Here is a 101,175-nt window from a genome sequence, read left to right as displayed (position 1 = left end):
CGGGGGGGGGAACAGGACGGGACGACGGGGGGGGAGGGTGGGGGGGTGGACGCCGGCCGGGTCGCTCCGCCCGCCTCGCTCCTGCCCGGGGCGCGGCCGGCAGCCGGGCGACGATCAGCTGCGGCCCATCGGGCGGGCGGGGGGCGGCGGGGGCGGCGCACCCCGCTCCGCTGCGCTGCGCCGGGAACGGCCTCGCTGCCGGCCGCCGCCAGCCGCCTGGGTGCTCGGCGCCGCGCCGGAGACAATAGAGGCCGGCAGCACGCATGCTCCCGCCCCCGGCCCCCCCGGCCCGCCGCCCTTAACCCCTGCGCTGCTGCCGGCCGCCGTGTCCCGGGCCTGCGCTCGCCGCCGCGGCCTGCGGCTCACAGAGACGTCGCTGCCCAGGCGGGCGCTGCCCCGCGGAGCACAGGCCTCCTCGACCCCCCACCCCCCCGCTCCGCAAGGGCCTACAGCAGGGCAGGAACGACCCGGAGGCCACTGCAGCTAGACACCTCCGGGGAGGCCGGGCCCACGCCAGCCTCGCTCGGGCCGTGAGGCCCCGCCGGCTCCTCGGGACACTATGCCCCCGGTTCACTGGGAGGGGGAGAATGTGTTGGGTTGGGGGTGTGGGGTGCGCGGGCAGGACTACATTTCCCAGCCGCCCCCGCGCGGTGCCCTCGTGTGCGCAGGCGCGGTGCCGCCGGTTCCTCCCCTGCCCCGCTGGCGTCCGGGGTTGCTGGGGCGGCCCAAGATGGCGGCGCGCTGGAGCAGCGAGAATGTGGTGGTGGAGTTTCGCGACGCCCAGGTCGGGGGGGCCGCCGCTGCTGCCGGGGGGCTGCCGCTCTGACCGGCCCTCGGGGGGACGCCCCGCACGGGCGCGGCCGTTACCCTGAGGGGCGGGAGGGGGTCCCGGCCCGGCCGGGCTCGGCCGCTCCGCGGGGCCTTTCGCCGGTTGTGGACGGGGCTGAGCCGGTCTCGGAGGCGTTTGCGCGGAGATAATGCCTTGATTCACGAGGCACTTTATTTCTAATCTTAATTAGATCTCGGAATATTGTTTTAAATCTATTGGCAGGCCTAGCAGAAGGTATTACCACTTCCCACACATCTTTCCTCTGAGACCATTATAGCTACTTTCTCGGCTGTGGTATAAATTGTTGAGTATTGCTCGATTAGCAGGAAAAGGGGGGTAGATTTTTTTGTGAATAGTAAAAAGGTCAGCTTTTGTCTTTAAAGTTGCTGGATACAATAGAGCTCCCCTCAGAGTTTGCTTGTGTGCTTTCCTAGAAGCTATTCCAAGAAACATGTTTTTTTAAGACATTGGCAGTTGCTTAGCAAAGCTTGTTATGATAGGGCAACTATGAACTACTTCAGCAGGAAACTCAGAAAGATTAAAAAAAGTAGTTCTGGAAACTCTCCCATCTTCTCGTTTGTCCTCTTGTGCTGCAGCAATGTCAGCTTGGCACTCACCATTGTGAATAGGGACATTGAATCTTGTGTACTTCATCCAGCCTACCCTCTGTAAACTAACAAAGCTTTTTGCTTTTATATGTCAAAAGCTTTGTATTGGTTTTGTTTTCCTCCTGGAATAAATGTTAAAGCAGCCTTGTCTGCTGGTGAAGATTTGCTCTCAGGAAACTGGTAATGAGATACGAAGGTACGTCTTCCTAGATCACGGATTCAAATCACATTTGGCTCAGGAGATACGTGGCCTCATGACTTGATTGCTTATTCATAACGACTGGTGTGTGGGAGCAGAGAGGGGAGAGAACATCCTCTTCTGCAGCATTTGGTTTCAGTCTCGCTGTTGTGCAAGCTTATACCTTAATAGAGAGGTTAACCACTGGTATTTCAGTTGCTTTGGTGTGCTCTGGTGTGATCTTTCTAGAGCCGTTCTGACCTGTCTGCTCTCTCTTACGAAACCAGAGAGCTTCAGTGGCTGAGGCTGCTAGACTACTGCTTCAAGCTAAACTCATTTATGTGTTGTGCTTGAGCTTTTTTTAGGAGTCTACACGAACATTTTGGCAGATGGGAAACCCAGGCTTGAGAAATTGAAACACCTTGGCTGTAATCATCCTGTACCAGGCTTGAGCTCTGCCTGTAGGCCATGCTGTCTCTAAAATCCCTACCCCAAACCCAACTTAAATGGAAACAAGAGTCAGAAGAGTGGGCAGCTGTTACATTTATAGCCTGTACATGTTTGCAAGCACTACAGTTGTGTTTGTTCGCTGTACCAGAGTGTGTTGTGTGAAAATGACAGCACCCAACCTGTAAGGCTTCAGAAAATCTCTGGGTAGTTTGGGGCCAGTATTGCCTACAAGTGTCATCTTTCTGTACGAGCTGACAGAGGTGGCAGTCTCTGACTGTCCGCACTATCAAAAGGAGAGTAAAGCTTGCTGCATCAAACAGTGCAATAGTACCGTTTGTAGCAACTTGGCATGCAGATGGGAAGTTAGGTATGCAGGGAACTGATCTTTCTTGCTAAGAGTTTGCAGCTCTTAAAAAACAGTATAGCCTTGGCAAATGGGGTTGGTCTGTTGCCTTTCAGATGGAGAGAATGAAGCTGGATTCAAAACTAATGGAAGTTCAGACATGAAAAGGTGTTTTCCTTGACTTGCCTAGCAGAAATCAAGTGAAATGCCAAAGTAGACATTTGAAATCTGAGAAGATGCTGCCTGGGCTGTGGGCTCAGAGCTGGTTTTCAAACACGTGGTATTCCTACTGTGTTTATTCACATAATTGTTACTCGTAAACAGGAATTCTAGCTATCCTGATTGTTGGTTTAGGATAAAAGCTGCTTTCAGATTGGTTTGTTCAGTTTCAACTCCCTCCTTCTGGAAGTCTGCTGTGAAGACTGACATATTAAAATACCCAGCACATTAAATGACAGCTTTGGCTTGTTTTTTTTTTCCTGTTGTCTGGATAAGACTGTAGTATTGTAGGGTACTGTTTATTGTCATAAAATGACTTCATTTGCGACCCACCAGAGTAGCAGCCTGATATGTGAAGCTTTTTCCTTCATTCTAATTATTCGTTATGTTTTATGATGTTTGGTTTCTGGAAAAACAGTTTACCAATGTTCATTTTTAAAAACAATTTGTGAGGATTTGTGACATCCTGGTATCAACACCAGAAAAAATAAACTCGTATATGAAACTATCAGTCGCCTTAAATTGATGGGTTTGTTTCTGTCCTGAGGAAAAATGGCCACAGCTGTATGAAATACGTCAGCTGACTAGCTCTTCATCACATGAGAAAGTTCTGGTTCCAGTAATGGCTTTAGAATTCCTCAGAAGTGAAATATGTGTCATCTGGGAAAACTTCCTTCTCCTGCTTGCTTTTTTTTAAAAATAAATTTAATAACCCATTTTGTTTTCCAAGGTGCTTTGAAATCTAGGAAGCTGGAATTATTTCTTTACCATTTACAGGTTTTAAAATGAGGTTCTTGTTTACAGCATTAGTTTTAGGACTAGGAAAACCTTGCCAGAAGACTGGATTTGCAGGGGATGGGGCCCTGGTTGGGAAAACTAGGGGTTTGTGGTGGTTATTCTCCTGTCAAGTGTGATTGAGATGGAGTGGGATTGCCGTATTGTCTGTCTGGTTTTAGTGACGCTTATAAGTAGTAGCTGTGGGACGTCCTGAAATCTTGTTACAGCCATGCTGAGAGAACTTAGCAGAGTCCTGAGCAGCAGCAGAGACATCCTGAGCCTTCAGAGAGGTAGCTTTGAAGATGGTAGCGGTTAGTTTGAAGTATATGGGATATATTCTGATTTTGTACTATGAATGCTAAAAACTGCATGGAAGTCATATCTATGTTTATGGGCCGAACTGTTCAGCTTTCCAAGTAAAATTTTCTTTTATTCTCTTGGCAATTAAATGAGATGATTGGCCAATTCTATTATGAATGAAAAGAGAGGGAGACAACATTCAAAGTCTGTTTTATTTTGTTTTTTCTTCTTATGGCATTTAACTTATCTCTTAGCCTTTAAAGGCAATGCCGAAGTAAATTGTGATGCCTCTTAGCCATCTCTCATTTTTGGAGACCAGCCATACACAAATGATTGCACTCCTATCTCCCTGTACACATATAATTAAATCTGGCCCTGCAGTGGAAGAGAGAGAGACTGAGAAAGCTCTGGGCAGGAGCAGAGGCTGATTAATACGGATTATTAGAGATTGCTGATTGAAAGCCTGCAGCTGGGATTGCCATAGTGGGGAGAAGGGAGCAAGGTCTCAGTGCTTGTAATGGTGTCTGCCAGGTCTTGTCTTCAGTGGACTCTAACAAAGGTGTTTTCTGTGCTATCCTGCATCTCAGAATCAACCACTATGCCCCGTCACCCTTCTGTGCTTCTTAAAGGAGGGGTTACTTCTGCCATCCCTGACAGATACCAGCCTTGGCTCTTACCATAGCAGTTTATACCTTGAAGATGAGCTGGCAGGTTTTCCTGAGCTCCTCCCCAAAGCTGTGTGGTTGACCGAGAAGCTGACCTGACAGGTATAATTTAGTTTTGTTCTCTTGTTTCTCTTTAACAGGCGACTGCGATGTCAGTGGATTGCCTGGGACAGCGCGCAGTACTCTCAGGGTGAGTGTGACAGTCCCCATTAGAAATGTATGACAGTCATTTCCACAAGCCACATCAGCAACCTTCAGGCTGACCTCAATTGAAGGGCTGATGTATTGTTTCAGAAAGGTACAGCTGAATTCTTTTCGAGGCTTGATGAAAAGGATTCTGGGTCACATTTCCAATGGGATACGGAGTGGAACGCCAGCAACAACAGCACAATAAAACACTGTCGTGGCTTTCCTAATACGTGCTTTCCCAAATCCACTTGTGGGAGGTGGAACATCATGAAGTACTGTTTGGATTCTGCTTGAAATACATATTAAATAATTTCCTTAAGATAAAATTTGCCCCAAACATTCCCATGGTGTACTTGGGCAGAGGAGCCAAGCTCTCTGACCTGCTCCTCTCCTGGTTCAGCACGGGATGATACTCCACAAGAGCAATAGGTGATGTAGACTCCAAGCTGCCAGAGCTCCCAGGAGGGCTTGGTGTGACGTAGCCATCTCCACAGCAAGTCTTCAAACAGCTCAACAGTCGCCTGCCCAGCTGCCACCTTTCAATACTAAGAGCTATTCCTGTCCCACTGTCAGTGACACGATTACCACACCAATTAGGATGTTCACTTCAAATTCAGGATCACATGGGTGCAGCTGACCTTTGGTCAGTCTTAGAGGAAATGGGTCCTTTGATACAACTTGGAAGGTCTGCTTGCTTCTGTGTGAACCCTTAGTCCATGGCCCTGCGTGCCAGAATAACTGGCTCAGCAGCTGGTTTGAGTCTCAACTTGATGCCTCTTGCTCTTTATGGTTGCCCAGTTTCACAACTTGCTTATGTGGGCCAACATCAAGCTGGGGACAGCCTGTCTGCGATTCAACATCACGTCTGTGGCACTCTGCTTTTCAAGCTTCTCCTCCATGCTCAGCAGCCCTTCAGGATTTGCCTCCTTTCTTTAAGGCAGCTGTGTGAGAGCCTCAAAGGGCTCAGCATCTTCAGCTTTCAGAGCAGGGACCCCTGAGGACTTTGGTCTGGAAGGGCAGCAAAGATGTTCTTTATGTTCCTTCTCTTGGGAAAATTCACAGCGCTCGGAGCAGCTGCCTGCTTGCTACGCAGCTGACATCTGTGATGCTGGTGTGGTTAATTATGTATGGTTCAATATGTTTTAGTACTGGTCTTCCATCAGAGTTCAGCTGGCTCACAATTATTTCTGGACGGTTTATCTTGCTTGTAAGATGAATCACGCAGTGGAGGGAATGATACCTTGCCTGGCTTTGTGGGGAGTTGGTCACATCCAGCAGGATATATGAGCTCAGGTTTAGCATCATGCAATTATATCTCTGCTGCATATAGGATTAGCTCAGGTAAGTAATGTCACCAGATCAGTGCAGTGCTGTGTCCACCCACATTAATAAGCTGCTGCAGCTGAGCTAGCTCTATGCAGGTGTACTATACTGTCTGCGGAACCAAGCCCCCCAAACTGTGCAGTGTGGAAAGATGCAGCCACGTAGAATCATCTTATGTTTGTCAAGGCTCATTAACTCTTGCTGAGAGCAACCTCTCCAGACTGAAGCTGGCTCCTGCAAAGCCACTGTGTTGCACTCCCAGCCCTGAGCCACCTCAGCTCTGTGGCTGCAGCATTAGGCCAGCAAAGTGTATTTGGATGTGTTTGCACCATTTCCCACCGCTTCCTTTTGTATCCTAGTTATCTGGGGTTTTCCGTGGTCTGAGCTACCCATTGCATTTGCAGATCCTGTCTTATTTCAGTGTCTTTTTTTTTTTTTTCTTTTTAACATAGCCCTCTTTGAAGTATGTGGTCGAATGTAGTGTTCTCAGGAGTAGTATTTTCATCCGCCTTGTCAAACGCTTCTCTTCTTTGGTTCTCTAGGCACAAGACTGCGGTCTCTGTGTAAGCTTGGGGTTTTGAGATCAGTCCTGTGTGATACAGCCTCTTTATGTCTGTGTGTCTTGCAGCCGCCGCTTCCTCTACATAGTCAACCTGGATGCACCAAATGAGGGTCATCGAAAGATCTCCCGACAGAGCAAGTGGGACATTGGGGCAGTGCAGTGGAACCCGCACGACAGCTACGCATACTACTTTGCAGCTTCGGTAAGTTCACTCATTTAAAAGCTGTAACTCATCATCTTCCCCGGTCTTTCACGGGTGGACTTCTGCAGACTTGGACGGCTGTATGTATGGAGCTGGCACTGGCATGCTTCTGCAAGTCACATTGCAAGATCAAGGCTTAACTCCGGTTTACTGTCAGTGAGGTATTTGGCTTGATGGCTGTCAGTTATTGGTCAGTCAGTGTTGAATCTAGTTTTGCTTGCTTGTCTTTTATAAAACACCTCACCAAGTAGATCAGTCATCCAAATGGTCCTTTTCTGGAAGGAAGGGGGGTTGTGCTCTCTTTCTGACTTCCATTCGGTTATGAGGTTTGTGCACTTATTGAATTTCTTGCTCTCTGCTGTTTTGTTTTCACCTCCTTGCCTTCCTGGTGGGATGTGGTGCACCAGGCAGTCTGTAAATAGCACGAGTCAATACTGTCTCACTGCTGTAACAGTCTAGGTTTGCAGGTGGGCAGGGACCAAGGCAGTGAGAGGTTCTTAGTCAGTGTATGGAGAAGTAAATAGGCTGGTCTGAAGAAGCAGTAGTGGCCATCTGAGACTTGAGTGCAGTTTTTAGCTCTGATCTTTACTCAGTCTGTCATGCTCTGTAGCTTGTTCACCCAGAGCCCTGAGCTTCTGCTAGCAGCAGTCTTAGCTGTGAACCCCAGTGCTGCAGCAACTGGCACTAGCTGGCTGCAGACTGTTCTCATGGTGAGGTGCCTTTGCTGCCATATTGCGTCTGTTTTTATAGCCTGAGGGTCCTGAAATAGCTGGGGCTGGAGAGGTTTAATCTATTTTTTTGAGAAAACACCTAGCTGAAGGTGGTTTCTTGGGATTTTTGTTCCTTTTGCTTCCTGGACTGGCTATGACTGAAATTAAAGGCAGTCATAAAAGTGGACCAGAGTTGTCAGTTAGGAGCATTTGCTTATTTGCTCTCTGACAACAGTGTGTCTCCACCCAGCTCTGGCATATGACTGACATCTTAAAGGTGCCTTCAGCAGCTCTCTGTTTCTGAGTGGACAGTTAGTAAAACTTGCAAAAAAGTGTCCTTCAGTGCCACTTCTGGAGAGTCTGTGAAAATGGAAACTAAATAAGGAAATGTGCTGTGCAGGCCACAAGTAGAGCAGGAAAGCTTATTTTCAAACACACTCTGAAGGCACTATCCAGTGATCGGTTAATGCTGATCTGAGCAGGACCCTGCTGCAAAGGGGAGCTGTGCCTGTCTCACCATCTGAGTACTCCTGTCTCCTGCTGCCCTGAGTGGACACAGGAAACTGCCTTGTTCCAGACTGAAACTAGGTGTAGCTGCCATAAAACCTTGCTGCTCCTGTTTATAAATGAAGATGCTAAGATGATCTGGTCGTTTAGACATAGTTGCTGACACACATCAGATGAGGAATCGGCAAGATGAGATCAGGCAGCTTTTCCAGTTTGGGACAGAAACATCTCTTTTCCAGCCATCTCCCAGTTGGCTGGTATTTTGGTGCTGAGCATTACAGCCTCATCCTAGGACTAGAATTTAGCCTGTCTTTTCTAGAAGTGGAAAGCAGATTTACAGTGTATGCTCAGGTCTGGGTGTCCCAGGTCTGGTCTGCAGGCAGTGTGGATGTGTTTGAGGGCCACACCTAAGGGGGCAAAGATGGACTGAGAAGGCTAAATCAGCTTGGATTCAGCACTGTAAAGATGTGACTTGCTATTTCTGGACTCAAGCTGGCTGTCAATCCCCCCATCAGTCCACTGTTGAGGTCGTCGTATGTTCAGGTATGCCAGCCCTGAGGGTCCTATCCCTCTGTGTCCCTGTGGATGGAAAGGGAGTGTAAAAGGCTACCACCCTGTTTGCCATGCTGTTAATTCGAAGTGGTGTGGGCAGAGGGAAAGTCTGTCCTTGTGTTTGGATAAGGGCTTCTTATTTTTTTAGCTTCTTTCCAAAAGAGCTGAAACACATCCTCCTGCTGTGCTTGGCTGTGTCTGCCCTCTGGCTCAAGCACATTTCTAAGGACTCCTAAGCTGTTGTTTCAGAAATGCTATTGTTTTTCATCCTAGATCCTCATTACTTCTTTTGTGTGGTCACAAATGCTTGAACAAGAGGCTGATGAAATTGTTGGAAGTGTATACTTGTCAGGAGAAGCATGTTTTTTAGAAAACACTCCTGATGGGAGGAGCTGTCATTCCCCCACACATGGTGCTGTGGGCAACACTTTCTGTGTGAGATGCCCCACTGAGAGTCTGAGTGATTACTTCTGGTGATCCTTATCTTGTAGCATCAACTCTGGAGTCCTGGACAATCCCCGTTGGGTAATTTGACCCTACCCCCTTAAATCCTTCTGTCAATGAGAAACACACAAGGAGTTTTCCTTGCCCCAAGCTGTTGTGCAGCCCTGCCGTGAGCTATTAGAGAAATGCCATATATTATTGCTGAGCTGGGAGGAGACCTTCCATTTCAGGGAAGGCTGGGTTGTTTTATCCATCTGCAGGTTCAAATTCATATGAAGAAGTTTTGGGGTAAAAAAAAAAAAAAAAACCACAACAAAACAAAACAGAAACACTACCACAGAAACCTGTCATAAAAAAAGTGAAATATGTCTTTTCTATGTTATCTTCTCCCTCATCTGCCTGTAAGTTTGAAAACAAGACACTAATGAAGATTAAAAATTTTGAAGTCATGTTATTTCTGTTCTTGCAAAATCAATGCGAATTTCCAGTCATGGCCCAAGACCCACTGTGCTTGGTGCTATATATGCACCCAAAAAGGCAATTCCTACCCCAGGAAGATTAGAGTCGGCCTGGGCTATGATTGAGGCACAGCATGAACTTAAAGCACAATCACTAGTTTCAAGTAACTTTGTGTGTGGCTGTGTTTGGGGGAGGATTTATTCCTGGAATGAGTGAAGAAGCCCTAAATAATGTTGTCATTGATTCATCTGGTTTGCTCCTTGGTTTACAATTAGTGATAAGCACTTAAGGCTTTTTTTTTCCTGGGTTGGCAAGGATGGAAGTACCCTTGAGGAGATGACCTTGAGGCCATTAGACTGTATTGTTCGTGATTGGCAATGGCCTTGATTATCCCAGAAGAGAATAGAGGGAGAGTTGAGGAGAACCAGTGGTGATCCATCATCCCCCCTCACTGAAGACTCAGTTGTGAATCTGAACAGACTGGCAGGGTATTCCTGCAGAGAGAATCTGGCTGCCTGTTGCCTGCAGTTACAGCATGTTGTTAGGAAACAAAAGCTCTGAGAACATCATTTCATGGAAACATTTTGCAGTATGACTTTTTTTTTTCCTTCCCATTCTTGTTTATCTCCAATTTTAAGTGGGTGTAATTAAAGTGTAAGCTTTCCAGAGCCCTCACAGCCTGTGGGTTCATCTTTGCTCTTCTGCTTTGGGCAAAGACTTTGCTAATCACAGTGTGACTCATTGGTAAATGAGGTTGTTCAAAGTGAAGGGAACCTGGTCCTAACACACAGATTGCTGTCTTATGTCATTTGCCTGAGACTGTCTCCTTTCTTCCATTTAATTTCAGAGCAATCAGAGAGTTGACCTGTATAAGTGGAAGGATGGTAATGGGGAAGTTTGCACATCGTTGCAAGGACACACACGTGTGATCAGGTGAGGAACAAGTGATGCTGTGGACTGCTGGGTGGTCCTGGCCCCGCTCAGGGTCTGTCCTGAGCCTCTTTTTACTCACTTTTCTGGACTGTACTGCCTTCCCGTTTGGAGACAACATCACGTGTGAAGCAGCTCACCCGCTCATGGCTCCCCCCAGTATTATCAACTAAGCCTTTGATGGCTTGAGTGTCATTGCCGTAGGCTGCTGTCCTTGTAATGAGCAGCAACCGTCAGCTGGGAAACAGGTAGCAGCATGTTTATTGGATTGAATCCCAGCTGTGTTTCTGTGTGATAGCAGCTTCATTAAAGAGGTAACCCCAAAGATCAAGCTCACAGTGCGTTATGGTGGTGCAGGGGAGATTTCTGCCTCTGGTTCTAGGGGTTGTATTCCAGCGCTGGGCTGGAAATTCAGGTGAAGGACTGGTTTTACTCCAGCTCCTGACTGTGGAATGTAACTGCAGCCCTTGAAATGGCTAACTGGAGGCTGTTCGTTCCCAACAGGACGGCATCCCAGAGTGAAGGGTTGATGCCAAGAGTGTGGGGTAACTGGGAACTCACTGAGACAGTGTCCCTTTTAGTGTGGAGGAAAGAGCACACACACAATAGCTGTAAAGTTCAGGGCTAGGAGGATGCATCACTGGAATTTACTTAGAAGCCTTTCATTGCTTCTCGGAATTTACTTAGAGAAATGATTAAGATCTTGGTTTTTACTTAAAAAGTTTCAGTAGATGTCATGGAGTGGCCATGAATTTGTTGGAGAAATGTACTGGGGGCTTGTGAGAAGATGCAAACAGTGTATGCTTTTCTCAGCTGACCTACCTTCTGCATTTGCAGCGACTTGGACTGGGCGGTGTTTGAGCCAGACCTGCTGGTCACCAGTTCTGTGGACACATACATTTACATCTGGGACATCAAGTAAGAATCAGTGTGTTTATGCGCTGTGGGGAAATCATTGGACTCCTTCCCATAATTAGCAGCTTGCAGGGCAAAGCATGCCTTGATGGGTGCTGCTCTTCAGCTCTGCTTGCAGGGGCTTCGTCTGCTTCCCATAATCTCAAAGATGGCTTCTCTTCCTCTATTTTCAAGCCAGTTCAGAATCAATGAGGGATGGTAGAGTGGGATGGTTAAGCCACAGTTGTGCTCCCGATCGGAAAAAATACTGATTGGCTTCACTCAGTACTCATTTCACATCTTTTCTTGGGAGCTTTTCCTGGAACCCAAGGGTGATCCTCAACCTGTTAGGTTTTGTAGCTCAGCGAATGAGCACCATTTCATGATCCTGCAGCCATTTTCCACTAAATTCAGTGATTGTTGCTGGCTCTCCCTCCTCAGTGGGAAGACTAGCAGTGGTATTTGGGAACCTTTTCCTGTTCGGGCCTTCCCTTAATTCCTGGTGCTTTTTATTGTGAGTAATTTTAGGGTAACAGATCTTTACAAAAGCACCGATGTTATTAAGGCCCTATATCTTACACCTGAGAAGCAAGGAGCTGGCACTGGGACTGCGGGGTTCTCTTGCTGGCTGTACAACAACTCTTTATGACCCCCGGCAAGTCACTTTGTTCCTCTCTGCCTCCCTTGCTCAGTTATAATAGGAGGATAATTACATAACCCCACTGCACCAGGCTACCCTGAGGCTTGTTTAGCTCCTATGAAGCACTTAGATCCTTGGTTAAATGGTGCTTGAGAATGGCAATATATTATTAATGTGTAATTAAAAGAGAGAGAGACAATAACTGCTTGTTGTGTTTTCCTGTGATGCTATCTTAATGGCAAGCGAAAAATAGAGTTCTCTGTTATCAGAAGCCCTGCTTTAACTCTATTCTGCCCTTCCATCATTTTGTGTCTGTGTGTATCACTTGTCCAGAAATGCTTGCTTAGGCAGTCTGAGTAGCCTCTGCATCCCACTTGTGCTAGTAAGGTCTCTGAGCTTGCTGGGGCAGTGCAGTCCCGGGGCTGCTGGCCTCCAGCAAATGAACATCCTGCTGAAGCAGCTGTCTCTAATGACACCCTAGGGAGGTAGCCCTGCAGTAAGGGCAGCTGGAAATTCCCCACTTAATTTTTCATACAAAATAACTTTTTGATTAGGTAGAAATTCTTAGAGGGACAGGTGCAGTCCATTCCAGAAAATGTTCTGCTTTGCAGCAAACACAAAAAGCTGAAGATGATATTCCTTATTTTCACTGGCATTTTTCATGAAAGGGCAGGTGAATTCCTGAGGAGCGAGGTCAAGAAGCGAATTATCGCCTTGATCCGTGTCCTGGCTGCTAGGAGTTGTCATGGTGCCGCACTGCCTTCTACCACTGCAGAATTTGATCTGTAGAGTCTGCACACAGCTGGGCTTATTTCCTACTAATTTTGTTGTTATATGCTAGACATGAAGTCTTTCCTCTGAAGTCAGTGCTCCATCTGCCTTGAATTGGGGTCTGCAAAGGCTTGACAAACACATCAGTGGCTTTTGTCGAGTTTTTGCACAGCTCTGTTTGTTCCTTTTAATCCTCCTGGGAAAGGCCGTTTTGTTGTTTCCTGCAGCAACGCTTTGTGAGCCCAGTTTCCTTGCCTGCCCAGTTGCAACATGTCATGCTTTGCACATGTTTCTCTTCCCTCCAGTCCCCTCCAAACCCATCCGTCCTGTGTCCAAAACTTGCTGCTGTATGTGGTAGGAAGACAGGATGACTGTTGTCCTCCAGCTGGTCACCTCTTTCTTTATTCTGTTTAATGTAGTGTATTTTGGTAAGCAGAAGGCACATTAGCTCCCAAAAGGCAGCAATAAAATTAGTCCCGGAACAGGAAGGAGTCACTTGAGGGGGGCTGGACCTGCTGGGCTATGCCGTGGGTGCTCATGTTAGCCATGCTGTGTTTCAGAGACACCAGGAAGCCTACAGTCTCCCTCTCTGCAGTTGGTAAGTATGGCGCGTGTGTGATGTAGGCTCGTTTAAGGCCTACATTTAGTGTCATAAGCCCCTGCTGTTATTCCTCCCTCCCTTCATGCTCTGACGGTAAGTGTGGCAGAGTGCAGAAGTGCCACCATGTGTGATTGTCCCATGTAGGAGCAGCCTGAGAGGCTCCAGTTCACAGCTTCTTTTAGAGGAACAGAATTCAGAGGGGGGTGTGGAGCTCTCAGAGATTCCCAGGCATGGAGGGCAGTGTCAGTGCTTAGACTGGCTGTCCTGAAACTGGTGGATGATCACATGGCATTTGTCCCTTCTAGACATAGCTTCTTCCCTGCTTAACTACCCTGCTGCACTGTTTGTCCTGTGGTACCTGTCTGCAATTTCTCCCATATCCTTTTGTGTTTGATTGAATCAGCTGAGAAACTAAATGGCACCCCAGGCAGGGGTGTTGAAGGTTGCCAACTGCCAGCCTGGCGCCTTACTTACTGAGGGGCCAGGTACATTGACTGGCTGTATCTGCTTCCCTGGGGCACCTTCAGCGTGCAGGAAGCTGCAGTGGTGACACGAAGGTGCTCTCTTTGGGCTGAGCTTGCTCTGGAAAGGCACTTGTCATGGCTGTTGGCAGTGCGACTGTCCAGCCGCCTGTAGTACCACCTGCTGGCAGGTGCTGCATGTCAGTCCTCACCAGTTGCCTGTTGGAACTGGGCAAAGTATGGATGACGAGCAAAACGTCCTTTTCCTGAGTTACTGTCCTCGGTATTACAGCCGTCCTCATAACATGTGTCTCTTGTGCTCTGCTGCCTAGATCTCCTTAGGCTACACATCTGCAGTGGCTCCCCCTTCCCTTCCAGCCAGCAAACCTCTCTATTGTAGCGATGCAAACCCCTTACTGAATCAGAGAGAAACAGTATGCGGTTCTGGTGGCTAGGATGAAGTTTCGCAGGTCAGCTGAGCCAGCCCAGCAACTAGCTCCTCAGAGTTTCCTTTCTCCCATGCCCAATTCTGTTTAGTGTTGTTCCAGACATTTGTGTAACCTTCAGTGAGTAAATCAGCTCAATTAACTGGCAGCCTCTTTGCGGCTTTTTTTCCCCTGGACTAAGTTTTTGCCAGGTTGTCAGGATGAATCTGCTCACGGTGCAGCAGGAGGTGGGTAGTGGAAGTGGGGAATAGCAGCAGGCTGAGATCCGGTTAGCTTTCTCATGGACCTTGCCTTTCTGATGAGCTTAAAAAGTTTTGAAAATACTGGCAGAATAAGGATGAACAGAACATGTGTTTCACTTATAGCATCTGAACAATCTACATCAACTGAAGCTGTATTCTGCTGCCTATTAGAAATAACCAACCAACTTCTGATTTTAGGCACTTGACTGATATCATATAATCACATCTGGACCATTATCCGCTTTCTTTACAATGCCATTGATGTCTTTGACTTGTGTTGTATTTTCATAGTTGTGCCTTCTGGTCCACCCAGTGAGTCTACTTCCAGCTGGCCGGACACGAAGCTCGCCTGCACTCCAGCCTTCTCCTACACCTGTATTTTAATAATAGATCAGTAACACTGGTTCCCTGTATAGCATCAGATAGGGTGTTGGGAGACGAATGAATCAATCCTTGAGCACCTGGAAGCAGCTTGAATAAAAACAGAAGGGATTTGGGAGGGGGTGATGAACCTGTGGTTCTTGTCTGGAGGAAGTTGCTCCATCTGAACTAATGGACGCAAGTATTTTAATTGGATACAACCCATGGCTAGAAATTACAATGAAGATCTCCAAGCGTGTAGCTGGAACTTGCTTTGAGGTCTTCATGACACAAACACTATGCTGAGGAATCAGGGGTTAATCATTTTCCTGCCATCCTTCATGCTGGCTTCTGGGATATCTTTCTTCTAAACTAAGAAAAGCAGCTCTAAACCCAGGTCCAGGGTCTATTGTGCCATTTACTTCTTAATTGCTTGTTTTGACTTGCTCTGTTTGCGCTGCAGCTGGAGCTTCCCAGGTGAAATGGAACAAGAAAAACACCAACTGTTTAGCAACAAGCCACGATGGGGATGTCCGGATATGGGACAAAAGGGTAAGCTGAGGGTTTTTAGAGCAGTCTGTGCATATTCCCTCCTACCCGATACAGGCATCTCTCTGGTTACAGATAAATACTGAGAAAAATGCACTACTTTATTTCAAATGTCTCTTGTGCCTTGATTTAAACTAGAGAGAATTTGGAATCCATGAGCCTGAAGAGAGCATGTAGACAGCCTCCTCCCCAGAAACTGTGCCCATTAACATTTTGCTTTTGATCTCATAGTACTTAACTGAGTATAAAGTATGGTTCAGGGCTGCACTTGGTGACTGGAATTTGCCACACCTTCACAGGACCTTTTCTTCAACTACTTTTGCTGAGCTATTTGCCTTTCCCCAGCAGGAGGGTGTTCTACCTCTCTTGCTCTTGTCTCTCTTTATGCCAGCGAACTAGACTAAATTTCAAGAGGCCTGTGCTGAGAAGGAACATGTCTTTCCTTGCAGAAACCCAGCACTGCAGTAGAGTACTTGGCAGCTCATCTCTCTAAAATCCATGGTCTGGACTGGCATCCTGACAATGAGTATACGCTGGCCACTTCCAGCCAGGACAACTCTGTCCGGGTAAGTGTTGCTTCTGGGACTCCTGCTTGGGAGATGTCAGGATGATGGAGCAGATCCCCTTCTACTGCTGAAGTCTTGGGGGGTGCTTGGTGTTGATAAGATCTGCATCCTTATTTTTTGCTTTCTGGCAGCCTGTGTTTGTTGAGCCAGGGGTGTGCTCACAGGACAGGCAGAGAAGGCATTGCAGGATGGGCGCGTGTATGTTTGCCACATATCTGTGGTGCTTTGGGCAGTACTGAAGCTGAAAACAACAGCCTCCGCCTGTTGCTTGCTAGAACGGAGCTGGTCACACATGCCAGAAGAGCCTTCTCCCCAAAATGCAGTGCTGTCAGTCTCAGGCTGATTACAGCAACTTGAGGGGAGACATACTCCAGCCCCTGGGGTTCCCAAACTCATGTCAAATCGGGTTATCCATAAGAGACTGCCTGCAGGCATTGCTGTGCAGGGCCTCTTACCAGGGGGGAAGTTGTATGTCAGCCAAATGGAGTTCATTCACATTTAGCTAAGCTCTGAGGCAAATGCAATCGATGTGTATTCTAGCAAAGCAAAAGGTTAGATTCTTCATTACAGAATTATCAGTAACAGCAGGGTGGGCCTGCCTCCAGTCTGGACTGGCACATTGGCTGAGAGCCTGCAGGGTACCTTGTAGCTCTGAAAGCCCAAGCAGGCTGCCTGTCTCCCTGCTCTAATTACTCAAGCTATGATCACTGTGAATATGACCCCAAGTCACTCATTGTCTAAGGGATGCTGCCAGATGCTGATAGCTTGATATTTGTCCTTTGGGGCCATCTCTGCTGTTAATGAATGGGATTACTAATGATCCTGTGGGTACCCTGGCATGTTTTTCGCTCTGTTATATCTGCAAGCCACATGGAAAACTGCAGCCTGAAAGTATAGCCAGCTGACTCCTGCCTTTGCTTGTCTCTTTGGGTTTTTTTGAAGTTCTGGGATTACCGTCAGCCTCGGAAATACCTCAATATTCTTCCCTGCCAGGTTCCTGTCTGGAAGGCAAGATACACGGTGAGTGAGAAACTCCCAACAGCCCCACTTGTGCTGTGAGAAATGCATAAAGAAGCAATGCTGAAGGGCTTCTCACCAGTTCTACTGCTGGACATTATTAAGTTGATTTTAAAAATCCCTGTTGGTGCTTAAAAGGCCTAGAAAAGCAACATCCACAATGAGGCCCACTCAGGAGAAGGGATGACTTAGCAGCATGAGATCCTAGTCTTGGCCATCATCCTCCTGGGGGATGAACACCCAGGTGCAGGTCGTTGGCTGTGGGAGCAGGATGCTCAGAAAGTGGCTGCTGCTCTCACTGTCCTGTTTTTCCACTCAGCTCCAATATTGGTACCTGTTGCACACAGCAGTGCGACAGTCTTCTTCCCTCTCAGAGTGCCTCCTTTACTCCCAAGGTTTCCAAGTGTGCCACAGTGGGCTCTTACAGCGTATCGAATCCAAGAACTGTTGCCTTTTATGGAGCTAGCAGCCAGCCATGTGAAGCTAAGACTCTTAACATCAGTCATATCCGTTCTCCTCCCCAGACATCTGAATGTGCCCCAAAGCCAGTGCTGTGCCTTGAACCTTTGATCCCCTTACCCTGTCCCCATGGTGGAGGATGTAGGACTGGGGTCCCGTGTTCCTCTGAGTGTCACCACCCTGAGCAGCTGCTGGGGCTCAGTCCCCAGGTAGCAGTTCTTGCAGCTTTAGGCAAATTGCAGTAGAGATCCCATGGGAAAAGTCAAGGGTGAAATCCCTCCAGCCTCACAGCTGAGAAGTGATGAAGCAGCAGAAAGAAATTGTTAATCTTCAGTGAGCTGTATTGAATATCTCAAAGTGTATGACATCTTTTCCCTTGTAAGACACTGGGTTTGCACAGCAATTGCCTTGGAACCCCCAGTTTTAGGCCTGGTTCTGTTTTGTGATGAGCTCCTTTAAAACCCACACGTTCTTGGTAGGAAAAGGAAAAAATTAGAGCATAACAGCAGCATGGGAGCATAACTCCCCAAGGCTAACTGGAAGGGTGTTTCTCTCTCAAGCCTTTCAGCAATGGGCTGGTGACAGTGATGGTCCCCCAACTCCGCCGGGAGAACAGTCTCCTTCTCTGGAATGTCTTTGACTTGAACACGCCTGTCCACACTTTTATGGGACATGATGATGTGGTGCTAGAGTTTCAGTGGAGGAAGCAGAAAGAAGGTGAGTTCGGGGCAGGATGTGCTCTCTCCCCTGTGCTATGGCCATCACTAACCAGAGATGGAGAGGCCTGGCTCCTGGCTGCAACGCTTAGGCTATTGCCATTTGACTCTTGCCTTTCCTTGGAGTAGCTCCTACCCGCTTTCCTGCTCCCCCTCAAACTACAGGTGTTTTGTACTTGGTTTATGGCAGTGCCCATAGAAGCATTGCCCTGTTGTTTCCATGCTAACAAAACAAATCCACTGAATGCTGAGTGGGTCAGTGGTGGCTCTGATTGCTTCCATGCTCCTGTGAGTCTGTTTTTAAATGGATCTTTCAGAATAAATTGTACAAACTATTCAATGAGTGCAAGAGTGGAGGCACCCTCCCCCTCTCAGGGCTGCAGACTAACCAGTTAACCCCTCACATCGCTGCCTGGATCAGCAGCCTCCAGCACGTCTCGGACCACAGACCTGGCGAACCCACCCTATCTGTGTGCTGGCAAAGGCAGGGGAGGAAGAGTGTGGGATATAGAGGCTGCTGTTGGAGTTCAGTCCTGACTAAATTTTCCAGTGTAGGCAGCTAAATATAGGAGATACCATATTAGAGGTTGGATAACCACACAGAGCACAGCTTTTTTTCCAGTACCTCAGCTGCCATCGACAGAACATGCCCATCTGGCTTTGGTGTCACTTGTGGTATGGCTTTACAGTGCCGTGTAAGAGTTCTGGTCCAACCCTCTGCCACCAGCTGCTGGGGTAATTCAGTTAAGTCACCTTCTTCTCTGTACCTTGTTTTTCCTCTTTCAAAGAGGGGAGCAACATAGAACTGTGTTAGGATCTGGAGGTGCAGTCTAAGACAGCATGTGACTGAATGTTCAAGCAGGCTTGAACCACAGTTGTGTTGTCTTAGCTGAGTTAGATACATATCTGAGGCTGGAAGTCCAGCTCGTCTGAAGCAATGTAAATCAATCATACAAGCATCCAAGTCTGCTTCAGTCTGGAGACAATCAAGATAGTGCAAATCTCCTTCCACAGAGTGCTGTGCTGTATTTAGACAGCCCCTGTGCCTCAGCAGAGGAGTGTAGGAAGCAGCTGTGCAACAGCAAATTCTCAAGCGTAGCAGCTGTTTGACAAGGGAAACTTAAACTCTAGCACAAGGCCTAAACATGGGCATAAATAAGTCTGTGTACCGTTATCTGTTGATAGATAGTATGTGGCTAGATGTATTTCATTACAACCTGAACTTGTCTTGGCATCATCCGAGTCTTTCAGAAGGAAAAAGGGGAAGGGCAGAACCAGCTTCTTTTAGCTTAGAAATATCTTAAAACATCTGCATCTTGAAGCAGATATGATGAACTAAAAGATATTTTGACTTCACAGTTATCGTAAAAATAAATCTGTTTCTCAACTATATTATTTCTTCTATTTAAGTAAGTATTGTGGTAGATCTTGTTTGTTCCTGGTTGGAAAACTTGCATCACATTCTGATGTTATATTGACTTTGTGCTTTTTGCCTCTAAATCACACCCCATTTAGAGCTGTTGTAACTGTGGTGCGGGGAGACATAAAGGCTGATGCACCTTGGTCCATTCAAAGCAGAAAAGGACTCGCTCTGCCTTTCTGTTTAGTGCCTTATCCCTTGGGTCTCCCTGCTGGCTTGCTTGAATCTGTTTACAGTAAATGCAGGGCTGAGGTAGTCTCTGTTTTCAACGGGGTCTATAAGTTGTTTCTGTCCTTTTTAGGTTCTAAAGACTACCAGCTGGTTACGTGGTCCCGTGATCAGACTCTGCGGATGTGGCGGATTGACTCTCAGCTGCAGAGGGTACGTAAACACTCTTGCTCTGGAACGTAGACAGTTTTCTTACAGGCTGGATTCACCTCCCTTTCCTTGCACTCCCAGTCACTCCTCTGATATCCTGGAGCTGCAGACACAGCAGCCAGCTGCTGCTTTGCTTTCCTCTTCAGCTCCAGCCCAGAAACATCACCAGGGAGAGCTGTGATGAGGCCTCTCTGTATCCGTGCCTCGAAAGCTTCTGTGGAAGTGCGAGGACGCTTTGTTGTATAACAGTAAGCATAGAAGTTGTTTGGGAAAGGTGGAGATCAGTTACTGCTTGCATTGCCTCTGAAGATGCCACCTCTATGGCTGCAAGACTTTTCTTGGCACTTTAGGTATCAGGTAAATGTAGGGACTGTGCCCTCTGCTGCCTCCGCTTCTCTTTGTTGCCTTTTAGCCTGGTGCAGGCAGTGTGACTCCTGTTGCTCTGCTGTTTGGCAGCAGTTACAGATTGCTCATGCAATTGCTAGAACAGCTCTGCTGGGTCAGATCAGAGGTTCCTATGGCCACGATGGCCCATATTGCCCTGTCTCATCTTCAGCTGTGGATGTCTTGGAAGGGGATAAGAACGAGGCAAGTATGGAGTGATGTTTCTCTCAAATGCCCTGGCAGTCTCCTGCGGTTTGCAGCTTAGAGGCTCGTTGAGTCTGGCATCTTTGTATTTGACAGAGCTTGATGACTTTCACTTCCATAAACTTGTTCTGTCCTTTCTTGGACCTGTGTAAACTTTTGCCATCTTAAACATCCTATCAACAAGGAATTTCATGGCTTTTCTGCATGTTGTGTGGAAAAACACCTCCATTCACTTGTTTATTTTGTAACCTGCTAGTTTCATTGCATTGAAGAGGAAATGAGCAGCCATCTTGTCTGTTACTGATGATTCTGTAGACCTCCATCGTATCCCTCCTCAGCTGCCTCTTTTTTCAAGTCAAAAAGTCTTGATTTACTTCATTCTTTGTATGAGAACTTTGATTGTCCTTTTGCTTTTCATGACCCTTTTTCAGTTCTATGATATACTTTTTGGGATGGGGATCTGAACTTTGTTGTTTCCAAAGAATTCTCAGTACTCAGTTTGTTTTTTTTTTTTAAATTGACAGGCGTAATTCCATGAAAACATCAGCTTAGTTTGGCCCTACATCTTGGTCCCTCAGTCAGCTTGAATTTGCCGCTTTTTCCCCCATGTGCATTGCTTTATATTTATCTGAACTGAAGTTCATCTTTCGTTTTGATACAGTTACTCCTGTAAGGTCCTTCTGTGATTGTTTGCAGTCAGTCACTCTTGTTACTGCCCTGAAAGACTTGGTCAGCAAACCTGGTCATGTTGCTATTCACCTCCTATTCCAGGTTTTTAATGAATATGTTGAGAAGCATGTGTCCCAGCACAGATCCTGCAGGAGTCCTGCAGGTCTGTAATAAACTTCCTCTGTGAAAAATGACCCTTTACTCCTACCTGATATATTTGTGAATATTTGATTTTTTTCCTGTCTTTAAATCAATTGTTCATCCATGTCAGAGCCTGTACTCTTCCTCTGCTGGCTCCCACTCTTTTGTCCCTGTCTTTGTCTGGATCAAACTATAACATGATGGCATGTTGCTGGTGACCAATGCTGTAATTTGCTATATTGCACCCTTATCCTTTCTCCTCCCTATGTTTCTTCTCTTCACCTTCCCTGTTTTCTTGTGCTGAACTTAAAATGCAAGTTTTCATGGTTGCTTTTTGATACAGGACCTAGAATACTAGGGACCCTAGTATGTGCCTGGGTCTCTAGATCCTAGTGGAGTGTAAATATCAAAACCAGAAAGTGTGCTACTATTATATCTGATCTAAAACGTTAAACCAGTTTTGACAGATTAATTCAAGGAATTGAAGTCATATCAGCTTTAGTTTTGATTAAAGCAAAACCTCTGTTGCTTAGACTGGCCCTGTCAATTAAGCGGCTTTGTAAGTGAGCAGGAGATGTGGCCAGGCTGTCTGAGGTGACAGAGCTGAGGATGCTGGAGAGTGGAGATCACCTGTCTTTGTCACAGAAACAATGCCCAGGTCTTAGTCATGACTGTTGCGTGGACAGACCTACCTTGGCAAATCCAGCTCCCTGGAGAAACGAGCTGTTTAGTGGTGGCTCTTTCCACAGCTTGGTTTTTGTTGTGCAGCATGTGGGTGTGTTTGTTCTTTTCAGCTGTGTGCTAATGATATCCTGGATGGAGTCGAGGACCTCATCGATGGGATTTCTCATCTGCCAGAGCCAGACAAGACCCTTCATCCCCAGGACTCGGAGCCCCAGCATAATTCTGGGCATGGGGATGAGGAAGGTGAGACAAGCGATGGGGCATGGGGATGAGGAAGGTGAGACAAGCGATGGGTCATGGAACTTCAAACACCAGCTGTCTTTGTGTTGGGAAGAAGATGCTGCATCTTGGCATAAGAAAATAAAATCGCAAACAAAGCACAAACTGGTGCTATTTCAGAGGTTAATGGATTCCCCATCTGGGAGGAGGGAAAACACTAGGGGTTTCTCAGGATGGTCCTCCCAAGTTTTTTCTCCTCTAACACAGCAATTCTAGCTGTAAAACGAAGCTCTTCCTCGCCACTAATATCATTTAATTGCATTCTCTTTGGGTCATAGTTGTGGCTTGCTGCCAAAAATAAGGCAATTGGAAAGTAAGTTCTCGCTCTTGAGAAGGTAGGTTAGTTTAAGCTGAGAGATAAGCCCACAGAACAGAGGAGTGTATGGGTGAAGTGCTCTGACACAAGCTGCTTATATCACACCTGGTACCTAAACACTTCTGCTGGGGTCACTGTGTGAACTGATCTAACATGGAGATGTTTGATGGTGTCTTCTCCCATCCACCAGAAGCAGTATGGAGAGAGCTTGTGAATTTTTGTTCATGTATCAATGAAAGGTGGCTGAAGGCTGGCAGAGCAGAGGGGGAGGGATAGTATCTCCAACTCCTGAGTACCAGATGGGTGGGTGAGAATGGGTCAGAGGCTTTAACAGAAAGCATTTGCTTTAACAGAAAGCATTTATTTGGCTTTATGGAAGAGAAGGCATACAAGGAGGGAATGTGAAGGAGTGTTTGTGTGGTTAAGGCTCTGGACAGGTTAAACATTCAGGATGTCAGTGTTTGAAGAGTGTAAGTAACAGAATAGAAGAGATTGCAGCAGCTGAGACCCGTGGTGATGCTGTGCGTGTGAAAAAGCTATCTAAAGAGATTTCTGTAGCGAATGCTGAGGAAACAGAATTGGGTGCTTCCATGCCTTTGTGTCAGCTTGGGTTTAAATTCACAGTTCCTTTTTGTATTGTAGTGGGGCTCCCCATGTGAGAAGTTTACAGAACAGCAATTTGATTCTCCCTTTGACTTGCCAACAAACTGAAGAGAAGGAGAGGAGGTGGTCTAGTAACTGTCCTCTGAATAAAGGAGCCAATTGTGTGGTCCCTTAGGGAAGGCAGCTCTTCCTAACTGGAAGTTTCATGCTCAGCAAATCCCAGTGAAGTTCCTCTCTGCCACCAGTACCTATGTGGCAGCAAAACAAGTTTCTAAAAGTCATCAGCACCTCTGTCTACGTAAGGGTTTTATAGTATGGTAGAAAAAGCCCTGGCTACCTGTGCTCACCAGGAGCAGTACTATGTGGGGAAGCACAGCTTCTCTTGCTCCAGCTAGGAGCATTGTGTTCTAATTCTGGCTGCCTGACCTCTCTTTTTCCATGGTGAGAGTTAACTCTTTCACCGTCCCTGATGAGGACACATTCATAGGTCCTTTGTGGTTTCTGTGTGGGTCTGGTCTGGCTTTGGTTCGGACTGGTAGGGTTTCCCTTGTGGCTAAAGGGAATGAAAATGGCTTTTCTGTAGCAGGGCAGATTTTGCTACAAATACCATTACTGCAGGATCAATGCACAAGCGAGTCCCTAGGTAGGAATTTCAGTTCTTTCTAGCCTAAAAGCTGTTGTGGACTGTTGATGTTTCGCCCTAGAGGTGTCTGCGTTTCAGCTGCAAAGTCTCCATGTTATATTAGTAAAGCACTTTGGGAGATCTTTGAAGAGAGCAGCGGTCTGCAGATAAATCAGAAAGCCACTAGCTGTGTCTTTAGTGTACAGCTCTCTGCGCTGGCTGCTGCCTATAAAGGATCTTAGGAATCTAGATATATATGTGGGCTTTGGGGCAGTAGAAACTAATTGGAAGGGAACGGGAGGAGAAGACAAAAGGAGAGTACTGCCCATATTGGGAACCTCGGAGATAGCTTTTTAGTAAGCTGTGTGATGTCTTGAACTAGAAATAATTATCTTCCCTGAGAGCACTGATCTTTAATCCCCTTTTCAGCTCCCTTTTGTGAAGTACTGTCTCAGCACTATAATAAAATCGCACAGGAATGAGTAGCTAGGCATCCTACCTATCCAAATTCAGCAACCCACTGGGCAGCAGTAAAACCAGATATACTTGTCCCACAGCAAAGTCAGTAACTTTTAGGCGAACACCTGTAAAATGACACCTTTTTGCATTTCTTGTCATTCATGTTTTTTGCTAGGAATAGCCTGTGCAATATGCTATTGCAAGCGTGATGATGACAGCCGAGTTATCGGGACTTCCCTTGTGTCCTTGGAACCATCATCAAAAGATACATTTAGTCTTCTTAGGAAGTGATGCCACAGCGAAACCCCCTTCAGGAGGAGCTGCCCCTGCCTTAATGTGGGTTCATATGAAGAGTCAAGGCAAGAGCCAGGCGCGACCACAGGCAGAGACCAATTCTTCTGAAACTCAGTCAAGTTTGCTTTCTTAAGCGTTAATTCCTTGTGTCCTGCAGTGCTTGCCTGGCTGTTTAAATGTATTCTGGCCTTCGGGGGTTATTGTCCTCCTGAAAACTGTTGGTGGTGGAACTGGAAAGCTAGACCCAGCATTCAGATGAGCCTTTAAAGACTGTTAAAGCAGTAGAGTGCTTTGCAACATTAAATGCAAATGGATGCTACAAATGAGTTAAGCCTCTGCCTGCGTGAGAAATACTCCCTTCTCTCTCCCAAAGCCGCCTTATGCTTTGGAAGTGTTCCCTGAAAGCCAGGAGTGGTGGGATGTGAGTCCCAAAGACCAGAGCTTCTTCTGGAGACTGCTTTGGCAGCAGCTTTTTCCCGCTGAGCTGAGAAGCTCCAGTTCAGCTGTTTGTGACTGGCAGCACTGTGTAGGGAGAAGAAGGGGTCTCAAATGAGTAGAGACAGACCATATAGGGCTGTTCAGAGTACAGGTAGCTTCTGTAGCCTTCCTGGGAAACCTATGTGCAGACAGGTTTCGTTTTTTGAAGAGCAAGGCTCAGAAGCCTGCCTCTAAACAACAGCTCACAGGTCTTTGCCAGGTAAAACTCATACCTCCATGTGTCAGAAAAACAGAGGAGGGCATGCTGTTTTGGCTGCCTCCTGGCATCACGTGCCAAAAGTCTGTCCATTATAGCTTGTCTCATCCTGTTCTCCCATCTTTCCTGACAGCCTTAAAAGAAGATTTCCTGAATGACCCCCTGGTGGGAAAGAAAGCGGACCAACTGGGACTGCCTCAAACACTGCAGCAGGAGTTTTCACTCATCAATGTGCAGATCCGAAATGTCAATGTGGAGGTAAAGAGTTTCATTTTTCTGGCTTGTTAGGGAGGGGATGTGGGCAGGCTGGCTCATCAAAGCTTTTTCAGGCAAACCTTCTTTGCTGCAGTGACTGCTGTCTTTAAACAAGGTTTATTTTGAGCTATAGGGATCCACTTGGCCAGGGGTAGTAGGAAAGAGGATAATCCCAGACACTGGGACCGAGGGAAGTATTTCAGCACAGTAAGTACACTGGTGCTGGTCCCGAGAAGGCTGGACAGTGTTTGCCTCTCTGCTTAGACTGCAGAGTGGCAAGTGACTTGTTCCACTACATGCAACTGATCTCATTTCAACTGTTTCTGAACCCAGTCTGCTGAGCCCTCCCTATCCTGCACTTTGTCCCTCAGGTTTGGCATCTCCCTTGCACACCAAACCCTCCCTTGTGCCAGGAAGCCGGCTGGAGGCACAGCACTGTACTGGGATTGGAGGCTTGAGGCAGCTGCCTGTCTCCTTTCCCCACCCCTGTGGTTTCACAGCTCATGGTGTGATCCTGGTGCGGTTTTCTGAGTGGTATATGATCTTAGGTGGTGCCTGTTACTGCTGCACTGGGCCTGGAGCTCTCCATGGCCAGGTGAAGTGGGCTGGGGTGCAGTGGCTGTTGAGAGTAGAGCCTGATTCCTGGTGCAGCCTGGGCTGGCTGTGGTCTCCAGATGCTGGACTGGCAGTCTGCTGGTGCAAGCCGAGTCTGTCACTATCTGCCTGGGATGTTTTGCTGTCGCTGTGTTCACTGCCCGTGAGAACAGCACGACTTTGTGTTATGGGCATGCAGCAGAATCAGCCCCTCAGCAGGAATTTAAGCCACTATAAGTTCAAAGGTCCTTGGAGATCTAACTACAGAGCAATTGCTTTTCCTCACACAGATGGATGCGGTGAGTCGTAGCTGTACAGTGTCAGTGCACTGTGGCAACCACAGAGTCAGGATGCTGGTGATGTTCCCTGTCCAGTATCCCAATAATGCTGCGCCGTCCTTCCAGTTCATCAACCCGACCTCGATCACTGCCTCCATGAAGGCAAAGCTGCTGAAGGTGTGTAAGGAGTGTGCACTGTCTTTATAAATACACAAATGCTGGACACTTCATATCTAGATTACTGGCACAATAAAACAGCTGACCTTGCTGGAGACATACCACGGATCCATGTTTGAACTGATACGTTGTGGAGCTCCTAGGGCGAGGTTTTTCTTGGCCTTGCAGCCCAGTATTTGCCTTTCTCCACTGGTGCTTTTTAAATGTCTTCTTCACTGCTACTGTATTCCTGTGTGATGTGTATTGCCTGAGGATCCCTAACATCCTTCTCCTCGCACAGTTGCTCCCAACCCTGTAATAGACAAAATGACCAGCTAAGCATCTAGCTGCAGAAAGATAGTCTTTTTGAGCTGGGAAGGTGCTTCCTGCTCTCCTCCACAGACTGTTATAAAAATGAGGGGACCTTTTGCACTGGCCCCGCTAATTCCAGGCCACCTGTTTGATCATCTGATGTAGGAAGTCCTATTGCTGATTAAATCCCTTCCCCAACAGCAAGTTGACGGATCAGTTTGGGTTCCTTCCTGAAAAAAAAACTGATCCAGTTTGCCACAAACTGGTATGGAATGGATGGTCTATAGTAGTATAGAAGCCCAAATCCTGGTTCAGAGTGTGCTTGAATCTAGGTGATCCCTCAGTGCTCTGATCAAAGCTCACAGCTGTTCCTCAAAGCAGACAGCACACCAATGGGTCAGTGTGGCTCCAGTGGATGTTAGGGGATGTCTTTGGCCTCTCTGGATCCTGGCATCTTATATGCTCTGCAGACAAAAAATAGGGTGTGGGGAAGTGTGGATGTAACCATGATTCGAGCTGTATTTTGTATGCATTTCAGATATTGAAAGACACTTCTCTGCAGAAAGTGAAGCGGAACCAGAGCTGCCTGGAGCCCTGCCTTCGTCAGCTGGTCTCCTGGCTGGAGTCTGTTGTGGTATGGAGAGCTGCGTGGACTTTCTGCCCTAGTTTGTTGTCTTCTCCTACATCGCACACTTCTGACTCTGCAGTGAGAGTCCGGCCTCATTAGATGTGTAAATAGACCCTTGTGGCTGGCAGTTACATTTGTGTAAGCACTTCTGGTTAATGTTGAAGAAGAGCGAGAGGATGATTAGATGTGTTTGGTTTCTGAAAATCAGGCCCTGAAGGTTTGCTGCTTTCAGCAACTCTGCATGCTCACTGAGATTCAGGTTAGCAGGAGTGACTGGGCTTTGGAGCATCTCAGTGGTGCATGGTAGCTTCCCAACTCTGAGTATATCTCACTGAGTGCCAGGGCATGGTTATCATCTGTGAGATAACCCCGGCCTCGGGGAGCTGATGGATTCGTTCCTGTCTGAGAGGCAGTGGCAGATGTCTTTACTTCCTCAATTCTAGTCAAATATCCTGCTAGTCCTATTCTAGGGTCTTTGTTTTCTTCCCTTAAAATAAAAGTGGTGAAAGGCTGGGGTTTTTTTATGAAGCCTTTTGCTGAGGTTTTCTAGGGATGATACTGCACATAAATCCAAGTCACACTGCCATTAGCAGAGAGATCTGTGATACCTACTCAGCATCCTAGTATCAGGTATTAGGTCTGTGTGTGGATGAAGTGTACCAGGGTGGGTGTTTCTTAGCATTCAGGAAAAGATTGGAGAGTCTCCTTGGGTTTCTTTTCCAAGAGGCTTTGTTTATTCGTCACAAATAAAGGGCTTTTTTTTTTTTTCATGGAAAGGCTTAATTCTGTTTGGTTTCAGCAGTATGTTGTAAGAGTGGGAACTTTCTCCGTTGTATGGAAATCTGATGACTCAAGCCAGGTGCTGCTGCCTTTGAAGAATTCCTTTAAACCCAAGCTACAGTACTCTATCCAAATAAATGCAGATTTCTTCAAAAATTCCTGTGGATAGGCCTGAGGTCCCCCAGTATTTCACACCACCTGCCTTCCTCACTTCAAGACTCCCAACCTGCCTTTGACTCCCGCCCTAGTTGTGTGGTATTCCTATTTAAGGAGACTTTGGCTCACTTGCATCCTTGAGGTATTGGGTTTAACTCAGCTCCCTGTGTTGAGTTATATGCAGAGTCTGAAGGTCAGATTTTCTGTACAGTTTCCCACTGTTTCACCCCAAGTTAAGCTCTGTATTTCAACATGGCTTGGTGGGAGAGAAATCTCTGGACAAGCAGCCAGAGAAGCCCTTTCGTCAAAGGTAAATGTGCTTGCAGATGCCTTTGCAGCCAAAGCAGTAACCACACTCTGTGCTTGATCTGCTCTGACTCAAAGGACCAGCACCTTCCATGAGGCTGCTTGGCGCTGCAATGCCCAGTGCTCCAGCTTAGATTCCTTCCTGTGGCAGCAGGAGTGTGACCTTGGGTAACTTCTGTTTCAGAACCAAGAGGACAGCACATCCAGCAATCCCTACGCTTTGTCGAACTCCGTAACACCCCCCTTGCCCACGTTTGCCCGGGTCTCCAATGCCTATGGCTCCTACCAGGACTCTAACATCCCATTTCCGCGGACCTCTGGAGCCAGGTTCTGTGGTGCAGGTTAGCCCTATCACTGATATGTTACAACAGCTACCTGTGAAATAGTCCTTTTAATGCCTTGGGGAACGCTTGCCTCTGAACAAGACGAGGCTGTGGTCACTGCCATGCAATGAGTAAGAAATGGTATTACAGTAGCGATGTTGTGATAAATTTATAGTGAGACTAGTTAGCAACTGTTTGCAGTTGGTGTTGCATGCAGGATTTTAGGATTTGGAAATCCGTGGCTAGTTGAAAAGATGGACTTTGGCTTATGGCATGCCAGAAGCATTCTGAGACTTCTCTTACAGAAGACTGGGAATAGCTGTTTTCCTTGCCTAGTTCTCTCCTAGCATTACCAAATTGCTGGACATGGTCTGGCACTCAGTCTTCACAAAACTCCTGTGATTTGGGGTTGAACTTATCCCTTGCTGAAACCATATTCTTGTTACTAACCACTCTTTTCTCATTCTGCACCCTTTCTGTTGTCCAAAGTAGCTTTCCCAAGGTCATTGGGAAACTTCTGAATGGGAGATGGGGTACAATCCTGTCCAGGTTTCCAGGAGAGCGTACAGTGCAAAGATCATTCTTAAAAATAGGTTAAGATCTGAGTAAGAGCTGTTAAGTTACACTGAGCTGCTGCAGGTGCAAGCATGCCTTCTCCAGACCTGACCGCATCCCAGTCTGAGCATGTTTTGAAAGCTGCTTTTCATACAGGCCTCACCAAATTCCCAGCAAAAGTAAACCAGAGTAGTATTGCGTTGGATAGGCTCGGTGATACCTGCTAAGTCCTGAAACTCTTGCAAGAGTGAGTGGCTGAAGACACTTGAGATGCTGACAAATGGGGTAAGGCTTGTGAGAGAGTACTTTGGGGTTGGATTCAGATGGCTGGGGTTATCCTTTTGAAGAGGAGAGTTGTACAAGCTGCAGTGGTTTCTCTGCGTAGCTAAACGTCACCTCACCTCTGAAGTGACAAGCTCTGGTGAAGAGTTAAAACATGAGTGTGTATTTGCTCATTGTCTTTTACTGTCTTTTCTCTAACATCTGTAAGCCACTTGAGCCGGTGTTTTTAACACAGTCATGTCAACCAAACATGCTCTTTGATGGGTTTGCAGGGAGTGGATTTGGGTTGAGGAAATGAAATTGTCTACTTGTTGTTTAAAAGGGCTTAGAGTAGTGGATAGGTGCCCAGCCCCTTGACTTTACCTTAAAGGACCAAGTTTCCCTGTGTAGACCCTCCCCTGGGTAATCTGCTTCTCCTTGCATGATATTTGTGCTGTGTCCTGTCTGTTCAGGCTACCTGGTGTATTTCACGAGACCCATGACCATGCACCGTGCAGTGTCCCCGACAGAGCCCACACCCAGGTGAGTACCCATTTGAGGTGTGCCACTGTCACGGGCAGGAAGGCAGGAGAGTATCAGATCCGACACTGGAGCTACTGACCCTCAGAAAGTACTGGCCTCTAGTGTTAGCCCTGCCCTCGACCTGGAGAGCCTGGTCCCTTATGTCACTGGCCCTCAGCAGAGACTCCTTTCAAAACACCTGGAGCATTACTAGCAGCTTGCGTTAGTGGAGATGAGAGAGCCTCCAGGGCAATTTGGTGGGTGAAAGCTCCTGAAAGAGTATTTTCTTGTTTCTAGGTCCCTGTCAGCTTTATCAGCGTACCATAGTGGCCTCATTACTCCAATGAAGATCCGCACAGAGACTCCAGGCAATCTGCGTTTGTACAGTGGGAGCCCAACACGTAGCGAGAAGGAGCAAGTCTCCATTAGCTCCTTCTACTACAAAGAGAGGGTAAGTACCAGACCAAAAAGCCTTTTGTAACACTTCAACTTTTGTGATCTGTATTCCTTTCATATAGCTGTGAGCATTGCTGGTAACAGAAGCTTCACATTCCTCTCAAGAAGGCATCTTTTTACGGGCAGCTCTGTAAAAATGTCAAATGGATTTATCTTCTGTTAGTAACTTCTTTACTGATCCTCTCCAGCATTTGACCTGCTTGTTTTGGTATCTCTCTACGCTGACCGTCACAGATTCCTTCAGTGCATTACACTGTCTCCCTTCACATTATGTAGGGTTGAAATCTTGCACTTTAGAAGTTGTAGTTTCCAGATAAGTACATGTAGGCAGCTCTGCTTTACTCACTGATGTATATCAGCTTACTGACAGCCTCTCCTGGTTTGTGGGGTATATTTGATTATTTCTGTTACAGGTGTCTCTTTCAGGGATATGTGCCCCTTTGGACTTTTTGTTAAACAAAAATCATTCCTACATGATTCTCCAAAGATCTTCCAATCCACATACTTCTGGTTTAGGTGGAGGTCTTGCTGTTATTGCTGTTAACAAGCAAGGCTTTCGGGGAGAGTGGGTTTGTTTCCTTCTGGAGCATAGAGAGTGAGGAAGACCTGTTGGTAATTGTAGGATGACTGTAGGGTAATTCTGAAGCAGCTGAGGGCCCGATGTGCCTGGAGCAGATGCTGTGGAAGTAATAGGCTGTGCAGCTTGCTCAGAAACAAACTCTTTGTACTTCAGTAGGGAGTGAAGTGGCTTGCAAAAATACAGTAAGCTTGCACTGAGAGCCTGAGAATCTGGGGCATTTGAGTAGTGGTCCGCTGTCCATACTGAGGGCACTAATCTGCTGCAGCAGTGGAGAGCTTCCAGGTACCTCAAGGAAAGCAGAGAGCTGTCTGTACTCTGCTGCAGTGGAGCTTGGGAACTCCTGTCCCAGGAGCAGAGGGAAAGTCAGAGCCTTGAGCTCTCACCCCTCCTGGGCACTGAAAGGGGTCTTGATTTTCCAGTAGTGCTGAACATGACAGCTAGCCCCTCTGGGACTGTGTCCTGTTGACATGATGTGATATGAGTTAGCTACTACACCTACCAGCCGGGGGGGGAGCTTCTGTCCCCATGGCAAGCTTTGCATCCGTACAGACCCCAGAAGACCCTTGGAGCCCCCGTTCTGGTTTTTTTTCCCCACACAAACTTCTTTTTGATGAGAAGAGAAAATGGTGCTGCCTGGTACGAGAGTTATAGCCTGTTCTAGTCTTGCAGTAGGGTTTATTTATTATTCTGTCCTCTGCAGCATGCTTGTCTCTGACATGCAGCTCTCTAAGATGACAGACAAGGCTAAAAATAACATGTGGAAGCAACTTGGTGTGATTTCATGTGACCTGTCTTCCTGGTCCTTGTATTGATGGCGACAAGATTTTTGTCAGGGGGAAAAAAGTCAAGAGAACAAAGCATGTGCACAGCCATGTCTGCTGAAAGCCAGAGAAAATTCCTGTGTTCCCCTTCCCCCTGCCAAGCTGTCTCCTCCCATGCTGGGTTGGAAGAAGCGTAAGGGCCCTAGCAGGGAGCTAGCTCAAATGTTCTTGCAGATGAAAGTTTCAAAAAAACCCCAAAATCTGTATTTCCCTTCAGCAAAGGTTTTCTGATTCTTTAGGAGTTGGTGTCATGGCCTCTGTTAGATCAATGCTACATATTTTTATGTCATTTCGTTGTGAAGTTTTTAAAAAGCCCAGACTCTCAGCCTAGTTAGCTTCTTGCTCTGTAGCTTGGATTTTATAGTTGCATTAAATAAAAATTGAAGTTTTGTGTGTTAAACTGTCATGTTACATAACTTCGGCCCCAAAACTGAATTTGTCAGCGATAATAAATCCCATGTAGCCACGACTGGCAATGCTACCATTAGCAAATTAATGGAATTTCCCCATTGCTAGACAGGAAATACGTCATGTTCCCATAAAGGCAAGGGAGCTGCTGAACCCAGGGGAGATCTCCTGTAAACCAAAATACAACTAAATCTGGCACTGAGCCTTTCTGTAACCATTTAAATGTGTGCATATATATATACACACACATATATATCTCTTTCTCACTTTTTATTCACACATGCACACTCCTCCTTACTTCCTCACTCTTTTTCACTTCTCAAAAGAACCCACTAAAGAGTAGTAGTCAGCAGAAAGGAGAAGCTGTGTCTATACTGTGGCAATGCCATCAGTGTCTCAAGCGTGGATGTCTCTTAAGGAAGGTGCCCTGGCTGTGTTTTTCTCCCCCTGGTTAGAGGGTCATGCCAGTGGGGACCTGGGGACAGCTCAGCCCTGCCTGAGGGACAGCTGTACACAGGGGTGGTGACAGTGGTGTCCTCATGCTTCCCATTGGGGAATGTGGCAGGGCTTGGAAACTGCTGCTTCTCAGGACATCCCTCAGGCTTTACCTGGTGCCCACCTGGTTGCAGATCTCTCAAACTCACAGCACAGGGGAGTGGAGGCTGGCAGCAGTGGCTGCCTACAGGAGAGCAGGACTTTGACGAGGGACTGAGCTTAGTTTTGCTGCTTCTCCTTATATATACTATACCAAATTTCCTTCCACTAACCCTTTTCTCCTTCTTTTGTGAGACCTGGTGAAGGAACCTGTAGCACAAAGCTGCAGTCTTCTCCTCTCTCTTTCTGTGGGGCCCTGCAGCCAGCCTCACTGCTCAGCTCCCTGGCTGCAGGGTTCTTGCAGCAGTGAGATGCAAGGGGAGGTAGAGGCTGAAGGCATGGCTGATGGTCCTGACAGCCTATCATCAGCTGGAAATAAATGTAAAATATATTGCACATGATACAAATAATTGTTTTTATTGTGTCAACTCTTTCAGAACTGTAACAGGAATTTTTTTTTCAAGTAAGTGCACAGTAATGTGCTTTAAGGGATTCCACTTATTGTTGCTACAATACCGCACTGCGTACTTAATGAAATGTCTGCAAGTTCATAAAGGAAGACTGCTTTGGAGCTATTCTGCATAGCCAATCAGTGGATTTGATTGCTTACTCAACCTGAATGAGTTCCTCAGCCCATAATGACAGTTTCCGCGTGGCCCTGCCAAGTGACAGGGTCTTTACATCCCTTCTAACATCCTGGCATGTGGCTATTATTGTTTAAAATGAAAGTGAACAGTTATAGCAGGTTCCAGTGAATGAAGTCCTGGAGGATGCTGGATGTTAAAAGGATATCTGAGTAAGCAGGAGTGTTTATTTAGATTCCTGCAGATTTCTGTGCCATGGCACTGGACAGCTGTGTTAAAAATGATGCAGTTTGCAGTTAGCTGCCTTCCTCTTCAGCCAAGAGGAGTAAAACCTGGTTAAAGCAGGAGCCTAGCATGTGGGGCACCAGGGTGTTGTCCTCTGCTCTGCTGTCAATTCATGGTACGATCAAGGTCACATGAAGCAGTTCGGTACTTCTTGCAGTAATACAGTTCTGTGTGGAAGACTTTATTCAGCTTTGTGGTTGCCAAAGTCTTCCACAGAGGCTGGTGTGGGGCACAGACACAGCAGCCCTTGCTTTGCCAGGGCTGTAGGTAATGTTATACAGTACAACTGTGTGTGGATGAAAGCGGGGATCGTGGTTTGCAACTGTTCGTTGTGTAACAGAACCATTGGGGACAGTATCTGTTACTCTGCTGGTTCAGGGCACTTTTCATTTCAGTTTATTTACCTTTGTCTTTAATCTTCTTGGTGTCTTTCTTCCCTTCTTCTGGGTATAACGTTTTCACAAACAGATGTCTCCTCGCTCTGCCCGGCGACGTTGGTCCATACAAGCAATTAACGACTTCCCGGTACTGTGCGCTGTGCTAATACTGTCCTTGATATAACCCTGTCTTCTGCCCAAGGGCCCAAGAATAAAATGCCACCTGCCTGCCTTTGAGTAACCTGCACAGAGGTGGGGGACTTGCACTCCACACAGGGCCTAGGGCTTCAGTAAGAGTGAATGCCCGTGCAAGTGGACAGGAGCAGACACTAGTTCGCAGGGTACAGATCGTGACCTACCACATGCCTGTTTCACCTGGCCTAGCAGTCAGGAAAGGATGCCAAGGGGTAATTTGAAGCGTAAGAAAAGCTCAGCCTCTAAGAAACAGAGTGCATTGCAGAGGGGCTGAATGATTGTTATGCATCATGAACCAACTGATGAGACTGGCATTCGAGCACCTCATTTCTGAAAAAGATGAAGCCTCGCTGGAGAGGGAGGATCACTTAAGAGCTGTGGAAGAAACAAACTGGTTGAGTTGCTGACAACTATCTGTCATCTTATTAAAATGAGCTGCCTGTTCTCAGTGCAATGCACCATAAAGACTTATTTCCTGGAGCAATAAATAGAATTTCTCCTTAATTTGTGATCTTCTCCCAGCCCTTGGAATTGCACCACCCTCCATTCAGTTCGAGTAGCTGCACTCCCAGCCGCCCTGGCAGGTACTCCCTCCTCCTGGCACCTGCCCTTCCGAGAATGCTTTGACAGTTGTTTTTCATTAGTCAGGTCCATGTGTCCCTCAAGCTTGAACATCATTCATGTTAACATCTTGATGATATCAGCGTTGCTCAAGCTGTGCTGTAAATTTGGACAATTACTGTCTCATCACTCATCTGCCAAGCATAGGCAAAGCTTAGAAAACTTCATTTCAATTTAAAGATGATGTCTTTAGGTCTGTTTTTCTTAATGTCTGTGTGAACAACTGTTTTTTCACAACTGCTGTTCTTCATGCCGTCTCCTCGTAAGACAGCAGGGAATAAAGTAGAATCCTGCAACACCTAATTTAACTTGGTATAATAAGATCAAGCCTTCCTAATTACACCAGCTTTAAGACTATACTGGCAAATAGTAGGTGAAAGAAACCAGAAGTAATTTACTTGACTCCATCAAGGCTTTTTGCAAAGAGCTAATAAAGAAATGTGAGCAGTGGAGGCAAGAAAGGAAGTTCTGTCTTGGATCAGGAACAGACTGAAAGAAAGAAAACCAAGCAAGGAACTTGCCAGCTTGTGGCGTGGTAAATTGTAGTGCACAAAGGGCCACAGTTTAATTCGTTTATCACTGGCTTGGAAGGACAAACAAGTAGTGATGTGATAAAAGGTATCATTTTGTGTAACGTACTTAAAAATGATACAACCATACTTCAAGGCTTGCACTTGTATTTGTGGATAACCTTTGAAGGGGCTAATCACACTCTCTAAAGTGGGCAGTAGTGCCCAAGGCAAAGATGCAGGCATGCAAGAAGAGAGGTGTAGATTATATATCAGACCAGGTGCCTTCCTTCTGGACGAAGAGCTCAGCTTTGCTCAGGGTGCTCAGGGAAGCAAGAGCTTAGCAAGTTTCGAAGAAGGAATAATTCCTCTTTCTTTCTAGGTGATGACGAGACTCCTCTTCAGAAATGCCTGTGCTTCAGGGCAAGTGCCAGCTATTAATTGATGGAAGCTATAAAGAAATATTCTTGCTGTGGGGCACTTGATTTGAAAGCGCCTCAGATTTTTTTAGCCCCTTTGTAGAAGGTGCCTTGTATTGTGGGAGATGCTGGAAATAGTAAATGTTGATTATATTGAAGAGAAAATCCAGGCAGTACTGCATGACCTGCATGGGGGAGTTAATCTGTAGGCAGTTGTTCAGAATAAAGGAGCACAGCTTTCTGCAGGGAGACAGCAATTTTTAAATTTTATTTAAAAAAAAAAACCAAAACCAAACAAACCAACACAACAAAACTAACATTAGAAGCAGCTTGAACCTGACTTTGAGCAGGTTTAACTCTTTTCTTTTGTAAATGCCTTATTGCAGCTTAATTGTCAGCATCAAGTCTGTTCCCTTCTGTCTGCAACCTTTCCCTTTGCCTTACTAACACCTGTTTATACCATGAACCCTGAAATTTTGCATATGCTTACGCGAAACAGGTACTTTACACTTCACAATGCTACTTACAGCACTGCCCGCCTCGGCAGGATCCAAAGACACACACACACAACTGTTCAGCATCCTTTCCAAGCAGGCATGCAGCATTTTGTAACTACTTCTGCTGAGTATGCAGCAATGATGGTGGTTGCTACGAAGCAGTTGGTGGCTTATTCTTGGGCTATCTGTTTCTACATGTAACCCATTTACTGCCATCGTTATCACCTCAGATTGCAGCAAATTACAGCCTTGGGTATGGTAGTGCAGGTGTAGGCTGGCTTTTTTAGTCATTATTCAGTGCTGTTCCCCGCTGTCACCTCCGACCCCATGATTGTCATAAATGCTCTGGTTTCTTTCCTTCTGGTGCTCTGAGGAGCTGATGAGTCTTAATTTACTAGCACTGTTGCTATTTTCCTTCTTTTCTTCCTCTCCTTAAACTCACAGGAGCAGCTGGGTAGATGCAGTTCTCCTTGGCATGGATTCTGGGCTGCAGGAAGAGCTAGAAATGTTGGAGGCAGTGCAGAAGACCTGTGTCTTTGACCTTCAGCTGTCAATAGATAGCTTGGTGCACTCATGTTGACTTCTGCTTCAGCTCCAACTGTTATGTTCCCTGCTCCCCCTCGTGACCTGTGCTGTAGCCCCTAGGAAAAGATGTATTTTCTATTCTACCCTAATGCTCATGAGCCTCGGTGACACCTTTCGATAACATCGTAGTGGGAGCTTCTCCTGGGAGAAGAGATGAGGCAGAAGGGAGAGAGGAACCTTGTGGTGGATCTTGGCCAGACAGACCCAAGCCAGAGCTCTCCTTGCCTCTGGTAATTCCTGTTAGAAGTGCTCAGATACTGCCTGGTGGAGAGCTACTCCTGCATCTAATGCCAGCAATTGTTTGGTTCAAAGTAGAGCTTCTGCTGTCAGTGGTGATGAGCCTTACCTCATGCATGATGGTTCCCATACTTCTGATCGTAGTTTTTTCTAATGCTTTGTTGCTGTAGCTGAGGCAAACCTGAACTGCAGAAAAACAGACATTTTAATGGTGATTCTACATGTGGCTTTATGGTTTTCTTCTGTCACAGCTCGAGGGGCAGGAGGTAGTGGTCCTGGAAGTGCAGGACTGGCAGGGCACATGGCCATCGACTGACTCCACTCCAGGAGCTGCACCAGTAAAGAATTAAGGCTTCCCTTTTTGCCAGTAAATAGGCAGTGCTAAGAGGAAGCAAATGGAACAGTTTTGTTGTGAGTCCAAGTTTTCAGGGGGTTCTGATACATTTAGCGTCTTAATTTGTCTGGTGATCCGCTAACAGCAAGCAGTGGAAACCATTCATGAGATCTCCTTTTCCATTCTCATCCTCATTTGTTGTCATTCTCCTCCAAAAAAAAAAGTGACTGAATTACCTGTGGAAAGTGGTATATGTTGTCCGTGTTTCTAGTCTTTGAAATGCCTGTTGGGAGGCTTCTTCAGTCTGCTCTTGCAGAGGGCAGGAGCAGGTTGAATCTGTTCCTGATGACTGGGCAGAGAACCTGCCTTGGTCAGAGGGAACTCTTCATCGGCTGCGAGTTCTGGGGGCAGATGGTCAGGAGAGGAGGTGGCAAGTTGCTCTCCAAATTACCTGCCAAGCTCTAGAAGCCCTTGGTGATAGACCTGTGGAATGTGGTTCTGCATCTGCAAGCCTGCGTTCAAATGCCTGCTCAGACACAGCACAAGTAACAGCCTTTGATGGGGCAGTGTTGTGAGAAGCCTTGTAGCCCATCCAGGACAGTGCCTGAGCTCTTGCCCTGATGGCATGTCATTGTACTGGGCCTCCCAAGCTTTGCTCAAGTATTGGTTTTGGCAGCAGCAGCAGCTCCTTGCTGCACCTAGCAGACAGCATTTGGCTGCCCTGACAAGGAATGATGTGCAGGTGCCACTGTTCTTTGGGAACCTTGTGGTGATACAGTCCACGTCCTTCAGCACAGGAAGGGTAGCTACATTTTTATCAAAAACTGCCCACCAGCAAGAGAGCCAGAGCTGATCCAGACAGTACCTTGATTAGGAACTGATGGACTGAAGAGAGTTTGGTCTCCCATCTTACCGCATTCTAGCCACCTTCCACTGCATAGCACTTCTCAGCTTCAGAGTGATGTAGCAGATAAATACTGCAGGCAAATTCTGCTTGGATGAATTGGGACTTGAGAGGACATGGCAGAGAACAGAATCGTGCCCTAGTCAGCCAGCTTTTCCAAAGCACTGAGTGCTCACAGCCCTGTTTCCACCAGCGTTTGGTGCCCCTGAATACTGGGCAGCATGCACTCTCTGCTCCTCTTTGCTCTGGGGAGTGGTGGAAGGTCAGGGGAACTGGTGATGCTCTGTCACATGGGCATCCCTGGAAAAATCCACCTTCACCTCCTTCAAGTCTGAAACACCTTCATTTACTGTCAAGCCTGTGCTTGAGCCTCTGAGCCTTGGTCATGGAGTGTCCAAAGTGACTTCAGGAGCATGTCCTTTTTGCTTCTTGTGGCATATGTTAGCAGTATGCTCAGCATGGCAGGACCTCCTCAGCACGTGGGCCTAAGCTTGGGCCAGGTAGGCAGTGAAGAAGGAATTTGTTTCTTAAGGTTTTTAGGGGGTTTTATGGGCATTTTATGTCTGTGATAAGCCTGCCCAGGTTCTCCTGGGACTGCATGATCATGGCCAAAGGAAATTTGGCACTCAGCCATCCCAGAGCTGGCCTGACAGCCACAGCAGAAGGTCCAGTCCTGCCCTTCCTTTAGCCCCACCTGCTCTTTAGGAGCACCGATGTGTTGCCTGTGCGAGCTCTGCCTGCCCTGTGGAGCCATCGGCACGGGGCTGCTTTGCTGGCCCCTTCAAAGGTACTGTTCTGCTTCAGAGAGGGGTGTAGGAAGCCCACCACAAGTGCCTCAGGAGACTCCGTAACTCAGCGTGACCAGGAGACACTTTGTATAGGAGCGTGGACTCCATGTGTCAGTCAGGGAACACACCACAGGGGAGCAGCATTGCAAAGCCTCCTTCACTGCGCTTAGGAGCCCTGCGTAGCAGCCGGTGCTTCCCTCCGTAGAGCTCCAGTGCCTTCTGCCTGTCGTGCTGCTGCACATCCTCTCATCCCTCCTTCTCCCCCTCCTAGAGCGAGGAGCTAGAAGAGGCCAGGATACCAGCCAAATACTCTATGGTGTTTCATACAGCCAAGGTAGCTTTATGCAGCTTGGCGTTAAGATGGTCTGTTTGTCTATTACCAGGAGTATTTGGGAATCATCTTGGCTTCTTGTTTTCATTCCCTTGTGTTGATTCCTCTGCTCTCTTCTCCTTCCTCACCGTATGTCCTGAGCCAGCTGTAAGTAGCTGTGAGCATGGTAGCCAGGGGTCCTTGCTAAGAAGACTTGGGCCCTGCTTTATCATCTGGCAATTATTGTTTGAAGCTGTTGATAAAGCAGGAGGTGGGAGCTGTGTCCTGGCACTAAACAGGGGTGTACTCAAACACTGAAAGAGGAGACCAAAAGAGACAGTCTGGAGCTGTCAGCTTGCCCTGAAGCTAAGGGCAAGGAGAAGCTGCGTCCCGCATGTCTCTGTGCTGATGTTGGCTGAAGTCAGCAGTGGTCTGTGTGCAGAGGGTTCCCAGACCAGACGTCTAGTGAGAATGATAATTGAACCATCCTCCTGCCAAACCTACCCAGGTTTGATTGGCATCCCAATGCTGATTTGTTCTCTTATTGGCTTTCACAGGGGAACTCACAAAATACTTTTTGAGTGAGTTTGACCTTGAGCTTGCTGCCTTGACCTGCTTTTCACTTCCAACAGATGGAGATGCTTGTTCTCCTGGGCATGTCATGGATGTTTTCCAGGGTAACACAGAGCTTTCTGAAAGGCAGGTTGTGTGCTGCTTGCATTATTCCTGACCCTAGTGCTTTGTTCCCTGGCCCAAGAAACCTGTCGCCCTCCTCCCCAGTAACACATTGCCATTTGTTCTGCAGAAATCAAGGAGGTGGAAAAGCAAACGAGAAGGGACAGATGCCAACAACCGACCCATCAAAGCCGCTGGGAAAGTTATTATCCAAGATATTTCCTGCTTGCTGCCAGTCCACAAGCTGCTGGGAGAGCTCTACATGTGAGTACGGGTTGGCATCCTTCCCCAGATGAAAGCATCCGCCTGTGGCATTGCTGTGCTGTAATCCTGAAGTCAGGCAGCACTGATCTTCGAACGTTTCCTTGCCTTGCTGCTTTTTTACAGTATCCCTCTGCCTGTGAGAGGGGACTTGTCTCCTGTAAATCTGAAAAGTATGATGGAAGAAATTTGTGAGGGGGTATTGCACACAAAGTTTGAACCGGTGCTCCAGCATCATCGCTGCAGGTTCAGGTTTTCATCAGCTAAAGAGGCAAATTATCGGTACAAATTCTTTTTCAAATCTTGTGTTAAACTCCACACTTAAATGCACAGGCTTAAAAATCCCGATAAATGGTCATTCTCATACTATAAAAACTGTTATTAACTTATAAGGCTTTTTAATTTCAGAAGTGTTTGGAGTGCCCCATTCACTTGGAGAATTGGTTGTACATGACAGTGTTGTACAGCAAGTTCTGCTTTAATGGAAAGGATGGAGAAGTTATGTTTGTTTTTTTAAACAAGGAGCTTCTTTTTCAGAACTGTCTAATTCAGATAGTTAAAAAAATCTCTGTTCCTGAATTTCTGCTTCCTTAGCTTTGGTAATACTGTCTGGTCTGTCACAGAATTTACAGTCTGCGGACATTCAGGGGAGAAGTAGGCTTCCCTACTTAAAGGAGGGGGAGGAAAAAAAAGAGAGGAAAAAATCTTCCTTCTCTCTTTTCTGTATGACTAAAAAGAGTGTTCTTTAGGAAAAAAAAACTGTTAGCCCTTTCCTCTCTTTGTAAACAGCCTGATCCTTTTCCTTTTGCTCGAAGATCTTAAGCAGTAAAAGTGTCAAGTCTCTTGGGAAGATAGTTCTGATGATAAGCAGAAAAGCCCATGTGGGTTTCCTCAGCCCGCCTTGCCAGCCTCTCAGAGACTCCCTGGTGCGGGCGTTATTCTACTGGGGAACAGGCTGAAGACCAGCCTGCTTCTCCACAGTGTGCTGCTGTCTCCCTCCAGGTCAGTCAGAGCAGACCAACAGGCTGAGTAGGAACAGGATCAGGTAACTGATGGCACCAGCTTCTAGGGATAAGAGTGTGTCTTGGCTTGGTGATATCCTGGTACAAGTTTAGTCCAATATCTCCTTGGAAATGGTGCTTCTTGGGATCAATCTCAGCTAGTTTGGAGCTGGACTTGATGTGCAGTGTGTTAGTGAAGATGAATAGTGGGAGAAGGATGGCAGTGATCCCTGAATAATAGAAAAGGAATGGATGGGATCCTGGTCATGCTAGCAGGCTCATATTGATCAGGAAGTTCTGGGCTGCTCACTGCTGCCAGTACCACTTTTCCCCCACCCCTCCCTGCTTTTGTGGATAAGGCACCAACCAGAGCTGACCAATCTCCTTTCTTTTTAGACTGAATGTGAATAATATCCAGGAGACTTGCCAGAAGAACGCTGCCTCAGCCTTGGCTGTGGGACGGAGGGATCTCGTACAGGTATGGTGTTAATCAAACCTCTTCCTCAGCATGCTGTGCTACCCTCAAATGGCTTGTGCTGTCACCTTGATACCCAAACAGCCACCTGGGTTCAGCAGTTGTTCCAGGGAGTCTCTAGTTGGTGAACCGAGGCCTGTGGAACCGCCACGGAGGTGGTCTCTACCTCACTGACTCTTGGCATCAAGAGATTCCTTCCCAGGGCTGCAAGCAGACTGTTTTATGCCCTTTGACAAACTGAGCAAAGCACATTTTTCTGGGGATTCCTGCAGGCAAAGAGAGGAATGCAGCCTGCTTTTGAGTCAGCAAATGGAGTAACTGTGCACATAGTCGCCTAGCTGCTGTCAGCGTTCTGATGGGTGATTTTGTCTTAGTTATATAATCATTCCCGTTGTTAAGCATTCAACTGTGCTGGCAGTGGGTGCTAACTGCAGCTAGCTTCTCCCCAAGAGAGTCTGAACCCAGGGACCCAGCCACAGAATGGGACTGGCCACTTACCTTCAGCCAGTAAAAAGATGAAAATGGCTATTGTGGCCCGTCCTTTTTTGTGTGGTTAGTCCATCACAACAGATAAAACATTTGATAGGACTCAGGAGTACCTGAAAGAGTTGGGAGCAGGCTGGCACTGCCAGAGGAGCCTGTGCATCTTTCCTGAGCATTTGACTCTTCCTAGACCTGGACCGGGAACATGCATAGGCTTACGTGATCTAAGCAGAAGCAAACCCAAGCTGCTGTGTTGCTTCTTGGTGGGTTCTGCTAGACCAGGATAGAGAAGGTAGGTCTAGTTCCTCTTTGTGCTTCATCTTGCTGTCTGGTTTGCCCACATTGGACCAGAAGTTGGGTGGAATAACTTCAGCAAGATTTCTCTCAGATACCTCTTGTTTCTTGCTTGTTTTTCCCTGTCTCATGTGACTCCAGCTTGCCTCATTCCTAGCAGATGGGGAGGCTTACATGTGAGATGTGCCCTATGGCTGTGTTGGAAACGGTGTCTTTCCCGTTTCCTTTCTGTTCACTCTTGTCCTCAGCCCTGTCCTTGTTTCAGTTTCTCTCCCGTTCCTTTCTTTCTGGTTTCACAGTGAGCAGCTATGGGACTACTGTTCCTGGCTGTTCTTTGTACGTGAAGCACGTGTTTTTTCTTTGCTTTTCCATGTTGTCAGCTCTCCCATTTCTGCTGTCTTTCCAGCACCATGCTCCTTTTCCTTTCCTACTATTTTCTCATGCCAAACTAGGAGCTTTGCTTTTCACCAGAATATTCTAATTGCTCATTTTAAAAGGCACAGCAGGAAAAACAGTCCTAGATCAATGGTATAGAGACTGAAGAGATGGAACCATTTTCAGGGTAGAGGATGATAAATGAAGGAGAAATTTAATGTGAAATAGTTTAACTGTTGGAGTAGAAATGGCAAACTGTACTCCTGTCTGCACTGGGCTATGCTGGGAGAAGAGAGGTGCTCAGTAACACTCATGACTAATCAAAAGATTGCTTTTCATGCAAATAATGAATCCCCAGTAAACTTTCTGTCACCAGACATCTCCAAACCCAAGAACTATATCAAATCTAAACCCTTTTGAGGTTTGTAAGTATAAAATGCACTAAACTGTTAAGCTACCCTGACAGGTCTGTTAGACTAGAGACTATTCTTCTTCAAAGTTTAACCCAAACTCAAAGCAGGTGGGACAGGGAAGGCTTTGGTTTTGTATAACTCTATATATTATTTGTGAGATGGAGGCTGAAACTGCTCCCTGCTGCCGGGGGGGGGGAGCAAGCTTCATTATTATCTGTCTGTGAGTGAATTTGTGCACACCTATGCCCTGGGAGTGTGGTTATTTCTAATTGTAGCTTTCATGCTTTTCCTTCCTGTCTGCCAGGTCTGGTCACTGGCCATGGTAGCCACTGATCTCTGTCTCGGGCCGAAGTCTGACCCAGATTTGGAGATACCTTGGGCACAACATCCATTTGGTCGTCAATTACTGGAGTCCTTGTAGGTGTCTGAATGCCGGGGAGGGGTTGGGGAATGGTTGCTGAAGCAGAGCCCTTTATAACTATGTACATTCTAAGGCATCATTTCAGCTTTGGAGTAGTGCCACAGCGTGTACTTTTTTTTTTTCCTCTCTCAAGCCTGACATGCATGAAGAAGGGAAGCTGCAAGTGTGTTTGACATACAGGAGGCAGCATTTGGCCTCCCATCTAGCACCCAGGTCTCCTTTGGCTAACATTGAGCAGTAGGCCAGGTGCAGTTGGAGCTCTGCTTTCCAGCACGCCTGCAGTGCCTCACTCGCAGATCTTGGTTTTTCTAAAGGAGTGTGTTGGTGCAGCTGTTTTGTTCATTTGTTCAATGCCATGTAGCATTACTGGGAAATCATTCCACTGGTCTCAAAGCCAAGTACTAGCTGCAAATGCCCTCCTGCCAGTGAATCTGTTCAGGAGGGGGCATAATTAGTGATTAATATTATCTGTTGATGTACCGTATTTGGAGGCACAGGATTTGTGTGGTGTATTTTGCATACTGTTGCATGACCAGGCTCTTTCCTGTTGTGTGGCAGCAGTGGGAGGGGAGAGCAGGTAGTTCTTCATCACTGTGGGTCTTCAGAGCAATCCAGGCACTTCATAGCCATCCAGAAAACCCGTGGTGGGGTTTTGCCTTGTGATGTAGTTGATCTAGATGTGGGATGCTTGTATGTAGAGGGTTTTGTCAAAAAGACATTGTGGCTAGGGGTGAATCTAAGGGCTCCAGCTTTACATCCAGTTAAAAGCAGTTCTGTGGACCTTGTTCCTGAAGCTGCACAAACATGGGATAATCAGGCCACAAGTACTGCTGGGTTCCCAGGGCTCCCATCTTTCTCCCATCTGTTAGGCCACGAGGGTTTTCAGAAGGAGGGCTTGTCTCCTCAAAGGTGTGATGGAAAAGACAACCCAGTCCTGCAGAGCACACATGCCTCCTTTGGGCAGTAAATATAAAATCGATTTATGCAACAGGCTTGAAATTAGTTGCCCTGGAGTCTTGATGCTTTTTGCCACTGAATTCTGCCCAGTCTCATACTGTCTGTCTTTTTCATCTCCCAGGCTGGCTCATTACTCACAGCTCCATGATGTGCAGACCCTGGCCATGCTCTGCAGCGTGTTTGAAGCCCAATCCAGGCTACAGGGATGCCCAAACTCCTACGGCCCCTTTCCTCAGCGTGCCTCCAACCTGGCCTCCCACAGCCGATATGTATGGCAGCCATTTCTTTCCCATTTGTCTTGGATAGTTTTGAACATCTCTCAGGTAGATGACATGAGTTCCTCTCCTTTCCCCCTCAACAGCCCAGCTTTACTTCCTCTGGCTCCTGTTCCAGCATGTCAGATCCTGGACTTGGCACTGGAGGCTGGAGCATAGGTACCGAGACCTGGGTAGTACATAGAGGAATCTGCCTCCCTTCTGGCCTGTGTTTTAGATGGCCCCTGTGGTGGGGAGAGAGGGGAGTTTGCACTGGCAGTGGCTGCAGATGTGCTCTCCCAGAGCAGCTTTCGGGGGTTTGGCCAACGTGATGTGACTGCATGGCTGGAAGTGAGCAGGGCTTGCAGTAACTTTGTCAGTGCTCCCGCAGTCCTGCCCCTTCTGGCTTGTGTATGCTGTCTGACTGGGCTTTGGAGAAACTGCTACAAACACCCTAGACATACTGACCTAGGCCCCTGGATCGCAGGTTAACCCAGAGCCAAGAGCTCCCACTGCTGCCTTTTCCAGTTGGAGACAAGTAAAGAGCCAGACCTTGCTATAGCAAGAATCTGGGGTGACTGCCTGGCTGCTGCCTGGTGCCACAAGCTTTCCACAGCCCTAGCGCTTTGCACACTTTGAGGCTGTTATCCATGCCGACCGCTCATGGTGATGTCGTTGTCCTTCATGTTCCTGGACATGGTTCCCAGGATGAGCTCTCCATCGCCATCCCAGGGATCAAGGTCAGGCTGACTGGCCTGCAGTTCCCTGGGTCCTCCTTGTCCTTTTTGAAGACAGGAGTGGCATTTGCTTTCCTCCAGTCCTCGGACACCTCTCCCAGTCACCACGATGATTCAGTGATTATTAAGAGTGGCCTCGTGATGTAATCAGCCAGCTAATTCCACAGGGGTTGGGGGGGGGGGGCGGGGCGGGGCGGGTGGGGAGCAGTGCTGTGCTTTCTCCTGTCACTGGGAAAACAGCAGCAGTTGAGAAGGCTGGGTTCTTGGTGCCATGAATACCCACGGGCCTAAGGAGGTTTTCTGCTGTGAAGGTGTCAAAGAGAAGTCACTCTTAAGGGCTCCAGTGTCAGAGGTGAAGCCGTTGGCTGATATTCCTAGTGATATACATGGCCTGGGGCAGCAATCAGCCCTGTTAGCACCAAAGCTGTGACTTTTCAGTGCTGTATCAAAGCATCTGTGACATAGGGAAGAGAGGAGGTTAATGGAGCTGATGTTGTCATGTAGTGATTATTAGCAGTCTTCTCCCTGCCCACAGGGCAACACCTTACAAACAGAGGCCCCTTTACGTAACAGCAGCCCAGGTGATGAGAGTCCTCCCCGTCTAGGAAAGAGGAGTCTGGCCTGTCAGGGATAACGTTCCCCAGCAAACTCCATGGGATTGATTGCCTGGATACTTTTTGTCTAAAGTGGAAGGCAAAAGGGATTCCCCCATGTTAGATCCCCATTCCATCCTGTCACCAAAAGCACAGTACAAGCACTTGGCAAGTAGAGGTTGGCAGTTTTCTGAGGCAGGGCAGTGTTTGTAGGAATGCAGAAGGTTATATGACCCATCTCTTAGAAAAAAAGCAGTGTGCAAATAAAATCATAGAGTCATTTAGGTTGGTAAAGAACTTTAAGATCATCAAATCCGACCATTAACCCGACACTGCCAAGTGCACCACTAAATGCATCACTAAGTGCCTCATCTACACTTTAAATACCTCCAGGGATGGTGATGCACCACTTCCTTGGGCAGCCCCAATGCTTAATAACCCTTTCAGTGAAGGAATTTTTCCTACTGTCCAGTCTAAACCTCCCCTGGCGCACATTGAGGCTGTTTCGTCTCATCCTATCACTTGATACTTGGGAGAAGAGTCCAACACCCACCTCACTACAGCCTCCCTTCAGGTAGTTGTAGAGAGAATAATGTCTCCCCTCAGCCTCCTCTTCTCCACACTAAACAACCCCAGTTCCCTCAGCTGCTCCTCATAAGACCTGTTCTCCAGACCCCTCACCAGCTTCATTGCCCTTCTCTGGACATGCTCCAGCGGGTGTGTGGTTTTCCATGTCTCCTTCCACACCCTGGTTTAAAGGAGGTTGTGCTTTTGAGTGCTGTGCTTGCTGAGGTACGCTCACAACCTTTTGATGCTTGCAGCAAAGACAGACACGGAGCAGGCCTCCACTCCCTGGTGTGAGTCTTCTCCAGATGACTTCCGCTACGGAAACCTAATGTACCCTGACCATCGGGAGCGTGAGAAAGACCAGCATGAAAAAAACAAGAGGTCGGTTATAGCGTGCCTCGGGGGTGTTCAGGGGTGCGTGACTTTGTGCCCAAGTCAGCTGGAACTCTATAGCCAGGTCTCTGTTGGTGCTGTGAAGTACCACAGCTGCTCCTAGACCTTTTCATTCAGGCAATCATTTGGAGAGGCTTCATACTGCAGATCAGCTGTGCCAGGATTGCGTGCGGTACATCTCTAAGTGGCCATGGTGGGGGGCCCCGGAGGGTAGTCCACCCGTTTGTCACACCCTTGAGTGCAGAACAAGTGAAGGCCAGACCAATTAGTATTCAGCAATGTTTCAGGGACATGTGGGAAGGAATCTGGTGCCCTTCTAGTGATGTGAGCTGGTTGCAGAGCCATCACTGGGAAGAGGATTGCAACCAGAGTCTGTTAGGTGGCTGACAACCCTGTTTGTTCCCCTAGGCTCCTGGATCCTGCCAACACTCAGCAATTTGATGACTTTAAGAAGTGCTATGGAGAAATCCTTTATCGCTGGGGCCTGCGGGAGAAGCGGGCTGAGGTTCTGAAGTTTGTCTCTTGTCCTCCTGATCCCCACAAAGGAATTGGTGAGTGCCTGCTTCAGTCTGCTCTGGCTGCCCAGGCAGAGTCATGGCTCTGCCTCGGGAGCTTAGGAACACACGGTCAGCAGGCAGGATGAGAAGTGTCCATCGATCTGCCCGGAGGTTAGCTCTGCCAGCAGATGGTTTTGGCTTCTTTGCAGCTCTGGGTGGAGATGAGGCTCGCAGGTGTTGGTTCAAGGACTGTAACACTCTCCAGCAAAGCTGGAAATGCACATACTGCTACGCTAGCAATGTTCAGCTATATGGCTATTCTTTATTCCCTCTGAATAAGAGCCCAGACATGCACTGTCCTAGTCTCTGATTCTGGGCTGAAGTGTCCTTATAGTGCATGCATAAAATTGCAAGATCTCTAGCTGTGGGTGAGCTAGCCAAGAAACAGTCAAATAGGACATTTCTCCCAAAATATTTTCAGCAGTGTAGGTGCCCAGAACTGCTGCTTAAGGACAGCTGCCAAAATGTCTTCTTCTTAGACCTATGGGAGGAGAGAAGCAGGTGAGAGATGCCAGACAAGCAGCAGTTGTGTCACCTGGTCGCCTGGGACCCTTCCTGGGGAGTAGCTGGCGTGAAAACTGGTGACTTTGACCACTGCCGTTGCCCCTCCATGGCTAACAGTCACAGCACTGGTACGGTATGCATCGAGTGCATTCTGTGCTCTCTCCATGATGAGAAACAAAGGCCGTTCTCGTTTGCTCTTTCTTACACTTCACAGTGATGTGAGGCAGATGAGACCAGTGGGAAGCCTTCATCTCCACAGCATATGTCAGCGTGTCCTGAGGTAGAAATCTGACACACGTTCCCAGCTGACAGCAGTTTAGCCATCAGGGGGACTGGTGGGCCAGTCTGTGCCCCGGCATGCCCACTGACTGTTTCTTTGCTCCCACATGGAGACCAAACTGAGACCTCTAAAGGACACCATTCTCCCACCCTGAAGGAGATTTGAGGCAGATCTCTTGGGCAGTGGGTTCCAAGGACTCATCTCTGGAACAGGGGGCTGTATGCAGAGCTGCTTTCTCCATGGTTCTGCCAGCACTAATTGTCTTGCTCTCTGTTTCTTTCCTCCCAGAGTTCGGAGTGTACTGCAGCCACTGCCGCAGCGAGGTGCGCGGCACCCAGTGTGCCATCTGTAAGGGCTTCACCTTCCAGTGCGCTATCTGTCACGTGGCAGTGCGCGGCTCCTCCAACTTCTGCCTGACGTGTGGACACGGAGGCCACACCAGCCATATGATGGAGTGGTTTCGCACACAGGAGGTCTGCCCCACGGGCTGTGGGTGCCACTGCCTGCTTGAGAGCACCTTCTGAGCGGTGGTGACAGCAGGGCGCCTGCAAACTGGATTTAATATTTAATTCCCAAGCCATGTTGAATCAGCTCTGCTCCACAGTGTGTGGAGGAGATGCCACAGGGAGCTGAAGCAGGATGTCCTGGCAGTGCACTGCAGTGACATTTACAAGTGCTTCCAGTATTCCTACACTTCCCAGGTTGCTTTCAGACTGATTTGACCAAACTCCCTGTGTCCATTGCTGGCGATGGATGCCAGACCAGAAAATTTGCTCTCTCCCGCAGAAGAGTGTGTGAATATTGGCTAGTCTCCGTTGGGATGAGGAAGTGTTAAAAAGCTCCTGGGGAAAGGGCTCGCCTGGCAGAGCCAGACTTGTTCCAGCTGTGTAGTGTCTTTCCAGATGCCTCCTGACAGGGGCTGAAAGTGAGCAAAATAGTTGTCTCTGCACAGTCAAAGCAGAAATAATTTTCAAGCAACAGTGAGCTCTAAAGGCGAACTGTAAACCGTGCTCGAAGAGCAAGTAGTCCATGGGACTGTGCTCAGAGTTACTTTTGGAAGCAACAGGGTTCGTATTTTGAATGGCTGTTTACATCACTTAGATTACCCCATAAAGCAAAAGAACGAAACTACGTTTTTCAGGATTACTTCCTAAATAGCTCCCTACTCACTGGTTAGTACCTGTGGCTGGTGTGAAAAGCACAGCCGTGCGCCCAGAGTCACGGGGATTAGTTGCTTGCTTCCAGCAGTTTTGGTACCATTGCTCTTAAAGTGTCCCATCTCCTGCTCTGACTGGGTGATACAATGCACTTTAACTACCCTGTCCCTGCCTTGTCAGTGGCACGTCCTGATGGCTGGGAAAGGCATCTGCCTTTTGAGTTTGGGATCCACGCCATGTTTCCGTGGAAGGTGGCATCTGAGGGCATTTTGGAAAGCCTTTGCTTCCTTCCTGAGAAAACATGAGGACACTTGCTCCATGTAACTCCTTTTTGGCTGTTTTGTCCAGGCTTTACAGGGGGAATCAATGAATAATTTGAGATTTGCTGCCGGTGTGCTTGAGTGCTGAGGCTCCTGTGCCAGGGAGGCAGCAATTTCTAGGGGAAAAGGGGTTTTGGAAGGGTGGTGGGATTCACAGAGGTGAAAGGTTTGTGCCTTTTCTCCCTGTGGAGCTTCAATTGGGGAATGTACCCGATCGATCCCTCTCTTTGGGGCTGTGCCTGCTGGGCGTTCCCATCCCAGAGCCGCTGCCGTGCAGTTGTGTGCACGGCCCGAGCGCACAGCCTGTGCCTCTCCTGAGCAGCCGTCAGCCTGAGCTTTGGTTTGCGGCAAAGGTGTGGTCAGGGATGAGCCCGCTGGAGTTACCCACCACCCCGCACTGGTGCCCGTCCCTTCCTCCAGCTCTTGTCTGCCGAGCAGGGCCACGGGCCATGCCCTCTCCCAGCCTTTGTGCTAACTTGGGCTGTGGGATCCTGCCGTGGATAAACAGATGGTGTATCTTAAACATTAAAATTATTTTTTTAAGTGCTGTTCCGGTAGAACTTGGTGTCACTGTGCTAGTTTTCCCTCCGTGGGGAGCGCCCAGCAGCTCTCCCTCCCAGCGTGGCGGTCAGCATTGCACCCCACAGCCCTCTCCCTGCACCTCACAGTGAGGGTCCCGCTCCTGATAGCTGTGCCTAGTGGCACCAGAGACCTGCAGTAGCTGGGCGGGGGCTCCCTGGCTGCTGCTGGAACCCCCAGCCCTGGCTCTCGCAGTGGCTGCCTTTGTGCAGGGGTGATGTGACGGCATGAGGCCCGGTGATGCCACGCCGGCCTGGGAACTGCCCACGGGTCATGATGCACCCCTTGCAAAAACGAAGGCAGGTGGTGTCTGAGCTGCCGGCAAACCAAAACCCACGTCCTGCAGTTTGGGGAGGCCCCAGGCAGCGTCTGCGCCCCCAGCATCTCTGAGGTCCTGCCTGGTGCCGAGACGGGTGCTGTGCTGGCCCTCGGGCGAGGGTGCTGTCTGCCAGGAGCTGCAGGGAGAGGGCTCCCACCCTCTGCCTTCCTACGTGACAGCCATTCAGCTCGGAAGTATTTTCATTTCCATGCTTGAGTGCATGTCTAGGTTGGAGGGAAAAGGAGACTTGTTATTTAAAGGTGACAGACCGACCGATCGTGGTGTTTACGTGAGTTATTACAGTTCATTATGGTCTATCTCCGCAGTCTCTGAATAGCTCCAAGGTGGAGGGTGGCTGATGCTTCAGTGGAAGGCAGAAAAGCACTCGCTGTGGTTGTTTGTGCAACCCTGTATGGGTTGGTGGAATTTCTTCCCGGACATTGCAGGCATTTGTCTCACACCCCACAGCATCTGTGGTGGTTGCTTTGAGCTCCACGCAGAAGCGATTACTGCAAGGGAACAGGAATGGCTTGTTCTCAACTGGCTGGAGCCTGGCGAGAAGAGAAACGCGTTGCCTTAGCTGTGCTCGGCAGCCCCTGTCTGGAATAAATGATCAGAAATGGGGCGTGCTGCTGTGCTCATGACCCACGCCGACTGCTTCATCTGCTCTGCCCCCCAGCTGCTTGTCCGCTTACCCACCTGCTCTTTGGAATAACTTGGTAAAGTGCGAAAAGTTTCCAAATCTCATTCTGAAGGACAGTGCCATAGACCACGGTCGGTCCTGCGTGCTGGGGAGAGGGGTGACCCCTTCATGGTTTCTGCTGGTGCAGCAATTGGCAGCATCGAATTAAACTGGTCCCTCAGCACGAGGCAGGAGCGAGCCCTTTGCGCTGCATGGGAAGGGTGTGAAACCACATCCCTCAGGGCAGCACCGGAGCCATGGGTTTGCCAGGGCTCCAGGAGCAACTGGGCACTTCCAGGGAGGGGAAGCTCCATCCCAGACCGCTGCCGCCGGCCAGAGAGCCCTGCCCGCGCATCCCCAGCCGGCAGCGCTCTGCAGGGATGCAGCCACAACTCACGCCTGCTCTTGCACCCTTCCCTGCCATCGCTGCTGGACGTTGCAGCGGAGGATGCCGAGTGTGGGGGAGCTTTGGGCTGACCCTGAGTAGCTGCTTTGATAAGACTTGCTTCAGCTGCCTGCTGAGCGCATCCTCAGGGCTGTTGCCAGCCCAGCCGTGCTGGCTTTCCCAAGGCTGGCTGGAAGAGAAAGTTCCCACGATAGCCACACTGTGCCCTCGAGGCCACCATCAGCTTTCTAAACCCTGTGCTTTGTGGGGCTAGCAGGGGTGTAATGAGCGTGGGGTGCCTCCCCCGTCCCCACTGAGGCTCTCCCTGTGTGGAGAAGGAAGTTTAATCCCCGATGATCTGAGTTTGGCAGAGATATGAGGAATGATGGTATCAGAGGAGATGCGAAGGAAAACTTTTCCCATGGATGCTGCTCCTCGCGGTGTGTGTATCAGCCCCCTCCTCCTCTGCAGCCGCAGCCCCATTTACCCAACGTCAGCCTGCGCCAGCGCTGCAGGGCCTGATCCTGCCCAAAGCCCAGCGGCACATTCCTGCCATCTCCCTTGCGCCGGCCCCAGCGTCTGTCCGTCTGTCTGATGGGGAAACCAGTTCAGGAACTGATGAGCCGAAACCATTTGGCTGCTCTCGTTTCGGCCAGGCTGATCATCAGGCAGCTCCGCTCCCCAATGCTGCTTGCCCCTGGGGACTGGCATGGTATGGGGACAGGTGGCCATCAGCAAAATCCTCCACTGCTGATTTGGTGCTGTTACAGGGGTGTCTGCTGTACAGCTTGGTCCCAGCACTGTCCCTCTCCCAGAGCCACCAGTGCTTGCTGCATACGTGTTCTGAGGGGAGTGACAGGGTCTCCCTGCTCCCCCATCCTCACCACAGAGCTAGGGGTCAGCTCACCCACCCTGGGGACACCCCTGTCCCTCACATGGGGGACAGAGCCCTACCATAGAGCCTGGAAGCCATTGGCACCCCATAATGAGGGCAGGTGAGGTGTCAGCTCACGCCAGGCTTGCCGATGTCCCCAAGCCCTGCTTCAGCAGAGCTGGTGACAACAACCCCCATGTGCTTGGGAGAGGACAGTAGCAGAGACCCACCCATGCACCCGGTGGCTTTGCACCCTGTCTTGTGCCAGGGAACCCAGGGCTGACAAAGGCTGGACCCCTCCCTGCCCAGAGCTGGGACCACGAGTGGGCCCCCAATGTGGCCCTTTGCAGCACAGGGTACCCAAGGGACCTGGACACCCCGAAATCCGTGTGTACAGTGCATCCCCCTGGCTCCTGGGCCATCACTGTGGCACCAGGCCTGCCCTCCCTTGCCCTCCTTGCCCACAAGTGCCAGTTGGGGCGTGGGTGGGAAGTGAAGGGAAGGATATGCCTTTCCCTGGTTTTGCCAATCCCTGCGGCTGTGGGGAGAGGCCCGGACGGGTGAGGAAGGGCTGAGGGCTGCTGCTCCCAGCACCGCCATGGCCACGGGATGCTGTGGCAGGGCTGGGCCATGAAGGACCTCGTGGACCCACACCACTGGTAGGACCAGCCGGGGCAGCCGGGAGGTGGCGCAGCAGGTGGGGACGGTATGGTGTGGTCACAGCCAGGGCTCTCTGCCTGCCCCAGCACCCCACGATGGGGTGGTGGCCATCACACCCACCCCAGGCATGCTTGGGGTCTGGGGTGCCCACCCAGTTGGGGCTGTGGGTGCAGCAGCCTCCAGCTCACCCGGATCCACCACTGCCCCCACCTCGCCCCCACACTCCCCAAAACACCTTCGTCCCAACCTGTGAGCTGCCCTTCCGTGCGGGGGCTGAGCTCATGCACCAGGACCAGGGCCATCCTGGCCATGGAAGGTGTTGGGAAAGCCCCCCAGGTGAGCAGGGTGTCCCACCCCCCAGCACCTCCTTTGGGGTATCCCAGCAGCCTCTTGGGGCTCCTCCACCCTCCTGCCCCCAAAGAGTGTTTTTGATCACCACCCCAAAAACCTCTCCGTGGGACTCCTCTGCACCCACCTGCTGGTGCACCGGGGATGCACCGTGGTAGCTCTGGCCGGGGACTTCCCCCCCCCCCCCCTCCGCCCCCCAACCCTGCTGCTCCCGTCGGGGTGGAAAATCAACCCACCCACCCCTAAAAACGGACTTTTTCCCCCGAGCTTGTGGCAGGGCGGTACCGGGAGCCAGGTGGGGTGGTGGAGCCAATGCCGGCTTCCACAGTGAGTTCGGCATCGGTCTTGATTAAAGGCCTCGCTTAACGCCTGCCCAGCCGTGCCCGCCAGCACCCCACAGCGCCCCAAAGCCGGGGGGGCGGGGCAGGGCTGGGGGATCCCCATTCCGGAGCCAGCAAGCTTCACCTTAATCACTGGCTGCAGCCCAGCATGGGCAGTGATGCCAAAATTGACAAGCATGTGGCCAGCCCCTGTGGTCAAGGGTGCCACCCCAAAGTACACTCGCCCCGCCCCGATCCCAGAGACTGCTTGGAGGGAATGCTTTCCAAAAAATGGGGAGACATGCTCCTTTCTTGTTATTCTTTGTGATTTATTTGTCCATGATTCTCTGGGGGGGGTTGGGGTTGCTCAGCCCCAGCCCACCCGACTGTGGCGCTGCCCACCCGGGCTAACTGCATGTGTGAAATTTAATTAAATATTGAAATAAATCTGCAAACAGCCGCGAGGGGACGGCACGTAGTGACGTAGTGCCTTGTAGCAAGTAACTTCGGGGTCGAGTGGCCCCAGGAGGGACCCCAAGAGGGACCCCTGCTCTCCTGGGGGACTTCTGAGCAGGGACTGGGGTTCCCTTTGCCTTGGCCACTGCAGAGCGGGGGGGGTGGGGGGTGGGGGTGGGGTGTGTGTGGCACCCTGGGAAAGATGGTACCCCCGAGTGTGCCCCATACACCCCCATAACTCCCTGGGGTTGCCCTGTATCCCCCCCAGCTACCCCCCTGGGAGGCCCTCACACCTCCCCAATTCCCCCCCCGGGATGCCCCCACACCCCCTTTTCACTGCTGGGGATGCTCATACTCTGCTTCCCCCCGCGGGCTGCCACAGTGACCCCTCCATCCATTTAGGGTTGTCAGAACCCCCATTCCCCCCCTCCCGAGTGTGCCCATGTGTACCCATGTCCTCCCTGGGGTACCCAATTCGTCCCCCCCGTTTACCCAGGGTACCTCATTCCCCCCCCCCCGCACCCATTCCCCTGCCGTGAGTGCCCCTTACTCCTCCACAACCCACCGCGGGGTGCCCCGTACACCCACCCCCCCCCCCCCCCGGAGCAGGGCACCTGCCGCGGGGCGGAGCCTCCCCCACCCAAGCCCCGCCCCACCCCTCCGGCGCGGTCCAACAGGCGCCGGGGGGGGGCGTGGTCTATGTGTGGGCGTGGCCGGGGCTCATATGCGTGTGTCTGGATGAGCAGGTACCGGCAGAGCGCGCGGCCCTGGCGGCGGGACGGGCCGGGCCGGGGGTGGCAGCAGGGCGGGACGGGCCATGGCGTCAGCTCCGCGCTCCTTCAGCGCCGCCGAGGTGCGGGCGCGGTGCGCGGAGGGCGCCTGCCTGGTCCGCTGCCGCCGCCGCCTCTACGACCTGAGCGGCTTCGTGCGGCTGCACCCGGGCGGCGAGCAGCTGCTGCGGCGGCGGGCCGGCACCGACGTGAGCGCCGCGCTGGACGGGCCGCCCCACCGGCACTCCGACAACGCCCGCCGCTGGCTGGAGCAGTACTACGTGGGAGAGATGGAGCCCGGAGAGGAGCAGGTACCGGCGGCTGCCCCGCGACCGGGATGTTCGGAGTCTCTAGGGTGCCCCGCAACGGGGGCTGTGCGGGAACGGAGCAGTACCGGGGTCTATAGAGCATCCCAAGTCCAGGGCGCACGGTGTCTGAGCTGTACGAGGTCTATAAGGCACTCCGGGTCTGGGCCACGCAGGATCAGATCCATACAGGGTCTATAGAGCACCCCAGGTCCAGGCTGCACAGAGTCTGAGCTCTACATGGCATGCAGAGGTTGTGTAGGGTCTGGGGTCTATGGGGCATGGAGCCTTTGGGGTGCATGTAGTGTATAGGGCACCCAGGTCTGGGTCTGAGCTGTGTGGGACATGGTGTGTGTTGAGGCTGAGCTGCACAGGACGCTCGGGGTTCAGGCTGTGGAGGGACCAGGGCATGAGTGGTGTATGGGGCAGGGAGCATTTGAGGCTCTCAGGGTCCTGCATGGATGGCACCTGAGGTGGAGTGGATGGGGTGCAAAGGTCCCAGGTGTGTGGGGCACGGTGGCTCCGGGGACATCTGTGGGGCCTGAGGTGCAGAGGGTAGTGAGGCACATAGTGTCCAGGCTTCGCCGGGCCTGAGATGGACCATGTCCGAGCTGCACAGAGCCTGGTATCTGTGGGGTCCCATCCCATGGTCACATCCCACCCTGGCTGTGCCAGGAGGCAGGGCCCATGGGTGATCCCGGTGTGCCAGCATGACATGGAGGTGCTGGGGTCTTTGGAGGGGTGTGGGAGATGGGGACATGCAGCTCGGTGTTGGTTTTAGCAGGGCCATGTGGCACGGGGTGGGCGATGGGGCAGGGCACCCTTCCTGGCACCACCAGCATTCGGCCAGGGACCGGGGTGCTGGGCACCAGGACTTGCCGGTGATGAGCGGCCACTGCTGGGGAGAGGAGCCCAGCCATCTCCTCAGCCATCTGGGCGTGGGGCAACGGTGGCTGTGACTCACCGCCGTCTCTGCCATGCCAGCCCTGTGCTCAGCCGCTGCCCAGGCGGAAGGGAGAGCACCCCGGGGAAGTGCCTCCACTTCCAGGTGAGCTTCCAGGAAGGATGAGCTTCCAGTGGCACCGAGCACTGCCGTCCCGATTACTGACCCTCACCGGCACGCCGGGGGCAGGATGCCCAAGCAGCATGGCCAGCCCAGCCCTGCCCCCTCTGCCAGCCCAGTGACCGCTTTCCCCTCCGGACATCCCCGCAAGGTCGGTGACCGGTCGGTCCCTCCAGGATGGTTGTTTGCACTCGCTGGTTCTCAGCACTCGCTGGTTCTCCTCCCCGTGGTGCAGCCTCGGCCCCAGTCGGAGGCTATGCCACAGACGGGGCTTTGTTTGGCCTCAATGCGACGCCTGCTCTTTCCCCGGATCCCGATGGCACCTCCTCCATTGGGACACTCATTGCCACCGCCTCCTCGCAGGCGTGACGAGCCTGACGGGTTGGGGCAAAGGAAGGTACCAGACAAACGAGTTCTTGCACCAAGGGGAATTGCCTCTGTCCCAATGCAAATACACAGCGTGATAATGCCGGGGCGCAGGGAGATCAGACGCTGCCTGGCACTAGATAAACCGTCCTGGGCTGTAACATGGCGGGGAGGGACAGAAGCTGCCTGCTGCACAGCGAGGCTGGCTGTCCTGTGCCTGGCACGCACCTGATGTGTGAGCCGCTCTGCCAGGCTTGCCGCCCCTCAAAAACCCCTGTTGGAGGGAGATGGGGGGGAGTCAATGCCCTCAGATCCTTCCTTTGGCTGCTTTCAGGCAGGTGTACCCCAAGCAGCTCTTCAGTGGAGGTGCTGCATCACCCTGGTCCGGCTCTGGACCCCTGTGGCTTTGCTGGTGCTTCTCCTCACTCATCAGACGTCCCAGGGCTGCACCATCTCTGTGCCAAGGGATGCAGGACCCTGAGGTCCCACAGGTGTCTAGCATCCCCCCTGCTTACGCCCAGGGACTTCGAGGGGTTTGGAAATGGGGGTCAAAAAATGTGTTAATGCATGAGGGGCAAAGAGGAAGATAAGAGCCAGCCTTCATCCCCCCGGCATGCCTCTCCATGCCCTTTCCTGTGGCTCTCAGGAGCTCAGCTCCATCCTTCGGCCACAGGACCCTTTTCTGCATCACCCAGCCCCATTTGGCTAAGGACAAATTAAACCCCAAACTTTTTATCTATGCAAACAGAAAGTATAGGGGAGATCAAAGTGAGAAGCAATAATTACCCAAACTAGACAGTGGATTTTAACAGTCTCGCTAGAGGGAAGCTGGATCATCTAATTACCCCTCCAATTTAAGCAATGAGAGACTTTCATCACAGCCTCTTTGGGGTGTGTGACGTGACCCTGAGTCACAGTAAATCCCCTTTCTCTCTCAGGGTTGGTGGCCTCCCCTTCTCCTCGCCTGCATCGCCACATGTCAGACTTGCCCTGGCTCTCCGTCCTGGCCTCAGCCCACTTGGACGTAGGCACTTGCGTGTTCTTCGGAGGTGTTGTAACAAGAAACGGCTTTTTTTTATTGTATCATTAGAACCAGTAAATTCAACCTCCTTTTATTAGTCCTGCTGCACCCAGTGTTTAATGGGCTGATGCGCAGCCTCCTGGGGCTCTGCCAGCTGCTGCCCAGGGACCACGATGCTAGTGGGATGGTGATGCTGGGAACGTGCCACCGCAGGTGGGGACCTCGCTTGGGTTCCCTGTGTTTCATGGCCTGTCCTCGTGCTACACGCCTGAGCCTGCATTGCTAATGCAGCTTGGCCCACATGGACATCAGCAAATCGAGCCGTGGAGGAGCTCAGTGAAGGTGCTGGAGGCTCCAGGGTGATGGAGAGGTATGGCAGGGCTCCTGCGGGGTTTGACTTGCTGGGCAGACGGGCATGGGTGGAAGAACTGGGTCCAGGCTGCTGGCGGAGCAGCTGACTGTCCAGCTTCTCCTGCCTGCGGCCCAGGCATGCCAGACCCCACACTGGCCATCCCTCCTACACGTACTGGCTCGCATTGCAGCTGGATTTTGTTTTTCCTTTAATGCCCTGAGTCCTGATGCTGGGCAGCACTGGAGTGGCGTAGCTGGCACTGAGCTCCCCGTGGCCCTGCCTGACCAGCACAGGGCAGTGGGGTGCTTGGAGGTAGATGTTGGGTCACCCAGTCACCACATTGTGCTGTGCCCTGGGTGTTTGGCCCTGTTGCTTTCTGGCAGGAGAGCCGGCACTTTGCCAGTCCTTCCGCTTACTAGGGCGACGGTGCGGGAAGGCGGCGCTTTGTAGGCGTTAACTTTCCCTTCGTTACATCAGGCCTCTTGTGCATCTTTCCTGGCAGGACCTGTTTGCTCAGGGACAATGTGGGTGCATCAGCATCACCCATGGGCGACAGGCAGAGCTGGGTGCTTGCAAAGACCCCTTCAGCCTCCTTCAAACCCACCTTTTATTTGGAGGAGGAGGGCAGGCAGAGGCCCCAGCGCTGGTCCGGGTGCTGGTGGGGCTCGGTCCCCGCACACCCCTGGCACGCTCGGGGCAGGCAGGAGCATGCCACCGCTCTATGGAGCGAGCTGGGGCACGCAGGCATGGCTTGCACCTTGCTTGCGCCACGGCTGCCGGTTGTTTCAGTGCCAGCCCCGGGGTGAACAAGAGGAGAGCCTTCCTCCTGCTCCCCAGCCATGGAAGAGGAGGAGATGACTCAGGCAAGGCTGGGCACTGGAAGGGAGCTGCTGTAGCATGCAGGGTGATGGCATCTCACTGGTGACACCCATCCTCCCCAGCATGGGTGCTGCCAGCGAGGCGGGGGTCTGAGCCCCCTCTGTCAGTCTCCCTGATGTAGGAGGATAGGGAAGCCTCTGACCACAACACGGTGCTCACGCATCCGTGGGCAGGGGAGTTGGAGGTGTGTGGATGTTTCGGAAAGGGGAGGAGAGGTGCCAATGCGTTGCATCAGTCCGGCTTTCTTAAGCATCCTTCCTGCTGCTGGTGAGGCTGTGGTGCAAGTGTTGGGGTGGAGAGCATGGGCTCATTTCTCAGGGGATGGAGAAGCCATCTATCTCTCTCTTAAAGCCAAATTTTCTTCCAAAGCACCGTCAGGGAGGAGGCAAAACCATAACTTGACCATCCTCAGCTGGATTTCAAGGCATCCCACCTCCCTTGGGGTTTCAGGATATCTGACTGAAGGACAAAGCTGAAAATAGAGATGGGGATCCTTGCAAAGGGAGGTGTGGTGGTCCACAGCGTCAGCTTGCACAGTCACTCTGCCTGCAGTAAAATTGATGGCTGCTCGAGTCCAGCCTGGCTGGAAATATCCCCTGCCCTGCCTGCTCCCCGGGGCAAGGGGCTGCCTTGGGGCTGGCTAGCGCAGCTCCCGTACCGGTGGGATGAGGCTCAAAATCCAGCTAGCCCAGGAAAGGGGGTGGGATCCCAGCAGGCAAGGAGTGCCCGCTGTCAGCAAACAGGACCTGGGCCCTGCCTCAGCGTCACCAACGCAGCACAAAGTCCTGTCCGCCCCAGCGAGGCGACATCAGTCCTCGCGTCCCTCAAGGGAATTGCATCCCTCTCAGAGCAGCGGGGAGAACATCCATTGAGGAACCCTGCTTGTGCCACGGCTGCCAGGGGAAAACCATTCCTCACTGCAAGCGGCACAGCTGGAAACCCTGGCGGGCATCGCTGTGCTGGGGCTGCCAGGCCGCGCCATACCCTGCTGCCGAGTTAATGGGTAGCTCAAGGTGACAAAGCAGGAGAAAAGGCATGTTTGGCATGTCCTGCCTGGGCAGCCGGGGGGCACGGCCAGCTTGGGTCTTGCATGGGCATGCTGTGGCCTCACCAAGCCCCCTGCCAGCATCAGGGCCAGCGCTGGAGCTGGCAGGGCCATGGGAAGGAGGCCGGTGCTGGCAGCCGGCAATGCGGTTGTTTCCAAGCATCAGACAAGGCAGGTTTCTCCTGTTTCTCAGCCAGCCCTGGCAGGGGGACCACAGCCTGCGCTTCATCCACCTGCCAGCCCACCAGTGCATCCCCCAGGCCTCAGCGTGCCTTCCCTAGCCAAAACCAAGCCTCCACCCCATCTTGCATGGCCTGCGGTGAAGGTGCCTGGCCCAGCACCGCCATGCAAAGGGCACATTGCCTTTTTTGCTGGGGTGAGCTCCCTCCTGCTGCATTTTTCCCCTCCCCGTGCCTGGAGCCAGGGTGGTGCACCACCCATGTCGTGCTCCCCAGCTCTGGCAGCCTGGCTTCCTCAGGGACCAAAATGCCAGGCTGGGATTTTGCTGGAGAGCAGCGGAGTGGGGAGGAGGGAGCCTGGCGTCGGTGTTGTGAGCACTAACCCAGCAATGCCCCTCACTTTGCTGGCAGCGGCACTGGCTCCGGCTGGTGCTTGCTGGGCTGCTGACCTGTGGGAAGGTGAGCTGCGCTACCGCACTGCCTGTTAGCAAGGGGAAATGCTGGCCAAGGGCCCGGGAGCCTCCGCTTTGCAACACCGAAGCACCAGTGCCCTCCTGGCAGTGTGGTGGGGTGGTCTGAAAACCAGGCTTGGGGGGAGATTTCCAAAAAGACTCAAGCGTGCGATGCTTGGTGCACAGTTCGAAGGGCAGCACAGCTCGCTGGCAGCCACATCCCTCGGGAACCTGCTCGGCAGGAACTGACTGACTGAAATTCATCGGATTTTTTCCCTTATTTATTTAGCAGGCAGGCATGGCCATCACTGTCCCCGACAGTGTCTGCTACCAGTGCTTCACCACAGCATTTTCCTTCTCTCTTCAGAGCCACCCCGAGCCGGTGGATGAGAAGGCTGTGGATGCTGCAGCCCAGACCCCGATGCGGATGGATCCTCGCTGTAAAACGGTGGATGTGGAGAAGGTAAAAGCCGGGGGTTTCTCCAGCATGGCATTTGCCGGAGTGCTCCTGGGGAAGATGAGATCTCCTCTTCCCTGCAGGAATGCTGGCTTTCTCCTGACCCCCAGGATGGGAGGGATGCCAGGAAGGAGCCAGTCTGTCTGCTCCTACCCCTTCTGGAGCAGATGGCATCGCTCGTGCATTATTGCCCAGGCACGGCCTCGCTGGGAGGTTCATGCGGCGGTGGTGTGGGTGGAGATGGCTTTCTCTGACAGCGGCTGTGCCCTTCAAGCAGGACCTGCTTCCAAGCCGCACCTTGCTCACTTTATTTTTTTTTTATCTTGTTTTCTTTATTTATTTTTTACATTTTTCCTCTTGTCTGAGCACTGGTAATGAGCACTAAGGGATCTCCCAGCCCAGGCAGGGCAACCCCCCTTTCACTCAGGGTGCTTCCTGCCCTGCCAACTCCTTTCTGAGCACACGTGGGAGCAGGGATTCATCCCCAAGGTGCCTTTGGACATCCCTGTCGTTCACAGCACCATTTGGCCGCTGTGCTTTGCACAGCCCCTGCTTATCGGTGAGCATTTTTTTTGAGCAGGAGAACACCTTTCACCCACCCCTCTTAATATTTTACTGCTGACTGCCTTTAAAAGCAAATCTGCTATTCCAAAGTCACCCTTTTTTGCCCTAACTTTTCCCCTAGCTTCCCAATGGAGGGTGTCTCCATCCCCATCCCATGCACCAGCTGCAGGCTGGGGTCGTTTCCACTCCTGGGCGATCACGTCCACCCCTGCCTGTAGCAGAGCCCCAAAAATGCCTACAGCCACCTCAGCTCCTTACACTGAAACGCCCTGAACTGAACCACCCCCTCCACTGTCACCAAATGACCAGTGGCGCAGCCCCAGGTGCTGGGTTGCCGTGCCAGCGCCGTGTGGCACAGGCCAGCTGATGGAGAGCTGCCATGCTCAGGGCTCAGCTGGGCGAGCCCACTTTCAGTCTCGGGGCATAGGTGGGACTGAGAAACCACCTTATCTGGCCAGGCCAGCAGAAGACACGCCCGAGGATGCTGAGTGTGGCAGAGGTGGTGCTGCTGGTTGGGTCTCTCTAGTTTTGTCCGGCGTAGACATGTGCACCGTCACAGGTCCCTTCTTGCTCTTGCAGCCACCTGAATGCAGCCACGCGCTGAAGCGGTGACTGGTGTTAGCGTTCCCATCCTGTATCCCCGCTCCCCATCCCTTTCTGCTTCGCTCCTTGCTGCCAGAGCGCTTGAATGGGTGCGGCCATCCTGTGCGTCCTTTCCTCGAGGAGAAAAGCCCTTGGCCAGAGCAATACCACGGGAATGGACTCCACATCCTACTGGCAGCTCACTGGCATGGCTAGCAAGTGGGGAGTATTGCTGCTCGCTATCTAATCTTGGCAGCTCGCGGTGGGGGAAAGAGCCTCACTTATCAGGGCCTGATACTGAGCCAGGTCCAGGTACAGCTGCCTTCACCTTGAACAGCTGGCAGGTACCCAGTGGCACAGGGGCAAGCTCAACCCCATGTTCATGGGTAGATGGGGCTGATGTGTGTCTGGCTCTGCTTGTCTGCCCCACACTGGTGCTTGTGGGGAGCTCAGGGCTGCTTGGAGCAAGAAGCAGCTGCTCCTGGAGCATGGGAAGGGGTTTGCAGCCCAAAATCCCACAGCTGCGGCACAGTTTTGTGTCTGGCACCAGGGCAGTGTGTAGGTCCCGCAGGGATACAACCACTCTCTGCTCCCTCAGGACCTGGTGGACTGGCAGAAGCCCTTGCTGTGGCAGGTGGGCTACCTGGGGGAGAAATACGACGAGTGGGTGCACCAGCCCGTGGATCGGCCAATCCGCCTCTTCCACTCGGATTTCCTCGAGTCCCTCTCCAAGACAGCATGGTGAGCCCCTGGGGGTCTGCACTGTGCCCTGGCTATTGCCCCCACAGAAAGAGGGGAATGGCTTGCCACCCCGCAGGACGCTCCCTCTGACATCTCCGTCTACCCTGTAGGTACGTGGTGTTCCTGGTGTGGGCTCCTGTGGTGCTCTATCTCAGCTGGGTCAGCTACACCTCCCTTGCCCAGGGCAACACCAGGCTCTTCTCCTCCTTCACCACAGGTATGAGCTGCAGCAAAGCCATTGGGCTTGGCTCGCTGCCCCGACTCCGGGTGCAGGGGCAGGACAGCTCTGCGCAGGGGAAGTCCTCTGTGTCCCTTCCCCATCCCTCCTTCCATACATGCTCACCACGAGCCGCATGCACAAGCTGCGGGTGAGCCCCTGTCCCCCCAGCCACGTCCTCCGCATGAAGCTGTCTGCGCTGCTTTAAGGCCTGAGCTCGCCATCTCCATCCCCTCCGATTGCCCGCACGATTTGGTCACCCCCAGGGAATTGATGGAGGCATAGAGGCTGCAGCCCACTCCCCCTTGCCTCCCTTCCCTCCATCCCCCAAAACTGAGCCCAGCCAGCGCTGTGGTGCGGGCCACCCCCCACTGACGCCCACGCTGGGTCGCGGCTGGATGCCGGTGTGGCGGGCGAACAAACCCAGCTCTCAGCGCCGCCGGCGTCGCACAGTGCAGGGCTTGTTTGCCCGAAGCGCCTGCCCTTGAATCTCCCACTGTCTGCTCTCCCGGGAATAACAAGTGTGGCCGGGGCAGGCTGTCTTCTTTGTTGTGCGCTTTTTTTGTGTGTGGTTTTTTTTTTTTTTCTGGGCTCCCTATTTTTTTTGCAAGGTGCCACTCGGTGCCAGCTGTGCCCGGCTGCGGGGTGGAGTGGTGCTGCACTGGCTTCCCCCTGGCTCCTTGCAGCATTTGTCACCTTGCTGCCAAGGGGTTATTTTTATTTTTTTATTTTCCCCCTGTCCAAAATGAACAGGTTTGGGGGGATCCGAATTCTACTAGCAAGGACGCAGGGCCAGCAGCCAGCCCCGAAAGGAGGAGGTGGCTGAAAAAATGCTCTGCGGGGGAAGGTGCCCAACAAATCTATTGTTTTTCCCCCAAAATAAAAAAATAAATCCAACTCTAGCAACACTGTTTAACTGTCACCAGTGCTGCCTGTGCAGATAAGGTCCCTCCTGCCTTGTTGTGGTGGCCAAAGCAGCTTTGTAAGGACAGGGCTCTCCCTGGAGTGCACATCCAAGCCCCCATTGGCATCTGGGATCAGGGGACCCCCCCTTGCTGGCTCCTTGTGGCAGCGAGAAGATGACTGTTTCCATAGAGTGTAAATTAATGGGAATCAAAGGAAAATGTGGTTTAGGGCAGTGTTTGGGAAGGTGGCTCCCAGGGGAAGCTCGGAGCAGGAGGTGGCTGAGAGGTGTGAGGGAGGGAGAGCTGAGCTTCACCCGGATGCCGATGGATAAGAGCACCCACACGCCGCCTGCCCTGCTGACCACTGCACATCTTGTTGTGTAGAGTACTCCATCCCCGTCCACAAATACTACTTCCCCTTCATCTTCCTCCTGGGGATGTTCCTGTGGTCCCTGCTAGAGTACCTCATCCATCGCTTTGTCTTCCACATGAAGCCACCCGCTAGTAACTACTATCTCATCACCCTGCATTTCTTGCTGCATGGGCAGCATCACAAGGTGAGTCGCAGCTTATGCCTCCGCCGACGCCCGCCAGGCCGTGGGAACGGTGGCCTTTGCTCAGGCGGAGCCTGTTTGTGCGTGTTCGACGTGACTCGTGGCATCTTTGCCCCAAGCAGGGCCCTTACTTAATAGCGACGAGGGCTGCAAGACTGGCTCAGAGGAGCTGGAGTTAAATCTGCAAGCTCCAGTTGGGCAAGGGGGAAGAACCAAAAAAAGCCATGGGCTCCCTCTAGCTTTGCTGCAGGAAATGTTCCTGTGGAACTCGGGGACCTACCAGCCAAAGCCACCAGCTGGGTGTGGGCAAGGGGCTGCTCTCACCACTGGGTACATCTTTTTTTGGGGAAGGTTTCTGGAGACTGCTTTGCTGTTGGCTTTTCCCGAATGGGCATCCCCAAAGCTTGGCAGGGATGTTCTGGGGGCTGGGGGATGTGGGGTGGGCTAGGAGCTGCCTGTCCCACTGTCCTTCTCTGCTTCCAGTCTCCCTTCGACAGCTCCCGCCTGGTCTTCCCTCCCGTGCCAGCCTCGCTGGTGATCGGCTTCTTCTACGGTGTCCTGCGGCTCCTGCTGCCCGAGGTACTGGGGCTCTCTGTGTTCGTCGGGGGGCTCTGTGGCTACGTCATCTACGACATGATGCACTATTACCTCCACTACGGCTCACCAAAAAAAGGCACCTACCTGTACGGCCTGAAGGCTTATCACGTCAAGCACCACTTTGAACACCAAAAATCAGGTAGCGCCGTGTTCCCTGCACAGGAAGGGGCTGTTGAAGCCTGCGTGTGTGCAGCTGATGCTCTGAAATACCTGGCATTTGGGGTGGGGAAACCCAAGATTCACTGGGGAAGCAGGGTATGAGGTGCTGCAGCCCCATGGGGCACATTTCTTAGCCCCCAGGTTGAGGATGGGGAGCTGGTGTGGCCCAGGGGCGAAGGCAACAGCCTGTCTCGCCAGCGGCCACCAATGCCGCCTGGGGATGCTGGGGCAGAGGCAGAGCCCTTGCGGTGCTGGCATGCAGGTACCCGTCCCTGCCCGGAGCAGTATCTCCTCCTGCCGGGAGGCGTTGGCGAGTGCAGGGTGAGGCCCTGGGCTTCCCTGGGTCCGTCCCACACCTTCCCCAGCCCAGCACTTGCTCAACCTGCCCTTTGCCCGGTTTCCTAGGAGAAAACGCCCCATCCAGATAAGCTATCATCTGTGGGGCTGGTGGCATGGCCCAGCCAGCTCCTTCGGCTCCCTCTGCTCTTCCTCCTTGCCTTGCCTTCCTCCCTCCCTGAAACGCAGGTGCTCCTCCCCTGCCAGCCTCTACAAAGGGACGGCCTGGGCCTGCCATCTCTGTCAGCCCTCGTCACCTTTGCACCCAGCTGGGTGATGTCCCATCCCAGCCATGTGGCCCTTGTGCAGGCTGCTCCCAGCCCTGCTGGTCTTGGCGATGGTGGCACTGGCTCGGTTAACATCAAGCAAGCTGTGCCCTGTCCCCTGGCAGCTTCCCATGGCCTGAGCGCTCTCTCCCCTGCCCGCAGGCTTCGGCATCAGCACCCGCTTCTGGGATCACCCCTTCCGGACGCTCATCCCCGAGGAGACCTTCGAGAAAGAGGACTGATGGCCCTGATGCAGCTCCTGGCTGCCGGCTCCGTCCCTCCTGGGCTGGGGCTGTGGCATCCCTCCCCAGCCCTTGGTGAGGCGGGCTGGTCCCTGCCCCCTTGCCAGGGGCTGTGCCACAGTGGTGGCCCCTCACCGGAGCATCCCCATCATGTGCTGAGGTCCAACTGTGGCACTGCCGTGGGGGATGAGGGGGTGAGGATACGGGGAAAGGGGAGGAGAAGGTTGGAGGGCTCCTGCTCTTTCCTTGCCACCTGCCCAGTCCAGGCCACAGATGCGCAGGCAGGTCTGCTGCCCGAGAGATGAAGTGCCTGATGCTGCCCTCCCTCCTCCGCCCTGGCACCTTGCTGGAGGCCCCCTGAGCCCCTGCCCCTCCCAGGGTACCCCCATCCCAGGGCATCCCACACACTGCGGTTAACCTCATCACCTAACTCGTGCTGAGTGGCTTCCGTGTACCGGGTCCTTCTCCCGGCCTGATCCCAGCACAGGGTTTTCTTGGCCTGCAGCCCTTTGAGTGGGGATCCTGCAGGTCTGGATTTTGCCTTTTTCTAACCCTTATCTCTCTGCCAGATTTATCATGTTTTTTGTAGACATTGGCTACTTGAAACTCAAACTCCAATGAGCAGAATTGCTACGAGATGCCTTTTTTTGCTGATCCTGTGATTATTTTTTTTCCTAATATTTACTGTGGATATTTAAAGGTTTGGAATAAAGTTATATGTAAAACTATAGACACTACAATTGTAAATAAACTGTATATTTTGAAAAATAAAGCCTTTTAAAAAGGGTCTGGCAAGAATCCCTTGGGGCTTCTCCCATTTTCTCCCACCGTCGCTGCCTCCCTTCCCAGGTGCCAATCGTGGTACCTTGCAGTTGCCTTTCTTCGCTCCCCATGGTGACAAAAGCCATACCATCAACCATGGCATGGGAGAAACTCTTTGCAGGGGGGAGCCACAGCAAACCTGTGTGACCCCGGGCTCTCAGTAAGCGGAAACTGGCCAAAGCCACCACTCACTTCTCCGAAGTTGGGCAACAGCATCACATGCCATCCGGTGCTTCCCAAAATCAGCCTGGCCCTCTGACGAAGCCACCCGCAAAGTTTCCTGCACTCCCGGCAGAGGTCAAGCGCTCTTTCCAGCACTGGTGCCTGCAACCTTCTTCCTTTGATGTTGGGGGGTCCCGAGGCTGCAGGGGTGGGGTGGGGAGCAGAAGGTCCCAGAGGACCATGCCACACCACCAGCCCCACAGATGATAGCTACTCTGAATGGGTGCCTCATGCCCTGGAGGGTCCTGCTGCGCAGCGCTGAGCTGATGCCAAGGTCGTCGCAGTGCCCCGGGCAAGCCTTGCTGCAGCTGGCAGCACAGCAGAAGGGGTTGAGGTGCTCGAAATAGCAGCAAGTGTCAATATGGGGGCCTCAGCCTCTCCCATCCACTTCTTCCCAATGTGCTTCCCGCAGGCAATTCCTTCTTCCAGCAGGCAAACCCCAGCGCAGGGGGATACAGCCCACCTGGCCCCTTCCTCTGCCACCCCAAGCAGCTTTCCGGGAACGGGGGAAGCTGCGGTGGGTTGCATAATGCCCCTTCCGCTGCCTGTGGGAGCAGTGGCCGGGGAAAGTGCCCTATAAAATCCTGCTCACCCTGCCTTGCCTCTCCAGTCTGCAGAGGCGGCGGAGGTGAGTGAAGCGGGGCCAGGTAAACCCAGATGATTTCTCTTAGCAAGCGGACGAGCTTCTGCCTTGAGGGCTGTGCTGGAGAGAGCCTGAAGAGGAAGGGAGGGTGGCTGCAGGTCGTTTCTGGGTGTGTTTAGGTCTCGTTTCCAGCTGATAGAGCCCGGTATCCCTCTCTTAGCGCTGTCTGCATCAATGGTGTCAGTGGCTGCTGCTAGTTTCCCTGCAATAGGGGCAGTTTTCTGTCCCTGCTGCCTGGAAGCAGGCTGGTGAGCAGGGAACGTCCCTGTAGGGATGCTGAGCACACAGGAAGAGTTTGATTTAAAATCTTAATCGGGCAATACAGGGCTACAGGGAGAAAATACGGAGAAGTCGGGGATGCCAGGGCTGTGAAGGCATGAAAGCTTTTATTAGCTGGGTGACAACAGAGAGAGATGTTGGCTAGAAATGAAAGCGGATGTTTATGGTCAAAGATGGAGGGTCTGCAGGCAGGACCCCAGGGTGGTGCGGGGCTGGCGCTGGGGAGCACTGCCCAGGGGATGCTCCTTGGGTCATTGCTGACCCTGTTCGGCTGCACATGAGCTCTCTGGGTATGGCTGACATTAAATTAATTTACATAAACCAAGCCAAAACCAGCTGATATGGAGCCAGATGTGCCAATACTGCTGCTACTGACACCTCTGTTTGCGAGTGCCCACTGCAGTCTGCACAAGCGGCTGCGGTGCCAGGCGAAGCAGAGAAAGCAAAGCAGCTGGAGGAGATGTGAGGGGGCTATAGGAGACCTGGAGGGTGGTGTGACATGCTAAGGTTGTTCCATAGGGTGGAAGGTGTGGAAGAGCCACATCTGGCTGATGTCCAAGCTGTACCTGAGGCTCACCTCCACCAGACGCTGTCAGCCCACATCACCCGTGGCCAAGCCCTTTGCTGCAAGCATGGACATCGTGGACAGGGTCCTCTCTGTGGCCCAGACCATCTACGCCCAATTCGAGCAGGTGAAATGCTGCAAGCACCAGTGCCAGCGCCTCGTGGAACGCATCCAGATCCTGCTGGAGCCTGTGAGGATCCTCAAGGCTCAGCTACCAGAGCACATCTCCCACCACGAAGAGAAACTGCTGAAAAAGCTGCTCCAGATGCTGGGGGAAGCCCAGAATCTGGTGATGAAATACAGCCAGACCAGCTGGATTCAGAAGTTCCTGAGAGCCCGCAGTGCTGGTGAGGAGTTCATCTGGGTGAACGAGAGCCTGGAGGACATCGCCCAGGGGCTCTCACTCCTGCTGCAGGCAGAGCAGAAGCAGGCTTTCCTGGAGGCTTTCCAGGCAAAGACATGTCGCAGGCAGGATGCCGAGGACCTGAAGGACGACAAGGCTTTCTTGGACCAAGTGATTGCAAGTAAGCGTGCATTTAGCACACCCTCTTTCCCCAAGAGCAGTGGCTGGCACCTGTCCCCAGCTGCTTGATGGCCATGGGCCTGGCCAAGGAGAGCCAAGGGGACACTTAAACTGTGAGAAAAACTAACCCCGTCAGTCCTGCATGCTCAACCAGTGGCCCCACTTCTGCATGTTTCTTTCCCCAGGTACTGAGGAGCCCGAAGACGCGGACGGGGAGATCTACATTGACAGGCAATGTATGGAGAGCAAGGTAGACTGGATGCAAAGGGAGCTGAACAAAATTGTGCACGTGATGGACTGTAAGTTGGTGTCACACCTCTAGGCACCCTGTGCTGTCTATCCTTTCCCCTTGATCCCTGCCTAACGTGTCCCTCGTTCCCTCCTGGCACATGACGGGAGCAGGCTTGAAGAAGGTCAATGTTGATAAAAGAGAAGACATCACCGAGATCCAGCGGGACCACCTCACCTTCTATAGGCACCTGCAGGACACCGAGAGCTATGACCTCTACGAGGGCGAGTACCTCAAGTACCCTGTCGCCATCAAAACCTTCAAGAGGCCACTGACCACCGACCCAGCGTGAGTTGTCCTGGGTGGGAGTGACACAGGGCAGGCGGGACGGGAGGACGGCACAGCGCCATGTCATGCCTTATTCCAGGGATCTCACCATGCTGTCCCTTTCTGCAGGAAGGTGAGAGACATCTTCGAGAAGGAGATTCAGACCCTAAAGAAGTTTGAGTCTCCAAACATCCTGCGCATGTATGGGATCTGCATTGAGGAGAAAGGTAGGGGGTGTCACATTAATGTCACCCTTTCCCTCCCCTGCCTGTCCCCAGCGCCAGCTGGTGGCAGACAGTTTGTCATGGTCCCCTCCCAAGAGGTGGCACAAGGCAGGATGCTCACGGTTTTACCTTGCAGATGGGAGCCCCTGCTTCTCCATCGTCATGGAGTACTGCAAGCACGGGACACTGCGGGATGTGCTGACCAAGCAACAGGACCTCTCCTGGGAGGTCCGCATTCGGATGGCCCTGGGAGCCGCCAGAGGCCTTTACAGGTGAGCTGCTGCATAAATCAGTGAGGAAGTCCACCTGACAGTCCACAAGCCGTGCTCAGCTTCCCAGTAGGTCTCAGTAAGCAGCAGTATCCTGTTAGACACAATTTCCACCACCTTGGGACAATTGGATGGCAGGCTGGTGAAGAGGTAGGCAGTGGATTTGGATGCAGTAGCGCCCATCTCCACTGGTCACTGGCCCCTACATCTGGCTTCAAAGGTCTGGAAGGGAGAAGCCCCCTTCCCCGCACCCATAGGGCAGCTTCAGGAGCACCCTACAGCACGGCTAGTTCTCCTTATGGGACCTGCTCATCTGCAAGGCTCGTTATTCTGCCCACAGTGGCTGTTCCAGCACCTCTTGGAAAGGTTGGCTTGGCAGGGTTGGTCCACCAAGACAGGCACAGAGCTGTTGGCTTCTCTGGGTGGATGTCAGTCCATATCCCACACAGCAGGAGGAAGCCCCAAGTTGGGGATGGGTCCATCACCAGCATATGTTGCCCTTGGGTTCTGTCCGGCTGCAGGTTGCACCAGACGGAGGAGAAGTCCCGACTTCACGGCTGCATCTGCAGTAGCAAGTTCTTGGTGGCTGGAGATTACTGTGTGAAGGTAAGGACTGCGCTCGGAGAAGTTTTTGTGAGTTTTGCATGGTTTTGTGGATGTCTCCCCCCACTAACATCGAAGGGAATTATGATGGTCTAGAATAAAACCTGGGGCAGAGCCATCTCCCCTGTCACCTTAGATACCTACACCTCAGTTCATCATTATCTCTGTTTTACCATCATCAACGTGAACGTTTCTAAGCCATCCGCCCTGGAGTGAGCTGAAGCTAGGGCTATTCACCTGCCTTCACATGTGGTTTCACTTTCAGAAAGTGCCACGCACCGGGCAGCACACGTGGCTGCATGCCAGCCTTTGCTGCCCAGGGCACCTCGCTCTGTTTTCTCCATCTCGAGGCAGTCCCCAGCCATGCCACAGGTTTCAGCAGACTGTGTTTCTACCACTTCTCCCTTCCTCATTCTCTCAATCAGCTGTCGGGATTCGAGCTGTGCGAAACAGAGTCATCCATCAAGAGGAAAGCCAAGAAGAACTGGAAACAAGTCTCTATGTTGGCTTACATTGCCCCTGAGAACCTGAAAGACATCAACTACCCCTACAAGAGGCCCTGTGAAATCTACAGGTGCGTCTGTTCTTCCCAGGAGAGATGCCTGTAAGCAGGCAGATGTCTGGCAGAGTAGCTGTTGAGCCATGGAAGAAAGCCAGGTTTAATCGGAGACGCAAGCAGCCCTTTGTGGTTGGCATAGCCCAACAGTTCCCTCTGTTAGAAGGGAGGACAACACGGTGGGATGAATTCTGAGACTCTTGCTTGTCTCCTTCCAGTTTCGGGATTGTGCTGTGGGAGATTGCGACCTCTAGAATCCCATTTGAAGGTGAGAGAGGAGTACCTGGTCCTCTGTGTAAAAGCCACATGTCCCAGTGCGGCTGCTGTCTGGTGTGGGATGCTCCCTGCTCCTTCACGAAGCATCCCATGGCGTGTGAGTCCCAGTGGCAGTGCCTGGTGTGCCTGGCTCTACACGACAGCTTCATAGCTTCTCCTGGGACTCCAATACAGTAAAGCATTTCAGCAACATGCTTAAACCACAAACACGCAAGTAATTTTTGTCTCTATTTGATGTTCCCGTGCATTGAAGCATAAACACATCTCCTTGCTCCACTGGAGCACAACGGCGTCATGCCAAATACGGGGGGTTCATTGCAGATGCAGTTTGGGTGGCTTCCCTGCAGGTTTCTCCATGCCATAGGTTGCAGGAAGGCTCTTGGCGTGGCTTTGCACTGGGTTTCCTCCCCAGCACCCTCCTGTGGCAGCAGAGCTCCGTCCTGACACTCCTATTTGCACGCGTATTGTCTAGGCTGCACACCCCAGGAGATCATGGAGAAAATCTGCAACCACAATTACCGTGCTACTGTTGGGGAAGATTGCCCTGAAGACCTGCGGAAAGTCATTGACCAGTGCCGGGCCTTTGACCCTTCCCAACGCCCTTCTGCCGAGGGTAAGTGTCCTGGACACCTGCTCCACAGGCCTTCTGTATCCCTCACTCATCTGCTTCAGCACTCAATTTGTCATTTGTTTTCTGTATGAATTTGTCTGGCTTTGTGTTTCAAAACCCCTTCTTGACCTACCTTCTTACGCTAATGAGTCCCCTAATACTAGACCTCTCTCCTGTAGTGTGATGGCTCATACAGTTAACGTTTACCTGTGCCATGACAATAATCACCAGGATGTTTATTTGTCATCACATAAGAATAAGGTTTTTCTCTCAAACAAGCACTGAACTGGGACCAGGGGTGTGTTGGTTAATCCCCACTCAGGTCCTGCAGATCCCATAAGCTGGAGGAGCAGCCACAACACGGTGCAGGAGCATTTCCTTCCTTGGGCTTTGAGCAACAAATTGCAATCTTGAGAATTGCTCCACAGTGGGGAAGAATTCAGTGTCTGGAGTTGGTCTGGGTCTCATCAGATACATAATTGGTCTCCACAGGAAGATTTAACAGAAACAGTAGGAAAAGACAGAGGAACCTTTCTGGTGTGGTTGAAGGCACAGAGGTCATGCCCTTTTCTCAGTTCACCTCTCCAAGGGGAGAAAGCTTCCTTCAACCTCATCTGCTCTGCCCTATGGGGCCAGTTTCTATACAAGAGATGTGGAAAATGTGCACAAGAAACCATCGTGTGCCACAGTCTCTGTGCCTCCGTCTCCCAACAGCAGCTCTCAGCTGCAGGAAATCACCCTGAATGAAGTGGAAACACCAAAATCATCAGAGATGTTGTCAAAGCCGCACTGAGGATACAGCATGTCTTTATTACTCTAATCTGACGCCCAGCCGTGCCTGCATGGTGCTGAGCTGGAAGGACATCTCGTGTCTGTTTCCAAGCATCTCTTTGGGCTGTACTCACTTGAGTCTGCTCAGGCCTGTCCCCTGCTAATGGCTGCCCAGTCGAGCTGGCCTGAGGAAAATGACTCCATGTCCCGATTGTTATCAGTGAAGGAAAGATATCTTCTCATCAGAGGAAAAAAAAAAAAAAGCCTACAACAAATATTGTTTTGATTAACGCCATTCTTGTGTTTTGCAGAGATTGTGGACTCGCTGGCTGACCTGGAGAAAAGCCGAAACCAAGGAATTTAACTGAAGAAAACAGGATCGGGTAACCAAAAGCAGGCAGGCGCCTTGGAAAGCAAGCCAAGGGAAGGCAGCGGGCCTTCCTCCCGTGGGCCAAAGCGTGCCGCTCGCCCCTCTTCCCTGCTGCACACAGACTGATCGTTTCATACACAAGTGTTTTGAGACCTCCACCTCTCCAAGGGGCCATGCCGGGCAGCTGGTGGGCGAGGGCACCCTGCCACAGGCTCTGCCCCCGCGAGCCGCCCCCAAGGGAGGCTGGCAGGAGCCCCGGCAGCCGGGGGGACCGGAGGGACCCCACACGGCCAGCTTCTCTTCAGCCCCGCCGGGAGGACCCGGCGCCCTCAGGGCACCCTCGGGGCACGGCGGGCCCCGCCGCCATGGCAACGCCCCGCCCACCTCGGCCCCTGTTTGAATCCGCTCGAGCTCCCGCTCTTTTCGTTCCGCGGGCGGCTCCCCCAATGAAAACTCGCTCCCCGACCCTTGCCCCGCCCCCTTTGGCCGTCGGGGGTGTGGCGGCCCAATCAGCCGGGCCCTCCCCATACAGCGCTCTGGCCAATCAGAGCAGGCTCTGCCTCTCAGCCGCTCGCCCCCTTCACCTTCCGGTTCGTCAGACAGACGGACAGAGCGGCTGGCCAGTGAGAAGGCGCATCTGGTCCCGGCTCGCCCAATAGAAGCGGGTGCAGAAGTCGCGGCCAGCCAGCAGGGCGGTGGGGGTGGGGCGGCGCGGAGCTCGAGCGGGGCGGTTGGGGCCTCTGTCAGGTGAGCGGGGGTGGTGGTGGCATCGGTTCCCCCGGCCCGGCCCGGCCCGGCCTGGTGTCCCCCGGGCACAGCGGGCGCGATTCGGCCTTGGCCGCCAGGGAGGTGTGCGGGGTCCCGCCACGGCCTGGCCTCTCGGGGGTCGGGCGGCGGGAGGCCTGGGCGATGGCGGGCCCGGCCTGAGGGGCTATTAGGCGCCCGCGGCGAGGTCGGGAATGGCGTCCCGAGTGCTTCGGGCTGTCTGAGGAGAAACGTTCCCCTCCCGCGCCGTTTCTGTGACTGGTTCTGAGTTAAAATAAGCGAGCCCTGTAAAAAAGCAGAAATAAACCCGTGCTTGTGGAGCGTGTGCTTAGTTTTGGGTCGTGTTTGGGTGGTTTTGGTCAACTTTATGTTAAAGCAGGTGCAGCCTAATAACTCCTGGAGATGTAGAGCGGGGCTTGGGTTTGCCCAGGAGGAGGCCCTCCGCAAGGGGAAGCTGTGCTTCAGCCTTCTGGTTAGTGCTGCAGAGGCCTCTGCGAAGCTGCCAGTTGCGCTGCCGCTCACGCTGTGTCGGCTGGCAGCACTTTTTTCTCGCGTGGGCCCAAGACGCTTGTTCATGGAGGCCTTCCATCTGCAGGCTCTTCCAGTGGGCAGCTGACTAGCTGGAGGAAGAACCTGCCTTTGGTCCTTTCAGGAAGACTCCAAGATTTAATGGTGAAAATGCCACTCTTTTTTTAAAAAAACTGAGAAATATGCAGGGTTAGTTAACCCATGATGGTGAATGTATGTAGTATTTTTAAGTCTCACAGTTAATCTATGGGGAAAATAAAGGGTCTGTTAATGCTTATAGGTGGCAGTTTTGTCATGAACGTGAGTTTAGTGCTAGAGAAGCAGTACTTGATCATTGAATATTATCATATTGACTGTATGACTGTTCTGGTGTGAGGTGACATTTAACATCTATTTTTGGCTAAATGTAGGCTGAATTGGTAATTAGGATAATAATTTAAGATTTATTCCTAAGTTAAATTTCTTGAAAGATCTATAAAAATATGTGAGCATTAGTACATCCCCCTCTCGTAATTCTTGTGTGCATTTTCTGGTTATTCTTTGTACTAAAAGCAGCCTTTGCTCTGTTTGCACAGCATCTAGCCTAATAAGCTTTGGTGTGTGCTTTGGGCTCTTAAGTAATCCTAAAGGTCTATAGTTCCCAAAGCCTTTCAGGTTTATGGTTGCCGAAGTATTTTTTGATTTTTTGGGACTGTGGATGACCTTCAGCAGCTGGCAGAATTTAATCCACACACCCTCTTTAAAAAAGGCCTTTTCTTTTTTTTTTGCATGCCTATTTATTCAATTAATGAGATAATTTTGAACTTTTTTGTAAGGCTGCCTGTAGAACAGGGTGACTAAAGTGCTCTAATTAGGTGGCTGACAGCTGCATAATAATTAGCAGCCCACAGGCTGTTGTCTTCTGGTTTTCTTCAAAACCTAAGGTAGCACTTCTGTTTAGGAGGTAACTGGAAATCTTTATTCCAAAGACATTTGCAGGGCAACCATCCTTAAATAATACATGAGATTTTACTGCAAACTCAATGCTTGTCTAGTCTCAGGTTGAATATGGATCCACAAATGCTGATGTTGTAGGTAACCTGCAACCTGTAATGTCTGGGCTGTGGGTTCTGCTGTGATACCCTTTCTGGGTTTGCATGGTGTTGGTGAAAATAAAGTACCTGAAAGGCCTGTTAAGTGAACTATGGGGAAGGGTCGCAGTGATCCCATTACCCTAATGGAATTTTATTCCAAGAAACTTGAAAATAAACCCTGAGAGCAATGCAACGGACAAAGGGCTGCGTTGTCGAGCTTGTTTCTGGCCGTATTTGTGGGTGATGGTGCAGTGCTGCTCACCACGGAGAAACTCTAGAGTATTTCCAAACTCTGTTCTAAAAGTTCCACATGAATTTAATGGCAAGTAAATGATGCCAGCAAGAAATCCTTCACTTCCCATATTCATCCAAAGGCTTACTGAAGTTGGTTTTGCAATGTACCTTTGGTGCTAGCTGCTGTTGAGCTAAAGGCTTTGAGTCCGGGGCTCTGGGCGGGTGCTGTCTGCTATGCCAGCTCATGTACATGTTACCAACTTGAGACAGTTTAGCTCTGCTGCAAAAGGACAAATTTTCTCTCAAGTCTGGATTCTAACAGGTTTTGTAGTCGTTGACTGCTGCACCTGATTCTTGCCACCATCAGGCTGTAGAAGTAGGGTGCACACTTGCAAATAAATACTTGTTTTCATCAATTCTTTTCAGAAATGGCTCAAGAAGAGATGGAAGTTGATCTCCAACCAGTGGCCGGTTACTCTGTAGAGAACCTCAGGACGCTTCCCACAGAGCCCTCTGGTCATGCAGCGCTGTTGTCCTCTGCTCGGGTGCTCGGGGAAGGAGGAGGCAGCAGTGTTACAGTTCTTCCTGCTGATGACGCTGTTGTCATACCCAGTGCTGGTACAGCGAGAGAAGCAGCTGCTGAGCCTGACCTGCAGTTGGGTCCTGCTGCGGCTCTGAATGCACTGCAAAGGCTACAGGGCACGTTCGATCCGTATCGGCTGTTGCCTCTGACACAGGTCACGCAGCGTCCGCAAGTGAGGAGAGCTCGCCGGCAACAGAGAATGGGTGGTTCCCAGAGGGCAGTCAGTGCCAGGTAAAGGAGAAATGAAATTGGGTCTGAACTGCGCTCGTTATCAAGTCTGGCTTCAGTTTAAAACTGCCTTGCTTCCTGGCTTATAGAACCCAGCTCATCCCAGGTTGTGGCCAAATTATGGGCAGCTCACCCTACCTTTTAAGCTTGATAATGGCACATCACTTGTCTCTTCTGGCAACATCTGTGCTCCTGTTAAGCGAATCCCCTCGTTTCTTATGCTGGCAGTGGTGGCGTTGACTCCTGAGCCCTTCTACGCTTTCCATCTTGCTTGCAGAGCTTCTGCTGTGCCATTCCCTCTGCTCTGCCGGATTCCTGTTGGTGCTCCCTGCAGCACTGCTGATTCTCAGCAGTTCTGGCCAGCATTTAGCTCAGTGGAGCTTGTGCTCTGTTTTGCATGTCAATTTGGGGATTGCCTGATTGCATTTTCTGGTGACAATTGCTGCAGAAACTTTCACAAACAAGCAAATCAGTATCTTTCTGAAGGTGGTTTTTTTGTTGTTACCTCCAGGCAAAGAAAGTAAAAATTCTATGTTTAATATTATTTGTGATGGGTTTAAAGGGTGATGCTCTCCAGCCAGAAAGAAATACTCATTTCTGGATTGTTTGTGTTTTGTGTCATCTTTGTAGATTTTGTAAATGCCAAGGGTAAAATTATAATTAGTTGGAGCATTGCCTTTAAATTTAGTGGGATCAAGAACTCCTCTACTCCCAGATGGTTGAACATAACTGAACTGTTTGCCTTTGGATTGCCTGGGGAGGCCACAGGAATTCTCCGGGCTAGAAGGCAACCTGACAAACTTCTCTTTTGAATCTGAAGGATAATTGAGATGATTAGCTGAACTAATGGGGGGAGAGGGGAAGATGTTTCTCTCCAGGGATAAAGTTCCGGTAGAAAAGAAGAGGGGAGGTAGAAAGACTAAGCACAAAGTAGTCAATGGAATGAGGTTCTGATACAAGCCTCGTGCATCTAATGTTAACAGTGGCTTTGGGAACCAGGTCTGAGTTAAGATTTTAGGAGTTCCTTAGGCTATTAGTGAACAATACTTGTATTGTCTTTGCTTTTCTTTTCTCTAAACCCACCACCACCCAAAAAGAAGACAATATCATTGATGCAAGGAGAAGGAGATTTTCTTTGAGCTGAGCAAAATGAATGGTTGCTGTGTGATACTGCTTATTGTTCATAAAGTGGGCAATTGCATGGGATTGCCCCTCCACCAGACAAGGTCTGTTCTGATCGCTTTGATACCTTCCTATTGCAGTCAGAGCCTAGGAATTGTGCCGCAAATGAGCATGGAGAAACATGCTGAGCCTTTAGCTTACCTGAAATAACTGGCTTTTATTTCTTGCTTTTCTGGACTTAGGGCAGCATTGGACAGTTACTTTCAACTCCGCAGGACCCAAGAGCCAGCTACAGGACCAGTTCCACATCTGGAGCCCTCACAGATTGTGAGGGACAACCAGGAACACAGCTCAGACAGAATCATAGAAGTGAGTGACTCTGACAGCAGCACTTCTGCTGAGGAGGAGGAAGCAGTGGAGGCTGCAGCGCCGCTGTTACAGTCAGCCCAGGAGACCCCTCCAGCAGCTAGCCCAGGAGGTTTGTGCTGTATTTGAGCTGTGTAGAGACTGATTTCAGAAACTCAGTGGGGAAATCCTTCTGAGCTTCACAACAGACAGTGCTAAGAGATCATTATGCCCACAGCTGACAGGAGCAGGTTGCTACTGCAAGGCTGTCTGGCAAGCAGGTCCTAAGAGCAGCAGCAGCAATGGGTGATTGCTACTGTAATGTTAAATAAAGTCTTTTTGCTATTTGCAGCTTATAAGTAATCCTGGAAATGTTCAGAATAACTTCAAGTTTAGAGATTATATTACTTACTACACTTCTGCTGATGTATGTTATCAAGGAGTATTGCTGAAGACATTAAGTCGTGCCTTGGAGATCAGCAGTGCTTTCAGTTCTCAGAAGGATCCGATTCAGTATTTTTTTTTTTAATGATTTGTGATTTCAGTCTGCTTCAGTTTAGAGTTTTCTTTTCATTCGTGTAACTTCTTGTGACACTTAGCTGAGGAGACAGAAGTGCTGAAGACGCTGGGCTTTTTTTTTATATTTCCTCAGCTTTTTCTGGCTCTCAATCCTTTATCCAGACACATGTTTACAGGCTGCCACGCATGTCAGTGACATTGTTTGTGATAAACATATGCAATTTATGTAAGAGTGACAAATAGTTAACTTGCTAGTCAAGGGTATTTATGCCCAGAGAATATGAGAACAAGGTTTGGTTTTTTTACTTCAGTCTCTAAGGAATATCCTTATGCTTCACTCTCTGCCCTTTGTTTTGTTTTTGATTGGCCAGCCCACCTTGACACCTTTTTTGAAGGTACATCTATGAGGTGTCTCTTGAAAAGATTTATTCTGCTTGCTCTGAGCTGGTCTTAACACGTGACAGGAGCTCAAGCTGTTAAGTGCTGTCTAATACTGTGTGAACATATGCTCTGTGTTGGGTTTTCTGGAACTCCCTTGTCTTTTTTGCTTATGTAAGCCACTGGTTCCTGTTCAGCCCAGAACCACAGAGGCTGAAAACTTTACTGACATTAGCCAGGGTTAGGTGGTACCTTTCTCCTGGACTGAGAATATCTGCCTTGAATACTAAGCGTGACTAATAGTTCTTCAGTTTTGTCAGGAGATAGGGGAGAGACAGTGATTTCTGCTCCTTTTTTTAGTATACTAGTGGTGGTAATCCAAACATAGCATTTCTGTGTGCCCATGCTTCAACAGAAGGGCTAACAGAGGCCCACCACAAAAACATATGGCCCAGCAGAATTGATAGTTCGGATAACTACCAGCTGGAAAACTGCTGAAGTCGGGGTGAATGGACAGATAGCATACGGTAAATGCTTTCTTGGCACATGAAATATGCATGCTTAGATTGCTTGGCAAAACAGCTTCTTCATAGTGGTGTCTGTCTTTCTCCGGGCATAATGATGCAGGGTTCTATCCTTAAATCAGCTGAGCTATAGACCTGTACGCAGATATATTTGTTTTCAGCAGGTCAGAAAATCCTGATAACCACTGCTGTCTTGAAAAGACCCCTCCTTTTTCACTGAATATGCTGAAATCCTTCTATAAAAGAAAGCATGAAGTTTTTCAGCACTACCATTGGTGAACAGAAGGGCTTTCATACAGACTGCCTGGTCTTCAGTATCCAGGACACTGATCTGAAGCTTTGTATGTAACCTGTTGCCCTGCTTACCTTATGCCCCAACACTTTCAGATCAAGTTGTGGAGAACTCCTTTTCCCCAAGTTCTGTATCAATTCACTCAAGCGATGTTTACTTTAGTTTCCAGCCAGGTCCAAGCAGAGCCACCTCAAGCTTTATCTCAAGCTTCTGCAGAACATGGAAGTCATGAAGATGAAGAGGCTGAAGTCCAGCAAAAGCAAGTAAGGTGACCTAAATGCTTCTGGAGACAGATTAAATATGGTCAATGCTGCATTTGTCTAAAAAAAAAAATAATTGTTTTTAATTTTTAATCCTAGAGGACTCCACTAAAGAAACTGGAACCGTCAGTTCCTGTTGCGCCACTGGATGAGGAGGAAGGGGACACCTGTGCCATCTGCTTTGAGCAGTGGACCAATGCTGGGGACCACCGGCTCTCAGCGTTGCGGTGTGGACACCTATTTGGTTACACCTGCATTGAAAGGTGGCTCAAGGGACAAGCAGGGAAGTGCCCCCAGGTAAAATGGACGTTTATGTGCACTGGAAAGGACTTGCTATCGGGTAACTTTTGCTGCAGGCATGATCACCATAACCATTACAGCTGCTTGCTGCATGAAGAATCCAGCTTTGCCTGCTGTCAGAAATAACAAAAATCACCGTTATTTTCATGTAACTAGGCCAGGAACAACCAGCACTGCTTTAAAAGGAGAATTCTGACCTGGATTTTCTCCCTGAAGTAGAGCATTTGTGAGTAGCGGACTCAGAAGTGTGAGAGTTCAAGTGCTAAACCCAAAATTGGCTTCAGTACACTGCACTGTGGTCCTGGAGTGTGAGAATGGCAGGCAGGTTCCTAGAAGCAGTTAACTGAGCATAAAGAATATATTATTGCACAAGAAATCTGTTTGAGAACACTTTTCAGTCAGTTAATCTTCTGTTTTGAACTGCATCTGCTTTTGCAGCTTTTAAGCAGATCAGGTTGTTCAGGTAGCTCGCAAAGACCGAACTGAGTAACAAGTAACATCCTTTAATGTCCACTTGCAAGTGGTAGATCTGCTTTTTAAGGTGCTGTCTTTGGTTTTGTTTCCATGGGTAATATTGATCTCTTTTGATTAGGTCTACACTTCTGTGATGTGCTTCCATTCCTTATTCCTTTTCTTCAGAAAGGAATGTTGTCAAAAAATAGGTCAATGAGTACCTTGTAAATAGGATTCAGTTCTGCTGCTTTCCAAGTCGGTGGCTGGAAGCCCGGGATTTCTTTGGCTTTGTCATTTTGAGAGCTTCCATAATCTTGCTTGACTTTGTGCAGGGTTCCTCATCTCAACAAGAAACTTCCTGTTGATGTGTGCTGTGATTAAACCTAAAGAATCACTGTTGCCATAGCAAAGGCCCAAACCTTATTTTCCTTATCCCTGTCAATTCTGTGTAAGCATTTCTTCACCTACTCCAGGCCCAGACAGAATTTTCAGAGACCTTCCTGGCATCTTTGCTCTTTGGAATTTTGTGACTGCTTTCTTCTTGGACCCTAACAACTTGTAAGGGGTGCTTGCTCCCTCTTTTTCTTCCGGTGATGTAATTACTGAAAATTTCCTCGGAGAACTTGCTCTGGAGAGCACCTTGAAGCTAAGTCATCTTTTCATTTTCAGTCACTGTCCTTTGCGACTGGGTGTTCTCTGACTGAATAGCACAAAGTTGCTGTGCGTAGTGCTCTGTGTACTAAGTGGCTTGAGTGCAAGCTACTGTGAAATTGCAGCATTCCTGATCCTGCCAGTGACAGCTGCTGGCTGCCAGGAAAGCTGTCTTAGCCACTTACTGCTCTGCAAGGCAGCTCTGTATGAAAGGAGGGGAGTTGTCTGGTCTGAAACTGTTGCCCATGATAGATTTGTGCTGCTAAATAATACAGAAGTTTGCGTTTTAAGTGCACATCGTAATTTAATGTTCAGTGGAGGCTACTTGATGCGAGTATTCATGTCCCCTTTTCTGATCAACAAAGTGTATTTGTAAAATAGTGAGCTTGCAGATGCCATAATGTCTTCCAAGTCCCAACTCGGGGAGGTATTATCTCTTCTTTTTAAGGTGAATGTAAGTACTAAACATTCACAGCCACAAAATTATTGAAATACCTGACTCCTTGTGTATCACTGAAATTGGTGGGATGTCACTGTTTCATACTGACACTGGAATGCTTTTATGGATTTGGGCCTATAGGACTTGATTACAGGAAAATAGTGGGTAAATAACAGAGTTGAGAGTATACTCAGGTGTTCCTAAATCCTTGTCTGTTGGCCCAGCAGCCAGTCTTGATGTTTTTAAAATAGAGGCTGGGCTGGTATTTTGGTTTAGATCTTTCTCCCACTTTTTTTTTTTTTGGTCCCTGGAACTTGCTTGACCATGCTGCATCAATGGTGCTTTAGTAGAATAAATTCAGTGGGAAGCAAGGAGGTGTGTTAGTAAAGGTGCAATAGGACACACGACCTAAATCGTTGTTGTAACCCCAACAGAGCTCTGTTGTCTGTGTGAGGAAGTGTCTTGCAAACGTGCTGTGTTAATGTGTGTATTTGTTTGCAAGTAGACAACCCCTCCCTTCAAAGCTATAAGGATTTTTCAAAATGATACCTAGCAACTTGTAGGGATGCATAGTTTGCATAGTTAAATTCATGTCGATGAACTGAACTTGTCTTTTATTTCAGTGCAACAAGAAAGCAAAACGTTCTGACATTGTGATCCTGTATGCTCGCACTCTGAAAGCGTTGGATACCAGTGAACAGGAACGCATGAAAAGGTACGCAGTCTCCATGTAAAGATGTGACCTCACTGATTGCACGCCATTGAAAGCTGCAGATTGACTTCTACTTCTTGCTTTAAGTTCCTGTATTGTGTAAAGCAATTTGTGCGTTCTCTTGGGGGGATTAGCATAAGTGTGGCTGGCTTAACAAACCAAGGCCTTGCTGGGTTGCACATGTCGTACATGGGAGGAGAATTTTCTTTGGGAACAGAATTCTTGAGTTTGCGCTTTGTGGCACTGAAATAGCAAAAGCTGTCTTGGGCTCTATCCTGAAAAGTCGTCATGGGAGAACATGCAGAGCTGTTGCCAAAAAGCCGTATATTATTAATTCATCATTAGATGAGGAAAGCAAGGCATAGTTAGAAATGCAAGGGGGGTGAATAGCTGACCTTTTCTGCTATCTTTTTCTGTGTGCGTTAAACAGTAATCTCTAATGTGAATCACTTTCCATCTTGCTTTGTCAAACTCTTCATGTAGCTTTACAAAAGGTCAGCAAGCATTGCTATGACTCTACTTCCCCCTCCAACTTAAATGTAGAATTTTTTTTAAAAAAAAAATGCAGGTATGAAACTGGGGACTAATTTTTTTTCAGTAAGATGCTGTCACAGATACTATTCTAAAATTAAAAGGCTGCAGATATCTGAGTTCTCATGAATCTTGTAGTGAATAGAATTTAATTTGGGTCATCTTCACCTGTCTCTATACTGGTGTTCCTTCAATGCATTCTTTCAACAGAAACCTCACTATCCTGGTAATTATTAATCAGGAATTATTGAGGAGTAACAATCACAAAGGGAAAAATCTCTTTTGTCCAGATTGCCACTGCCTGATGGTGTTTGAGCTGTACCTTAGAAGGGTCACACTTCTCTTCCTGGATTAACACAGCAAAACAAACAATGAATAAGACTTTTTTGTTTGTTTTTCAAAAGCGCAGAAGGCATTTGGGTGTTTAAATCTTGTTACCTCTCATGGAGAGGTAGCTGTCTAACTACTGCTTGGGTCTCAGAGTCTTGCTGCAGCCCTTCCCCACTTGTCCTCTGCCTCATGTTGCTGTTGAGAGGGAGACAGCAAAGACTGCCTGGCAGTCCAGTGAGGTTGTTGGCAGTGGCTGCTCTGTGGCACGCAGCCACCAGTGGAGGACAAATGTGAACGCTGATGCATGCATTGATATTGTTTGGATATAGCCTTGAATTAGGTGTAAGATCATGGGGTTTGTTCTTAACATTCAAAGAAGCCAGCCTTCAGGTTCTGGGCATCTGTGCGAAGAATGTGTTGGTGATGGTTAAATACAGCACTTCTCCCATTTCTTCTGCAACAACAAAAAAAAAGTGATGATGCTCTAGGGAAATGACAGAATTCTGTGCTTTGTGAACATGCAAGGCTAGGTCTGTATGTTTAGAAGGTACTTAGGCAAGCTAGATTTCCCTGCACATGAACTACTGAAATAACTGGAATATTGCAGCTTTTGAAGTGCAGAATGCAGTGGTCAACATTATAGACTGAATGTACAGATAATTTTAAGGAATACTGGTGTTTCTTCCCCTCTTTAACTATGCCTTCCTGTCTAAAGCTTCTATGAAAGAGAAATGGAAGTATCAAAACTGCTGCTGCTAAATGTACTCTTAGTCTCAAGGTGAGGTAGTAAGTAAGGCTTCTACATGGGCCTGAAATACAAAATGAGTTACTGGTAATAGAAATAAGCTTGAAGATCTCACTGTGTAACTGACATGGTATATTATGTGGACCTGGATGCTATATAGGATTTGCTAAGCTGGTTCTTTAGGAAAAAAACTAGTTTCTCTTGCGCTCTTCTCTATTTAATTAGTACATTTGGAGGGGGTGAGGAAAAAGTCTGTTGCTTCTATGGAAGAATACTTGAGTGAGTCATTCAGTACAATTGCATAACCAAGACGATCTCAAGGTGGATGTACTGGATGAGTGTGGTACCAGATTTTCTGTTACTTTCGAACTGACCTGAACAGGACTTGTGTCGGGATGAAGCCTGAGGATAGAAGTTGACAGCCCAGAGAAGCATCCTAGATAACATCTAGTCCTAAGGGTTGCTTTTCTCTTGTTCCTCCAGCTCTTTAGAAAAGGAGCAAATGTTGCGGAGACAGGCAGAGCTGGAATCTGCACAGAGCCGTCTGCAGTTGCAGGTTTTGACAGATGAATGCAGCAAACTCCGCAAGCAAGTTCAGGTGAGTCTCATGCTGCTAATAGAGAGAGGATTCCCTTTCTGTTCAAACTGTTGTTTGCGTGTTCCCTTGGAGGAGAGAAGACAGGCTTCCAGATTTGATAAGCAGCAGACTCAATTGGTGAATCATCAGGAGTATCCTAAACATCCCAGGTTGGTGTATTCATGTATACTACGTAACACCTTTTTTTTTTTTGGTGCTTCTAAGACTTAATTGAAGTTGCAAGTACAGCTTAGCAGTAGAGTTTTTTGGCTGCTGATATTGCAGGTTCCTCCTCAGGTTGTGTGGTGCCTGGAAAGGCCTGGTAAATAAAGCACCAAACTTATTCTCCTCATCTTTCACTTCACTGCATCAAAATAAGCTTTGAAAATCTCAATAGTAAACCTGTAATGGGACATGTTATCACTAGTTAGTCAAGAGCCTTTGAGAAGTAGTTTGTGAAGAGGTATGGCTATTTGCAAAACCAAAATAAAACAATAAAAATCCCTAATTTTTTTTGTGAAGGTCAGTCAACATTCTACTTAAGTGCCTTCTGGTACCTTGAGACCTGGCCTGTCAATAGGGTAGGCTGTATGCATGGACCGAACAGCTGCTGGGAGGCACCTCTGTCTCCTTAGAGTACAAATTACTGAAAATAAATGACCGGTTGCTAAACAACTGCTTATTTTCTGGCTTATGCAATACTGCGGTATTTTGTAACCCATCACAGCTGCTTTTGCAGGATTCCTGGAAATTTAGGACTCTACTGGTGTTTCCAACTGTGAATTATCTGGCATGTTCCACCAGGGCTTTTCCAAGAGCCTGTTTCATAGCCAGTTTGCTACATTTTTTGTTGTATGAAGTAGATAATATCTAATCTCTCACTGTCTAGTAACTCAATTTTATGCTTTCTCTACTTCTGGATGTTTTTTTTATAGCCTTGGCTATTCACGTCTGTACATTAAGCAACATCCTCTTTGCTGAAGTCTTACTGTGTGATGTAAGAGAAGGCTTTATAAATTGCTTGCCTAAATTCCTGCATGAAGCTGTATGCTGATCAGACCTAATAAGAAAATTAGTTCACTTCAAGCTTTGGCTTAAGAAAAATGTGAATAAGATAAAACTGCAGGTCCATAATGTCCTCCTGCACTTATTTTGGTGTTAAATGATAGAGAGTCCAGTCTAACTGAATTGAAGTTGCATGTTACAAAGATTAAGTACCCTGTGTTCTTTAAGCTCTGTTTAAGTACTTATACTGCATTCATCACTGTCCTGTAGTGGTTAATGTGAATGCTGGAAGCGATTTTAAGGTGCTTGTTTATACTGTGAATAAACTGAAAGTAAACCAATTTGCTGGGGAGCAGAAAATCAGCAGGAAGTCTGGAATAAGTCTCTTATTGTTTGGTTATATTGTAAGCATATACCTTATGAGTTCCTTGTCTTACAAGTGGCCGTCTAGTAAAGCAACTACATGCATAGAATCGATGAGGCTGGAAGGAGGTTTCCAGCCCAACCCTTGTTGGGTAACTTCAGTGTTAGGTTAGGTTGCTCAGGGCACTGTCAGGCCAGGTGTTGAGTGTGTGCAAGCGGATCACACGTCCTCCCTGGGCATGCCACTCTCTTACCATCCTCACTGAGAAATTTTTTTTCCCGTTCCCTAACATCTAATCTGAACTTGCCTTGTTACATCTCGAGTCTGTTGCTCTGGTCCTTTCAGCAAGCAATGTTACTGTTGGCACAAGAAGACTTGTGTAACTGGCAAACAAAGCTGTAAATCAATCTAGAAAACAAAGTGTGGTGGGATTACAAAAAGAACTGTGTGAAGTGTCCGTACGCTCAGAGGGACCTTTGGTATGGCAGAGTTCAGTTGCATAGAACTTTACTGGAACAGTGATGATGTTACTTGGTTGCATACAAACCTTGGTGTTTTAAGTCTTACAGAAAGCAAATGTTGTCAGTTTCCCCCCAAAAGTCATTCCATGAACCTTTTTTGCTCCTAACATGCTCGAGAGCTGTGCCTCATCACTAGTTATGACCTTTTTTAGGTTTGTATGCATTTTTCCCTGCTCTTGTTCATAAACACCCTTGTCCATTGTACTTTGGTATTGAAGTATTTAAGATGATTGAGGCTAGAAAAGGGATAGTTTTAAATCTTTAGCTATATGAAAAGATATGAGGAAAGGAACTTGAAGCTGCAGGGAGGGAGGGTAGGTAGCTAACTAAAACCCTAGCAGAAAGCTCTCAACAGTGTTGTTTCTGTCCGTGGACCTGCAGCATGTGCTACGCTGAGCTATGTGCTGCACACTGCGTGGCAGGTTCAGACTTGCATTTTGGAAGCAGTGCTACTGAAGCCTGACTTCTGCCTAAAGTTTTTCCTCTGTGAGCACAAAGAACTTGGGAATCAGGTGTGAGGTACTGCAGTACGCCTCCTGAGGCTGCCCAAATTTTCAGCAAAAGTTAGCTAATGATAAACAAGCCATCTCTGGCTTCTGGCGTTAATATGGCTTGTCAGCTGGAGTAGGAAATTATTTTTTGCAAGTGGGAAACAGTAGCTCTGTTTGTGTGCGGAGCAGCAAAGGGAGGACTGGCAGGGAAATGACAGGAGATTGCATGCTGCTGTGGAGGAGAAAGCAAGTATAATTGTGAGCCTTGCACAGGTCAGTTTATATTGCCCAATGTGTTGGTAAAGCTTTTTTTAAAATAGGACTTTCAGAGCATCCAGATAAAAATTGGATGGCAAAATAGCAATAAAAATTTGTGAACCTAACACCACCACCATTAGAAAAATTTTAGGCTAATGGTTTTATTGCATAAAAATCTTTCATTTTTTTGATCTTGGTGTTCACCTCTAGTTCATGTCTGGGGAAGATCTAGAAGAAGTAAAAGCTGATATTTTTGTTCAGCTGTTACTGTGAAGTATTGTTATAGTGAAGATGGTTAAAAATGCTCTGTGTCCGTTTGACTGAATTTGATCCTGAACCAAAGGAAGGTGGAAGGGGGAATGCTTGTAGTGCTGCGCCGCACCTTGAGGTTGTACGGTCATGCGTTTCTGCATTAAATGCGAGGCCGGGGCCGTGTAGTGCAAGACAGCAGGCACAGCTTCTGTAAGAAGCTTCTGTGGGAGCACAGCTGGAGAGTGACAGTCATCTGATAATTGTCTTTAAAGCTTCATATCAGCTTTCAAGACTAACCTGAAAAGAAAACTGTTCTGAATTTGTTGTAGCTGGTGATACGCCTTTCCTGTTCATTGTGCTCTCCAACTTCTGATACTCCTCAGGAAGACTTCTGCTGTGTATCCTCTTCTCTCCCCAACCTGTGTGACTGTGTTCATTCATCAGGCTGAAATCGAGGAGGCAGTCCTGGTGTCTGCAGAGACCTGTGTGCCCTCGAGGCCCTTAATTAACACCAGGCATCAGGAAAACTCTGCAAACCACCTTAAAGGAAGGTATAGGCTTATATTACCAAAAGAGTGTTCTGAGCACTCGTTAGTGGAATTTGTTCTGCAGTGAAACTTTATCACCGTGGTAATGTGTCTCCAGTAAGACTTTCTGATTCTGCTGGGTTTGTCCATTGTGTTTAACTGTAAACATTGTACTTATAGTCCTTGTGTGTTTAATTGCCTGGTTTCGTTTTTAATAACTTGTGTAAAAATCCAATGTTGGGCACAGGTGACAAGGAGAGTTTTGTAAACTTCTCAGAGCAACAAATAATTTTCATCTCTTCTGATCCTCTGTGGTGGTGGTATCCTCCTGCCTTTTAGAAATAGTGAGTTTATTAAATTTTTGATTAAAAGTCACTTTCTTCTAAGTTACCTGTGTTTTCACTGACTGTTTACTCTAAGCCTGAAGCAATGGCTTCCATCCTGGCAACCCCCACACCTCTTCTTCCTCCCCAAATTGTTTTGTCTTTGCTTGCTCCAATAAGATCATCTTGAGACTTCAGCTTTACCTTTTTTTTTTTAATTCCCTTGTGGGTTTTGCAGTGTGCTTGATGCAAAACAGATCAGACCGCTGTAAAATATCAGAATTGCTCTCCTCTGGAGCAGTTTCCACAAGTTACAGGTTTTGATGATAACTTAATGTAGAGCTTGATCTTTGATCTTGCCTGTTTGAGACCTGCTGCCTTTGCTGAGACGTGAGTTAAGTGGTAGTAGTTGGTTCAATATCGAAGCTAGCTTGCAGCCTACTAATATATTCATAATATCACTCTTGTGGCCCTTAATTGTTTAAAAATTACATAGCATTTGAAGTATAATCTATGTTGCTCAGACAACAGAAAACAAGTAGCAATTTCCTTAATATATACACTCCCTGTAATATCCCTGGGGTTCTGTACTGTCTGGTTTTGCCCTTGGATTGCAACAAGGTGGTCACAATGCTTTTTGGGGGGCCATTTTTACTTGACTCATGTGTGCCAGTGACGTGACTCACATAGCTGCTTCACGCCTGGTGATGTCTGTAGAAAGAGGAATTTTAGGGATACTGTTGCTCATGGTAGCTGTGCTTTGTCTGTGTCTCTGCTGAGCACCCTTGAGTATTCATCCATGGAGGTGGAGACAGAGGGGGCAGGAGGTATGGAAAACAGGGCTGGAGCTCTTGAGAGTTGTGTTGTTCCTGGAATTTGCTGCCCAGGGTTTACAAGAACAGAGTCATTGTCATTAAATAGACTGACTTATTTCCTGCAATGCCCTTTATGTTGAAACGGGGGCTTTTATTTTTTTTATGGGGTATTCTGGAAATTCTGGAAAATGGTTTTAATTGGCTTTCTTTTGTGGTTTAGCTGCACTTCTAAACAGCATTGATCTGGTAATAATTGTTATTGGCTTTTATGTGTCGCCCAAGAGTTCTCCATTTCACAGGGTCTAATACATACAATAACAGACTGAGTACGTTCTGCCAGAATTTGCAGAGCATTTGAATGCTTTTGTTGCTCCTTGTCATAGTCAGTGGACTTGGAAATCCAGCAACAGCGTGGAAATGGGACCATATTTTCCCTGTTTATCTGAGAACAAGTACAGTTGGAGCATCTGGAACAGATAGCACAAAGGTTCATTGCCAGTTATGCATTAAAGCTCTTTGGGGTTTTTTTTATTTTGCAGGAGCTGAAGGCTCTGGTGGCCCAGCACAATGTCAGTGCTTCTCAGCAACCTAGCAGCTCCCGCACCTGCCTCCCTGGCAGCCTCCCATCCAGCCAAAGCCAGCGCAAGTACCACCTGGAAAAGGTTTTTGTGGTGTCTCAGACTGGGAACTGCAGAGTAATGGCGTACTGCGACTCGATGAGTTGTCTCGTGGTATCACAGCCTTCTCCACAGTCTACTTTTATTCCTGGTAATTAAGCAAGTCAAGATTTGGGGGGTCATAGGTGGAAGTTAAATGTGTTTTCTGCTTGCTTCTCTGCTTGACCTTTGCATGTGCCTCATAAACTGGGAATGCTTGTAAGGCTTCCCGTAGTTCATCTGGCCCCTGCATTGGTAGCTTCCACCTAGCGAGGCAGCTTGTTTCCCCCGTCACTTCTCTGGCAGAATCCTAGCAGAGGGCTTCTGGCTCTTCTGCTGAAGTGTCACATCCACAGGAAGGTAAAAGGTGTATCTGGTACTCTTTGCAAAGGTGGGTCTGTGAAAGAACAAGGGGCCAGCGCGCTAGGGCCTGCAGAGAAGCTTCCAGTGCTTGAATGAGAAATGTTGTTCCCTGAATTGTAGGTGGATTGATCCATATACAACTGATTAGTCAATACTCTTTAAAAAAAAAAAAAAAAAGACAAGAAACTTTTAATATGAATGATAGGGGCACTGTTTCCCAGTGAGGAAATAGGAAGCCAAGAAGTCATGGGGAAGCTCTGGTTTTCGTCTCGCTGTTATGGCCAGGGGCAAGTAACCTGACATCTGGACCAGTGCCAACTTGCTTTTCAATGAAATAGATGTAGCATTAGGAGTCTGAGAGTTCATTTGCAAAGCACTTCAATGCTTTCTGAATGATGAAACTTACTTTATTTGGTTAATGATGTTGAGATTAATACGCCTTATCGAGGCATTATGGAATTGTTTTCTGCATTTAGCTGATCTTGTTTTTCTGCTGTTTGGAGCTGGGGAAGGAATCTCTGAATGGAGGCTTTGTGGTGATTCTTGTAGCACACAGGTTAAGTTCACCTGTAACCATTCTTTGCAGTGACACTTGTTCTCTTAAATAGCCATGTAATCCTACTGCGTGTGTCTTTTATCTAGGCGAGGATGCCTTTTGAAGAAACTGGCTGAAGAGCAGCAGGCTCTTGTAACAGGAATAGTAACACTGATACTGAGTTTGCTCTTGCTGGCTGGGATCCTTAAGGATTTAGCCCTGTTGCCATTTGAACTGAAGCACCACTTGTGGCAGTTCTTATCCAGAACAGCAAATAACTTTTACGTGTTCATCCCACCACAGGCTTCAGTACAGACATTGTAGTTCTGACATAGAATTGCTAAATCTACATGTGTGCTGCTTTGTGATAACTTGCTTTCTCCTTCTGTGACAGGTTGTGGTGTTAAGATGATGAGCGTGGCCAACCTGAAGAGCAGTCAGTACATCCCCATCCACAGTAAACAGATTCGGGGACTGGCTTTTGGCAGTCGAGCAGACGGTTTGCTGCTCTCTGCCGCTCTGGACAACACTCTCAAACTTACCAGGTGAGCCCTGCTGGGAGGAGCAGCCTGTCCCAGCGGAGTTTTGCTATGTGCAAGAGACTGGGCTGGATTTTGTTCTGTCTCGCCTGAAATGTCTTGCAGCACTTGCTATTCCGCTTTCCCAAAGATGCTGCTAAGATGAGATCAAGTCTGCATGTTGTTCCTGCATGTGGGAACTAACAGAGGGAAAGACTTGCTTGTGCTTTTGGATCTTTTAGGTGGAGATGTTATGGGGCTACCTGTCTATGATACTTTTCCCATGGAGAACTCAGTGGAAAACAAGTAATTCACCACGGATTGGCCAAGTTGTGTTGAGAGCTAATGTATAGATGTGAAATTTACTGTCCACTTGGTCTTCTGTTACTGCAGGGAAATGCAAAGCATGGGAACTTGTATGGCATAAACAGAAAACAGGGGTGTCTAGGTTGGGAGCTTTCTTCCCTGCCCTAATGTTGACTTCTCTGATTTTAAACTTCTTGCGGAGCATGGAATTCATCTGGGATATGAGATGTGTAGACAGCATTGTTGAGCACGTGGTAGAGGAACACAGGTTCTCTAGAGCTAGTGGAGACTTAAAGCAGCAGCTTGGAGACTAATTATGCAGAGGCTGAAAGAAAAATGTGTCCAGTCCTGTTAGAATTTACAGCCTATGAGTGTGTTTTCTTGCTACTCTGCTGCTCTTCAGACTTAAGCTGCTTCAAAACTTTCATGGCTGATTCTTAGTGAGCTGTATTAACATCTCTGTGCACATCTGTCAGTCAGTGTAGGGTTAGGCAGGATGTCTGCTGTATGACTGATTAGCCCCAATTCTTTCCCACAAGTGAAGCAATGAAGAGAATTTAATCCTGCAACAAAAACGTAAAGAATGTTGCTTTCCTGTTACTGTGTTGAATGTTTGCTAGGCTAGTCAAAAGTAAACAGAACTCTTTGTCTGCTGCTAAAGTCAGCCAATCAGGTTGATATTCTTTTCATGGTTTAATGTGGAGAGCCACTTCTCATCACAGTTCTGCTCAGGCGTTTGACTCCTGTATCTGCCTCTCTCTGCCTGTATGGCTGTATTGGAACTTGTGGTCCCCTTGCCTTTGTGCTTGATCCCAGAATGTCTTGGAGTTGAATGCATGCTTCAGCAGCATCTTCATGCTTCTTCCAGTCTCCCTCTGAAAAGAGAGAATCCCCCTTTGGTTATCTCTGCTACTGATTTCATAGTCCTACCAAAAGGAATTATGCAAGGTGTCCTTAAGTCTCCTGTTCTGGCTTGCAAGTGTTTAAAATAGCACTATGTTGTTTTGAACCAGTCACTGTGCTGATATCAAACTCCCTGTTTTCCCCAGCCAGGTTTGCCTTTGTGGTTGTTCCCCTTGTACTTACTTGGGGGCAATTACTTGCTTCTCTGAGCATAATCACCTTCCCCAGGGAGAAACCCACGTGTAGTAAAGGATATCCAGAGTTCCTTTGATACGTGCTTGATAGTCTTCCGTCTCTCAATGTGCTGAGCGTGTGTTGACAATGCTGCCCTTTGCAAATACATTCTAACCTGACACCAACTTCATCTATTCTGGGTCGCACCCCTCGGTGTACTCCCCTCTTCTCCCTTCCACAAATTGAGTTGCTAAAGAATTAACACTATAAATATGCTTTTAACTGCCTCTACCCCACTCGCTGTCTCACTCTTGCTTAAATTGGATTCTTTTGGGGTGTAGGCACTGTTCCTCTTGTGTAAAAAGAGGGAAGTAATTAATGAGATATGTAATCTGAAGCGATGAGCCCTGTGATCTCAGGAATATGCAATATTATGGAATTACCCTAGAGTCTTTTCTCCTAATTGTTTCCAGAAAAGTAAATTAGCTTTCTCTTTCCAGTAAGGCAGCTGAGACCCTGCTCTGAGATTTCCTTTTCTAGTGTCCAGAGATCAATCTGGAAAACGAAGCATTGGACTGGAAGAATTATAAATCACTTGACAATATCCAAGTGATTATTCTGTCTGCATTTTCCAGATTCATGTCTGGAGTAGAGGAAGAGTTAATTCAGAATTCAGTCTAAAGAGAGATGCTTCTGTCTGAAGGCTTTAAAAAGACACACTTGCTTACCTTAATTATGCTATTTTCTCATCAGTAGATGCTTGTGCAACGGGCCAACACTTTGCTTTTCTTCTGCAGCTTGGCAACAAATACTGTGGTGCAAACATACAATGCTGGCCGTCCTGTCTGGAGCTGCTGCTGGTGTCTTGATGATACAAACTACATCTACGCTGGATTAGTCAATGGCTCTATCATGATATATGACTTGAGAGACACAAACTCTCATGTCCAGGAACTAGTCCCTCAGAAGTCCAGGTATGGCATAAGGATTTTTTATTCCTCTCAGTTTCACTAATACACATAAACATAGTGGCTTCCATAAATCGCACAGCACTTGTAATAGTTTAAATTGGTTTATGTGAATCTCTTGTTCTAAAATTAAAATTTAGCACAGATGTGAGAAGTCTCTCGTAAGGTTGCATGGTACACGTAGAACTTGGTACGATTGCCTGGCCCCTGCATCTTAAGGCACACAGCGGTCAGAAATGGACCCGCTGGTGCAGCTGAAGCAGGAGAACTGAATTTGTTTTGGAGCTGGGTTTAGTATTTAATTTGGAAAGGACAAATTAGAGGTGTGAGATGCCGGTACTTCCATCTCTTCTACTCAGGGAATCAAATTTACACACATCTGATGCGTGCTGTCTGATGCGTCTTTAAAACATAAGGCTCAGTAGTTAAGTTGAATTTCACTTATTCTTGACAAACCCAGTGGGGTTCCTTGCTTGAAGGGCCCTTTTGCAGCTTGCTTAGGCCTTTTCTTTGCAGTGTGGCTGAGAAACAGGAGCTCTGGAGTGGTGAGGCAGAACACCAGCAATGGCTGCAGCTGGCAGCACTGACTCTTGCCAATCACACTTCCAGGTGCCCCATGGTATCGCTGTCCTACCTGCCCCGGATGGCCTCTGCGTCACTGCCTTATGGTGGAATATTGGCTGGGACCTTGGAAGGAGCATGCTTTTGGGAACAGAAGGCTGGCAACTCCTACCGGCCTCATCACCTGCCACTGGAACCCGGAGGATGCATCGATATTCAGGCAGAGATCCGCACACGGCACTGCCTCGCAACATACAGGCCTAGTACGTAACGGTGTGCATCCGCTCTGCGCTTTTTGTGGCCGCACTGCCCTGCTGTTTGTTGAGTTTGGTGCTGAGGGCACAGCAGAAATGTAGTACCTGCCCTGCCAGCGCAGTGAGCAATCACACAGAGATAAGAACTGGGTGGGGGCAAAAGGAGGCAGCTCCAGGGTGGTGTTGCTTGTATTCTGACAGTTCAAACTTGTCTGCAACTACATTTCCCAAAGGTTACCTTTTTTATTTCTGCCATGCAGGTAAAAATAACCCATGTGTGCGTTGTGTGATGATGGAACTGACTTGCAGCCCACTGACAGAGGCCTCTGAAGATGTGGTGTGTTCTTCTAACGCAGTTCAGACTTTCAGTGCTGGGCCCACCTGCAAGTTGCTGACCAAGAATGCCATTTTTCAGAGCCCGGAGGAGGACGGCAGCGTCTTTGTGTGTGCTGGGGATGAAGCATCTAATTCTGCCCTGGTATCTCTCATACCTTTCAGCATGGTGGAGGGTTTTATTGCAATTCTGGAGAGAAGCCTTGTCAGTCACAGCATCAGTGTGTTTTGGTGGGAATTGTCTTGTCATGCACGTTACCTTGTGCAGGTCGATCTGTTGTACTTGCTAAAGCAGTTGTAACTTTCTGATAGGCTGGGCTACTCGGTGTTAGCCAAGCCCTGTGGTCCACATCCACGGAAAGGAACGTAGGCAGTGAGCCCCTGTTGTCCACCGGAGGAATGCAATTGGGCACTCTGGCACAACTGGGCATTGTTAAGTGGTGTCACAGACTTGGTGATATAGCTAACATGGTAATTGCTGTGAGGGACGGACGCAGGATCTTTAGGAATGATAGGGAAGAGTAGGAGAAGGGTTGCCGTTTATATGAAAAAGGAGCTTGGATGCAGAGGATGGACAACAGGCTGCATGAGAGCTCATGAGTCAGAGGAGAGGGCAGTCAGGGTGGCATTGTGCTTGAAGTCTGTTAAAGACCATCCGAGCAGCATGTGAAAGTAGAGAAAGGGTCCTGTAAGTGACTCGAGAAAAATCTTTTCTCTAGAGAGAGGAAGCTCTGTTTTGGGTGGGAGGGGGAATCCTGCAGTCTTTGACCTTGTCTGTCCCACAGCTCTGGGATGCTGGCAGTGGCTCCTTGCTGCAGAAGCTGCAGGCTGACCTGCCTGTGCTGGATATCTGCCCCTTGGAAGTGAACCAAACCCACCTCCTGGCCACTCTGACTGAGAAGATGGTGAAGATCTACAAGTGGCAGTGAGAGTGGTCCCCACACCTGCCACAGAGAGGCTTTCCAAATATGCTGCTGATCACCCCTTCACAACCACTACGTCCCAGGCTCTGCTGTCCTGTACATGCTGCTTACAGGAGACAGGAACTGCTGCAGAACTCTTCTGGCAGGAACTGGGATGTGCTGGTACCTGGAGCAATTCCCTCCTTCCTTTTTAGGTCTGCCCTTACTTCTTCTTTGGTCAGCTTTCTTCAGTCAAACTCCACAAGCTGCCTGAGCACAGCAATAATTCTTGGACTGTCTCCAGCGTGTGTTTCTGCACTTCTTTCCAGTGTGACTACAGCACAGGGACTTGCAAATCTCTTTTACAAATCAGCCAAATAAGAGGAACTTGAGACTCCCATGGCAATTTCTGGTGGAGTCCTGCTGTGATTACTGGGTGATGAAAAGGTGGCAATGTTGGTATTTCACTTGCTTGGCTGATACTCTGTGTAAAAGCAAGTTCACTGCTTTAGGGAACACACTCCCATGTTCTCTTGAAGGTCTAGGGTCAGTCGGCAGTTATTCCCTGGTGGACAGACTCTGTTTGTGGCCATGGAGAGAACAGGCTTGGCAAACTTACAGAGAACCTTTTTCTTTTGTGTGGGTTTTTTTTTTTTCCCATGAGCATATAATTTGCACTCTAATTCCTTATTCTTTGCCCCCATTTCCTTCCCCTTCTCTCTTCCCTGTTTCACCCGCATGCAAACTTGGACAGTTTGGTTGTGGAAAATGAAACTGGAGAAGTACAGGTAAAGAGGAGGAGATGATTCTTGTACTGTTGACTGCTGCAGTCCATGGTGTCCTTCCTTAAAGGCAGGAACAGACAGTACCTTGGAAAAGAATGCTGGCTGCTTTTTTTTTGGGAGGGGGTGGGTCTTCCCCTTTGAGGAACCGGTGAAAACTCAGGGATTTCATCAGCGTGCTTTCACTGACCTTTGCCTTCTTTAAATCGAAGTTGCCAGCTAACCAGCTGGTCACAGACAGCTTCCAGTTGTATTTGTGTGCAAATGTGCTGCAGGCTCGCTGGTTTAGGTAAATCTGAGTCGATGGGGTGGGATCACAGGTCAGGGGATGGCTGCTCGCCAGGTACAGTGGGCTGTTAGCACCCTTACCATAAATGTGCTGAGGGGGGTGAGAACGTTTACCTCCAGGCCAGATCATGAAAGAAGACTTGGGTTTCATTTTATGTTTAATGACAGCAAACTTGCAAGGATGTTGAAAGCTGCAAGACAAGTTTCCCTGTGCTGGAAATGTATCCCTTGGCACACCTCTGCCTCTGCCTGTGGTAAGCAGCATCCATCCTGTTCGGATCGAGTGTGCAACCACTTAAACTGCCAGAACAGTTTTATTTTCTGAAGTCTGGGGCTTGCACACCTGTGCAAGCCTGTTTGTCTTTCCCCTTAAAAATGAGATTGTGAAGATCTCTGCTTAACTTTATATTTTTCTGTATAGATTTGTTCCTATATTTTTATATACTGTAAAAATAAAAGGTTTCTAGTTATCAAATATAACTGGTGCTGCTGTACTTTAAAAATACATCTCAGTGATATACACTGCGTATCTTGTGAACATGCCTTGCATATGGAGATGCTTGTTTAAGGTTTGTCATGCTTTGCAGTATTTCCAAGTCACCCTTGCCTTCAGACAAGCAGTGGAGGCTTGTAGTGAATGAAGAGTCCTTGCTGAGCCATGCTGCTCTGACAGGTGAGCTGAAAGGAAAGGGTTGAGCAAAGTCAGGCCATGCACCTGGGCCGTCCTTTTAACTGGAAATAAACTCACTGATGTGAGACTTTTTGGCATTTTAGCGATCAGAAACAAAGGGTTAGTAAAAAGAATAACTGAGAAGGTCTCTGGTGATGCCAGCTAAAATGAGAAGGAGCAGGCAGTGCTCTGCCAGCGTAGTGCAATGAGCTGCTTTTGTCAACCAGTTTGAGGCATCTGCTCAGCCAGCTCCAACCCCTTCTTCCCACAAGACATTTGGAAAATTTTAAACATGCACAAGAAAAGGAATGCAAAGGCCTCTCAGCTTTTGATTTTTGAGGTAGCACATGTTTTCTACTTTATACCACCCTACAGGAATAAGAGGTACAAACTTAAATGCTATTAAAATAATTAATGGAAGATGCCCCTATCATGGGTTTTTTTTTAAATCCAGAATTTCAGAAAATTTCCAAATATTTGAGATGTGAAGAACTGTGTAACACTGTCCTAGTCATAGATTTGCAGCAGGCTCTGGGAAAGAGCACCTAAATTGTGTGCAGAAAGCCATCAGCATCAAGGGCTGATAAAAGGTCAAAGGTGTTAATTAAATATTTGCTCATCTCTGGAGTCAAAGGGGCAGATTCTGGGATGGAAGGAAAGAAAAAAAAATTGTTTCTCTGCACGATGCAGGGCAGCCGTCGTTAGAGGCTGAGCTGTCTCACTGGTGTTATAGGCAATAAGCCACTGTGGCTATTTCTGCCTCTGTCTCCAGGAAGATTTTGTTATCATGAAGCAGGGCAGCCCCTTGGCAATTCCTGTAGTAAATCTGATGAGGTGATAGGTAAAGCTGAGCAGTGCTGTGGCTCCTGCAGACGGGGCCTTGCTCTTACCTGTGCATAGGCATTTTGTAGGTGTCTTTATTTATTTTTTTTTTCTCCAGGCTGTTGGAGGGCAGCATCTTTCCTAATGTGAATTCTTGCAAAACCAGGCCTGAGGGACAGCACTGGCCAGAGCTGGCTGTGGTGGCACCTTAGCAGGAAACGCGGGCTGCGCTGCCGCTGAGCACAATCCAGCTGGTTCCTTGTGGAGGTGCGGTGTCAGGGGCAGCTGGTGTGGAAGGGGACGCTGGAGTCAGAGGGAGCCATGCTTTCTGGAGAAGGGCTGTCCTCCACCTGTGCCTCTAAGAAGAGTGAGACAGTGTCAGGCTGTGGTGAGCTGCAGAGTGAGTAGAAGCCTGGGCAGGGGAGGGTCAGGAGGCAGCCAGCTCCCTGCCTGTGCCTGCCCTCTGCACCACGGGAGCTTCACTGCCGCAGCATTGACCCTTGCGTTTGAGCTGTGAGTGTGTAGTGACTTGGGGGTGAGATCGCAACAAATTCAATCAAAAATGTTGCATGTGACAAAAGGTAGTACTAAAAAAAGGGTGAGCAAAGAATTGAGTGTGGCCTGGTGTGTGCACACAAGGCAGGACCTGCCAGGGCTTTGCTTGGCTCTGGCTGTGCCTGCTGCTTCCTGGAGGGTGGAAAAGCAGCTACTTTATGTGTCCCCAACCAAATTGGATTAAAACCAGGCAATGCAGCAAGTGAAACAAGCAGCTTAATCTGAACCTTGTTACACTGAGGTAGCCAGAGCATCCCAGTGGCATTTCATTTAGTTCTCCTTGGTTTGCAAGCGGATGTGGCAAGATTTTCTGCTAATGTAGATGAGCAGATTTTCTACCAAGGCAGTACATTTCTCAACAGACCTGGCTTTCTGACTATTTGTGAAGGAGAGAATATGAGGAAAAGGAGTTGAGGGAGAAGGAAGAGGAAAGGGAGGGAACAAAGAAATGAGCAAGCAAAACCTACTTTTCTGTTGGGTTTGATTTGCATCGAATAACAGAACAAGTAAAGGTGAAAGAACAGATTTCACTGCTGAGAGGGGACATGGTCTTCCCTTCTGGAATGGCACTTCCGACTTTCTATTAGCGAAGCTGCAGATAAGGCTTTTCCCAGCTAAAATGTGCATTAGTGCTCAGACACCCTTTCAGCCTAGCTGCGTCCCTAATCCTTGCCAAGGTGCCTGTGCAATCGTGCAGAGGGTGTTGGTTGCAACACCTTGGCAACGGGCCTGCCCCTCCGCAGAGCTGCTGTCATCCCCTACGAGCACTCTCAGCTCGCAAAGTCAAGCATGTTTGTGTAAACAGCCTCCCTGATGTCAGATAATAGTAGTTATCATTCTTTACTTGCTTTTGAGATAAAGATATTTAGAGACACAGCTGAGAAGACAGAAACTCCTCGTGCTCACATCACTTCTAAAGAAGATGCTGCGGGTGCCCTGGCCTTATGGAGCACGGGGTGGGTGCCCATAGGAAACTCCTGCTCCCATACAGGGGAGTTCATTGATAAGAGTCT

The 101,175-nt window shown here is 49.4% G+C and overlaps 4 protein-coding genes across 6 annotated transcripts; all 4 read left to right on the top strand.

The window, feature by feature from the left end:
- The first annotated feature begins 730 nt into the window (after nt 1–730).
- Nucleotides 731–51,023, top strand: WDR59 (WD repeat domain 59). 2 transcript variants are annotated; one of them, XM_086469031.1, is made up of 27 exons: nt 731–784; nt 4,510–4,559; nt 6,510–6,645; nt 10,165–10,250; nt 11,085–11,165; nt 13,113–13,150; nt 15,126–15,214; nt 15,661–15,777; nt 16,720–16,797; nt 17,814–17,970; nt 19,691–19,770; nt 21,960–22,092; nt 25,250–25,374; nt 26,256–26,420; nt 27,250–27,345; nt 28,766–28,922; nt 30,194–30,263; nt 30,540–30,693; nt 34,439–34,495; nt 40,552–40,685; nt 42,080–42,161; nt 44,028–44,140; nt 45,223–45,370; nt 45,463–45,535; nt 47,507–47,633; nt 48,054–48,196; nt 49,275–51,023. In XM_086469031.1, the coding sequence occupies exons 1-27, from the start codon at nt 731–733 to the stop codon at nt 49,508–49,510; spliced, it is 2,979 nt and encodes a 992-aa protein (XP_086325157.1). In that variant the 3' UTR covers nt 49,511–51,023. The 2 variants fall into 2 exon arrangements, with proteins under 2 accessions (XP_086325157.1, XP_086325158.1); XM_086469032.1 differs by lacking the exon at nt 34,439–34,495.
- A 4,880-nt stretch (nt 51,024–55,903) lies between these two features.
- FA2H (fatty acid 2-hydroxylase) lies at nt 55,904–67,138 on the top strand. Of its 2 annotated transcripts, none has more exons than XM_086469337.1 (7): nt 55,904–56,167; nt 61,886–61,981; nt 63,720–63,862; nt 63,973–64,079; nt 65,369–65,541; nt 66,022–66,274; nt 67,059–67,138. In XM_086469337.1, the coding sequence occupies exons 1-7, from the start codon at nt 55,904–55,906 to the stop codon at nt 67,136–67,138; spliced, it is 1,116 nt and encodes a 371-aa protein (XP_086325463.1). The 2 variants fall into 2 exon arrangements, with proteins under 2 accessions (XP_086325463.1, XP_086325464.1); XM_086469338.1 differs by having other exon boundaries at nt 55,904–56,179; nt 61,898–61,981.
- A 2,583-nt stretch (nt 67,139–69,721) lies between these two features.
- On the top strand, nt 69,722–74,443 carry MLKL (mixed lineage kinase domain like pseudokinase). Its single transcript, XM_009951654.2, has 10 exons — nt 69,722–70,193; nt 70,378–70,491; nt 70,595–70,769; nt 70,878–70,975; nt 71,109–71,244; nt 71,763–71,847; nt 72,270–72,418; nt 72,619–72,668; nt 73,149–73,289; nt 74,369–74,443. The coding sequence occupies exons 1-10, from the start codon at nt 69,737–69,739 to the stop codon at nt 74,419–74,421; spliced, it is 1,458 nt and encodes a 485-aa protein (XP_009949956.1). The 5' UTR covers nt 69,722–69,736; the 3' UTR covers nt 74,422–74,443.
- Nucleotides 74,444–75,143: 700 nt separating this feature from the next.
- RFWD3 (ring finger and WD repeat domain 3) lies at nt 75,144–98,489 on the top strand. The gene is made up of 13 exons (XM_086468965.1): nt 75,144–75,174; nt 77,454–77,841; nt 79,203–79,438; nt 81,181–81,281; nt 81,378–81,575; nt 83,745–83,836; nt 85,923–86,037; nt 91,112–91,340; nt 92,521–92,671; nt 94,825–95,001; nt 95,605–95,819; nt 96,071–96,288; nt 96,929–98,489. The coding sequence occupies exons 2-13, from the start codon at nt 77,456–77,458 to the stop codon at nt 97,070–97,072; spliced, it is 2,262 nt and encodes a 753-aa protein (XP_086325091.1). The 5' UTR covers nt 75,144–75,174; nt 77,454–77,455; the 3' UTR covers nt 97,073–98,489.
- Nucleotides 98,490–101,175: the final 2,686 nt, after the last annotated feature.

This window comes from Leptosomus discolor, chromosome 8 (genome assembly GCF_034619465.1).
Source record: "Leptosomus discolor isolate bLepDis1 chromosome 8, bLepDis1.hap2, whole genome shotgun sequence".
Classification (NCBI taxonomy): domain Eukaryota; kingdom Metazoa; phylum Chordata; class Aves; order Leptosomiformes; family Leptosomidae; genus Leptosomus; species Leptosomus discolor.
This window is presented reverse-complemented; position numbering and strand designations above follow the sequence as displayed.

Coding starts and splice junctions, on each gene's coding strand:
- WDR59 (XM_086469031.1), top strand. CDS start 731: ATGGCGGCGCGCTGGAGCAGCGAGAATGTGGTGGTGGAGTTTCGCGAC. Junction 25,375..26,255: donor TCCGAAATGTCAATGTGGAG/GTAAAGAGTTTC, acceptor TTCCTCACACAG/ATGGATGCGGTGAGTCGTAG. Junction 30,694..34,438: donor CCTTCTACTACAAAGAGAGG/GTAAGTACCAGA, acceptor TTTCACAAACAG/ATGTCTCCTCGCTCTGCCCG.
- FA2H (XM_086469337.1), top strand. CDS start 55,904: ATGGCGTCAGCTCCGCGCTCCTTCAGCGCCGCCGAGGTGCGGGCGCGG. Junction 56,168..61,885: donor TGGAGCCCGGAGAGGAGCAG/GTACCGGCGGCT, acceptor TTCTCTCTTCAG/AGCCACCCCGAGCCGGTGGA. Junction 63,863..63,972: donor TCCCTCTCCAAGACAGCATG/GTGAGCCCCTGG, acceptor TCTACCCTGTAG/GTACGTGGTGTTCCTGGTGT.
- MLKL (XM_009951654.2), top strand. CDS start 69,737: ATGGACATCGTGGACAGGGTCCTCTCTGTGGCCCAGACCATCTACGCC. Junction 70,976..71,108: donor GATCTGCATTGAGGAGAAAG/GTAGGGGGTGTC, acceptor TTTACCTTGCAG/ATGGGAGCCCCTGCTTCTCC. Junction 72,419..72,618: donor AGGCCCTGTGAAATCTACAG/GTGCGTCTGTTC, acceptor GTCTCCTTCCAG/TTTCGGGATTGTGCTGTGGG.
- RFWD3 (XM_086468965.1), top strand. CDS start 77,456: ATGGCTCAAGAAGAGATGGAAGTTGATCTCCAACCAGTGGCCGGTTAC. Junction 83,837..85,922: donor GAACAGGAACGCATGAAAAG/GTACGCAGTCTC, acceptor TTGTTCCTCCAG/CTCTTTAGAAAAGGAGCAAA. Junction 96,289..96,928: donor AAGCATCTAATTCTGCCCTG/GTATCTCTCATA, acceptor TCTGTCCCACAG/CTCTGGGATGCTGGCAGTGG.